General features: G+C 36.9%; 5 protein-coding genes and 1 long non-coding RNA gene across 14 annotated transcripts; 1 reads left to right on the forward strand and 5 right to left on the reverse strand.

Moving 5' to 3' along the window:
* Window positions 1-47,499: 47,499 nt before the first annotated feature.
* Window positions 47,500-63,299, reverse strand: LOC142554006 (phosphatidylserine decarboxylase proenzyme 2-like). The gene is given in 22 exon segments (XM_075664605.1): window positions 47,500-47,780; window positions 48,342-48,392; window positions 48,487-48,573; window positions 49,001-49,093; window positions 49,186-49,260; window positions 49,847-49,942; window positions 50,115-50,261; window positions 51,083-51,130; window positions 52,071-52,171; window positions 55,810-55,921; window positions 56,233-56,317; window positions 56,724-56,857; window positions 56,859-56,880; window positions 57,097-57,188; window positions 57,848-57,931; window positions 58,756-58,806; window positions 58,891-58,983; window positions 60,637-60,705; window positions 60,838-60,897; window positions 61,456-61,480; window positions 62,717-62,796; window positions 62,924-63,299. Coding segments are annotated over 22 exon segments (1,974 nt in total). The 5' UTR covers window positions 63,137-63,299; the 3' UTR covers window positions 47,500-47,624.
* Window positions 63,300-88,826: 25,527 nt separating this feature from the next.
* LOC142554008 (beta-xylosidase/alpha-L-arabinofuranosidase 2-like) lies at window positions 88,827-93,122 on the reverse strand. Its single transcript, XM_075664606.1, has 7 exons — window positions 92,564-93,122; window positions 91,339-91,626; window positions 91,080-91,249; window positions 90,899-90,996; window positions 90,270-90,617; window positions 89,768-90,181; window positions 88,827-89,618 (listed from the first exon to the last, which is right to left on the reverse strand). The coding sequence occupies exons 1-7, from the start codon at window positions 92,978-92,980 to the stop codon at window positions 89,047-89,049; spliced, it is 2,307 nt and encodes a 768-aa protein (XP_075520721.1). The 5' UTR covers window positions 92,981-93,122; the 3' UTR covers window positions 88,827-89,046.
* A 3,695-nt stretch (window positions 93,123-96,817) lies between these two features.
* Window positions 96,818-99,675, reverse strand: LOC142554009 (uncharacterized). Of its 2 annotated transcripts, XR_012822070.1 has the most exons (3): window positions 99,661-99,675; window positions 98,191-98,604; window positions 96,818-97,991 (listed from the first exon to the last, which is right to left on the reverse strand). It is a non-coding gene; the product is annotated as an uncharacterized LOC142554009 (long non-coding RNA). The 2 variants fall into 2 exon arrangements; XR_012822069.1 differs by lacking the exon at window positions 99,661-99,675 and having other exon boundaries at window positions 98,191-99,327.
* A 7,851-nt stretch (window positions 99,676-107,526) lies between these two features.
* On the reverse strand, window positions 107,527-108,872 carry LOC142552512 (uncharacterized). Of its 2 annotated transcripts, XM_075662206.1 has the most exons (4): window positions 108,655-108,872; window positions 108,385-108,587; window positions 107,852-108,306; window positions 107,527-107,735 (listed from the first exon to the last, which is right to left on the reverse strand). In XM_075662206.1, exons 1-3 carry the CDS (start codon window positions 108,683-108,685, stop codon window positions 108,061-108,063), a joined length of 480 nt encoding a protein of 159 aa, XP_075518321.1. In that variant the 5' UTR covers window positions 108,686-108,872; the 3' UTR covers window positions 107,527-107,735; window positions 107,852-108,060. The 2 variants fall into 2 exon arrangements, 1 of the variants encoding a protein (XP_075518321.1); XR_012821819.1 differs by having other exon boundaries at window positions 107,852-108,560.
* Window positions 108,873-111,183: 2,311 nt separating this feature from the next.
* On the forward strand, window positions 111,184-117,766 carry LOC142554010 (aminotransferase ALD1, chloroplastic-like). 6 transcript variants are annotated; one of them, XM_075664607.1, is made up of 13 exons: window positions 111,184-111,395; window positions 111,690-111,783; window positions 111,967-112,006; window positions 112,780-112,831; window positions 113,527-113,552; window positions 113,633-113,706; window positions 114,092-114,208; window positions 115,385-115,447; window positions 115,633-115,737; window positions 115,834-115,884; window positions 116,172-116,492; window positions 116,568-116,774; window positions 117,183-117,766. In XM_075664607.1, the coding sequence occupies exons 1-13, from the start codon at window positions 111,274-111,276 to the stop codon at window positions 117,474-117,476; spliced, it is 1,566 nt and encodes a 521-aa protein (XP_075520722.1). In that variant the 5' UTR covers window positions 111,184-111,273; the 3' UTR covers window positions 117,477-117,766. The 6 variants fall into 6 exon arrangements, with proteins under 6 accessions (XP_075520722.1, XP_075520723.1, XP_075520725.1 ...); XM_075664610.1 differs by lacking the exons at window positions 111,967-112,006; window positions 112,780-112,831 and having other exon boundaries at window positions 111,263-111,395; XM_075664608.1 differs by lacking the exons at window positions 111,690-111,783; window positions 111,967-112,006; window positions 112,780-112,831 and having other exon boundaries at window positions 111,187-111,395.
* Window positions 117,601-120,271, reverse strand: LOC142554011 (F-box/kelch-repeat protein At1g22040-like). 2 transcript variants are annotated; one of them, XM_075664614.1, is made up of 2 exons: window positions 120,090-120,271; window positions 117,601-119,346 (listed from the first exon to the last, which is right to left on the reverse strand). In XM_075664614.1, the coding sequence occupies exon 2, from the start codon at window positions 119,261-119,263 to the stop codon at window positions 117,833-117,835; it is 1,431 nt and encodes a 476-aa protein (XP_075520729.1). In that variant the 5' UTR covers window positions 119,264-119,346; window positions 120,090-120,271; the 3' UTR covers window positions 117,601-117,832. The 2 variants fall into 2 exon arrangements, with proteins under 2 accessions (XP_075520729.1, XP_075520730.1); XM_075664615.1 differs by having other exon boundaries at window positions 120,117-120,263.
* Window positions 120,272-140,747: the final 20,476 nt, after the last annotated feature.

The raw sequence follows: 140,747 nt of genomic DNA on the forward strand, positions 1-140,747 counted from the left end.
TACGGCAAACTCTAGATCTCTCATCCTCTTGTCAGCATAACTCTTTTGACGACTCTGTGCAGTCTTCATCCTATCTCGGATCTTGACCACCACATCAGCAGTCTGTTGAACTATTTTTGGACCAAGTTCTGCTCTCTCACCGACTTCATCCCAATGAAACGGTGATCTGCACTTCCTCCCATACAATGTATCGTAGGGAGCAATACCAATAGATGCTTGGAAACTGTTGTTGTAGGTAAACTCCACTAGAGATAGCTTAGATTCCCACGTCCCATGGAAATCGATCAAACAGGCTCGCAATAAATCCTCCAAAATCTGAATCACTCGCTCAGACTGGCCATCTGTCTGCGGGTGAAAAGCTGTACTAAACAGAAACTTCGTCCCCATGGTTGCATTCAAACTCTTCCAAAAGGACGATGTAAACCTCGGGTCCCTAGTCGGACACAATAGAAACTGGGATTCTGTGCAATCGGTCTATCTCCCTGATATAGAGCTCCGCATACTGCGTCATTGAGAAAGTCGTCTTCACTGGCAAGAAGTGTGCCGACTTAGTAAGTCGATCCACTATAACCCAAATAACATTGGATCCCCTGACTGACCTCGGCAACCCAACAACGAAGTCCATGGTGATATTCTCTCATTTCCACTCCGGGATAGGGAGTGGCTTGAGTATTCCTGCTGACCTCTGATGCTCCGCCTTCACTTGCTGACAAGTGAGGCACTCAGATACAAAACGGTGGATGTCTCTCTTCATACCTGGCCACCAGTATAGAATCTGTAAATCCTTGTACAACTTGGTACCTCCTGGATGAATGGAATACGGGGATGCATGTGCCTCTGTCAGAATATCCTCTCTGATCGAATCAACACTAGGCGACCACATTTTACCTCTGTATCTCACAATACCATCGGAAACTGTGTAGAGTAAACTGCCCTTGGCCTCATCCTTCAGTCTCCATTTCTGTAACTTCTCATATGAAGGCTGACCTGCACGGATTCGGTCTAGCAAGGAAGACTGGACTGTCGGATTAGACAGTTTAGGAGCCATTCCCTTACGATAAACCTCTAATCCGAATCTCTGACTGAAGAGATCTCTGCACTGACAACTGTGCTACGACTGCAACCTTTCGGCTCAAGGAATCTGCCACAACATTATCTTTCCCTGTATGGTAGCTAATTTCGCAATCGTAGTCTTTCACGAACTCTAACCACCATCTCTGTCTCATATTTAGCTCTTTCTGCGTGAAGAAATATTTGAGACTCTTGTGATCAGTGAATATCTGGCATTTCTCGCCGTACAAGTAATGTATCCATATCTTCAATGCAAAGACCATTGCAGCTAATTCAAGATCATGAGTCGGATAGTTCTTATAATGCACCTTCAACTGCCTGGAAGCATAAGCTATGACCCGACCATGATGCATCGGTCTATAACACAAAATCTCCTTGCCCCGATGGCATGGCTAACACTGGCGCTGAAATAAGAGCTTGCTTCAAAGTATCGAAGCTCTTCTGACATTCATCACTCCACATGAATTTAGCATTCTTCTTTGTCAGTGAAGTGAGTGGCACTGCTATCGAAGAAAACCCTTGAATAAATTTCCTGTAGTAGCCTGCTAGGCCTAGGAAATTGCGAAATCTCTGACGCATTCTTCGGTTCAACCCATTCTTTAACTGCTGCTACCTTAGTTGGATCCACCTCAATACCACTGCTAGATATTATATGAACCAAAAATGCTACCTTCTTCAACCAAAATTCGCACTTACTGAATTTCGCAAACAACTTACGACTCTGCAAAACCTGCAAAACTGTACTCAGATGTTGAACATGCTCCTCATGACTCTTCGAGTAAATGAGAATATCGTCAATGAACACTATGACGAACTAGTTTAGGTAGGGCTGAAATACTCGATTCATGAAGTCCTTGAAAATCGCTGGAGCATTCGTCAGTCCAAACGGCATAACTAAGAACTCGTAATTCCCGTATCTGGTTCCGAAGGCTGTCTTATGAACATCTGCATCCTTTACCTTCAGTTGGTGATACCCTGATCGAAGATCTATCTTAGAGAACATTGTGGCTCCCTGCAACTGATCGAACAAGTCCTCGATCCTTGGAAGTGGGTATTTGTTCTTGATCGTTACCTTGTTCAGTTCTCGATAATCGATGTACAACCTCATGCTCCCGTCTTTCTTCTTGACAAAGAGCACTGGCGCGGTCCATGGTGAGAAACTAGGGCGGATGAATTCTTTGTCGAGAAGCTCCTGAATCTGCTGCTTGAGCTCTAACATCTCAACTGGAGCTAGACGGTACAGTGCCTTAGAGATTGGCACGGTGCCTGGCACAAGCTCAATGGCGAACTCTACCTCTCTCTAGGTGGGAGGCCTGTGACATCATCCGGAAAGACGTCAGGAAAATCTCTGACTACTGGTACATCATTTATTGACGGAGTGGGTACGTCAGGTGCAGACACAATGCTGGCCAAGAAAGCCTGACAACCCTTGTGCATAATTCTCCGCGCCTGCATGCAAGAGATCATGCGAGGAAAACTCCTCCATCTCGCTGGCTCAAATAGAAACTGCTCCATGCCCAAAGATCTTACCAACACTGACCTTTTCTGGAAATTGATGAGAACTATGTTCTTCATCAGTCAGTCCATTCTCAAAATGATATCAAACTCTGGCATTGGCAGCACAATCAAATCGACGTACACTAGGTGGCCATGTAGCTCCAGATTGATGTCTCTGACCACACTAGTAGCTGATAATTCTTCCCCTGATAACACTGTCACTGAATAGCTCACGTCGAGTCCAATAGACTTGACGTCCAGGTGACTAGCAAACGTCTCCGAAATAAAAGAGTGAGTGGCTCCTGAGTCTATCAGGGCCTTCATGGATACTTTCTTTATGAAAATGTTTCGAGACGTTAGCACACACAAACTTATATCCCAAATTCTAACCTCAACCTCAAGCATAGAAGAAATTTATATCCCAAGTCGCCAAAATATTAACTAGCACACTAAAATCCCAAATATAATTCAAAACATGCATGACAGGATAATACGGTGCTTAACTAATCGAGTTTACCAGTCAATAGCGTCGTGTCTGGGTTCGCCTCCTGAGCATGCATGGCAAACACTCTCCTCTGGGTTAGTTGCCTCCACTGTGGGCACTCCTTTAGCATGTGATCACTAGCTCCACATTTGAAACATTTGCCTGACCCATATAAACACTGCCCCGGGTGCTGGCGGTTGCACTTCGGGCACACTGGGTACTCCGGCCTCTGAGGAGCCTTCGGCTGTGGGATAGGACCCTTGCCTTTCGGCGGTTCCTGATATGGCTTCTTCCCTGGCTGCTCCTGGAATGGCCTCTTGAATTGAGGTCGCTGCTGCTGCTGTGGTGTCTGATAGGGCCTCTTGCCCTGCCTATCAACCTCGATATCTTTCTGGTCCTGCTCTGCCGCCAAGGCTCTAGATACTGCAACGGCGTAGGTAGTCGACCAGCAACCCTCACATCGCGGCGCAAGATCGGCCGCAACCCATCCATAAAATGCCCCAGCTTCCCCTGGGAATCATTAGCTATTAGGGGCACAAAGTGACACCCCCTCTCAAACTTCCTCAAAAATTCCGCAACGCTGCTATCCCCCTGACGCAACATCATGAACTCCCTGGACAGGCGGGAGTGTACTTCCTCAGTGAAGTACTTAGAGTAAAAGACCTCCTTAAATCCATTCCACGTCAATGTTTGCAAGTTAACTGACACTAATGCACTTTCCGACCATAGCCCGGCATCTTCAGTCAACAAGTAGGTGGCACACCTAACCCGGTCTGCATTCTGCAGCTCCATGAACTCGAATATCATCTCGATGGACTTAATCCATCCTTCAGCTATCATCGGGTCAATAGTCCCCGAAAACTCCTTTGGATTCATCCTCCTGAACCTCTCATACGCCGCCTCTGATCTGGGCCTAGCCCCCGTATCGACTGCAGCCTGGTTCCCCGCAAATTGTGCAAAGAACTGAGTCATTCCTGCAAGCATCTGTGCCTGCATATCTGGCGGTGGTGGAGGAGGAGCGTCTCTTCCTTCCTCCCGAGCCTCCCTGTCCTCATCCCTTACTTCTCGGTTAATTATCGTCTAGGAGGCATATTGTTCCAACAATTTACCCAACACGTAAACCCAATATGCATGAACATAATATCAATAGCATAAGATGCACTTAAATCGAATTTAATACATGGACATGCTGAAATCATGACTTAATGCTTAATACATAACATAATTCAAAACTTTAAAACTTACACACTTGAGGTGTGGCTTCGTGAGCTTCTCGCAACTGGCAGTAGGCATAACTCTTTACAAGAACACCGCTCTGATACCAACTGTAACGTACCGTACTTTTAAACTATTTAAAATTTGCGAAAAAATAAAAATTTTCTTAAATATAAGATAAACTTTAAATTTTCGTCCATAAAACAGTTGTTCATCCCAAACAAAAATTGCTAAAGGAAAAATGCTTGTTTAAATATCATAAACCAAAACGTATAATCAGAGTATTTTGAACATTTCATAAAACTTAAAATATGGCGGTTCTCGGGTTTAGCCTCCCGCTCAGTCCAAGTCAGCTCACTGGTCCCCACCTCTCGTCTCTTCCATCTCATCCTCACCTGCATCGATCAAGTCTAGTGAGTTTAAAGACTCAACATGCATAAACTGGAAGTAACGAGTACTACGTAATAAGATCACATGCAGCTTTAAAATAGAACGTACATACTAGAACTTAAACTTGCATAAATAAATTTGAACATACGTATATATATACATAGACGTGCCATCAACATAAAACTTTTCTTAAACATGCTCACTTCGTACATACTTGAACATACATAAACTTCATCATTTTGCGTAGAGGAATGTTTCAAAGCAAGTGACCCATACATAAATACGCCTGATCAGACTAAACCGTAGTACTGGGCTAACAGGGAAGATCCACTGCCACATACATGAGATCCCCGTTCATAAATTTAACGGGTGGATTGGTCCCTGGTCATACTTTACTGTTTTTCAATTTTGATCTAAACTCGTTCATAATTTAAAGGGGTGGATTGGTCCCTGGTCATACTTTACCGCTTTCCAATACCATACATAATTTGGTCACAAGACATTTAGCATACATCAAAAACTTAAAAGTATTTTCTTTGCACGTCGAACATACTTACTTGGTGTTGAGGGATTCGTTGGATCTCGCTTGGGGCCACTGCTGCATATACTAACATGAGTTCAACACTTAACTTGCACAACTCTGACGTAGATATTCGTGCTCACCACTGAAATAAATAAATAGCTTATGACATTCTAGATCACTCGTGACTTGACCTCGTTTAATTATCGTACTAAACCATGACATAAAATCCAAAACAAATCTCAAAGGAAAACCCAAACTATTCCCAAACAGGAGGTACACGGACCCCGTGCCCAGGTCCGGGTCCGGGTCCGTGTAGGTACTGTAAAATGCGTTTGAAGGAAAGGGAAGGCACGGACCCCGTGCCTAGGTCCGTGTAGACTCTGCAAAATGACACTTCGGAAGGAACAAAGGCACGACCCCGTGTCAAGGTCCGTGTACGGGTCCGTGTACCCACTGTGAACGCAAACCAACAGAAATTCTGTGCTTGTGACTTAATCTCCCCTACTCGATCCTCCCGACCATGAATCGACACCTAGATACCCATCCTAGGATACTACAACACTGACTCAAGCCTATACAATTGTCCCAAAACGACCACGCATGACAAGTAACCCAATAAATCCGTGAACACGACTTTTGACAACAAAATGAACTTTACGACTTCTCATTCTCCTAAGTGCCTAACGACGCGAAACGAATCCAAAATAATCATCCCAATATCATTAAAAATGTACCTATATGCAGCAGCGATCACCCATCGATCCCCAACGAAGCCTGCAACCATAAAACTTCAAGAACACATCAATAACATATTTTTCAGAAAAACGCAGTTTGAGCAGTCCCAAGAAAAACTACCATAACTCACTCAATTTTTATCCAAATATTTCGAATTTTATATCAAATCGAAGGTATCAAAAAGTTTTACATTTCATATGTTGAACGTTTTTCCAGAAAAGTGACCGAAAAATTGCAGTATTTAAAAGAACAGCAAAAACATGATTTGAGATCTCAAAAATGGTTTCAAAAGTGATCCAAACATAATTGCCTAAACTTCTACACATCGCACATGGGTTTTCTCGCATAAAAACATTGCAACACATAATATGACTAGATCGACGCAGGAAAAACAGAATATACATGCCTTTAAATCTTTAACGTTACCGAACGACGACACTGAAGTGGGAAGGATGCGAGAGATGATCCGGGACGAACGTGACGCGATTTTATTTGAAGAAAACTCAACGAACTCTTGCTGGAGAATGAAGGGAAAGAGGCCGCTACTCACTCTCTCTTAGAACCCTAGGTTTTGCTCTCAAAATAAAAATCTGAATTGTGTATGTGTGTGATAAAACGTGTTTGTGTGTGTGTGTCTCGGTGTGTGCGTGTGTTTAATATAATTAAGGGGAAATTGATTAATTAGGAATTAATAATGCTAATTACAATGCTAATCAAAATGCTAATAAAATGATAACTAAAAATGTTAATTCTCACTACTAAGCAAAGTCCCCTAATTTAAAATGGAATGTACATTTGCTAAACTTTAAAAGTTTTAAAATCCTAAAAGTCACTAAATAAATAAATTCGGCTTTAAAAATGATAAAACTTAATAAATCATTTAAAATACCTCATTCTTAACTTAAAATAAAATACCACATTTAAAATTACCAAAATCGTCACAAGGTCTCTTTTTCTCGATCCCGCATCGAATAATCTCCTGAAATATGAAACTCGAGAAAATATTTTAGCGTGCATCACATAAACATAAAAAATTTAAAATAATACTATTTAATTAGGTCATGCATAGTTATAAACCATTTTAAACTTAAATAAATAATTTAACAATTAAATAAATGAATGGATATTACGTGTACTAAATTTTGGGCTCTACATATGGGGCTATAGTTGAGTTGGCATTGTGTATACGGAGGTCGCTGCTATGGCATGAACACTCTCTATAGGTGCAACATAGTCCTGGGATTGTAGAACACAGTACCCACCTCGGGCGGATGAGTCGTTTGATGTTGCTGGGAGATTATCTTCCCTTGGGTACCCTTTGACCAGATGATTCACTTGATCTTGAGATTTATTGATAGCCCACAACTTTTGATCATGCATTGCATTATATTGCATCTTAATGAATTTCATATGAACTATTTGTCATTTTAATTCTCATATGTTATTGATTGTATCATACTGGGTTTATACTACCGGCATGTCGGCTACCTTTTGTTTTCATGTGCTTGATTGTAGGTGAGGTGAGGTTTGGGATGCCAGAGTCCAGCTCCAGGCGAGGAGATACGAGTTAGAGTGAGATTCTCGGGTTTTAGGAGCTATTTGATGATACTTGGATTACTTTGGTTCACTACTTCATTTTGGCATGTTAAAATTTTATATTTCAAACATTTGTGACCTTTAAATTATTTTGACGATTTTTATGTTTGTTTGTGAACCATAGATTATGTGTTTTACTCAATCGTTGGGTCTGTTATATTTATAATTTTTAATATTCAATGTCAGGACCCGGGGCCCCACATTAGATGGTATCGGAGCGTAAGATATTTGGGAACATGGTAGATCGAGTCAGTTAGAATTGCTTGATCATGTGATATATTTGCTAGCATTTTCACTGTGCCATAATGTGAAGTACATGATCATAATTGAGATACTATATTGTTGAGCTTTATTTGAGATTTTTGAGATTTATTGAGTCTCGAGAGCTTGAGATAATTGATACAAGATTGAGATGATTGTGATATTATGATTTTATCTGTGTTTGATATATTGTATATCAGACATGGCTACTCGAGGTAGAGGTCATGGTAGACCTAGACAGAACATACCAGTGGCACAAGATCAGGGCAGTGCTACTCATACTCAAATGGATATAACTCCGACTCCGATGGAGATACTGTTAGCCAGATTTCAGTCTTTGCACCCACCGATGTTGAAGGGTACAAAGAATGCTTTAGTGTGTGAGAACTGGTGGGAGAATATGGATCAATTATTTGCATCTCTTGAGTATCCAGATGATCGTAGAATCAAATTAGTTGTTCATCATTTATTAGATGTTGCTAAGAGTTGGTGGATCATGACAAAGAAAGCTTTAGAGGGTCGAGGTACGATTGTTACCTGGGATATTTATAAATCTGAATTTTATCAGCATTTCTTTCCTATCTCTTACAGGAAAGATAGGGGAGGCCGAGTTTGCAAATTTAAAGCAGGGCAATCTGAATGTTGAGGACTATGTTGCTAAGTTCTCAAATTTACTAAGATTTGCTCCTCGTGTAGCTTCCGATGAACAAGCTAAGGCCGATCACTTCATAAATGGTCTTAACCCTAATATCTTTACCTTGGTTAATACCAGAAGGCCTAAAACTTTTGCTGAGGCTTTTGATCGAGCAAAGGGAGCTGAAACCGGAATCATTAGGCATAGAGGTTCTCAGTATTCGCAACGACCCCAAAAGCCACACTTCCGATAGAAATTCAGATGGGGTAATAGTGACGGTAACAGTGGCAACATAAGAGAGCAGTTCAAGGCTAGAGGGAAGCAATTTAAGAGGCATGGCAAAAAATTTTCGAGTTCTAGTGGATCGAGACAGTCTGGTTCAGTTCAGAGCACTGGTTATTCAGGTCCCACTTGTGGTCAGTGTGGTGGTAGACATTATACCGATCAGTGTAGAGGAGTCTCGGGAGCTTGCCACTTGTGTAACCATGTGGGACACTATGCCCGAGTGTGTCCTAACCGTGGCAGTGATATATCTCGGAGTGGGGGATCATCGAGACAGACACCTCACCAGAACCGTCAGACCTCTACAGTTCATTTCTATCAACAGTCAACCCGGTTAGATCAGAACAAACAGGGTGGTAGCCACAGGGTAGGACAGCCACCTAGACAGCAGGCTCGAGTTTTTGCACTCACTGAGGATGAGGCACATAATGCTCCAGATAATGTCATTGCAGGTAATTTTTTTCTCTCAAGTTATCCTGCTTATGTTTTGATGGATACTTGTGCATCACATACTTTCATATATGAGCACTTTGTCACATTGCATTCATTGTATTCTATGCCATTATCTTCTACATTATCTATTTCTACTCCACTGGGAGGTCAGCTGAAATGATAAGTGGTTGTGAATTTTGTTATGAGGATAATGCCATTGAACTTGATTGTATTGTATTGTATTGGAGATATCTGATTTTGACTGCATAGTTGGCATTGACATGTTGACAAGATACAGGGCTATTGTAGATTGTTTTCATAAGGTTGTTAAGTTTAGGCCTGATATGATAGATCACTGGACGTTCTATGGTAAGGGTTCTCGAGCTAAGATTCCTTTGATATCTGTTTCGTCGATGACTCGTTTGTTGCAGAAAGGAGCAGAATGTTTTTGGTTTATGCAATTGATATTTCAAGGTCAGTACCTAAATTGGCAGATATTCCAATTTTTAGTAAATTTTCAGATGTATTTCCAGATGAAATTCCAGGATTTCCTCCAGTCCGAGAGATTGATTTCAACATTGAGTTGATGCCAGGTACATAGCCTATTTCTAGAGCTCCTTATAGGATGACGCCAATTGAACTGAAGGAACTAAAGGAACAACTTGAGGATCTATTGGCTAAAGGATATATAAGACCAAGTGTTTCACCTTGGGGTGCTCCGGTTTTATTCGTGAAGAAGAAAGACGGGTCTATGAGGCTTTGTGTTGAATATAGACAGTTGAATAAAGCCACAATAAAGAACAAGTATCCTTTGCCAAGGATTGATGATCTTTTTGACCAGTTGCAGGGTTCTTCAATATATTCTAAGATTGATTTAAGATCCGGATATCATCAGTTAATATTTAGAGAGGCAGATGTGCCTAAGACTGCTTTTCGTACCAGGTATGGGCATTTTGAATTTTTTGTTATGCTTTTTGGTTGACCAATGCGCCTGCGGCATATATGGATTTGATGAACCGAATGTTTCAACAGTATATAGATCAATTTGTTGTGATATTCATTGATTATATTCTTATTTATTCAAAATCTGAAATTGAGCATGTCGAACACTTGAGAGCTGTATTGCAGATTTTGAGAACTGAAAAGTTGTTTACTAAATTATCCAAATGCGAGTTTTGGTTGGATATAGTGGTTTCCTTGGACATGTGATTTCGAGTGCTGGTATATCTGTTGATCCGAGTAAAGTTGAGGCAGTCATCAATTGGTCTAGACCGACATCAGTTCCTGAGGTACGTAGTTTTATGGGTTTGGCAGGCTATTATTGCAGATTTATTGAAGGATTCTCACAGATTGCGAGGCCAATTACCCAGCTGACACAAAAGAATGTACCATTTGTTTGGTCACGGCATGTGAGGCTAGTTTTGTTGAACTTAAGCAGAGATTGACTAGTGCTCTAGTTCTGACTATCCCATTAGGTATAGGAGGATTTACAGTGCACACTGATGCTTCACATCAAGGACTGGGTTGTGTATTAATGCAGCATGACCGTGTTGTTGCCTATGCTTCACGACAGTTGAAGCCACATGAGTCTAAATATCCAGTGCATGACTTGGAACCAGCAGCAGTGGTTTTTTCCCTAAAGATTTGGCGTCACTACTTGTATGGGGAGAAATTTGAGATATTCACTGATTATAAGAGTTTGAAATACCTATTTTCACAAGCAGAGCTCAACATGAGACAGAGGCGTTGGTTAGACTTGTTGAAAGACTATGATTGCGAAATACAATATTATCCAGGCAAGTCTAATGCAGCAGCCGATGCTTTGAACAGAAAATTATGCAATATGTCCTTGATAACTAGCAGTGTATCTGATCTAGTAGAAGACTGTTGTTTTCTGGTTTGGATTTTATGGTAGATACTCAACCTGTAAGAGTATTTATGATTCAGGCAGAGCTAGAGTTGTTTGTCAAAATTAGAGAGGCCCAAAGGTTAGATCAAAGCATTCAAAAATCAGTTGAACTCGTCAGATCAGGACATCGATCAGAATTTCAGGTCAATAACAAGGGTATTTTGTTTGTGAATGATCTTATTGTAGTTCCTAATATTTCAGAGTTGAGGATAAAAATTTTACTGTGATGCTCATTGCAGTAAGTTCAGTGTACACCCTGGAAGTAAAAAGATGTACCATGACCTGAAGAAACAATTTTGGTGGAAATGAATGAAATCTGACATAGCATAATTTGTATCTCATTGTTTGAATTGTCAACAAGTGAAAGCATAAAGGAAGCGGCCAGGAGGTCTTTTGCATAGCCTTAAGGTTCCAGAATAGAAGTGGGACCATATCACCATGGACTTTGTCACGAAATTGCCGAGATCGTCGAGGGGTTGCGATGCAATTTGGGTTATAGTTGACAGATTAACCAAGTCTTCATGTTTCATTCCTTATCAGATGACATATAGGCATGATCAGATGGCCAGATTGTACATCAGAGAAGTTTTGAAATTGCATGGTGTGCCTAAGTCAATTGTATCAGATCGTATTCCCAGATTTTCTTCTCATTTTTGGCAGAGTTTACAAGAGGCCCTTGGTACTCGTTTGCGTTTGAGTACATCATATCATCCTCAGACAGACGTACAGTCAGAACGTACTATTCAGACATTAGAGGATATGCTGAGAGCTGTTGTGATGGATTTTGGTATTGGTTGGCAGGATTCATTACCACTTGTAGAGTTTTCTTATAACAACAGTTATCAAGTGAGCATTGGAATGTCACCATTTGAAGCATTATATGGCAGGAAGTGTCTATCTCCTCTATATTGGGATGATTTATCTGAATCGCCAATTGTAGGACCTGATATGATAAGTGATATGACAGAGAAGGTGAAATTGATTCAGAGAGGATAGGCAGACTAAGTATGCGAACATCAGGAGAAGACCGTTGATTTTTGAGAAAGGTGACATATTTTTTCTGAAAATATCTCCTTTCAGTGGTACAGTTAGATTTGTAAAGAAGGGTAAATTATCACCGAGATTCATAGGTCCGTATGAGATTTTGGAAAGTGTTGGTGATTTGGCTTATAGATTATCTCTTTTTCCTGCATTATCAGGTGTTCATGATGTTTTTCATGTGTCTATGTTGAGGAAATATCATCCAGATCCTTCTCATGTACTTCCACCCGATGAGGTTGAGTTAGATCAGACTTTGAGCTACATTGAGATACCGATTCAGATTCTAGATAGAAAAGATAAGCAACTTAGAAATAAATTGATACCGTTGATTAAAGTACAGTGGAATAGACATGGTGTTGAGGAGGCAACTTGGGAATTAGAAGACAACATGAGACGTAAATATCCAGAGTTATTCAAATGAAATATGCTTATATTCTTGGTCTTACTTTCATTATTGATCATTACATCGTAGACTTGAAATTGATGATTTGATTTCGAGGTCGAAATATATTTTTAGAGGGGAAGAACTGTAATGCCCGAAAAAAACTTTTTTTTTACTGTTCACAGTTACTATTCAAGCGCTGCGGCGCTAGAATAGTAGCGCCTAGGCGCTAGTTTTGTGAAAATTTGGCGCTGAGGCGCTAGAAAGTGGCGCTGAGGCGCTAACAGATGCGAAAATTGATTTTTTAAGCTGACTTTGACTTCCACCACTCATTCTCAATCATTTCCCTCCTCCTCCACGCAAACCCTCATCCATTTCCTCGCCATTTTCAAACGTCTTTCTAATTTTATGGGAGTTATGCTCAAGAAAATTATAAAATGAAGGTAGATTTGTGATCCTCTCATCACGGACTTCACGAGGATGTAAGTATTTCCCAATTTTATTCAAGTTTGGAAATGAGTTGAATTTTAGAATTGATATTTGAGTTGATATTTGAGATATTAAGATGTTGAAGATGTTGTATTTGAGATGGTTTGATTTTAAAATGGATATGAGCATGGTTTCTTGTTTTTGTGCAAGATCAGTTTTTATGCCTACTGTATTTCGGGTATAAGGGACGGTTCTATTTGGATTTTGATGTTATGGTCTTCATCAAACTTGTAGAGCATCAAGTTATCTTCAATTTAATTCAAGAATCACTCAATTCCATGAAGCAATGAAAGAGATATGCTATATTTACTAAACCTGCTCTAGAATCTCGAGTTTGTGTACATGCCTTCTGTTTATTCGAATTCTGGGATTTATTTGTTGGGATTCTGGATTTGATGTTCAAATGAAATTTATAAAACATTGTCTTGTCTTCGAAATGATATAAAATTGGCTTGATGCCATTGAGTATTGAGGGAGTTATGCTCCAAATACTAAACGGTGCCAGATTTGTACTGATGCAGAATTTCGAAAATTATGTTGTATGTTTCAGATTATGAACAACTGATTAAATGACTTTATTTGACAAAATTTTGTGAAGAAGAATTGTTGGGCATTGAGTTTTCTTGCATATTCGATTTACAGATTTTGATTTGAAGTTGTACCGAATTAATTATGAATTTTGTACGAAAATTGCTCTGTGTTGATAAGTAATCCGAGTTCTTGATTTATGTATTGAAGATTCGGTTGAAGTATTGACTTGGGTTGGCTCAAGATTATTTACTTTAAGTTGGTTGATAGAGAATCGAGTAGACGGCGAAGGTCCAAGACTTCTCAACTATATATTTTGATATCTTGTTTGTAATATTCGAAATGTATGTTACGGTCGGAAACATACGAGGTAAAAGTATAATTTTTATTTTAAATTGAAAGTTCTATGGCTCGATGAGTTAATTATGATTTGATGATGATTGGTCTTGAGATGAGTATATTGTGATATTGAGATGATGATATTGATTTGCATCATTACATTTCATATTGAGCCACTTTTCGATTTAGATTTGATATGGCGGAGGTCGCCTTGATTGATTTTTTGGACGTATGGGCAAGGGCGGAGCCAAAGGCTCCTATACCCGGGCTTAAGCCCGGGTGACCCAATTTTTTTTTTAAAAAATTATATGTAAATTTTATATAATTTTGGAATAATATAATATTAGCCCGGGTACATCAATTTAATATATTAAAAAATTCTAGAGTTTAAAATTTTAGCTCCTGGCGAAGCCATATTTCTGGCTCCGCCACTGCGTATGGGGCTATAGTTGAGTTGGCATAGTGTATGCGGAGGTCACTGCTATGGCATAAACACTATCTATAGGTGCACCATAGTCCTGGAATTGTAGAACACATCACCCACCTTTAGCAGATGAGTCGGTGGATGTTGCTGGGGGATTCTCTTCCCTTGGGTACCCTATGACCAGATGATTCACTTGATCTTGAGAGTTATTGATATCCCACAGCTTCTGATCATGCATTGCATTATATTGCATCTTAATGAATTTCATATGAACTATTTGTCATTTTAATTCTCATATGTTATTGATTGTATCATACTGGTTTATACTCACTGGCACGTCGGCTACCTCTTGTTTTCATGTGCTTGACGGTAGGTGAGGCGAGGCTTGGCTATGCCAGAGTCCAGCTCCAGGCGAGGAGATACGAGTTAGAGTGAGATTCTCGGGTTTTAGGAGCTATTTGATGATGTTTCGATTACTTTGGTTCACTACTTTATTTTGTCATGTTAAAATTTTATATTTCAAACATTTGTGACTTTTAAATTATTTTCACGATTTTTATGTCTGTTTGTGAACCATAGATTATGTGTTTTACTCAATCGTTGGGTTTGTTATATTTATAATTATTAATATTAGATGTCGGACCCGGGACCCCACAGTGGGAGCTTAATTATTATCAGAATAATATAAGTATTTGACCACTAAAAAGCTGCAAAATATTTTTAGATACCTTTATGGTATTAAAGTTTCACATGCTTATGTGAGACGAATTGACAATTTGGAAAGTGATTTGCTACTTCTACTATTGAGTCAAAATTCGTCATTGAAGCATTATTGTGTAGTGTATTTTAAGGAGTTTCATTATGGGCTTAGAATTATGGATTATATGTCTAAGCCATTAATATTATATTAATGCAATAAAATTATGGTCTTTGTGACTAAAAGGTGGTCGAATTAAGTATACCGACATAATGTATTTTAAACCGTTGGAGAACGTGTTAATAAAGTGGTCATTGAACACGTTAGCACTGAATTGATGATTTTTTAACCTAAAGGCATGCAAATTTCAGATGTTAAAGGATCATATGGTAATTACTGATGGATTTGATTCCATAATAAATTTATGTTATATACATTAGGTTTTGATAATGAAACGCATTCAGTTATGATATTTCTCATATTTAGTTATCTTGAGAAAAATATCAATAAATTTGGACCTCGAATAAACATTGAGTTTATTCATTAAGTTATACAGATTTGAGAGACATAATGCATTGTGATACATGGAAGATCATACTCGCTTTTAGAGAACCGGTCACCATGATTCATATGTTTTGTTTTCTCCTATGCTCTTGATGGTCGAACCTTTCTGCACCTATTTCCGACACATTTGACAAGTTTCACGAATTTTTTATGTGATTTTGGATTAATATGAATTTGTAAAAGCTTAGTCAAAACCATCCACACAAGTTTTATGAAAAAATGCTTTTTAGAGGTTTTAACACCCATGATTGGCTTTAACCCATGCAAGATGACTTATATTATATTTATAGGAACTCATATTGGCTTGGGATGTGAGAACCCGAATTTCCAGCAGCTAGCATTTTTGCAGCAGTTATCAGCATTCAACAGCAATGCAAAATTTCTAGCAGAAGCTAATATTTCAGAAGCTGGTAATTTTCCAGCAGATGGATCCAGCAGCAGAAGAGTTCAGTACCGCGAGATTCCAACAGACAGTTATTGATTCAGCTTAAGACTTGTAACTGAAGCATTTAACATGGAATAAAGGCTGTTAATGTCAGATTATGACCATTAATTGGGAGGCTAACAGTCAGATTTTTGCCTATAAATAACACCCTCAAATCTTTGAATTGGTGTTACCCAAATCTTGAGATTATCACTTGAATTTTCGAGTTAAGAGAGAGTGCCTTTGTTCAAGCAGTAAAAACCAGTAGCGAGAGCAAGCATATTTCCAAACTTCAACCGAAACTTCTAGCAGATTACAGTAAATGGGCTTATGTATAAATATCTTGAAATCAGTTTGATAATTCGTGTTTTATATATATTTCTGATCTCAGATTTTGAAGCATTGAAACCTAGTGAACTAATGGTAGGAATATATATTCTGAACATTTCTGAATTCTGATTCTGATTCTGATTCTGGCCTCACCCCTTAAGAGGAGAGAACATATAGGGGACTGATATCAGTTTAGCAATGAAATTCACTAACGTGCTCAGTGATTACTAATTCTGATTTCTGTTCTGAAACCTGTGATTTCTAGATTCTGATTCATGTTCTGAAAATAATTTTCTACATGTTATTGTGTTACTGTTAATGTAAAAATGATTTTTTTTTGAAAACTGGGAGTTATTCCCGCCCCTGCTTACTAAGTGACAACCATATCACTCACCCACCAAACCCATCTCAAATAAGAACGAGGAAGAAAAGTTAGAAGAAGAAGAGCAGATTCAATTCTAGGGCTGGTGAAGAAGACCGTTGTTTATCAGTTCTAGTTTATGTTTATTCCGCTGCATTTGTTAAGACGTTATTATATTTGGTTTTACATTTTCGCTGTAAAACATTTGTCATTGAGTTTGTATCAGACATCTAAATATTCAGTATTTATGAATAAAAAGACTGGTTTCTGAATTTTGGACTTCTGAGGCTTGTTGTTTTCGAATGTAAATTTGAGAGTAACGCCGGTGTCAACCAACCCCCGTCCCGGAACGTGACATTGAAGTGGTATCAGAGCAAACCATGTTTCATAATTTGGGGAGGAGGAAATAGAAATAATAAGTTCTGATAGACTTCTGAAACTAAGGCCTCAAAGTTACTGAGATAGACTACTGAAAATAAACTACTGTAATAGACTACTGAAAATAAGCTACTGAATAGACTACTGAAATAAGTAGAAAAAAAAATTAGTAGGCCAAAATCAGTAGGCCAAAATCAGTAGACCGGAACCAGCAGATAAGAGAAAAACAGTAGCATCAAAACCAGTAGTCTGGAACCAGAACCAGCATATGGAAATCAGTAGATCGGAATGCAGCAGACTGGTTCTAACAATGCTGGAAAGTAGCAGACTGGACTGCCGTAGCATCAGAATTTCAGTAGGAAGTGAATTCCAGCAAGCGCATGCAGTAGGCCTTGCAAAATGACATGAAGTTGAGGTGTTTTTCGCACAAACTTCAAACGGCCATAACTTTTGATCCATGAAGAATTTTTACTATTAAAAGATACGGTTGGAAAGCTCTCGACGAGGAGAACCTAACCTAGAACGAAGCTTTCGACGAGGAAGCTTTCGTTCTAGCACCGCCGACGAACCCCAAAATCCTTCGTTTAGATAGGGATATCATCATTTTCGTGAAATTTTCCAGATCTTTGAAACTTTGAGAAATTTTAATTTCCAAACGGCTTGTTATTTTTTTAACCAAATTTGGTACACTTCATGTTCTTGATGTGAAGGATTTTTAGTAAATTTTTCATGAGATTCTGAGACCGAAAAATTTTGAGCTATTTTCTTCCATTGAATGTTATAGGCTGTACTGATTCTGTTCATTTCAATAATTGTCTATAGTTCGGCTTGTATTCTTGAAGATCATTTCTGAACCTTTACCCTCATGTTTTGGATGTAGGATATGACTGACCAGAGTAGCTACATTAAGAGCTTAGAGAGGAAGCTAGAGAAACTCAAGGAGCATAACTACTGCTTGGAGTTAGACAAAGATGAGTTACATCGTAGAACTGTACACTTGAGAAGTGATGTTCAACGTTATGCTCACTATCTGCATGAGGCAGAAGAGAGGAATAGGAAGGCTCAAGAAGAGTTTGAGACCTCCCAAGAAACTGCTGCCGAGTTCATCGGATTACGTGATACCTTGGTAGAGAAGATCCAAGTACTTAAGGATCTAAATCACCAACTCGTGCACCAGCATAGTCAGTATAGTGAACACACTGATGCTCAGATTCAAGAGCTGCAGGACACTGTTGAAGTTCTTAGCGACCAGAATGCAGTTCCGCTTGGTCATATTGAACATCTGGAAACAGTGATAGCCAACCCTCAAGACGAACCTGAGGAGGATCCCGAAGAAGATGAAGAAGTCGAAGAGGATCCTATGGATTTGGGATTAGGAGAAGTGATAGATTAGACATTCAGTAGTAGCTTTTTGAAATAGTATTTGTTCTATTTGCATTTTGTTAGCATTTTCAAAGGTTATTTGTAATTGCACTTTGTTGATAAATCAATAAAAAATTATTTCTACCCCTTGGTTTCATATTTAATTTTGAGCAATTACTCAATCATTTTACTTCCTTTTTTTAGTCTCTATTCTGCCATCAACCTTAGAACTTTCATAATTGTAGGAAATGGACGGACGACCAGTTAGAAACAATCGCAATCCTCGATATGGAAACCGCAATAACAACCGCAATGATGAAGATACACAACAACCCCCACAACAACCACCAGCAGTTGGCCTCAGTCAGGTGGACTTGGTTGCTATAGCCACGATTGTGGCAACCACGCTGCAAGGGTTTGTCAACCCTAATGCTAATAAACCACCACCACCTCTTGCTCAGAATGGGACTAAGCAGCACTATGAGGCTCTCCGAAGACCAAGAGTCCCAAATTTTGACGGAAGCTCCGATCCTGAGGTCGGACAGAATTGGATGAAGGAGGTGGAGAACCATCTTCGACTACTTGAGGTTCTACAAGGGATCAAGGTAGATGTGATTACACCTTTTCTTGTGGATAAAGCAGCCAAATGGTGGGAAGGAGTCTCACCAGCTATGGTAAGGGCGGGACCTATCACTTGGCAAAGGTTCCGAGAGGCATTTCTGAAGCAGTACTTCCCGACAGCAGTTCGAGTGCAGAAGCTGTCAGAATTTGAAAGCTTGGTTCGAGAACCAAACATGACAGTGGTGGAGTATTCATCCAAGTTCCACTCATTGGGAACTTACTCCCCAACCATTATGGGAGACGAGGCCTTGAAGATACATCGCTTCAAGAAGGGATTGAACAGTTGCATTCAATCTGCCCTTGCAGTTATTGAGCCCAACAGTTTTGATGAATTGATGGGAGCCGCCATCAGGGCTGAGAATGACATTAAAAAGCGTGAAGGTGAGAACAAACTCAAACGTCATCAGTCAAGCCAATACCAACCGGGCCAGCAATTCAAGAGGCCTAGGTTTTCAAGCAACCAATTTACCAGTGCTCCATCCAAAGGAACCACTTCTTCTCAATTAAGCAAAGAAGGAGTCAAGTGCCAAACTTGCGGATTCACACATACTGGTGAATGTCGTAGGAATTCTGGATCTTGTTTCCGTTGTGAAAAGATGGACCATCGCATTGCTCAACGTCCTCTGCCAGATCCAAGGAATGGTCCAGCAGGAGGAACAACTCCAAACAAGCCTAAGGAAAACAAGACAAATGCTCGAGTTTATGCCCTTACTCAAGAAGAGGCTGACAACTCAAATGATGTCGTAACAGGTACCATTATAATCAATGATATACCTGCATATGTGTTATTTGATTGTGGTGCTACACATTCATTCATGTCTAAGATATTTGTCAAGAAGTTAGGAATTAAGCCTGATAATTTAGAAGAACCATATAGAGTAGCAACTCCTGCAAGTCGGATTTTAGAAATTCGCACTCTATATCGGGATATTGATGTTCACATAGATAATCAGAGTTTCAAGACAAATCTAATCCAACTAAACATGGTGGAATTCGATGTAATTCTTGGAATGGATTGGTTAGCCAAGAATCTGAAAGGGGATCGGTTACGGTGACCGGAAGCGCAACGGAAGTTTAAAAATCGAATTTTTACAAGAAAATTTTTGGCCACCATGATATTGTGTGTAGCAAATACAATAAACACCAAATATCATACATAGGGTGTGAGAAGTTTACCTATCAATCTCAAGGATTGATGTAATGGCTCCAACTTTGTTGTCAAACAAAAAAGCTCTTCAAGGAAAGACAATCTACAAGCTTCCTCCTTTGAACACTCCTTGTTCAAAAATCAAGCCCACCACTTGCTAGGTAAATCCCCTCTTAATTTGCACTAGAAAATTAAGAGGATTTTTAATGAGAAGAATATTTCTTCCTCAACACTTGAAGAAGAAAAGAAGAGGAAAAACTTGGAGAGAAAAATCCTCAAGCTTCGACCAAGGTGAGATGAGTTGTCTTAGTAGTGCAAAAAGTTGATCCAAAAAGGTTGCATGCCATGCATTATTTTAGTCAAAAGTATTCCCCAACTCTTCACCTCCCAAGCATGCAATGTGACTTGGGCTTGTAACTATTACAAGGTCCATGGACTATTTAAATTGTCTCAAACATATTTGAGCCCAATTAGACTTTACTTGATTTTACTCAAGCCCACTAGTTAAATAATTATTTCCAATTGGACTCTACAAGGCCCAATGTTATTTAATTAATTCAACACTTGAATTAATTTAATTATTTGGACTCTACTAGGCCCACTAGTGTTTAATTAATTCAACACTTGAATTAATTTAATTTAGTCCATAATAATGTTTATGAAAATCACAATTTTCAAATACATTATTTACTTGGCCTATTTTTAATTTAGGAACACATTCATAAATTAAAAATTACATTTCTCTCATAGAAGTCATACTTCTATTTTTCTCAATGCTTATAAACTCATTTATAAGCCGTTCAACACACTGAACTATTTTTACTTCTCAACGGGATCTAGAAAGCTAGTACTTGTGTGGCCCTCAATGGTTCATTGATACAACTAGCCGTGGGTTTACATCTCCATGTGATTCGGACTAAACATGTCCTTATATGAGCATACCCCAATTGTTCCATTCTTACTTATCAACTCCTTGATAACAAGAACGTCAGAACTCAAGTCTGATAGTACCCAACCAATCATGTTAAATGCCTAGCAGCATCGCTTACATGATTCCCTAGGTATCAAATGATAGTGCATGCAAGAACCATTCAATTATGGTTAGCGTACAGTACGGTCCCTTCAACTCATATATCCCGACCGATTCGACAACCATTGGTTTATCGAGAGTTGTCAATGAATCGATACTATGGGTCATGTCGTAGTTGCATCGATGGTGTAATCTATGAAACCCCTTTCATAATTATCACCATACTCTGATCAGAGATTTCAACCTACATACACATGAGAACACATAGGATATCCATACCCGAAGATAAGCGGTGAATCCCCGACTACAATGCATCGACTCCTATATGTTTCGACAGAACACCCAACCTTGCCACCTGATGACCCCATGAGAGTCGGTAAACAAGTCAAAGTGTAATTCTAGCACATAGAGTCTCAATGTTGTCCCAGGGTCATAAGGACTAATGGTGTACAACCATAAACTAGGACTTTTCCACTCGATAAGTGAGAACCACTTGGAAAGTCCTTTTATGGAGGGTTGTTCAGTGCACTCTACAAGGAGCACCTATCTGCATGCTCGGACATCACAATGTCCCCTACCAATGAAACATGATACTCACATCGCAGATACTAGTCTCGAACTCGAGGGGCCTATATCCTTCTTAGTGGCGGCTGAATCGACTAGGAACTGTTTAGAATATACAGTATTCCAAATATGAGTTTCATGATACTCATCATATGAGCATCTCATATTCTTTCTACTATTTGTATATTCAAGAACTTTATCTATGCAACTAGCATGGGTATACAGATAAAGAAGTGCCAAAATGATAAATTCAAATATTATTAAAATAAAGACTGTTCATACATAGAGTTTAATCATGAACCCTCGGCCAACACTTGGCTCGACGGGCACCTTCTCTAACAATCTCCCAATTGCATTAGAGCCAACTACCCATATGCTTCAAACCCATCGATTCGCGATACTTCTCGAACAATGGTCCAGGTAAAGGCTTAGTTAGTAGATCAGCAACATTATCTGCGGAGCCGACTTTGTCAATCATGACATCTCCTCTCTCCACGATCTCTCTGAGGATGTGGTACTTTCTCAATACGTGTTTGGACTTCTGATGAGACCTCGGCTCCTTTGCTTGAGCAATGGCTCCCGTGTTGTCACAAAACACCGGGACAGGAGCAACTCCATTAGGAATGACGTCCAACTCTTGGACGAAATTTCTTATCCAAACTGCCTCCTTTGCTGCAGCTGATGCAGCAATATATTCTGCCTCAGTGGTGAAATCCGCTGTACTGTCTTGCTTGGAACTCTTCCAAGAGACAGCAGCACCATTGAGCATGAATATGAATCCAGAGGTTGACTTCGAGTCATCGATATCGCTTTGGAAGCTAGAGTCGGTATAGCCTTCCAATTTCAGTTCTCCACCCCCATAGACCAAGAACAATTTATTGGTCCTTCTCAAATACTTGAGGATGTCTTTCACAGCTTTCCAGTGTGGAAGACCAGGGTTGGATTGATATCTAGTCACTACACTTAGTGCAAAATCCACGTCAGGACATGTAGATATCATCCCATACATGATGCTACCAATCGCAGATGCATAAGGAATGCTGGTCATCGCCGCTATCTCTGCATCAGTCTTGGAAGACATAGACTTGGATAGGGACACGCCATGACACATTGGTAGATGTCCTCTCTTGGACTCATCCATCGAGAACCGCTTCACGATGGTATCAATGTATGTGGACTGGGTGAGACCAAGCAATCTTTTTGATCTATATCTATAGATCTGTATTCCCAATACAAAAGATGCTTCACCCAAGTCCTGCATCGAGAACTTACTCGCTAACCATATCTTCGTTGATTGCAACATTCCTACATCATTCCCAATGAGTAGAATGTCATCAACATACAACACCAGGAATGTCACAGCACTCCCACTGACCTTCTTATACACACAGGGTTCCTCATGATTCTTAGCAAAACCAAACTCTTTGATTGTACTATCGAATCTGAGGTTCCAACTCCTAGATGCCTGCTTTAGACCATAAATAGATCTTTGAAGTTTGCATACCATATGCTCACTTCCGATAGATGTAAACCCTTCGGGCTGAGACATGTAAATCTCTTCCTTAATATCCCCATTAAGAAAGACTGTCTTAACATCCATCTGCCATATCTCATAGTCATACCATGCAGCTATGGCTAGCAAAATCCTTATGGACTTGAACATTGCAACTGGAGAAAAGGTTTCCTCAAAGTCAACTCCTTGTCTTTGAGTATATCTTTTTACCACCAATCGCGCCTTGAAGGTCAATACCTTCCCATCCGCCCCAAGTTTCCTCTTGTAAATTCATTTACACCCTATGGGAACAATTCCCTCAGGTGGATCCACGAGATTCCACACTTGGTTCGAATGCATGGAATTCATCTCAGATTCCATCGCTTCAAGCCACTTGGATGAATCGGCATCAGATAATGCTTCCTTGAAGGTCCTTGGATTACATCCATGGTTAGCTCATCATGGCCCTCTTCAAGAAGCAGACCATACCTCATAGGTGGTCTCGAGACTCTCTCGGATCTTCTAGGAGCTTGTATCTCTTCTCTTGGCTCTTCGGGTGTGGGTTCTACAATTGTGGGTGTCTCTCGAACCTCTTCGAGTTCTATCATCTCGCCTTTTGTATCTAATAGAAATTCCTTTTCCAAAAAGGTTGCATTCCTAGAAACAAACACCTTTGTTTCTTGGGGATGATAGAAGTAGTATCCAACCGAATTCTTTGGATATCCCACAAAGTAACATAAAATGGATCGACTATCCAATTTATCTCCCACTACCTGCTTCACATAAGCAGGGCACCCCCATATTCTAAGATAAGAATATTTGGGTGGCTTACCCATCCATATCTCATATGGTGTCTTATCAACTGCCTTTGTATGGACATTGTTCAACAACATTGCCGCTGTCTGAAGCGCATATCCCCAGAAGGATGGCGGCAACTCCGTGAACCCCATCATAGACCGAACCATGTCCATCAAAGTCCGGTTACGACGCTCCAAAACACCATTAAACTGTGGTGTAGCGGGCGGAGTCCACTACGAGAGAATCTCATTCTCCCTAAGATACTCTTGGAATTCGGCACTCAAGTACTCACCACCTCGATCCGATCGAAGTGTCTTGATGCTTCGTTCCAATTGCTTCTCTACTTCACTTCTGAATTCTTTGAACCTTTCGAAGGCTTCAGACTTGTATTTCATCAAATACACATGCCCATACCTCGAAAAGTCATCGATAAAGGTGATGAAGTAGGCATGTCCATGCTTAGTGGTGTTGCTAAGCGGACCGCACACATCGGTATGGATCAAATCCAATAACCCTTTGGCTCGTTCCACATGGCCCTTAAAGGGAATTTTGGTCATCTTTCCTTTCAGACAGGATTCACAAGTCGTGAGAGCATTAATATCAGACATATCAAACATGCCAACTCCCACTAGCTTGTTCATCCTTCTTAGGGAAATATGTCCTAATCGAGCATGTCATAATTGTGTCATATTAAGAGTATCTTGTTTGCGCTTGTTTGTTGTTGTTATAGCTTGGACATTGTTAAGTGGAATATCTTTCAATTTTAAGGTGTAGAGATCGTTTTCAAGTTCTCCAGTACCAATTAAACATTCATTCTTGTAAATATTGCAAACACCTTTGCTAAATAAACAAGAAAATCCATCTTTGTCTAACATAGAAATGGAAATAATGTTTTTCACCAAGTCTGGTACAAACAAAACATCTCTTAACAACAACTTAAAATCATTGTTCAAAATTAAAGAAACATCTCCAACAGCTTTGGCAGCAACTCTTGCCCCATTGCCCATCCTCAAGAAGGTCTCACCTTCCCTGAGCCTCCTACTTCTTCCCATCACCTGCAAATCATTACAGAGATGTGAGCCACAGCCGGTATCCAATACCCAAGAAGTAGAGTTAATTGAAATGTTTACTTCGATATAGAACATACCGTTTCCAGAACTCTTCTGGGCAAGATATTCCCTGCAGTTACGCCTCCAATGTCCAGGCTTCTTGCAGTGATGACAGATGTCAACAGTCTTGTCAGCCTTCACTGGTGTGGCTGCCACTACGGGACCCGGAGTCTGCCTCTTCAAGGGCACGCTCTTCTTGGGACGTTGGAAAGAACGCTTCTTTCCCTTCCCAGGTGGACCGGTCTTCGTACCAGATGAAGAGCCCACAAAAGAACCAGCTTCTCTTTCTTGATGGTGGACTCAAAGGTCACAAGCATGTTCACCAGCTCCTCAAGGGTCGGCTCCATCTTGTTCATATTGAAGTTCACCACAAAAGGATCAAATGAGCTAGGCAGCGATAAGAGCAACACGTCGGTGGTCAACTCCGAAGGCAAGATCAGATCCATGCCAACGAGCTTGTCCACGAGCCCAATCATCTTCAAGCCATGCTCATGGACCGAGGCCCCATCTCGCATGCGCATAGTGATCAGCTCTTTGACGGTAGCATGCCTAAGAGGCTGAGTCTGCTCACCAAAGAGCTCCTTGAGGTGCATATGAATGTCAGCAGCATTCTTTGCATCCTCAAAACGCCTCTGCAGCTCATCATTCATAGAAGCCTGCATATAACACCTAGCCTTCAAGTCATGGTCACACCAATCCTTGTAGGTCTGTAATTCCTCAGGAGTGCAGCTAGTCGGAGCCTCAGCAGGGGGCGACTCAGTCAGTGTATATGCAATCTTTTCCGAGTTTAGGACTGATTTTCAGATTTCTTAGCCAAGTGAGATAGTTAGGTCCGGTTAACACATGTTTTTCGAGTATAGCGGATAGCGGGTTGCGAATCGAAGACATTGTCAAAGTTTTGTACTGAAAAGTAAAACAGATAAATGTTAATGACTATTTTAAAATATTTAATAAGATATAAAGTTTGGAATTTAACTTTATAAATTTTCGCTCCTACTGTTTTGACATTTTCACTACCCTCTAGTGAAAACGGGAAACTCCTTTCCTCAGTAGGTACGTAAGTTCCAATTAGCAATTATGATCCCGAATAATATCAGCCAATCATAATTCCTAAAAGGTAGTTTTCAATTGCATCACAATGCAACCCTCTACGTAAACTTTTGTCTCACGTTTGATTAGGACCCAATAATATGACGTCGTTAATTTTCACGTGTCAAGCCTTACCCATCGATGTTGAACCTTAATGGACGGTCGCCATGAGTTCCCCAATAATATGAGCCGAAATCATGGGAGTTCCACGTAGTTCACATCACCATGTCAATGGATGTCACAGCTTTCCGGCACCCAGGGCCCCCCAATAATATGATCCGAACCCCGAGTACGGGTAGCGTTCATCATGCACCCATTGTCGATGGAAGACATGGAAATTATAAACAAATTTATAATTCTCCTTTTCGGGCTTGATATTAATTTTGAATCTTATTCAAAATGAGGGTTTTTTAATTTTGAAAGGTCTCATCATTAATTTTATTTAAAAGCTCGCCATGTTTGATCGTATGTTTGCCGGATTCATGCAACTTTGTTATTATCATAATAATAACGCACATACTCATTATTTATAACATATCATGCATATATTATAAACAGTAAACAAAACAAGGATGATCAATCACCCCAATACTAATGGCTCGTGTGAGCTAAACACGGGCCTAGGTCCAATCCTAGGGTAATGCAAGAGCTGCAAATGTAACTATTACATTAGCTTCCAATATTTACATGTCTTCGATCTTCATAATCATCATGGCCACCATCTTCCAATCTTGATCATCCACTATACTAATATTTACAAATAAATATCCATGGCAAATAGGGATACATGTCATAGGGTGGGAACAGGCCATAAACCAAGGCCACTTTAAATTTGATAATTATTACAATCATTCAACACAAAATATCCTAGCATACACCTAGCAAATTAGGCTTGGGCTTTTGATCATCCTTTATGCACAATATCACATATCATACACCATCAATTAATTATCACAATAATTAATTGATCCAATATTATATATCTTGATCCAATCACTAACCGCCACGATTATAAACTAAATTAACAAAGTATACAAACACCTTTGTCTACTTTCAAATTAATTTATTTATAACCGAATTTCTTGTAAATCACCATTTACTATAAATATTTAAATTCCAACTTAAAATATTTATTTTATGAGAAAATATTTGCAACTTTTGTAATTTTAAACTTAAGGGCCCAAAAACTCATTTTTCACCAAAAACATTTTGGCCCATTTAAAATTCACAAATATGTTAACCATCTAATGGCCCAACAACATCAAGGCCCATGACACTTTGATTATCCAAAACACTTTTGGAAACCCTAGTCGTCATCGCCGTCGCCGGAGCTCCGTCGCCGGATTCCGGCCAACTCACCAAAAAATTTTTTTTTTATTTAAAACATGGGGCTGTTCGGGGCTGCCCTAGCTGCCCGTTTTGGGCAGCCCCTCGGGCAGTCCAAGCTGCCCGAAATGAGCAGCAACTTGCTGCCCAAAATTCCCCCAAAATCGGCCTTGATTCAATGCAAAATATTAGTCTCATGCGGTTAGAAATCAATCTCAATATAATATCTTGTAATTGCTACACAAAATCGTAACCATAGCTCTGATACCACTTGAAAGGGGATCGGTTACGGTGACCGGAAGCGCAACGGAAGTTTAAAAATCGAATTTTTACAAGAAAATTTTCGGCCACCATGATATTGTGTGTAGCAAATACAATAAACACCAAATATCATACATAGGGTGTTGAGAAGTTTACCTATCAATCTCAAGGATTGATGTAATGGCTCCAACTTTGTTGTCAAACAACAAAGCTCTTCAAGGCAAGACAATCTACAAGCTTCCTCCTTTGAACACTCCTTGTTCAAAAATCAAGCCCACCACTTGCTAGGTAAATCCCCTCTTAATTTGCACTCGAAAATTAAGAGAATTTTTCAATGAGAAGAATATTTCTTCCTCAACACTTGAAGAAGAAAAGAAGAGGAAAAAAAATTGGAGAGAAAAATCCTAAAGCTTCGGCCAAGGTGAGTGTTGAATGAGGGAGGATGAGTTGTCTTGGTAGTGCAAAAAGTTGATCCAAAAAGGTTGCATGCCATGCATTATTTTAGTCAAAAGTATTCCCCAACTCTTCACCTCCCAAACATGCAATTTGACTTGGGCTTGTAACTATTACAAGGCCCATGGACTATTTAAATTGTCTCAAGCATATTTGAGCCCAATTAGACTTTTCTTGATTTTACTCAAGTCCACTAGTTAAATAATTATTTCCAATTGGGCTCTACAAGGCCCAATGTTATTTAATTAATTCAACACTTGAATTAATTTAATTATTTGGACTCTACTAGGCCCACTAGTGTTTAATTAATTCAACACTTGAATTAATTTAATTTAGTCCATAATAATGTTTATGAAAATCACAATTTTCAAATACATTATTTACTTGGCCTATTTTTAATTTAGGAACACATTCATAAATTAAAAATTACATTTATCTCATAGAAGTCTTACTTCTATTTTTCTCAATGCTTATAAACTCATTTATAAGCCGTTCAACACACTGAACTATTTTTACTTCTCAACGGGATCTAGAAAGCTAGTACTTATGTGGCCCTCAATGGTTCATTGATACAACTAGCCGTGGGTTCACATCTCCATGTGATTCGGACTAAACATGTCCTTATATGAGCATACCCCAATTGCTCCATTCTTACTTATCAACTCCTTGATCACAAGAACGTCAGAACTCAAGTCTGATAGTATCCAACCAATCATGTTTAATGCCTAGCAGCATCGCTTACATGATTCCCTAGGTATCAAATGATAGTGCCTGCAAGAACCATTCAATTATGGTTAGCGTACAGTACGGTCCCTTCAACTCATATATCCCGACCGATTCGACAACCATTGGTTTATCGAGAGTTGTCAATGAATCGATACTATGTGTCATGTCGTAGTTGCATCGATGGTGTAATCTATGAAACCCCTTTCATAATTACCACCATACTCTGATCAGAAATTTCAACCTACATACACATGAGAACACATAGGATATCCATACCCGAAGGTAAGCGGTGAATCCCCGACTACAATGCATCGACTCCTATATGTTTCGACAGAACACCCAACCTTGCCACCTGATGACCCCATGAGAGTCGGTAAACAAGTCAAAGTGTAATTCTAGCACATAGAGTCTCAATGTTGTCCCAGGGCATAAGGACTAATGGTGTACAACCATAAACTAGGACTTTTCCACTCGATAAGTGAGAACCACTTGGAAAGTCCTTTTATGGAGGGTTGTTCAGTGCACTCTACAAGGAGCACCTATCTGCATGCTCGGACATCACAATGTCCCCTACCAATGAAACATGGTACTCACATCGCAGATACTAGTCTCGAACTCGAGCGGCCTATATCCTTCTTAGTGGCAGCTGAATCGACTAGGAACTGTTTAGAATATACAGTATTCCAAATATGAGTTTCATGATACTCATCATATGAGCATCTCATATTCTTTCTACTATTTGTATATTCAAGGACTTTATCTATGCAACTAGCATGGGTATACAGATAAAGAAGTGCCAAAATGATAAATTCAAATATTATTAAAATAAAGACTATTCATACATAGAGTTTAATCATGAACCCTCGGCCAACACTTGGCTCGACAGGCACCTTCTCTAACAGAATCATGCTTTAGTATACTATCATGGAAAGACGGTAACCATCCAAGCTCCGCACCAAGAGAAACTTTTATTTCATGGTAAGACAAAAGAACGAAAGACTCTGCTTTCTGCTTCTCAAACTTGGAAAGCCATGAAAAGTGGAGAAGAAGTTTACCTGGCTATGTTAAGTGAGGTAAAGAAAGAAACCACACTTACACTAGAAGAGATTCCGGTGGTACAAGAATTTCCGGATGTCTTTCCTGAAGAATTCCCTGGCGAACTTCCCGACCGCGAAGTGGAATTTGAGATTAATTTAGTGCCCGATGATACACCAATCTCAAAAGCACCGTACCGAATGGCTCCAGCAGAGTTGGAAGAACTCAAAGAGCAACTTCAAGAGTTGTTGGATAAGAAGCAGATCCGACCAAGCGCATCTCCGTGGGGAGCTCCTGTCCTATTTGTTAAAAAGAAGGACGGAAGCATGAGATTGTGTATCGACTACAGAGAACTGAATAAGATCACAATCAAGAATAAATACCCACTTTCAAGGATAGATGACTTGTTTGACCAACTCAAGGGAGCTACAGTCTTTTCCAAGCTCGACTTAAGGTCAGGCTACCACCAACTCAAGGTCAAAATAGACGATATTCCGAAGACAGCCTTCAGAACAAGGTATGGACACTATGAGTTCATGGTGATGCCGTTCGGGTTAACAAACGCTCCGGCAGAATTCATGGATCTCATGAACAGAGTGTTCAAGCCATTTCTAGACAAGTTTGTTGTGGTATTCATCGACGATATTCTAGTATATTCGTCATGTGAGGAAGACCACAAAGAACACCTTCGTCTCACCCTCCAGACGCTGAAGAGAAAAAGAACTGTACGCCAAGTTCAAGAAATGCGAATTCTGGCTAGAGAGCGTCACATTCTTGGGACACCTAATATCAGCAGCAGGAGTATCTGTGGATCCTAAGAAAGTAGAGGTAATCTCAGATTGGCCTAGACCAAAGAATGTGAAAGAAATTCGAAGCTTCTTGGGACTAGCAGGCTATTATCGAAAATTTGTTGAAGGATTCTCTTCAATAGCCATACCCCTCACCAAGCTCACACAGAAAAACTCTAAGTTTCAATGGAGTGAATAATGTGAGCAAAGCTTTGACACTTTGAAGAAGAAGCTTACATCCACACCAGTACTGGTATTACCTATGGAAGGTAAGGACTACACCGTCTACAGTGATGCATCTAAAGGAGGTTTAGGATGTGTACTCATGCAAGAGGGAAGGGTGATTGCATACGCATCAAGACAGTTGAAGCCGTATGAACAGAATTACCCAACGCACGATCTCAAACTAGCTGCAGTGGTGTTCGCACTAAAAATTTGGAGACATCATCTTTATGGAGCCAAGTGCGAGATTTTCACTGATCATCAAAGTCTCAAATATTTGTTTACTCAAAAAAAACTAAATATGAGACAAAGGCGGTGGATTGAACTCATGAAGGATTACGACTTGACGATAAGCTACCATCCAGGCAAAGCCAACAAGGTAGCAGATGCTTTAAGTCGAAAGAATACAAGTTAGGTAATCCTGGCATCACTTTCAGCACAACCTTGTCTTTGAGAGACAATCAAGATAAGTCAAGATAGAGATTCCGCTTTGGTGAAACTGAAAGAGCAAGCTAAAGAAGGAAAATCACCAGATTTTGAAACGGATAACAAAGGAATCTTGTGGATGAAAGGACGATTGTGCGTCCCAGACATCGATAAATTTCGACAAGAAGTAATGTCTCAGGCACATAAATCAAGATTCTCAGTCCATCCTCGCAGTACAAAGATGTACAAAGATTTGAAGAAAAAATTTTGGTGGAGTGGAATGAAGAAAGACTTGGCAATGTTTGTTTCCAAGTGTCACGTGTGCCAGCAAGTCAAGGAAGAACATCAAAGACCTGGAGGACTTCTGCAACCTCTAGAAATTCCAGAATAGAAATGGGAACATATCTCCATGGACTTTGTTGTCGGGTTACCGAAGTCTAGACAAATTCATGACGGCATTTGGGTAATCGTAGATAGACTCACAAAATCTGCGCATTTCTTACCCGTACGCATGAACTATAATTTGGACAAGCTAGCCACATTGTACATGAATGATATCGTACGATTACATGGAGTTTCAGCTAGCATACTATCAGACAGAGATCCTAGGTTTACATCTCGATTTTGGAAGAGCTTTCAACAAGCTATGGGGACAAAAGTTACTCTTAGTACAGCATATCACCCTCAAACTGATGGCCTAACTGAGAGGACAATTCAAACTCTAGAAGATATGCTGAGAGCATGTGCTCTAGACTTCAGTGGTAATTGGAGTGAACACCTACCCTTAATCGAGTTCGCATACAATAATAGTTATCACATTAGTATTGGAATGGCAACATACGAAGCTCTGTATGGACGAAAATGTCGATCACCACTATATTGGGATGAAGTAGGGGAAAAATCCATCGTTTGACCCGAACTGATCCAAGAAATAGTGGATAAAGTTGCTATGATCAAAGAGCAACTAAAAGCTGCAAAAGATCGACAGAAAAGCTGGGCTGACATTAAAAGAAGACCCGTGGAATTTGAAGTTGGAGAGAAGGCATATGTGAAAGTGTCACCCATGAAGGGTGTAATCCGATTCAATAATGCTGGAAAACTGAATCCCAGATACGTCGGACCATTTGAAATTCTTGAGAAAGTGGGAACACTTGCTTATAGATTAGCACTACCACCCGACATGTCAAGAATTCACAATGTATTCCACGTTTCGCCGCTAAGGAGATATATTTCCGATCCTGGTCATATTCTTGAAGCTGGACCACTGTTGGTTGAGCGAAATTTAAATGAAGAGCTGAAATATGAAGAGATTCCGATTCGAATTGTGGATAACAAAGACCAAGTACTGAGAAGACGAACTATTCCATATGTCAAAGTACAATGGTCCAACCACACCGAAAGAGAAGCTACTTGGGAGTTGGAAGAAAAGATGCGAAGGCAATACCCTTACCTCTTTGAGGATCATGTATAACCAAGTTTCGAGGACGAAACTTCTCATAAGGAGGGAGGGATGTGAGAACCCGAATTTCCAGCAGCTAGCAATTTCTAGCAGCTAGCATTTTTGCAGCAGCTATCAATATTCAGCAGCAATGCAAAATTTCCAGCAGAAGCTGGTAATTTTCCAGCAGATGGAATCCAGCAGCAGAAGAGTTCAGTACTGCGAGATTCCAGCAGACAGTTACTGATTCAGCTTAGGACTTGTAACTGAAGCATTTAACATGAAATAAAAGTTGTTAATGTCAGATTATGGCCATTAATTGGGCGACTAACAGTCAGATTTTTGCCTATAAATAACACCCTCAAATCTCTGAATTGGTGTTACCCAAATCTTGAGATTATCACTTGAATTTTCGAGTTAAGAGAGAGTGCCTTTGTTCAAGCAGTAAAAACCAGTAGCGAGAGCAAGCATATTTCCAAACTTCAACCGAAACTTCTAGCAGATTACAGTAAGTGAGCTTATGTAAAAATATCTTGAAATCAGTTTGATAATTCGTGTTTTATATATATTTATGATCTCTGATTTTGAAGCACTGAAACCTAGTGAACTAATGGTAGGAATACATATTCTGAACATTTCTGAATTCTGATTCTGATTCTGATTCTGGCCTCACCCCTTAGAGGAGAGAGCATATAGGGGACTGATATCAGTTTAGCAATGAAATTCACTAACGTGCTCAGTGCTTACTAATTCTGATTTCTGTTCTGAAACCTGTGATTTCTGGATTCTGATTCATGTTCTGAAAATAATTTTCTACATGTTATTGTGTTACTGTTTCTGTAAAAATGGTTTTCTTTTAAACTGGGAGTTATTCCCGCCCCTGCTTACTGAGTGACAACCATATCACTCACCCACCAAACCCATCTCAGATAAGAACGAGGAAGAAAAGTTAGAAGAAGAAGAGCATATTCAATTCTGGGGCTGGTGAAGAAGACCGTTTTTTATCAGTTCTAGTTTATGTTTATTCCGCTGCATTTGTTAAGACGTTATTATATTTGGTTTTACATTTCCGCTGTAAAACATTTGTCATTGAGTTTGTATCAGACATCTAAATATTCAGTATTTATGAATAAAAGACTGGTTTCTGAATTTTGGACTTCTGAGGCTTGTTGTTTTCGAATGTAAATTTGAAAGCAACGCCGGTGTCAACCAACCTTCGTCCCGGGGCGTGACATGGGATATACATTAATGCAGACGAAAAGTAAGCTACCGAGCTAAGGATTTATACCATGAGGTTACTACCATTTTCTTCAATTATGGCCCATTTGACATTTGGCCTAAAATTACAATAACTTTTTATCAACTTCCACTCCGTTCATATATATTGCATCATGTGTGCATCACAGGCTTATTGCTCATATTGTTATGCACATTCGAATGATAGAATGTTATTGCTTCTTGACTATTTATGTCTTTTTTAACCCTCGATATTCACTTTAGAATCCTAAACATTCACTGCATTGTACACGACATGATATTTCGTGATGGTATGTTACCATTGATACATAATATTGAAATATTGTACTGATATATTACAGTGTGACTTGTTATAATTATGTATAATCTAGTTTATTCATTCACTAAGTTCTCAAAGATTCAAGCTTTAATTTTTTTCTATTTATTATAATTTCTATATATAGAATTATATAACTGCGAGTTGGAAATAAATTATAAAAATTGAAATCTAGCACATATATGGGATTATATGATTGCGGGTAGGAAATAAATTATAAAAATTGAAATCTAGCCTAGAAAGATCGTGATATTGATTATCCTTTTCACCCAAGATCGGTATTATTATTGAGTATCTTTTGTAAAAGTCAATGATTGTACATACTTAAGCTATTGTGAGTTAAAAAATTGTTTATTGCAAGTTGTGTTATATACTGCCTGCAGTATTTTCGAAGGGGGCATAAAATCCTCGTGCGAAATATGCGTAAGAAATGTGGTATCTGATGAGGAATAACCAAGCACCTCCCGAGTCAGTCCCACATAAAAAGTGCGAACATGTTAGGCATATCAGTCAAAATAGATATAACACATACATGATAGACCAAGCAGATAGGGGAAAGAATTGTTAACTATCGTATTAAAGCAGACAATCTGAAAGCTTTGGATTGCCAATACAATCTTTTCTAGTGTTGAATTTGAATAGTTCTTCCCTAGCCTTTTTATGAGCATTATGGTTCTCCTGATGGATTTTCGTGGTTTCTATCTCCTTGAGCATTGAGGAACAGTTAGCAATTGCAGCAAACATGTGGAATTTTTATCATAAAAAGTGCAAACAAGTTAGGTATGTCATCCTAGATAGAAAGACATATACATACAATTTATCCGAGCAGACGAAGAAAGAACTGTTAGCAATTGAGACTCCTTGAAATGCAAAATGGTAGTTGGCTAGCGAATATAGTCTTTGGTGAACCTCTGGTTTCCCTTCACTTTTTTAAACTCAATCTTGTTTCATGCAGTCTTTTCTGGTGCTAGAATTCGAACCCCTAGTTTTTGAGCTTATTATATTGTTGGAATATTACCATTTTTATGACTTTAGAAATTTTGTAAAAAGATAAATTTTATTTATGAGAAGAGAGATTTTATTTATATGGGTGATGAATAAAAGCAATTTGTTTTTATTACTCAAACTTTTCATAATTTTTGCCAATGGTTAAGTTCATGCCAACACATTTATTTTGTGGCTATTTATTGTCTAGAATCCTCTTAAATATTCTAAATAATTAGTACTCTAGATATTTGCTTAGAATACTCTATGATCTTACAAACTAGTTCAAAATTATTCTAGATCGGGAGCTTAGTTTTTGGATTGATGCCAAATTACTTATCAACCCCGATTTATATATCAAATTGTAGTGGCCTAAATCAAGCCTAACATCCCTTCTTAAACTTGATTTTACATCTTAATGAAATCTCAAACTTGAGTAGCTTAGTAAAGATATATGTTGTTTGATCATGAGACTTTGTGTATTCCACTTGCACCTCTTTACACAAAAATAGTTTGATAATACAAATTTTTAAAAGATCGAAAAATTATGTCACCACTTATGTTGCTTAATGAGTTTCAAATTTTTCTTTGGGGACCTGCAGCTGGACGTCTGCGAGGGTCATTCTCTGGTGGTGATAAATCAAATATTAGGAGGGAAGATGACCCCAAATCAATTCATTTAAAAAATTGAGGGATGGTCTAGGAGGGGTCTTGGAGCACGGCCGTCAGAGAGTTTTCGTCGATATTTTCGACATTTGCAGCTTGGCATTGAACCAATCAGCGAAGGTCAAGAAGATTAGTGATACCCCCTTAAGGACCCGGGTCATCATGGACCCGGGATATTAATTATGTAGCCCAGATCATAGACAACATCCTGGGTACTTTCCTCACTACCCGGGCACTTTCTCTTCCCTCTTCCCGGGAGATCAACAGCCCGGGCTCTCATACAAGCATCCGGGTACCTACTACCCGGGCCACCTCGAAAATTACACCACACTCAAGTGTGATTGATACTAGCTGTCTAATCTGTCAGAGAAACATGGGTTTGGAGTATTCTAAAAGTCATCAGAAGCTATAGTATGGGCAGCCGACTTGCCATACTTAGTATGTGGCATTGGAAACGAGGTACCTACCTCATTTTTTACTATAAATAGCACGTATTAATATCATTTACAGATTCTAAAATCTTTAAATTCTCAAGCACTCACATATATTATCTCATGTATTTGCATTGTGTTCATCTTCAACCTACTGACTTAAGCATCGGAGTGGCTACGTCGGACACTCCTCCGGCGCCCATTCACGAGTTCTTTTCTTGTTTACAGGTGTTAACCCAAGCCATTATCTTCACTCAAATTCCTAAACACTAAATTATTGATTTGATCCGGTGGAACCCCTTACCCGGCTCATCCATTTCGTCGAGATCACATCATTGGCGCTGTCTGTGGGAAATTGAGACTAAGGCGTTGATATGCCTTCAACGAGAAGAACTAATCAAGATACTTCTCGGGCTCCTGGAGATGGTGCTGGTGTGCATACTTCAGGACAAGGTGGTGCTCTTCTCACAGGACCTAACCTTATCACTGTGACCCCGGAAGATCTGGCTCGGATGATAGATGAGGCAGTGAAAAAAGCCATGGCCCAGAAAGATCCTTCGCATCATGTTACTATCCCAGGGAGAGAGCAGGAGCAGGATCAAGGAAGGAGGAAGAAGGAGAAAATGAGAGAGGAGGACATGGAATCTAATGCTGGGTCAAAATCCCCAACTGTGGCGGAAGAGTTGTTAGAGTTGAGGCAGAAAATGATGGTGTTGGAAGGTCAGTTGGAAAGTCGGGGTACTCCTCGGGCAATTGCTAAGGGATGCCCATTTTCTGAAGTCATTGTCCGAGAACCTCTTCCCGGGAACTTCAAGTCTTCCAAAGTAAAAGATTACGATGGCAATGTGGACCCCGAGGAGCACTTGGCCAGGATTGAAAATATGGCCATGTTATACTGTTACACTGATCAAATCAAATGTAAGGTGTTCCTCACTACTTTGGTGGACTCAGCTCAGAGGTGGTTTGAGGGGTTAGCCCCTCAAAGTATTAACTCATTCAAAGACTTCCAGAAGGTGTTTTCACACCATTTCTGCAGCAAAAAGAAGTATAAAAAGACTGCTTTCAGTCTTTTTGAAGTTAAACAGAGCCCGGAGAAGAGCTTGAGGGCTTATATAAGGAGATTTAACAGAGTGGCTCTGGCTGTTCCAAACTGTGCCACCGAAACGAAGACTACTGCATTCACGCAGGTTTTGAGGGATGGTGAATTTTTCAGGTCGTTGACCAAGAAATTGCCCGGGGATTTTGAGGACCTATTGTCCCGGGCAGAAAATTATATCAACATGGAGGAAGCCCAGAAACAGAAAAGAGAAGTGGGGAGGAAGGAGTGGGGGGACCGGGTGATAAAACCCGAGGAGAAGGGGCTGAGGAGGGGTAATCCGAGGCATTTTTCTCATCATGTGCCTTTAAAGATTACCCGGGACAGGGAGGTTCAGGAGTGCAGCTGGGATTTGGCCCCCGATCACCAGGTAGCTCGACCTAAGCAGAATGGATTCTGCACCCTTCATCGGGTGTGTTATCATAACACCGAGGACTGCAAGACCCTGAAAAGAAATTATGTTCCACCATCCAATCAAGGACATAATCTAGCCAACAAAAAGTCGAGATTGCCACCCTAGACATCTCGACAGCTAGAGTCCAGCTCAAGGAGAGGAGATCTAAGGTGTAATCTGGGTAGAAGAAGAGAGCAAGAGGCCATGGGACTGATTAAGATGATATCAGGAGGCTCCACTGATGGAGACTCTAATCGGGCTATGAAATCAAGGAGTCGACGAGACTGCATGGAAGTAGAGGGGATGAGGAGGAGTGAGGCGGTAATCAGCTTTGGTCCTGAGGATTTGAAGGGTGTAAATCTGTCCCATAATGATGCCCTGGTTATTCAAGACCGAGTGGCCAATTATGATATTATGAGAGTCTTCGTGGACTCGGGCAGTTCTGTGAATGTTATTTTTAAGGATGCCTTTATGCAGATAGATTTGCAAGGATTTCAGCTGGTAATCGTGGAGACTGCACTCTTTGGCTTTGCTGGCCATGTGGTTTATCCGGAAGGGTAGATTTTCTTGCCATTGACTTTGGGCTCCCAGGATCTTAAAAAGACAGTGATGACCTCTTTCACTGTGGTGGACTCCCCATCATCATATAACATCATTCTGGGGAGGCCGACTATGAATGAGTTGCAGGCCGTGGCATCCACCTACCACCAAAAGATCAAGTTTTCTGTGGGAGCCCGGGTGGGTGAAGTCCTGGGAGATCAGCCTTCTTCTCGAAAATGTTATGTGGAAGCAGTCCGGACTGATCAAAGTAAAACCAGGAGGGAGAGGAAGAAAGCAAGAGTTGATGAAGTAGGAGGGAGTGTAGTGGAGAAGGGTGAGGTACATTTTGTGGCTGAGGAAGAGCATGAGGTTGTAGAAGTCGGACCAGGCCAGCAAATCCGGGTGGCTCGGGACCTCAGTGTATCCACCCGGGTTAGTTTGATTAATTGTATAAAAACTAATATTCATGCTTTTGTCTGGTCCCAGCAGGAACTGACAGGGATCTCACACTGATATCTGAACATCATTTAAACATTCTCCCGAGATCTCACCCGGTGAAGCAGAAGAAAATGCACTTTGGTCCTGAGAAGGACAAAGTTATTGATGTGCATGTGAGAGAGTTGTTGCAAGCCGGCCACATTCGAGAAATCCAGTTCCCTACATGGCTCTCGAATTTGGTGTTGGTGCCTAAGTCCACCGGGAAGTGGAGGATGTGCGTTAACTTCCGTGATCTCAACAAAGCTTGTCCCAAATATCACTATCCCCTGCCCAAGATTGACCAACTGGTGGATTCCACCTTAGGGCTTTGAACTGCTGAGTTTCATGGATGCTTACCAGGGGTATCATCAAATACCCCTGTCCAAGAATGATCAAGATAAGGCCAGCTTCATCACCTCGGGAGGTACGTTTTGTTATGTTGTAATGCCTTTCGGGTTGAAGAATGCAGGTGCCACTTACCAGCGTCTCATGAACAAAGTCTTTGAGAAACTGTTGGGTCGGAATGTGGAAGTATATGTGGACGATTTTTTGGGAAAGTCTAAAGAGGTTGCGGACTTCATTACTGATTTGGAGGAAACTTTTGCCACTCTGATGCATTATGGAATCAAGCTCAACCCTGCTAAATGTATATTTGGCGTAAAGAGTGGCAATTTCTTGAGTTTCATAGTGACAGACCGGGGAATTGAGGTGAATTAGGAGAAAGTCAAGTTCGTATTATGCATGTCATCTCCCCGATCTGTCAAGGAAGTGCAGAAGCTTACCGAGAGGATTGCTTCTCTTTCTCGATTTATATCCCGGTCAGCACACAGAAGTTATCCTTTCTTTCAAGTCCTAAGGAAGGCCCAACAATTTGGATGGAATGAAAAGTGTGAGCAAGCCTTCCAGGATTTGAAGATTCATCTTGCGGAACTTCCTGTACTGGTAAAGCCGGAGCCCGGGGAGAAATTGTTTGTTTACTTATCTACTACAGAGTATGCTGTCAGCTCAGTACTAATCAAGGAGGAAGGCTCTGATCAGAGGCCTGTCTATTATGTCAGTCATGCTCTAAGAGGTCCGGAGCTCCGGTACAATGAAGTAGAGAAGATTGCCCTGGCCATGGTTGTGACTGCCAGGAAGCTGCGACCGTATTTCCTGTAACATCAGATCATAATGCTCCCCAATAGACCTTTGGGGAGAATTATGACTTACTCAGAGGTATCCGAGCGGATGATCAAGTGGACAGTGGAATTAGGGGAGTATGATATTGAGTACAAACCCCAGGTGGCCATCAAAGCACAAGCATTGTCAGATTTTTTATCCGAGATGATCCAGCCCGATGAAGAGGAAGTATGGAGAGTTTTTGTGAATGGGGCGTCTAGCCTTGCTGAGTGTGGAGTAGGGGTAGTAATAATATCTCCTCTTGGAGAAAAGATTAAGCTGGCCCTGAGAATTGATTCCCGGGTAACTAACAATGAGGCCGAATATGAGGCCGTTCTTGCCGGCATCAAAGCTGCCTGGGAGGTTGGAGTTTCCCAGATTATCTTATATTCTGATTCACAATTGATTACCCAACAGATCAAGGGTGTGTATGAAACTAAGGATGATAGGATGCTTAAATATCTACAGCTCATCAAAGCCCAATCAGAGGTCTTTATGGATTGGAGTATTGAACAAATACCCCGGGAAGAGAATAATGAAGCAGATGCCTTGGCAAAAATGGCTCCTTCTTTATCAGAAGCCAGTACCCGGGAAGTGCTACATGTTTCTTGGCTAGTCCTTTCCGCAGAGGAAGAAATATTACCAGCACCCGATGACTCCTGGATGATATCCCTGATAAAGTTCATTGTAAATAATGAATTACCTGAAGACAGAACCCGAGCCCAAAAGATTAGGAGACAATCTCCCAGGTTTGTTCTCTTAAATAATGTCGTATACAGGAGATCATTCCATGGACCTCTATTAAAATGCTTATCTGAGAAAGAAGTGGATTATGTCCTCCGGGAGATTCATGAAGGGTGTTGTGCTGAGCATCTCGGAGGAATATCTTTGGCCCGGAAGACAATGCTTGTCGGATTCTGGTGGCCAACTATTAGCCAAGACTCTGTTCGAGTGGTCCAGGCTTGTGAGGGTTGTCAACATCACTCAAATTTTCAGCATAGCCCGGCCACTTTTATGAAGCCTATTTGGGACATCTTTCCCTTTTGATCAGTGGGGTATGGATATTGTGGGCCCCTTCCCAATTGTCCGGGCTCAGAAGAAATTCTTGCTGGTGGTTGTAGACTATTTTTCCAAGTGGGTAGAAGCTGAGCCCTTGGCCAAGATCACTGAGCAAGAAGTTTTGAAATTTCTGTGGAAGAATATAGTATGCCGGTTTGGTTTACCCAGAAGACTGATCTCAGATAATGGAAGACAGTTTCAGGGCAAAGAGATTACATCCTGGTGCCGGGAAATAAAGATCACTCAGTCTTTCACCTCTATTACATATCCTCAAGCTAATAACCAAACAGAAGTTGTGAATAGAATTATTGTACAAGCATTGAAAACTAGGCTGCAAGGCAAAGGAAAGGACTGGGTGGAAGAATTACCCAGTGTTCTCTGGGCATACAGAACAACTCCCCGGGCACCTACTCAAGAAACTCCCTTCAACTTGGTATATGGTTCTGAAGCAGTTCTTCCAGTTGAAATAGAGCAAACCTCTTACTGGGTAGAATCTTACCCGGATAACAATGATCAAAGCCGGGCCATGGAGTTGGACTTGGTAGAGGAAAAGAGAGATCGAGCGTTGATCCGAATGAAAGCATACCGGGGGCGGGTTATGAAATCGTATAACAGGAAGGTCCGAATCCGAGACTTCCAAGTAGGGGATCTAGTCATGAAGAAAGTCAATCCGGATGGGGATGTTGGAAATCTGGAAGCTCGGTGGGAAGGACCTTACAAAATAACCCGGAGGGTCAGCTCAGGATCCTTTTATCTAGAAGATGCCCAAGGCCGTTATCTCAAAAGGCCTTGGAATGTATTTAATTTAAAGAAGTATTATGCTTGATAGATGTAATTATTTGTTGGAAGATATTATGAAAGATCTATTTTTCAGAGAAAAGTATTGTGTATGGTTCTTATATCTTAGCCCGGGAGGTACAAAGCCCCGGTTAATTAGATAAGCCCAGGGAACCACACCCTGGCTCGGGGCATCACAACTCGACCATTCCCAAGTCCCGGGACATGCTCCCCAGCCCAAGGCTCCGTACCTTGGTTCTTAGTAATCCCAGGGCACTACACCCTGGCTCGGAGCATCACACCTCGACCATTCTCAAGTCCCGGGACATGCTCCCCGGCCCAAGGCTCTGTACCTTGGTTCTTAGTAAGTCCAGGGCACTACACCCTGGCTCGGGGCATCACACCTCTACCATTCCCAAGTCCCGAGACATGTTCCCCGGCCCAAGGCTCCGTACCTTGGTTCTTAGTAAGCCAAGGGCACTACACCCTGGCTCAGGGCATCACACCTCGACCATTCCCAAGTCCCGGGACATTCTCCCCAGCCCAAGGCTCCGTACCTTGGTTCTTAGTAAGCCCAGGGCACTACACCCTGGCTCGGGGCATCATACCTCGACCATTCCCAAGTCCCGGGACATGCTCCCCGGTCCAGGGTTTACACACCCTGGTTATCCATACCAAAAAATCTGTGTCAGGACTTAAATGATCCACACTTCGGGCATTTATTATGAAAACAAGGATCTTTTACTCACGAGCATGGTTCATTATCTCGATTTTTTATTAAAAATCTCGGTCAGTTCTCAACACTTAGAAAATTTTCTGATTATTTGCATATAAGCAATTATGTTACCCGGGGTCTTTGAAGAATTATCAGTATATTATTAAGGAACAGTGGAAAGGAAAAATTTTCATTGATAAAAGCTCGGAGGCTAAGAAATACAAAAAGAAACTGACAAAAGAATAAAAGAGTACAATCCTATTCTAAATCTACGGGGACAGATTGCTCCTCGGCTTTCTCATGAGCCTCCTCGGTCTCTTTGGCAGCTACATCGTCCTTGGGAAGGGAATCGATGGCCTTATCAATATCCGGGAAGTATTCCTTGCTGGCCGGGATAAGACCCTCTTCCTCGAATTGCTCCTAGTACTTCTAAAAGCCAACTTTGAAGTAGTTTTAGGACTTATCTTCAACAGCCGCTTGGAATTCTGAGGAGTGGAGGAAAAGGGCCCTCCATTCCTTCTGGGTAAGCTGCAAGGCCCTTAGCTTTTCTTCAGCAGTGATAGCTCGATGCTCCTGGACGCTAGCTTTGTCTTCGAGGAAACGAGTTCTGGATTCCAAGAAGGAAATCCGCCTTTGTAAATTCTCCTCTCGGACCAAGCCTTCGTCCCGAGCAGCCTGGGCAGAGGCCAGTTGTTGGTTGGCCATTTCAAGAGAGGCCTTGAGACCGGCAGTCTCTTTTTCGTGAGCCCTGGTAACCTGGGCCAGCTCTTCTTGCATCTTCCCGAAGAGGTCTTGGCTTGCCCGGGCTTGTTGACCCTTCTTAGTGGCCACTGCGGCCACCTCCTCAAAGACTGAGACTATCATCTGAGTAGCCTGTACAAAAGAAGTTAAAAAAAAAAGAAGAAGAGAGGGAGAAAATAGAGGACTTACAGATAAGAGCCGGTTCGAGCCCTCCAGGAACCTGGTGCCCGGCAGGGAGTTTTTCAAAAATGCTTTCTCAGCAGGGCTGAGCATCTGCTTGAGGAGCTGAATACCGGTCGAAGTAGCCCTCTCAAAAAAGATATTAGCCCGGGTAGGCTGATCAGTTTGAAGGGGCCCTTGGTGGGGTTCATCAGTAGGTTGTTGGCGGGGGGGAGGTGATCGGGTGGATCGGGAGGTGCCTTGACCACCCTCGGGGAGTTCCTCGAGAACGATCAGCTCCGGGTCTGTTGCAGCTTTTCGTTTCCTCTGCCTGAGAGGAATATGATCTTCAGACTCCTCCGTGGTCTCGGGTGGTGTGCTTTCTCGGGTGGATTCAGTGCTCGGGACTGCCTCCTCCTCGGCCCGCCTTTTCTTTTCTGAGCAGCTGCCATTTTCTTCTCCTGAGCCGATTTCTCAGCGGCCCGCTTCCTGGCAAATTCTGCCTGCATTTCGGGATTATCGGCACAAGAGAATAGCAGGGTTATGTGAAAATTAAATGTACAGACTAAGAGAATAAAGGAGAAGGGAAGAAGAATTACCGGGTTGAGAGCCCGAGCCAACCACCTCATCAATTACCCGGTCCAAGGGGTCCTCAGCCCGGGCACTCAATCTATAAACAACTAGGTTCTCGTTGGATACAAGGGTGGAGGAGGAGTATTTACGTCTCTCCACCAATGATTGGCTCATGAGAAAGGTCTCTTCGAATTTTTAAGTTTTTGGGAGAGTAGGTTGAGGAGGTAAAGAGGGAATGAACCCGAAAAGACAAGGTAGGGGACCCGGGAGTTGAATAAAGAAATATCTTCCTTTCCAACCCTTCTGAGAAGTAGGGATGTCATCAAGAAACCGGATATTTAAACGGGCAGTTAGTGAGAAAGCATTATCCCCAAGTCTGCAAGTAAAAAAGTAATGGAGGATGAGGGGGGTGAAGGCAAAATTTTTCATTTTAAAAAAGAAATAGGCCGAGGCCATAATCCTAAAAGAGTTGGGGTGGAGTTGGTTAATAGGCACGCCATAGAACTTGGCGACCTCGATATAGAAAGAGGGGATGGGAAATCGGTGACCATTTCTAAGTTGGTCCCTGAAGAAGGTGGTGTAGCCGGGAGAAGGGTTGTCTGCCCTATCTGAGGGGCTAGGAATCAGAATGGAAAGATGGGAGGGGATAGAGCCCAAGACCCGGAGTTCCTTGTCCGCCCCCAGGCGCAAGGTGCTGCTCATTGAGGAGAACCAGGGAACCCCCGGGGCCTCAGTAGATGGAGGGTCAGAAGCTCGGGCCTTGCCCTTGTCCTTTTTCAGGACTCGAGAAATGCCCGAAGAGGATAGTTTTGAAGAAGAAGGCTTGGTTTGGTGGGCCGCTGGTTTTTTGGAAGGTCGGGTAATAGAATGACGAGGGGGGAAGGGGATGAATCGGAGCGCAGCGCGGTGGACTCATAACCCGATGAGCCTCGCGCATTGGCTCCTGAGGTAGAAGTAGTGGAGTTAGACATTCTTTAAGGGGATAGGAGAAGGAAACTTACGAGTTTTGGAAGAGGAAGGTGATGGAAGATCGCCAGAGGTGGATGACTTTGCGCAACGGAGCTTCGAGGAAAAAATTTGCAAGAGCTTCGCTATGAGTTTGAATTTGCAAGTGATTCTTAAAAAACTAGTGAAGTACTATATATAAGGGGAGGGAATCAATCTCCACCGTTGATCTAGATCAGATCGGACGATCAGGATGAGTCTTGAAAATTGTGCAGGCAGGTGAAAGGACACGTACGGATATCGAGGAGACAGGCTCATTATTACCTCGGAATATGAAATGATTTTTAGGCGGTTTAAATGCTAAAGCATGCGTCATAATGACACCCCTTTGACTGTCCGAGAATACTAAACGACAAATATTCAAAGCCCGGGAGGTGAGGCCCCGACTTATTATCTTAAGCCCGGGAGGTGAGGCCCCGGCATATTATCTTAATCCCGGGTGGTGAGGCCCCGGCATATTATCTTAATCCCGGGTGGTATCAGACCCCGATATCTCGTCCCATCTATGGGATATTTGAAGCTCCCGATGCTCTTACACATTCTGAATTATGTTTCTACGAAAGTACAAGTATGACTGATCGGGACAGCGAGTAGGACTCTAGCCCGACTATTTTAGTGATGGGTGGTGATACCCCCCTTAAATGCCCAGGTCATCATGGACCCGACATATTAATTAGATAGCCCAGATCAGAGCCAACATGCCGGGTACTTTCCTCACTACCCGGGCACTTTCTCTTCCTCTTCCCGGGATATCAACAGCCCGGGCTCTCATACAAGCATCCGGGTACCTACTACCCGCGCCACCTCGAAAATTGCACCACACTCGAGTGTGATTGATACTGGTTGTCTAATCTGTCAGAGCAACATGGGTTTGGAGTGTTCTAAAAGTCATCAGAAGCTATAGTATGGGCAGCCGACTTGCCATACTTAATAGGTGGCACTGAAAACGAGGTACCTACCTCATTTTTTACTATAAATAGCAGGTATTAATGTCATTTACAGATTCTAAAATCTTTGAATTCTCAAGCACTCACATATATTCTATCATATATTTGCTTGTGTTCATCTTCAACCTGCTGACTTAAGCATCGGAGTGGCTACGCGGACACTCCTCCGACGCCCATTCACGAGTTCTTTTCTTGTTTGCAGGTGTTAACCCAAGCCATTACCTTTACTCAAATTCCTCAACACTAAATTATTGATTTGATCCGGTGGAGCCCCTTACCTGGTTCATCCATTTCGTCGAGATCACATCAATTAGTAACTCCATGTTGGTCAGATATTGATGACCTGTTGGTGGCCATGAAAAAGGTTGCACTTGTCTTCTGCAGGCAAATGCCACCACGGTTGGGAGAAGAGCACAGCCCTTGAAACCTTGTGCCAGGCTCCTAGCTCCAATCACCGGACCCAACAGTACTTATACTTCATTTCCAGACGAAAAGCAGAAGCAAAGGCAGAGCTGCACCAATCTCCGACGACTTTGTTTTGATTGCCTCCTGCATGTCATCACATTCTTGATCAAATGTTGCTGACGAAGAACCAGCTGCTCTTTGCTAACCCCTTTTCATAAGGGTAAACTAGATATCACGTCGGTCACATACTGACACAATCTCTCTAGTGACCTTGGAAACACAACACTCCGGCACGGATCATGGCTGTTGCATCCACCGCAACTGCCCCCATCATGAACCGAGTAGTTGACATGACAACAAACCATGAAAAGTGAGGACCTCTCCAACTTTTCCCGTCTTTATCGTCGGGGACTTCGGTTTTCAGTATGCATGGTCTCAGACACCGTTGAGCTAGCATTAGTTTCTTGTGTTGTTTGAGGGTCTTTCGCTTTGATATTCATGTTATTTTATAGAAACAAAAGTCACAAACTGTATATGGGTTTCAGAATATATGCATTTTATTTATATAGCATTTGTGGAAATTAATTATACCATCAACGCCCAAAAACTCCACCATCACATGAAATCTTTCTAAATTGTAGCACACCATTTCCTTAACATGAAACATTTTATTTTATGACAACTTTTTTTTTTTTTTATTTTATGATAACTTGTGTGTGAATGATATGTTTTTAATGAATTATTTTTAAATCTTTTAATTGTCTACGGACTGCAAATTATATATATAATTTTGATATGTTGTTCACCCATCGTGCTCACATTCGTACCTACACATCTATTGGATGTATAATTTGGAAATGCTTTATCACATCTGATGGGTGACAATTTATCGGTTAACACGATGGGTGCGTAGTATATCAAAACTATAAATAAAATATCGAAGGACCATCAATGCACATCATATGTCGGGACTAGTAATTTTATCAAAATTTATGAATGCATGATCAGTCACCCAAATATTCGAGGCCGTAAGGTTTCCCGAAAGACTCATTCATTCCCCTATGACACAGGATTCCACGTTTGGAAACTCGGTGTATATACGAGCTCCTCTCTCAATGGAGACGCCCAATTTCATTCCCACAGAAACTAATGTCTCGAGTGATCTTTCACTGTTCTCCAAGAGGTCATTGTCTATCTTGATCGTGTCCTGCAAAGATTCACATATATCTAGGATTTAAGTCGAAAAATATGGGAAACAATTTACCAAAACAATTCTATTGCAGGAAAATATAGTATCTTATGTTTTTTGAGGAATTTCTATCACAATTCTTCAATGTATATAGTTCTGTTCATCCCACATTCTGTCACAAAAACACTGGTTCGAAGAAAAGGACGGCTTACTTTTGCGACCAAAAGAAGATTCTTAAAAAGAATGGAATCATATGCTTAAACCAGACTGGAAATTGTTCTTCATCAAATAAGAATTGGGTCTCTCTTGTTGATCTAACAGATAGAAGCGGGGCATGAGCATGCCAGAAACCTCAAATGACACTAGTGAACTCCATTTCATTGTGTAGAACGGGGTAAATAATCATTAGATGATCGAGCATTAGAGATCCCCGAAAATTTATTCAAGAGCAGAATAAAAAGGCGGAACAAATGTCAGAAACAACCATACTTTCCATAAGAACACCAAGTCTGTATATCTCGAAGACACAAAAAAGGGAAAGAAAAAGTTATTACTACTGGAAAAAGTCAGGATGATAACCTTTTCAAAGACGCAAATCACTGTACTTCCACCAAATGAAAAATATCCAAACTGCAAGTACCGTTTGAGAAAAACCCAACTATAAAATTAGAAAATATAATTACATATGAAAAAAACTTATGAAGCTAAGTTGATTATCACGAACCTCCTCTCCCTTCTTCGCATAGTAACCCTCTTTTTTCGAAAAAGTGATGCTACCAACCATCGTTGCTCCAATAGCAACAAATGCGACCTGCACTCGAACAAAATTCCTCACATACGCTGAATAGTAAATAATTGGCTCATCTTCTGACTTCTATAATGAATTAGAATCTCAGAGTCATGACGAATTTCATTCACTGGATCAATGAAATATGAATTATAACAAATCCTATAGTCATTTCAACTTCAGGCATTCAGGTTCCACGACTTCCACTGTTTGACAGATAGAAATTAAAATTTAAGTGATAATTTGCAGGTAAGAGGAAAATCTTTTTGCATTAGCGTATAAAATAACATGTAGAATCCAATAAATCAGGTAAGCATAAAACATTTCAAGAAAAATAAGAACACGGTAGATCTAATTGTGGAACAATAAATACTAACGTCAGCCTTCTGCAACAAAATATTTTAACATCAGCCTTCAGCAGAAAACATTAAGAGATGTGTGAAACACAAACCTTTCCAAAATCCTCTGTTGATATAAGAGATACAACTCGTTTATTTTCTGTGAAAACATTGCAATACTTGCTATTCACGGCAATTGGGTTAACCTTGAAGATAAAAAGACAACTTAAATGAGGACAAATCAATGATAAACTCGAAACAGATAAGAGAAAAAATTTATCTGAAAGTTTTATCTTACAGTGTATAAACATCCTGGTATGTCAACAAATTTCTCAATCCTTCCAGAAACAGGAAAGTGGAATCGATGATAGTCCTGCAATAGCTTAAAGATTCAGAATTCAGGTAAAATTTAAGGCTCTTATTGTACTAATGGATTTGGATTTAAGGGATTCAGAATGGGAGGGTCAGTACATTTCAAATAAAAACTTTTTAAAGGAATTTAAATGAACCCTAATATAACCTAAAATTCTTTGGAGTTTGAAATATGAGTTTTTCTACTACAGCCAAATATACATGATTGATTTAGATGACTGACTTTACATCCATTAAAATTAGATCCATCAGTCCTTACACAACCTAAGAGTAGGTATGGATGGAAGTATTTGATCTCAGTAATATGGGTTAGAAGGAATCTATTCAAATTTCTCTAACAATTATGGATTTCAAATTTTAAAAATATAAATAAAAATAGCACCCAAAGGATTTCAAATCCACAGATTTGAAATATTCCAAAAAGTTGATGGGATTTCTATTAATGATTTAACTTTCCATCAAAATATAGCCAAGATGAATTCAGTAAGCATAAGTTGTACAGAGAACGTATACAAATTCACCAAGAAAACTGAAGAATTTTCAAAAACCACGGGCTGCTAAACTACAGGGTAAAAACAGACAAGTACCTGTGGTGCCAATCTAAATATCACTAGACTTCCATCAATGAATGCATCAGAGCAGACTTCTGTTCCCAAAAGACCTCTGACAGAAAATTTTCGGCCCTACAATGACGAGATTCTGGAAAATATGATACCATAAAGCAGAAAAGTGTGTCTAGATATTCTGAAAAGTTAGATACTGTACATGGCTCCCCTTACGAATCCTTCCAAGAGGACAAATTGGTGGATTGACCAGATAAGAACAAATTAACACCAGCTGAATAATGGCATATACCTTAATCCAAAATCTCATAGAATCAGTAGCAGTTCTGAAAGCTGTAAGCCTGCTATCAGCTGCACATACAGCAACACTGTCACATTCCAAGCTGGTGATTGGTCTTGAGCTTGGTTTTAACTCTCTTATAAAAAATTCATTGAATGTCTGCATACACAAAAAAAAAAATCTCCTTAATAAAACTCAGGAACAATATACAACTAAAGCAACTAAAGAACTTGCATAGAAAGCATAGTTGAAGAAAATTTTCAACCATACAAGCACACAAAGGAACCAATTTATAAATGGCAGACAGAAAGCACATTGATTGTTGTCAATCTTTGAGTAAGCAGGTGAAAACAAAGAGAATGGTCAATAGTATGGTTTGTTACAACATATTGAACAAATAACTTGATAATAGGTGTACTGTTCATCAAATTTATCAGCTTGGTACTTCCGTAAGCATTTAATCAGGCATACTAACTTCAGCACTTATAATATCAAACATTGAGCATTTCTCTTAGTAAAACCACTTTTGTTCTTTAATTTTAATCGCCCCAATCAGTTGGTGTCAAGGGTCTAGCTTCAATTGTACTCATACTATCAGATACCAGCTTCGTAATGCATCTTCCAATTTTGCATAAGAAGGTGAAAAAGGCCAAGTGAAATCAATAGAGAAAACGGTTACACATGAAGAAATTAAGGGAAATAATAAAGGCTATACAAATGGAATCTACAGTTACAAGCAACTTCTTAAATTGTATACATAACAAAACACAAAGCGATACTGCCGCATTGATCGACAGGTTATCAATCAATAGAACATACACAATTACACACAAAAGAACACAATGGGAAAAAGTATGAGCAACATGTCAAACACAAGTTCACAAAATATTCTAAAGATTTAAGAAATGGCGGCAAGATTAAAACTTACGATACGATTCTGAAATTTAAGAGTACATATTGTCTCAAATTCTTGAACCCACCTTAAAGTGATCCAAAGGGTATTTGATTTCAGATAAATTTATTTGATCCTGAAATATGATCAATAAATCCAATCAAGAAAGAGGTAGTTTTCGAAAAAAATGCCTATACGAAGTTCAAATTAATATTCAGAAGTCATGATTCCAAATAAGTATCTTAAAATAAGAGTCAAACTACATAAAGAAATTCTTTCACAATCTGCAAATTTGCATCGAAGAGTGCAGCTGTAAGTCGCAACAATTAGATGTTTCACTAGACATTTACATGCTTTGACGAGTTATAAAGTTTTAAACAGAGGCTACACTACTCATCATTCAGCATTGTACTGGTTTTATAACTATCCACTCCTTCAGAAATCTATCACATTAATTAACGCATACTCCAAATTCAACTAACAAGAGTTTCCTTGATTAGCCGAATACTTTACTAGCAAAACGAAAGATAATTAAAAACGAAAGTATTGTTTATAATTTCAGCATTTGGTTTTTCTAGACAATGATTAGCATACCTGGATGAAATTAAAATAGAAAAATTGAAAGTCACCATGCTAGCAAATATGATTTCGGATTAAAAAAAAAACTCACCTAATCATCCATCAGCACACACCACAATCAAGATAACTCAAAATCTTTTGATCAGGGATAAATTTGCAAACGCATAAATTCCAAAGTAATTGTTTGATCAATTTGAGAATCTTTAAAAATGAAAAGAATATGAAGGGAAAACAGGTAATGCCTAGATAAAGGTAAAAATTGTGCAAATGATAAAACAAGAAGATAGAATCAACCTTTTGTTAAATTTGTATAAAAAGCAAAGTGACGAAGCAAGCAAGATCTGAACATGTTTTGGAATCAATTAAACCAGTCAATTTGACGTTTAGATCATTTGCAAAGTTTAATGCAGCCTGATTAGATGTCAAATTCCAAGGACACAATCAATTCAAATTTAAACATAACCATATAACAGAACTAGCATGGTGTTTTATCATGCCTGAAACAAATCAAGAAATTTCGGAATATCCTTGGCAGATTCAACAGCGTCCATTTTCCTTCCTTGCTTTTCTGAGAGGCTGAGCAATAGCTCTTTCGCCCCTGCATTAGAATTGGAATTCCGCAAATCAAGGATAAGTAAGCTGAATAAATGAATTGAATTAAGCCCCTCGATAACAAAAAAAAATCATTTATTTAAATCACCACATGTTGATTATTTGTTAGTTGTCCCACTTCGGTCGGAAAAAATCCATGGGAGTTGTATATATAGACTTGAATAATTTTTCACCCTTGAGCTAGCTTTTGGGGTTGAGTTACATACAAATCTCAATCTTAACATGGTATCAGAGACTGAGGATTAGTCATGAACTTCAAAGCAACCATGGCCGGCTCAGGATCTATCTCTTCCGAATCAAGCGACGATAGCGGCACTATCCCTCCTACCAGCGGTTCTCATTCCCCACCACACATCGCACTTTCTAAAAATTCCATTCAAATAACCATACAAAAATTAAATGGAAAAAATTATCTTGAATGGGCAAAATCCGTACGGTTGGTGATTGATGGCAAGGGCAAATTAGGACACTTGAACGGCGAGGTGAAACCACTGGATTCTACATATCCAAAATACAAACAATGGCTATCGGAAAACTCCATGTTCACTGCTTGGTTAATTTCATGGAACCCGCAACAGGCAAACCCTTCATGTTTTTACCTACTGCCTGTGATGTTTGGGTGATGGTTCAAGAAACGTACTCCGATTTGGAAAACTACTCTCAGTTATATGATCTGAATACTCAAATGTGGCAAAAAAAAAAAAGGAAATCGAGACGTGACGCCCTATTACAATGAATTGTTGACTATTTGGCAAGAATTCGATTTGTTTGAAACTGATGAATGGGAAAGCAAGAATGATTGTTCCCGCTACAGGAAAAATCTTGAGTGTGGTCGTGTGTTCGTCTTCCTGGCTGGATTCAACAAGAATTAGATGAAGTTCGAGGCAGACTCCTTGAGCGCAAGCCTCTTCCGAGTCCTCTTGAGATTTTTGCTGGGAAGCTCGACGACGTGTTATGTTACAGTGAGTCGATGAACGTAAAGTGGAAACTATGGGATCAGCACTAGTTAATAAAGGAAAGAAACCTATCGTGATGGAGAAGGCATAAACCTTGGTACGAGAAATGTAATAAGCCATGGCATACCGTGGAAACATGCTGGGAGATTCATGGGAGACCAACAGACTTCAAAAAAGGCCGGGCAACAACAATAGAAGTGGTAATGGCAGTCATGCTTTTCAATCAGGTAGTGCTGAATCTGGAATATAATTATCATCCTCAGATTCATCCCTTTTCATGAAGGATCAACTAGAGCACTTGTCCAAATTACTCCAATCCCATTTAGGAAATTTAATCCTTCTTGCTCTTAGGCCCAAACATGTATCATTCTATAGCAACTGTTGCATATGTCAATTCTTACAATTCTTGGATTTTAGATTCAGGTGCAACGGATCATATGACATGAACATCGCAACTGTTTTCTTCCTATGGGGGTGCGCTGGTAATAAGAAGGTCAAAATTGCTGATGATTCTTTCTCATCTGTCGCTGGGAAGGGAACCATTGTTATCCCCTTTCCTAACCCTTGTTAATGTCTTGCATGTTCCTCTCTTGTCCTATAACCTACTATCTATCAGCCAGTTAACTTGTGATATGAACTGTCGTGCCATCTTTCTGTCTTCTCATTGTGAGTTTCAGGATTAGCCTCACTGGACTTTACCTTCTCGATGTTGCATCCATCTTTGCAAAACAAGATCAGAAGACTTGTTTCAACTCTATTTCTAATTCTAGTGACAGTGAGGTTATGTTATGGCATTTTCATTTAGGGCACCCAAATTTTCATTATTTAAAATAGTTGTTTCCTAAACTATTTATGAATAAAAATTGTACGTTTTTCCAGTGTGATTCGTGTGAATTGGCTAAACAGTATTTCCTCCTCAAATTTACAAAGATTCTGCACTTTTACATTGATTCATAGTGATGTATGGGGTCCATCTAGAGTAGCAAGCTTGTCTGGTAAACGCTGGTTCCTGACATTTGTTGATGATCATACTAGAATGACTTGGACGTTTATTTTGAAAGACAAGACTGGAACTGGATGTGTGTTCACAATTTTTATACAATGATCCACACTCAGTTTTAGACCAAAATATCTTTGGGGGAGGCTATTTTGACAACAACATATTTGATCAACAGAGTACCTACGAAAATTCTGAAATTTCAGACTCCAATCAATATCTTTAGAATTTTTTTCCTACCACTAGACTGATCTCCAATATTCCCCTGAAGGTTTTTGGTAGTATAGCCTTCGTTCATAACCCTGATCCAGGACGCTCTAAACTCGATCCCAAAGCATATAAGTGCATCTTCGTTGGCTACCCTACAAATCAGTAAGCTACAAGTGTTTCGATCCTATCTCCAAAAAAATTTGTATCTATAGACGTTACTTTTGTCTGAAGGTTGATATGACTCTCATCTTCAGGGGGAGTATAACAGTAGTGAAAATGAATATTTAATCAATCCAGACCTAACAATTGATTTCATATGTTTCTGTCCAAGTTGTATCATCTCATAACACTGACACAGGAGAGGAACGAAAGAAACAGTTCAAAGTTTTGTTTGAAGTGTCAAGCACAAAGAGACGGGAAAACTGCCCGCTACAAATCCATGATTCAAATCTCGAGCCAAATCGTGAAACTTATTGCTCACAGAAAAGGTACTCAGTCGTGTACTAAACACCCATTGTAAAACTTTGTATCGTACAAACATCTGTCTCCCTCCTTTCATGCTCTTATTTCTCGACTAGACTCTGTTAGTATACCTAACAATGTAAACGAAGCTCTAAGGATCCCTGACTAGAAGGAAGCGATTTTTGAAGATATGAGAGTACTAGAGAAGAACTCCACGGCCTGGGAGAAAATGGATCTATCTAAAGGAAAATCCATAGTAGGATGTAAGTGGGTGTTTACTACCAAATACAATTATGATGGCTTATTGGATAGATATAAAGCTCGTTTGGTTGTCAAAGGCTTTAGTCAGACCTATGGGGTTGACTACTCAGAAACATTTTCTCCAATGACAAAACTCAACACGATTCGAGTGATATTGTCTGTTGTTGTGAATCTTGATTGACCACTTAATCAACTAGACGTGAAGAACGCCTTTCTAAATGGAGGCTTGGAAACGAAAAAGAAGTGTACATGGAGCCTTCTCTCGGATTCAATGATCAATTTGGATTGAAGGTTTGCAAATTTAAAAAAATTCCTTTAAGGATTGAAGCATTTTCCAAGAGCATGGTTCGAGAGATTCACAAGATTCGTTAAGGCCCATGGGTACAACCAGAGACAATCAGATGACACAAACTTCACAAAAAGGTCCAAATCTAACAAGATCTTTATCTTGATTGTTTGTCAATGACACAATATTACAGGAGATGATATAGAAGAAATGAACAGAATAAAGTGTACTTGGCAAATGAGTTCGAGATTAAAGATCTAGAACAGTTTAAGTACTTTTCTGGAATGGAAGTAGCAAGGTCTCATAAAGGAATCATGGTGTCTCAACGAAAGTATGCTTTGGACCTGTTGAAGTACACTGGGCTGAGTGGATGCAACAATCAAATGTTTTCAACAATCTAGCAAAATGTTCTTACTCAATAGCTAATTCTAGTCGATAAGTTAAAGACAAACCTGTATCGATGAGGCCAAACCCTATTTTAGATTGATAAATGGTTCTCATTGATAAAATAATCTTGGAATCTATAATTTCTTCCACTAGCCTCCTTGTTTTGCGATCAAACACCTGATAACAAAATGAACCTCCCAGGGAGATTATTTAGAATGTTCTATTGTTTAGATCGAATAAAAATAGCAGAATGTATTGCTAGTTCAAACTCTAATATAAAGAACGCTCGCAGTTTAAGAAAATCAGGTAACATACCTGAGAGTTAAAGAACTTGAACAAAAGTAAAACTATGGCAAGAGCCAAGAAGGTCAAATGCAATTCTAAAAATCAAAAGTTGGTAAGGCTTGAAGGGAAACTCCATACACCCATAGGGTTTCCTTCTGAAGCAACAGATATGAATTAGTAAAAAGATGAGCGGAAAAAATTACCAGAATGTGTGAAGCACCAGATCCAGACCTCAATCCAACTTCATATGATGAAAAATGAGCCCATTCACTTAGTTTGAACATCCAACTGCAGAACCAAATGAAAAAAACAGAACTAATAGCACATTGATATGCAAAATTCTCCCTCGTGAGAATCCAAAACAGGAGTTCAGGAGAACGGAAGCTCCTTTTCTCCCAGGATTCCACCGGCTACACTCAACTTTAGAAACCCTTATCTCATATTTATTTGAGTTCAATAAAATAAAAAGAATACTGAGCACATCTATCATAATTCTGAAGGTTAGACAAAACAGGGTGAAACATAGTAGAATCGGGTTTCCTCACATAGTCACATCCTTTGCATCTCATTTTCTTTACAGTGGTGTTCTCCCTTCTCCAGTTCTCCTCCTTTTAAAATTTTTTTTAAACCTTCCGATCTTATTTTGGTGCCACAAGGTGTTATATGCAAAAATTCAATATAGACAAGCTCTCACCCATTAGAAGCCTGCTTATCAGTCAAGAATCCTCCAGTCATAATCTGGTTTCCGGTCCCTTCATCAAAACATAGAGTCAAATGAATCATGGAATTCAACCTATCGGAGACTGGAAGAGTTTCACCACAGACAGGGACAGCAAGTAAGAAGTGGATCCCTGCACTCAAAAAAGGAAAACACAGAAGTAAGAGAATGCTTGGAAATATTTTAACAATCAGAAAGTGCCAAATTACTAAGAACCATCACCAAACTGTAACAGAATAGGTTGTTGTAAACAAAAATAAAATTCTTGGGAAAAATTGCGGTTTACTTAAGAATAAATAAAAAGGAACAGTTCAAAACTAAAGCCAAGTAACAAAGTTTTAGGGCCCACTTTTCTTGCTCAACAGCTAAAAGCATAGCCAACTCATCCACGCTAACAACACCATCCCCATTCTCATCAGCGGCTTTAAAGACGTCCTTTTTCTAAAAAAACAAGGCAATCACTGATAAGAAAAAAGTTCAGAAGAACAATTAAAAAGTACATTCAGTTTTTGCATCAGTTCATGACTCGAGTCAATTTGAGGTAGCAATCACGTATTTTCCAAATACATATAATAATTAAACATCTTCAAGTTAAATAGTATGGGCCTATGGCATAAACTTAATTTAAAACATTAGAACGGAAGAGGAATGCAAAAAAAAGAAATTATTTCTTAATTTGAAGTCCTCGTACACGTACATTTTTGTTCTGGATTGAAAATTGGAGATTGCTCAAAGGACTGGCATGGTGTTAACTGCATTTTCTACATTGGCAAGGAAGCAGTGATGTTTAACTTGGGGTGTCTTCTTCATTAAGCACATTTATAGATCAATATATCAATTGGAATGAAGCACAAGAAAAGATGCTCCTTTTTCAACTTAGGGAACATACTCCAAGATTTTAAGATTCTCCGTTGCTTTTAAAAATACTGTTCACAGGATGAAAGCAAGACCAAACCCTTCCGATTTAAGAGGAAAAAAAACTTACGATATATCAGCAATGTACATCTAAATCTAGAATTGCCACAATACACACAATCAACTATGATAGTAATATAAGAGCCAACAGAAATAAAGCACATGCTTGGATTTCAGATGCAAACCTTATTAGCAGCCAATAGATTACCAAATGCATCCATTAAATCGGAGAATTCTGGATATGAAAGATGTCCATCTTCATTATAATCCTGTACGAGGAAAATAAATTGAAAGATGCAACTGAATTTACAAAGCGTATTGTAGCTAGAGTTGACCCAGCTCAAACCCCATAAATTCAGTTAAAGGATAAATGACTCCAAGAGAAAACAAGCAGGAAAACAGAAAAGAAGAGGCATTCTAAATCATTAATCTTTATTGCATAACTTGGAACACAAAAGAAACTTAAAAAATTATCATTTTCGATTTCTTAGCACAAGCTGTAGATTAAACATAGACACTTTTACTTTGTAAAAAAGGAAAAAACTGTTTTCCTCTAAAATAAACTAGAACCATGAATTTCTAATCCAAAACAAAAGCTTTATCAAGGTACTTGTAAAGTTTTCTCGGAGATATTGTAATTCCATTTGCCACCACTGAGTCAAGGGTGTTTTAAATTTTACCTTTGCCTTTGCCATCTGAAATATGAATCTAGTCTCATTGAAGATTGTATCTCATCTATCCATCAAGAACCCTTCTACTCGCAAAACATTTATATTTTCAGTTGTCCACAAATATTTTATTAGCCATCAAAACTCAACCTGTCCACTACCTGAGAAATGCTTAAAAGTTCTGTCAACATTGTCCTTGGACTAGATTATGTAAGATTATACATCCAAAAGCTCGGTACCCCATGGATAGCAAATGTGTAAATCATGACATATATTTTTGAAATACATGGGTCGAAGCTATAACAACAAAACAAGAAATGAAAATTAACATAAGAATGAAACATTACCAACAATTCCAACCTTCTGGGATCTAGTGAGGAAAGATGAATATACATCAATATAATAAATACAAAATAAACACATACCACAATGGACAAAATGCGCCTTGCAAAAGACTTTTCTGTTTCCAATGGATCCTACAAACGTTAGAATAATGGGTAAAATACTTTTTTGGATGTTATATATTCTGCAGAAACAAAATATAAAATATAAATTTGCACCTCAATGAAACATGATAAAGTTATCTTGCCAGCAACTTCTGCAGGAGAAGATATATGTAATAAGTCAAATACCTCTACGTCAGAATCTGAATCCTGCAAGATTAAGGAAAAAATAAGGCATCGAAGAACAACAATCACACAAATGGTAGTAACATAGTTTAAACTTTTTTTTCTTAGACTGATTATTCAGACATAATCACCTTGAACATTATAGATATAAAACACAGTTAATCAATATAGTTGCAACGAGGTTTTTTTTTTAATAGGAAATTCATTTTGTGACATTAAAAACAAACAATCCTACAGGATAATGCTCACTGAATTCAAAGAAATTTTCAGCCATAAATGGCATGTTTGAATTTTGCTCGCCAAGCAACAATCTCTGTTCTTTTCCAATTATTTTTCTTTTTCAATACAATAGTAAACAGAGCATTTTGAAATTTCGGGTATTAAATTACAAGATATTTTCTAGAAAACACAAAGATCGTAGATAGTTGTGTTGTACAGACTATTCATAAAAACACTAACAGATTTCTGTTGATCATAACAAATAAATGCTAAAAATTCATATTAAGGTCATATGAAATAAAAGGTTTTTCATCGAGGAGCAAAGGAACTTAGCCGGATTATAGCTTTTCGAACCAACTATCGAATAGCGTAACAAGACAAATGTATAAAGATATAGATTATCTATACTATATATAAAACTTGAGTGTCGACACCAATTGAATTTTACAAAAATGCCTCGGTCAATTTAAAGAGAGCAATCTTTTTATTTCAAAAAAAAACCATAAAAAACAATTTTAGTACATTTATAATTTACTCATAACTACACATCTCGTTCACTTTTCAAAATTAAAAAAATCATGCATTATCAATACAAAGTACAAAATCATTTAACATAGTTGCATCATTATTTTTCTTGAAAAACATTATTCAAACAATAATTACAACTATAACAAAATAGTCAAAAATATTTTCAATATATTTGTTCATATTTTTATATAAAAAATAGACATTAACTAAATTCCAAAGATAATCACCCACAATTCCCAGTCAAATCAATGAAAATAAGCTACATCTTGAAACTTTAAGATATTTTTATTAATGTTTCAACACCAGTGTGATCATCAATGACTAATGACCAAGGACAAAATGTAAGCTGGCTACAAAAATGGGGAAGACTAACACATTAGCGATTCAACATATACGACTTCAAATTAATGTTAGGTACCAAGATGACTTTTATACCACCTCATGCTCATTCTCATTCTCTTTGTCCTCCATTGTTTCAAAAGCCTTACTTCAAAATCATACAAGAATTCACAGAAAACGAGTAGTAATGCAATGTGATTATTTATGTTACCATCACGTAAAGGTAGGAACAATTCTGATTACAAATTATCCTAAAACCAAACAGTTGTCCATGAAACTCATTATGTAACCAAGAAACACGAAATGGCATGGTCATGTTTCCAGTAAATGCATGTTTGGATAGCCTTCTATAGAAAATGAGGTATGATGTCTAATGGCCAAATTTTAAATTTGAAAAGTTTCATAGAGGCCTAAAGGATAAGATTCTTATTCCTTGTTCATCCAAAAAAGTTTGTTTCCATTCATTTCTCCCTTGAAGTTTTCATAAAAACACATATAATAACAAATTTATGGAGCACAAGAATTTCTACATTCCACCATCATCTCCATGACAAAATAGAACAAAACAGAACCTCTATAAATGCGTCTCACCTGAGTAAGGAAATCATATAGATCAATCTCACAAAAACCAACAAGATTGCTCTTTGACATTCTATTAGTCTGCATATAAATAAATAACAGGATATAATAAGTTGTTCATCAGAATATGAAGGCAAAATCATCGTAACATTATTCATGCCATACAACATTATTAGAACAGATCTTTGATCCATTTCAGGAAATGAAAACCACCTCAAATACTGATATTCTGGCATAACGTGCCCCATTTTTTTCCAGTAAAAGCTTCTTCTCCTGAAAATAAGTAAGTCATCGATTACCTAATAAAATTATTAAAGTGAAAGGAAAGCAGGATTCAAGATTCTGTATTATCTCTAATTAGACAGGCTATGCATAAAAATGAATGGCTTGTTCAAGTCAATGCCACCAGAATTATGTTTAATATCTCTATCAGTTTACAGTGACAGTCCAAGCAGACATGCATATATTAACTATATTATGGATATCTTGGTTTCCAAAGAATTAAATAAAGGTTCGAGTCACAAAGGGTGAGAATGAGGACAAATAAAAATAAAAGCAATATAATGGATCCAAATATCATAGAGATGCCAGTTAAAATTATAACAGTATCATGGTCCAACTTCAAGTACAAAGCAGCGTACATAATGCACTGACAACAGGTATCACAACTGTGCTTGTCAAAAAGTTTAATCTTGCAATTTTCAAAAATAAAGCACTCCTTGAATTCAAAAGTGTATGACATACGTAATTTGATTTAAAGAAATAATGAAGTGTCATGCAATTGAACCACAGACTCGTACACCAAATGAGAATATGGTTAGCACTACTCACTGAATTCCAGATAGGTCGGTTAGTGCTGCACCAAAAAACAAAAAATACAATCAATTTCTGAGATAGAGAAAAGTCTGGAACAATTAAGATTTTTCTTTTTTAATAAAACACGAGCGTATAGCTGTGGTGAATTAGCAGGGGAATTCAAAATTAGCAAACTGCAAGCAGCAACTTAATTATGAAAACATGATTCGAGAATCAAAATAATAAAACTTACTGAAAATGAAGGTAAACAAGATAAATTATAATGCCAAGGGCAGACTATTTGAGTCGCATATGTTGCATGATATCCCAGTATTACTTATACATACAAGCCCGTATTTCTTAAAATCTTATTCCAAACAACTCATTTCAAAAAGTTCCTGTCACCTGAACTTAGTTACTGTTAAAAATTTGTTAAATGGCCCAGTTACCTAGATAAGGATAACCGTTCCTCGTCGACTATATTTCTCCTTGTCGACTCTATATTTCTTCAGAGAGAGAAACAGAATATTACACAAATTTGGACCATAGAAGAAGGAAATTTGATGCAGTATAAATTGCTATCTAAAAGTAAACCTGAAGAAAAATGCTGGACTCAGTGAAATTACCCTGTTGAGCTCTCTAAAATTTTACTTTATGACACATCCACAAAAAAAGATAATTGTATATTGTACCACAGTAAGATTATGCAACGAGATAAAAGTCCACGGCGTGAATGAAACATCACTTTCTTGGTATTCATACATTGTTTCCTATTTTAGTTTTCTAATTTCCTAACCAATGACTGAAATACAAACCACAGAAAAGTTGAAGTATCATATATTTTGTTCATTGATTACATTTTCTTTATGTGCACCTGCATTCATCACAGCATGATGATCCCACTACAATTGCATGTTTAATTCCTACCCTTTTGGGTGGTTATTATTATTTGGCCAGTCTTGCAGCCTTGTTTCCCATGTTTTCAAGAATTTCACATCGTATCTGCCTTAGAAATGATTCCCTGAAGTCATAATCCTAACTTCAATTGTTCGTATGACTGAAAGAAGCAATGCTTCTGTTCAAATGCAGGTTCTATACCAGGCAATAAAAGTCGAACAAAGTAATTTAAAAGCCGGTGCTTTGCAATTTTTGGTACTGTTCAACTATTTTTATTATGCATGGATAATATGCCACTTAAGAAAACTTGGAGTCTCATCATACAAAACTTGGTGTAACATATACAAAACATGTGTCCAAAATAGTAACAACTACAAATAAAACTAAAACAAGACGCAACTGATCAGAAATGGCGGTCCGGAAGGTCTGTTCTCCAAGAGTAACACATGCAAGCCATTTATCCTTGAAACTCATCTCCGCCTTCAAGAACACAAAAAAAAAAAAAAACAACCAACCCAGCAATTAACAACATTAAACGTTTAAAAAATTTGTGAAGAAGAAACAAAACAATGAGCAAGGTCAAAGAAAAATCAATAGATGGTCGTACACTAATGATGCGGAGGAGTGCAATGCCTGCGAAATCTCCCTCTTCGAGCAGTTTACCAGCGGGGGAATCGGAGTGTGTGCCACGATGGTGGCGTCTGAAGTGCCTGCGGTGCCGGCGGAGGCGCTGCCGGAGCCTCTGGACACGTGATGGTTCTGAACTAGACCCATCAGTCGATTCATCAGTTGATTCGTGCTTTGAATTTCTATGCCCCATTTCTTTCCTTGCTCGAACACAGAGAGAAAAGGCAACGGTATTCAAAGGGATAAAGGAAGTTGACTTGGATCGTTCAGGAATCAAGAACGGTTGACAAGTAAGGATCAAAGAAAGTTTCTTCGCTTCGGTAGTGTGGAAAAAAAGGTCCAACTTTGAATTTTTTAGAAAGCAGTGGCTGTGTCGACTTTTTCAAACTATATATTTATAATCAGATTTATTTGGATTTATTTAATTTTTTTTAGATTTTTTATAGACTTTTATAAATATTTTGTGTAAAATTATATAATCTTATAATAATTATAACATATTATTTTTTATTAATTTATATGAATTAATAATTAATTTACACAGATAACATATTCAATTAAATATAGTTTTGTAAAATTCATATTAGTAAAACAAATTTAATTAGTTAATAGTTATATCGATTAATCTTTATATATACTAGTTACTATGATGCGTGTGTGTATAAATTTTTTTATCATTATCGATGGACTAAAATATAATTTGACAATTTATGGAGTGACTAAATTGATGTTTGAATTGTTGAAATAAAAAAAATAAAATAAAATTGTGTGTTGAAATTTTAAAACAAAAAACAAAAAAATAAAAGTGTATTATTATTATCATATAAGGGTAAAATTGGAAGAAAAAGTTGGTGTCCTCCTAGATAGTTACTATCACTAGTGCACCGACGCACGCGTTGTGTGCTGAAATAATATTTTTTATAATTCATTTGATTTATATTTAAATGAGAATCAAAATATAATTATAAGAAATAGCGAGGGATTACACTGTAATTTTGATATATAAATTAAAAAATAAAAGAATAAAACAGTGACCTCAGTGAGAATTGAACCTATAACCTAAACCCAATAAACAACTAGTGCACTGACGCACGCGTTGCTTGCTTGTATAATATTTTTTATAATTCATTTGATTTACATTTAAATAAGGATCAAAATATAATTATAAGAAATAGTGAGGGACTACACTGTAATTTTGATATACAAATTAAAAAATAAAATGAAAAATAAAAGAATGACTTCAGTGAGAATTGAACTTATAACCTGAACCCAAAAAATAATGATTCTATCCACTAAACCACATATAACTTGTATTAAAGTTTTAACATTTTATTAATATATATAATTACTAAAACAGACCATGACACCAAAATTAGTTACTCTAAGTGTCTCAAACTTAATAAAGTAGTATAGATATATATATGTACATATGTTGTATGTATTTTATAAATTTTAAAAAATGCATAATTGTATTAATAAAATTAAGGAGAAATTTGTAAAATAAACCTAGTAATAGAATTGAAATTAAAAGTAATTTTTTAATAAATAAAAGAAAAAATTTATTAATTTTTTGACTAAATTTTGATTTTTAAATTATTTTTAACATTTTCAATTAATTTGTAAACTATCAAATTTTTATAAAAAAATTATATTAAATAATATTCTTTTGAAATGAATATATATATAAATATTATCAATTTAAATACAATGTGAACTATTTTTTAAGAAAATAACATCCTCAAATATATTTGAATTGATAATATATATACACTTGAGCATGTCATTTTCTTTAAAAAAAAATAGTTGACATTATATTTAAATTGATTATATATATATATATATATATATATATTGATGTGAAAATAATATTATTTACTGTGAATATATTTTTTATAAAAATATTTAGTTTATAGATTAATTGAAAATGCTAAAAAATTAATTTTTAATTAAAAATGTATTTTATTTATTAAAAAATTAATATTAATTTCAATTCTATGAGCCAATAAAATTTTATGATTTTATTATATCTATTATAATAATTTTATTAAAAAATTCATAATTATAATTTAAAATCTTGTAGAATATCAAGATTAGAATTCATAAAATAAAGAAATAAAATATAATTTTTAAACACAAAGAAAACACAAATAATTTATCAATTATATCGTATAATTTCTTTATAAATTACAGTTTAAAATATTAATTTTTGTTTTATTTTTTTTTAACATTTTTATTGTGAGACTATTCAACTATTAAGAATTCAGTAACGTTATTTTTTTAAATCATCTTTTGTTATTATTGAATATTATGTTAGTTTGTATAAATCACAAAATCAGTTATAAATTCAAAATTTCCTATAATATTAAAATAAAAAATTATCAATAACAAAAACATGAAAATCTGGAAATGAAAAAAAATGTATATAGAGATAATTCTGAAATTTAGAAAATGACAGAGATAAATAAGAGGAGAGAGATGAGAAGAATGTGATGTAAGGTGAGAGAGAGAAAAAGAGCTCGTGTATAAGTTAAAAGTTTTAAAAATCCATCCAAATCTTTGGGATGAATCAAAGAAAATTTTTGATAATTTATAGTTGTATTTTAAACTTTAATGTTTGTATGTTAATTAATTTTATTGAGTTATAAAAAATCTATTGAAAATTTGAACACATCTAGATTTTCATAAAGTTTTTAAAAGTTAATGTTGAATATTACTTGATTTTTTAAAACTCTATGAAAGTTTATTTGAATATTTTACACTTTTATAGAGTATGCAAAAGTCTTGATTGAATATTTTTATATTTTTAAAATCAGCGTCAGACATTTTTTCCGAGGAAGATCGGTCAAAATTGGAAGAGAGTGACGGGAATGAGGTTGCGGGTTAGGGGTTGGTTTGTTCTATTTTTAGCATGTGTGTGTGGAACTTTTACATATATTAATGCATGCATGACTTGATCATGTATATTTTCAATGCCCTGATGCATCAGTAATTTTGATATTTAACAATTAAAATTGTTAAACACAATTTAATAATGATAATTTACTTATTCTAGCCCATAATAACTTTTTTATTACAGATTGTATAATATAACTTTTTATAATTTAATTAATTAATAATACTAAAATACCACTTCTTTATATTTTCTTCAATCTCAATAAAATATCACAAATTAGATAAACTATAATAACTTTCCATAATAATTGAAATAAAAATATTTCATTAAGCATTATTTATTTTCTTAATAAATAATTCATGATAATGATAATAATATGAAATTAATGCAAATAGTAATAAATATAATGTAGTGTTGTTTTATTAGTATCAACATTGAGATACCTTTATTGTTTGTATTAATGTATATATTATATTTTGTGATTATTGAAAAAGCAAAAATATTTCCGCAAACTTTAGTTGGATAAATGAGGTAGAATCAAATTTTGAAAAATTGGAAAGGTTATATACTTTATTTTTCTCAAATCAATCCTTATAAGTATACACTCATCATAATAAAAAATTTAAAATTCTATAAAAAAAATTTAGTAATAATATAAATTAAATAAAAATCGTATAAATTTAAATATAAAAACAAATGCAAGAAATTAGAACCCAAGGGCAATAAAAAATATCTAATAAAATATATAATAACTCCATATTGTACTATCATATTAGTTCAATTTAATAATCTTGTGTGCGTTAGATCCTTTAGTTTTAGTGATAACAAACAATAACTTATTGTATTAAATCTAGTTGTCGCTTGATCTGTATTACAGGTACTCGGTCGTTTCAGAATAAGTCATTCAACTGATCATGCAATGCTAAGCTATTCCATCGCTTCATCATTAGCAGTGTAATTGTTTTACTCGACCGCTTTTGTGCATAGTCTGTGGCACATGAACTACTCGACCGTTCTTATCCAAGACCATTAATCAACGGTCGAATAACGTTATATTCAGATACAAGCAATACATTTTACAAGGATCTCACCTACTTTATAAGAAACATTGGTAGACTGATCATTCAAGACAAAACAAGGAGATCAGTAGTTCAGCCTGTTTTTCTTCAAAGTCTGTATACAGAGCTAGTCACTTTTCGTTGTCAGTGCCCATTTCTTATCATATTGGGTAAAGGTCAAATTGTTCATTAATTAATTGTATGACATATAAGGAAAGGACAACAGCAGCAGTACTATTTCATTAATGATCATTAATTAAGCTACAATCAAACATAAAATGAATAAGCAATAAGTATTATATTTAGATAATATCAAGAGGAAGAATACACGAGACTTGCACACTTGGAGCATTCTCTGGAAATAATTATGAGCACTCCTAATCCTCTCAAGATACACATTGCTCAACAGCCTCACTCTCACATAACATTCATCATATCTTCAAGGATGATCAAAGGCTTCTGTCAACTCACTCGAGCGTTTCTTGACAAGATCATTTGAGGAGTTTTTCGACAGATTGAATTGAAGGATTTATTACTTTACTTATTTATGTTGTATTGGTTATTAGACTATGAGTCTTAACCATTTGTGAGAATACTAGGAGTTTCAACTTAGACAGTGGATAAGAACTAAGGTTGAAGTGTTTTGTTACAAAGTATTGTAAAACCAAATTTCTCTACTAATCTTTTCTAAGTGAAAGAAGGGGTGACTTAGTAGTTTGATTCTCCGAACATCCATAAAAATACTTATATCATCTCTTTATTGAAATATTTATCATAATAATACACTATATTTGAATATATAATTTTCATAAGAACCATCAGATCGTTTTCCGCACAAATTTGTGGACCGACAGTTTTTTAAAGTGTTGAGAAAATTAGGTCTTGTATAGCTAACACTATCGAGGTCAGTCCCATTATTCGACAACTTATTCAAAAAATTAAAAGATTTTATTCACCATCTCTCTAAACTCTCGATCCTAACAAGTGGTATCAGAGTGGGTTTTTCTTGACATTTGATATACATATACTCAAATGACTTCTTTGAATAAGATTCCAATGTTTTCTAAAGAATATTATGACGACTGGAAAATTCGTATGCTGGCACACTTATTTGCTCAAGACATGTGGCATGTCATCATCGACGGTACAATATAGATTATAAAAGTAAATACAGTCGTTGTTGTAATAGAAGGTGCTCCACAGATGGTGGAAAAACACCAGCCCGAGTGGACGGTAGATGACAAAAAGAAGGCCAATATGGACAATGTGGCCAATGATATCATTTATAAAACACTTGATAAGAATATGTTTAGCAAAATCAAAATTTTTCTACAGCAAATAAAATCTAAGAAAAACTAACTCAACTTTGCAAAGGCAACGACCTGACTAAGGAAAACAAGCTGACAGTTGCCATCCAAATTTTGATTATGTCAAAATGAAGCCTGGAGAAACTCTCAATGAGTTTGATGAATGATTTAGAAGTATCATTATTGAACTTACATCTTTATGAAAGTAATATTCTAATAGTGAAACTGCCTTGAAAGTGATGAGAGCTTTGCCGAGAGAATGGGACGCAAAATGGGGGCAATGAGGAAATCCAATGATCTAAACAAACTAGAGTTGCATGACTTGTTTGCTGATCTCAAAGCTTACAAGTTCAAACTCGGAATGAAGAAGAGTCATCCACATCTCAACCAAAAAAGGTTCTAATTGTGACCGTTGTTCCTCTGGTCTAAGAAACTTCAGGCAAGAATTCTGTTGAGCAGTGTGGCGATGTCTCTATTTGTCAGAAATTTAGTAAATTTATGCGCAAAAATCGATATGAATTTACTAAACCTTATTATAAAAAAATACCAGACAGAGGACAATCAAACTTGTTTTAATTGTGGCAAGAATTATCACTTTATTGTAGATTATAAAAGGCCCAAACAAGATGAAAAGAAACCATTCAAGAGAACAAGGTCGAAAGATGAGAAAAGATCCTTCAAGAAGAAGAAAGATCATAAGGCTTTTTTTGTTGAGGAGAACACAAGCAAATGGGCAGACTTCGAAACCGAGTCTTCTGGATCGGAAGCCAGCTCAAGTGATAGTGATGATGAGCTGGTGTAGTGCTTGATGGAAAATTCAAAACTAGAGGAATATGATGATGAGGTATTTGATTTCAGATCTAGTGAATTTAAATGATAAATCTTATCACCGCACTTCATGATATGGTAAGAGTACAAAATTCTATCTCAATCACTTGAGGAATTAAAGGCAGAAAAAGTAAGCCCGAAGAGAAGTCAAGTGAATATAGCTTCTTGCAGCGAAAAGAACTTGACGGTCTTAAGGTAAAACTAACTCTGCTAACCACTAAGAATGATAACATGAGAAGAATGTTCCAAACTACTTTAAATAAAAATCAAAAGTTGCTTAAAGTAATTAATATGTGGAACCAAGATTTAGTTTCATTAAGTAAGATGCATGGAAAAAAAAAAAGCAAGTTGGTGATAGAATCGGCCTAGACTTTGGTAATGATGATTGCAATTAACACACACAGGTAGACCTGTTAAGGTAATTCAAGTGTGGGTCCAGAAAGGATTAATCTAATCTGGACCCAACTGGATGTGGGTACCAAAAATATCTTGTGTTATCGACATGTATAGAAAACAAAAACATAGTCAACCTAGTACCTTGATGTTAGATGGTCATGGCACATGACTGGAAACAAGAAGCTTCTAACCGAAGTAATTGAATGTAAATGACCAATAATCACATTTGGTTATAACTCAAAAGGTAAAACCATGAGTAAGGATAAGATTATCTATAGTAGAGTCATTATTAAATATATTCTACTAGTTGAAAATCTATTTATAATTTAATTAACATAAGTCAATCGTGTGATAATAGCTACTCAATTGAATTTCACCAACATATTTGCACCGTGAAATCTAGCAACGATGATATCCTGCTAACTAGACTTCGAGAACAAAACACTTATATGATAAGTTAGAAAGATAATTAATTTCTCTCCCTTACATGTTTTGTTGCTCAAAATAATGAAAAGCATTGGTTGTGACACAAGCGGCTGAATCATCTTAATTTCAAATCCATTGTGAATCTGAGTAAACAAGAGTTGGTGACCGGTCTAACTAAAATCATTTTTATCAAAAATAAGATAGGCACTGAATGTCAGTTGGGCAGGCAAGATATTTGATTAAAAGCAAAGAGTGTAACTTCTATAAAAATGCTTAGATTTACTGCATATGGATCTATTTGGTCTTATACCAGTAAAGAGCATAGGGAAAATGAGGTATACTCTAGCAACAATAGATGATTACTCCTGATATACTTGTGTAATCTTTCTACCATCCAAAGATCAAATTTCTTTAAGTTTGATAAAAGTTTTAAATGGTTGCAAAATGAGAAATCTATTGTGAAGAAAAGATAAGGAGTAACAGAGTACCGAGTTTACATACAAAACTCTTGGATCTTATTTAGATGATTATGGAATTAAACATGAGTTCTCAACTTCTCGGTCTCCTCAACAAAATGGTGTTGTTGAGAGAAGGAACCGGGCGTTAAAAGAAACGGCTAGAACAATGATGTTGATTCAAACATTTCTCAAAGGCTTTGGGCAGAAGCAGTTAATACATCTTGTTACACTCAAAATAGATCAATTATTAATAAACGACATAACAAAACTCCATATGAAATCTGGAATGACATGAAGCTAGATATTTCATATTTCAAAATGTTTGGTTGCAAGTGTTTGATTCACAACACTGAAAAAATTTACTTAACTGCCTTCGATGATAAAGTTGATGAAGGAATATTTATCGGTTATTCATCGGTTAACAAAGCATACACAGTCTTTAACAACAAGTCTCTGACCATTGAAGAAACCGTTCATGTTATCTTTGATGAATCTACTGTATGTGCAACTCAAAAACAAGTAAATTTCCATGAGTTGAGTCGAAAATTGGAAAACACAAATTTCGTCTATGAAAGTGATAGTGAGATTGAGCTATGAAGGCACAATAAAGATGACTCTACCGATCTAGTTATCATAGAAAACAATCCTACCTGACCAGATCTAGAGATCATGGAAACACTCGTAAAGAATGATCCAAGAAGAGAAAAATAAGAAGACGCCATTGAAGAAGAAGATCAACTTCAACAAGATCAATAAAATACACATCATCTTGGATCAAACTACTGGTAAATAGAAATCATCCACCCAATCTGGTAAATGGTAACCCTTATGCTCCTCTTAGAATCAGAAAACAAATTATTGATGAGTTTTTGTATGTAGCTTTTATCTCACTGCCTGAGCCAAATAAGATTGATGAAATATTAGCAGCAGATGCTAGCTTGATAGAGGCCATGCTAGAGGAACTCAACCATGTTCAGAAAAGACTGGATGAGAATGGACCGGTAGGCTTGTCTAGTAGTTCAAGGGTATAAACAAGAAGAAGGTATTGACTTTGATGAGTCATTCTCACCAGTTGCAAGAATTGAGGCCATCCAAATCTTCCTTGCATATTCTGCTTTCAAGGACTTCAAATTCTATCAAATTGATGTAAAGTCAACATCCTTGAATTGTCTCTTACAAGAAGAAGTTTATTTGTAAGGATCGTGTATCGTATTATCATAAATCACACTTTGATTATCGATAATTCATGAAATTGTCATGTGATTACGTATATGATGTATATCATGACAATGAAAATGAGAAAATAGGTGGTGAGGATGAAAGATTGTATTAGAAATTGAATTGTGTTTGAAAAGTATGCTGAACCGCGACAGAAAAGTGATACATGTTACGGTTTTTAGCATAATTAACTGATTATTAGTCCAAATGACATGAGACCAATTTCATTGTATTAATACATAGTACTAAAACTTTCATGTTTTGAGTTTTGTCCAAATCCATTTGGAAATAGTGGAAAATCATCCCGAAGTGTATCGTGTGTGTTGAAAGTTCCTGCACTGACACATTTTGGGAGAATGAGCATAACTCTCGCATCCGATATCCAAATTGAGTGAGGTCAATGGAAAATGAAATCCAAGAAATAGATCTACAACTTTTATGTTTACCACATTTGCTAATTCAGAACCTAAAATAGCGTTTCGGACAGAACAAGACACGCACCTGCGTAGGCCCGCGCGCGAGGGCAGAACAAGTCGCGCATATGCGTGAGTTCCGGCGCGCACATGCGCGCACCGCCCTATTGCACATGATTTAAGAATGATAAGGATGAGTTTTTCCAATAGAAATCTCTTCCTTCCCTTTGAAGTTTCGAGAGGAAAGTTGGAAACCAAGGTTCTATCGTCCGAATCTATATAGAAGCATTGCCCAAACTTGAAACAAATTATATATTCGGAATCCTCGCATCGAGAACTTTATTTTGAGGTAAGATTCTTCTAGTTTCAGCACTTTTATTTATTGAAGTGCTGGAATAGAATGTATTTGAAGTTGATTTCGATATATGAGATAGAATAACCTACAAGAAACTAAGTTTTGAAGTCGGAACTGAATTATGTTATGATTTCAATTTGATATGAATTTTCAAAATTTCAAAAGATATTTGAAACTTATATTGTTGAATTTGAATGAATTTATTGATTGAAATGAATATGTTATTGATGTAGATAGATATTTATACTGAAATCTAAAGCTACATCAACTGGAAACGAAGAATTAAGGTATGTTGCGACCGAGTAACATACTACAGGTATCTGTATCATATGATATATGTTTGATTGATTTGATTGAGAATATATGTCTATATGCCTTATTATTTGAGTTGATGTGGCATACATGTCATACACGTTGAACTATGATCATTGGATACCTTGATATGATTAGATTTGATTCTGGGGTTTGTGAACACGATGCTATGTTTGGCATTATGTGGCCCCGAAAGCATAGTCATTAGTAGCCCCGCTGGTTGATTGAAATTTGGGATTTGATAGCGCTTTGTCGACTTTATCATACAAGTATCTCTGATTGAGGCCAGTGTGCCAGCTCGAGCATTGATTTGATAGCGATTCGATTGATTCTGACATGTGCTTAGTGGATGGGCATTTGACCTGATACTTCTACGACATACATGCATTGCATATCATATATCGTTGTTTAGATACTTGTGGTATATATTGTGGTAGCTTCAGACTGAGCTTTGATCACCCCAGAGGGGGCTGTTGTTGTGTTTGTATGTTGACAATGACAAGTACTTCAGGTTATCAGGAGACCGGAGATGGTACTTCTGGAGGGAGTCATGGTTGATTTGAGGTTTCGTGGTCTATCCCAGTATATATGTATATGTATCTATATACCGGGGCATGTTCCGAGGATATGAGTTGTTTGTATGTGGTTGGCTTTGATTACATGTGGGCATGTTTTATGATATGAAATGAAATACTATTTTTAGTATTCTAATAAAATATTTTGGGCTCACTGTAAAGAAAAATGTGTACTCGTTTTTCGCTGTGATTAATTAATCATAACAAATTGCATTGTAATCACGATTAAGAGCTAAGGACCCCACATATGTTGAACAACATCCATGTTTTATTAATCATGTTTATATTAGTTATGTTTTTAAATCAGAAAAAACCATTTATGGACTTAAACAGGAACCTAGATCTTGGTATGATATTCACATAAATTTTTTACTTGATCACGATTTTGTGATTGGAACAGTTGATAAGACTTTGTTCAAATTCACCAAGGGAGATCATATCTTTTTAGTGTAAATCTATGTTGATGATATTGTTTTTGGGTCATCTAACCCCAAAATGTGTGAGAAATGTTACAAGCTTATGCATGAAAAGTTTGAAATGAGCGTGATAGGAGAACTCACATTTTTTCTTGGATTGTAAGTCAAACAACTTGACAAATGCAAATTTATCAATCAATCCATGTATACTAAAGAGCTCATCAAAAAATTTGGAATGGACAATTGCTCTGTAGCATCCACCCCTATGAGCGCATCAATCAAGTTAGATAAAGATGGAGTGGGAATTCCAGTCGAGGTAACAATGTATCATTTTCTAATAGGATCATTGTTATATATAATTTCTAGTCGAACGGATATTATATTTTCAGTTTGTTTATGTGCTAGATTCCAATCTGCTCCCAAACAATGTCATTATACTACAGCTAAGCGTAATCTTAAATACCTTATAGGAACTATCAATGTAGGTTTTGCTATTCCAAAAACTCAAGTTTTAATCTTATTGGATATTCTGATGCATACTACACAGGTTAAAAAATTAACATGAAGAGCACTAGTTTATCATTTCTGTTCCTTAGTGATAGATTGATCTCTTGGTTTAGCAAGAAGCTGACATCCATAGCCATCTCAACCGATGAAGCATAATGTCTTGCAGGCGAAATTTGTTGTGCACAAATCATATGGATTCAACAACGGCTTAGAGATTATGGGATCTAGACGTATGAAGCTATTATATTTTGTGACAATACAAGTGCAATTACTATGATATACAATTTCATGATGTATTACAGAACAAAACACATTAATATTAGACATCACTTCATAAAGTATCATGTCATAAAGAAAGAGAACTGACTAGAATACATCTCAACCGATCAACAGGCAAAAGACATTCTCAGCAAACCATTATCGGACGCTAAGTTCCGTTACCGGACGCTAAGTTTTCTTACTTTAGAAATATTCTTGGTTTGGTAGACCTATCTAATGCATATATTTAGAGGGAATAATCCTTGAAATTTCATTATTATGAGGCAAAAACATGTCAAGCGTGATAAAACAATTGTCTAGCCAGTACAAAAGTTTTTCAAAACAGTTTAACGACTTCGGAAGCTGTGACTTTATCCGACCACTTGAATTTAAGTATCTTCATTATTATATTTAATTTGATTTGAGGGAAAAATATTTCATATTATAATTATTGACATCTTTTACACATTTTTATTTTAGTTTCGTTTCATATGTCCTTTTAAATTTTCAAAATTCAATTATTCACAATTGTACTGACACGTGTACTGTTGTGATTTTCGAATCAAATTAAGTACATATCTCACCTTCTTCCTTTAAACATTTCTTTTACCCTCACGAATCTTCTTCAAAGCTTTATGCAAATTTATTCTCTTAAAATTCTTTGTGTTTTCTCGTATTTCTCTTCAAATTCTCTTATCAGATTCAAATATGTCGATCCAAAAAAAGACTTGTCTTGCCATTGATTTCGAAGCAGTTTTCTCAATTAATAACTAGGCTGTCTTCTTTGTTCTGGAGGTGCTTGAAATTTCCGGTTTGTGGAAGTTTCTCACCTGCATCTCCACCTTCAATTTATATGTGGTCGATCAGTTATTCGCCTCAGCCAGAACTGAGCATGGGAGCATTATTTGCACTATCGGAGGGTCAAACTACATCATATCCCATTAATTTTTTGGAGATGCTCCGAAACTACCAACAAGAAGTCTGGAAAAAGTCTCAGTTCTTCCAGACGAAAAAGCCAAAATTTGGCGCAGAGGCATATGCCAAGATCACTCAAGAGAAGTTTCAATACATGGCATTGATCGCATCAAAGATCGGTGTCAACTAGTTTGACGTTTTGTTCCGAACTCTCTGCGAAATGACCAAAGGAAAGAGTCGGTATGAATGATTGGATTGCAGATTTGTTATCTGCTTGAACTTCTGAAGGTGTCGTTTGGCATCACTGAGCTGCTCTATGCAAAGAAGTGGATCAATGTTGTGACCGTCATAGACTTCTTGAAGAAGAACTCCTCCACCAACGGTCGAACATTGATTACCCCAAGCAGTCGAAGGGTGACAAGCTGGCCAAGAAGACGAAAATAAATTCGGTGTCCGAAGTGACTCAACCAGAGATTGTTCCACAGGTCCAGCCCACTCGACCGGTGGCTGGCATCCACATTTCTGAAGGTTCTATTACTACTACTCCTCTTTTGGACCCTAAGGACAAGGGCAAGGGTAAGATGCATCCTCCTTCAAAGCCTCCCACTGCAGTTCGGACAGATGTTACTCTGGAACTGTCCCAAGTATTGAAGTCTGTAACGCCCCGAAAATATGAAGGCCCACGCGAACCATATGCATACAAGTTATTAAATTCCTTGTGTATTTCAATTAATTGTTTTAATTGCATAAATTAATTATGTTGTGCATGTTGACATGTTTAAAATATACTTTTCTTCGTGGTTGCATATAAATATATTTTTAAAGGTTATCCGAGTTACGATCAAGGAACGGAGACCGAGAGCTGAAAAATGTAAAATGTTTTTATTAAATAATTGTTTTTGATTATTTAAAATAATGGTGATGCTTTTTTCTTATTTTTGAAAATAAAGAGTTTTGAGGTGATTTTATACGCTGGGACGTAATTTTTATCGGTGTTGGATTTTCAACAAAAATACGAACGTTTTGGTAATCCAATTAATAATTTCACAAACGTTACCAAACAAAATAATATAATTATGCACTAATGGGCTTATTGGGCCTAAATAACCTAGTTAATGGGCCTAAGCTACCATTAGTAATTTTATTTAGTATTTAAAGTGCAATCTACCACATAATTATACCACAACTTACGCCCTTTCCCCCAAAAAATCAACAAGACTTCTTTTAACCTACAACTCACGGCACACACAAAGATTTAACAAGGGAAGTTCCGATATCTTCAAGGGAAATTCAATTCAAGGTCGTTTGTCGCCGTTTTTCGCAATCGTCAACATAAATTCGTGCGTTAAAAATGCGAAGGCACGTCATACTCTTTTCTTTACTCATCATCACACCATATTATGTATTTATTTATGAAATTGCATGAAAACAAGTTGCACCTTGTTATATTTTCGTATGTGCATCTTTTGTGATTTTTAAAACATGTGTTTTGATCCAAAAATTATGTTTAACATGTTCCTAAGGGGCTGCCATGATTAGGAAGGGTTATGGATTGTTTTTACACAAAGTTATAGGGTCCTAGAACCACCCAACACGCTACACACGGTGATAGAAACAAGCTGGTACCATCTTTCTGTTATGGGTGATCATGGGGTTCGGTTTATGGGAGTTGTTGCAAGGCTTGGTCTCGGCTGGGAACAGGGCTAGCTAGGGTCACGTAGGGGTCAGCGAATGAGTCCTACCCATGCTAGGACTCGAGCACCAGGGCTGGGAAGGAGTCCTAGCAAGCTAGGACTCCAACCCGAGAAGCTTCATGCAAGTCGCGCATGGTGTGCAGCCGTGCAGGGAGAAGAAGGCTCGGCCAGGGGGCTTTGGGCTGGGCTGGGTTGGGCCGAGTCACTGGGGTCCTAAGAGGGTGCACAAGAGTTTGGTTCAGGGGCTGGTCCAGTGTCTAGAGTCCTAAGTGCACAAACATAGAGTCCTACCACACTAGGAGTCTCGGCCATGGCGTATTCTGTGGTTGTGGCTGCGGCTCGAGCTTAGGGTCGGTTGCTAAGGGTCCAGGAGGGTTCCTAGAGGGGCTAGGCAGGGTTTGGTTCGAGATGGTCCTAGATTGTCTCAATGAAAAGTGGAGATGGCTTGAGGTTATCATTTTTTTAAAAAACGAGTAGTGGACGTCTCAAAGGCGGTGGTAAAAGTATGAAGATATTCGACATGTGGTCATCAAAACCTTTCAAGACGAGGACCTTCTTGAGAAGCTATCAGTATTGGAGAGGAAGATGCATGATTGGCTGAGACGGATGAGATTGAAGTAGCTCTGCCGAACATTCATTGATTTTCAAATACGGGAGAGATTTCTCTAGTTGATAGTAATCCAGTGGCAGTCCAATGTAGATGCCAACAGCCGCATTGCTCCCGATGATGTTGTTATCATCTCTCAACTGGAGTCAGATGTCCTGACAATCGGCTCCAAAATTCTTAATAAGATGAGGTAGTTTGAAATGCCTCTTCAACCGCTCCCCGAGACAATAGAAATCTACGCCCGCGAAGTTCTTGATATGTTAAACTCATTGGGGCGTAGAAGAAGAAGAAGAAGAAGAAGCTGGGGAATCAAAACAATCAGCGCTTGAAGAACATTCTTCAACCGCCAAAAACATTCAACCACTGATATTTTTGCAATAGCTGGAGAAGATCATCAGGAGATACATTTTTCTTCTTCTTCTTCTAATTTGATAAATATAAAGCAGTTCGTTCCATCGTTGCTGATCAGGATATACGACTACCTAAGGTCTCTCTAACCTCGGTAGATGAAAATGTAAAGTCTATGATGGATTTTGATCTCTTTGGCGATCGGTCTGCTCACATGGGCACAGATCAAGATATTGGTCCCAAGAGTGTATCTCTTGAGACTGTCTTTGAAGAATAAGCCCCCTGGTCCTCACCTTCTCCAAAGATTACTACAAATGTCATTTCTCCTCTAATCTCTTCTCCATCCGGTCGAGTCTGAGATTCCAAAAGATGTATATTCCATTTTCTCAAGTCATGAAGGTACTTATGGAGCCGATGACATGGAGCATGTGGAGACGGAAAATGCCAATGAACACAACCAATCGGATTCAAATGTTACTTATGATACGTAACCCTCAATACAACATGATCCAGTTGCCGCTGATGCACAATTTGCAGAGGTGAATTTCCATCTTGAGAAGGTTCGAAAGACCATGGTCGAATTTGATGCTCGTCTACTCGCTTTCGATGTTGGAATTTCAAATCTTCGCCAAGCAATCATGTGCAATGTCTTAGAACTAAAGTCTGATATCAAGATTTGCATGGAAGAATTCAAGAGTTCAAAGAAGCACACCTACGATGTCATAGTCACATTGTCTGGACATTTAACACAAACTGAACAAAGACTTGGGGCTCACATCTACGGTCTTCAGGCTATCCTTAGCACCCAATTGCTTGAAATGCTCGATAATTTTCATAAGGTGATGCAAAAAAGGGGAAGAAGAATAGTGTAGGCAAGAAGAGGCCATACGACAGTTAAACGAAGCTAGAAGAAGAGCAGTATCTGAAGAACAGAAGAAGAATATAGATTATCATAAAAGAAGTGGCGGATCCTAAGGCAGTGGAATCTCTAGGATTAGGAGGTAGATTAAATTTTTTTTGTTGAATAAGTGTAATAGGTTGTTACTGCTTTCTATTCTTTATAGCAATGAAATTCATTGTCTCAATGAAATTCATTTTTCTTTTATCGTGTATTATCTTTGGAGCTTAGGTTTTGTTATCGGATCTTTAAAGATCATCAAGGGCTTGTGTCAACTCACTCTACCGTTTCTTGACAAGATCCTTTGAGGAGTTTTTCGGCAGATAGAATCGAAGGTGTGAGAACCGATTTTTCTCTCCTTTTCACCATATGATTAAACAATTGTAAGAAAATTAAGAGTATAAGATCTCTTTGATTATTGTATTAAAACTTAGAAAGGTATATTGGAGAATATTCTATATGGAAATCCTTGATGTCAAGACAAGTAATACATGCACTTGTACATGCATATTTTCGAGAATTTGGGGAAGTAAATTTACAAGATTTGGTATATCATACAAGTAGAGGAGTTAAGGTTAGATATTGCTATAGATTTTCGAAATTTCCTAGTATTTTGGACTAAGGATTGTGAGGGGAAGATACATAATTAAATAGAAATAATCATCAAACTTGTGCACAAAGAAAAAAAAATCCTTACCCTAGCCACCATATTTTCGAATTTATGAAGGGAGAGGAGATCAAGAAATAAATCTCACAACCTAGGTAACTCAATTTTTGAAAAGGGCAAGAATATTGGAGCCAAATTTGTGAGATATGGCATGAATTTTGGCATGATTTTAGTACCAAGTTTAGACCATTTTCCCTCCCCTATAAATACCACACCATACCTAGTCATCCTCACACCTAAATCTCGAAATACTTGCTGCAAATTTTCGAGAATTTCAGCAACTCTCCCTAGCGAAACTCTGCCCAAATATCGTCTCAAAATCATCCGAGAAATCGAACCGAAGCGCTGCCCGGACAAGGAGCGAGGAGCGATCTAAATTCCAAAGCCAAGCAGTCACGTTTCTTTAGCAATCAAATACTGTAAGTGGGCTTGTTTTTAAACTTTAAAATTTCGGATTTGGGTATGCATGTTTTCGATTTTTACAAGAAAAATAAATAGTCGAGTACAATCTTCTTTCTATTCTTTTCTTGTATTGTCATACGATTTCAAAAGCACTGTGAGGAGTCGACTGTATACGGGAGGGAATCCCAACCACGACGTACCCTTACACGGTGGGGGACATAATCGCTATACGGCCTCGCCCCCTTAGAGGAGTAAAAATTAGGGACTAACGTCAGTAAACCGTAGAAAGTAGATGAGTCGCAGTGCTGGGTCAATGTTATGCATGTTTATGAAGTACGTATGAACTCATGATTTATGATTCGAAATTTATGCATATTGTTTTATTGTGCTCGATATTCTCCCACTTGCTGAGTATTCCCAAATACTCACCCCTTACAACCCTTCCCAGATAAGTCCGAAGAACAGATTGAGGAGGAAGAATCCGAGCAGTTTTGGGGATGGTGAATGCTCAAGGAAATCGATTATGTTTAAGTTATTATTAATTAGATTTACGTTTCCACATTAAAACTCTGTCGTCTTATTTATTTCGGTAATTGTAAAGACAATGGCTATTTAATTTGAGATTATGATATATAAACTGGTTCGGTTTATACTGTGCTACAAGAGGCTTGTTGTTTCGATTGTGTGATTGTAAAACAACGCCGGTGTCAAATCCCGAGTTTCGGGGCGTGACATTTAAGTGGTATCAACTTAAATGTCACTCCCCGAGACCGGGGTTAGTTAACAATGGCGTTGTTTTACAACCACACAATTGAAAACAACAAGTCTCGTAGTACAGTATAAACCAAAAACCAGTTTATTACTCATAATCAATCAAAAGATTATCTTTACAACGTAGATTCTTAAAATGATAAAAATAATATGCGGAAGCTTTTACAACTTACTAAGCCAAAACTAAAATAAACTTCTTGAATTATCTTATTATCACCCCCAAAACTGGTCTTGCTCATCCTCCTCGATTTTTTTTTCTGATTTATCTGGGGAGAGTAGAGTAAGGGGTGAGTATTTTGTGAAATACTCAGCAAGTGGGGGTCATTCGAGCACAATATAACAACATGCATAATTTCGAAAATCACATAACTTGCACTTACATAACATCATTCGTATCACATGCATAACATTTACCAGCACTTAGATTCATCCACTTTCTATGGTTTACTGATATCAGTCCCTAATTTTTTACTCCTCTAAGGGGGCGAGACCGTATAGCGGTCATGTCCCCCACCGCGTAAGGGTACGTCATGGTTGGGATTCCCACCCATATACAGTCGAATACTCACAGTGCCCAAAACCGTATGACAACCAACACAAGAACGGAGTAGAAGAAGAATTGTACTCGATCGCATCTTCGAAAACGAAATAAATATTCGTAAACAAAATTTTATCTTTAAAACATGCTCACTTACCTTAGACTGGAAGAAAACGTGAAGAACTCTGAAACTATAGAAGAATCATGCAACCAACCCCTCGAAAACGCAGCAGCACATCTACCGAAAAATCAGCCGTCTTGAAAAATTCAGTGTACCTTATTTCACCGTTGGATCGGACTCAAAATTTTACAGTACGTTCACAAGTACGTTAAATATATTATGAACGGTGCAGATCGGGTTTGGAAGTCGTTTAGGCCTGTTCATACAGAAACACCGTAGGTATGCTGAATTCCCGCCTAAAATCTGAGCAGTTTTCTTTCAAAGGCTATAAACGAAAAACTAACCGTTGGATTTTTCTGAAATTTGGATACGTTATGCGAAACATACCGAAGGATATTCTGAACAGTGGAGATCGGATTTTGAATACTCGAGCAATAGAAACGAATTTCTGAACTTCGAAAGAATTTTGACGACTCGTGCAGAATTTTGTGGGAGGAATTTCGAAAATTGAAGAGCAAAATTTCGAAATTTGCTTGCTAGAATGAGGGGTGAATTTTGAATGAGAGTAGTCTTCTTATTTATAGGGGTGAGATGAAAATTTTACCATAATTCGATTGATACTCTTTCCAAAATTTGGAGATGCTCCTTCCATAAATATTGATATGCTTCCTTGGTGTGAAAAGCTGCCTTGTACGTAATATTTCCTTCTAATTTGATTGATGTCCAGCCTTATTTCGAAATTAATACATGATTTGCACTGAAATTTGAATTTCATGTATTTATTGTCTTGGAATCTCCAATACCATGTATTATTTAATATTTTCGAATTTATTATAAATCGAAAATAAAGTCTTATACATGTCTATATTTATCTAATTGCATGTCCAAAAATTTGGGTTCTCACATCCCTCCCTCCTTATTAGAAGTTTCGTCCTCGAAACTTGAGTCGGCTTGACTTTCTAAATGGCAGGGATATTGCTTGCACATTTTCTCTTCAAACTCCGAAGTAGTTTTCTAATTCTGTGTGTTTGACCATTGCACCTTGACATAGGAAATGATACATCATCTCGGTACTTGGTCTTTTTATCCACAATATAAATAGAGACATCTTCATATTTCAGCTCTTTCCCCATGTTACCTTTGATCATGAGCGGTTCAATTTCCATAACATGGCCTGGGCTCGAGGTGTATTTCCTTAGTTTGGACTTCTGAAATACATTATGGATTCTAGACATATCTGATGGCAATGCTATTCTGTAAGACAACGTGCCAATCTATCCTGACTTTTGAACGGTCCTACGTATCGAGGATTCACTTTTACAGCTTTACTAAATCTAAGGATTCCTTGCATTGATGAGACATTTATATAAGCCTTTTCACTCACTGTGAATTCCACTTGTCTTCTTTTAAGATCAGACTAACTCTTTTGCTGGTCCTATGCAGCCTTGAGTATGTCTTTGATAATGGCCAATTTTTCCATTATCGCTTGGAATAGTTCTGGCATGTCATGGATGTCTACTTTATTTTGTCCCAGTACAGTGGTGATCGACACTTTCGTCCGTAAAGACTTCAAATGGATTCATCTCAATATTGACGTGATAATTGTTATTGTAGGCGAATTCTATCAGGGGTATATGTTCACTTCAATTACTACTGAAGTCGATGACACATGCCCTTATCAAACCCTCTAGGATTTGAATCATTCTCTCTGTTTGACCATCATTTTAAGGGCGATAAGCCGTATTAAGAGTGACTTTTGTTCTCATGGCCTCTTGAAAGCTCTACCACAAACGTGACACAAATCTTGGATATCTATGCGGCATTATGATTGTTGGCACTCCATGTAGCCGCATAATGTTATCCAAGTATAGAGTAGTCAACTTGTCAATATTATAATTCCTTCGAACAAGTGGAAAGTACGTAGATTTTGTGAGTCTATCTACGATTATTCATATCACGTCTTGACTCTGTATTGACTTTGGAAATTCTACTACGAAATCCATGGAAATATGTTCTCATTTTCATTCTGGAATTCTAACTGTTGCAGTAATTCTCCATAGTCGCTGATGATCGACTTTCACTTGTTGGCATACTTGTCACTTAAATATAAACTCGGCGACATCTATTTTTTTCTGTTTGGCCAGAAACTTTTTTTTCAAATCTCTATACATCTTTGTACTGATGGTATAGATCTTGAATGTTGACTTATGCGCCTCTAACATCACTTCTTATCGAAGATTGTCGATGTCTGTCTCACACAATCGTCCTCTAATCCCCAAGATTATGTCTGGGCCCACTTGAAAATCTGACGACTTTATTTCCTTGGCTTGTTCTTTGAACTTCTCTAGTGTCATGTCTTTACTCTGATTTAGTTTGACTGCTTCTAGAAGACATGATTGCACAGAGAGTGATACTAGGGTTATCTTACCCATGTTTGACTCAAAGTATTGGCTACCTTATTTGCCTTGCTGGCGTGGTAGCTTATTGTCAAGTCACATTCTTTGAGTAACTTTATCCAACGTCCTTGTCCCATTTTTAATTCTTTTTGAATGAACAAATATTCGAGACTTTGTGGCCAGTGAGTGAATACTTCACACTTGGCATCGTAGAGATAGTGTCTCCAAATTTTCAAAGCAAAATCACTGCTGCCAACTAGAGATCGTGAGTAGGGTAGTTTTGCTCATGCGGCTTTAGTTGACTAGCATGTCTTTCATGAGTACGCCTCTGAGATCTTCCTTTGATACTTCGATGTAGATGCTAAAATCCTTGTCCTCAGTAGATAATACCAACATTGGTGTAGATGCTAGCTTCTCCTTTAATGTTTGAAAGCTCTTTCACATCTTCATCTTCAGTTGAATTCATAGTTCTTTTGTGTGAGTCTCATTGGTGATACGACTACTGAAGAGAAGCCCTCGACAAATTTCAGCTAATAGTCTAGTAATCCAAAGAAGCTTCTAATTTTGGTTGCATTCTTATGTTTCGGATAATCTAGAATTGCCTCTACTTTCTTAGTTCCACTGATGACCTTATTTTGAATGCTGGCATTGGGGTGTCTTCTGCTCTGACCTTTAGCTGATTATAGCTTGACCTCAGGTCGAGTTTGGAGAAGACTGTAGCTCATTTAAGTTGATCGAAAATACCGTCTATTATTGGAAGAATATATTTATCTTGATTGTGATCTTATAGAGTTCTCTATAATCTATACACAATCTCATACTTTAATAATGCTTCTTTATAAATAGGACCGGGGCTCCCCAAAGAGATGCATTTGGCCTAATCCATTTTTTTTGTCTAACAACTATTGGAGTTATTATTTTAGCTCCTTGAGTTCATCTGGAGCCATTCGGTACAGTTTATTGGAGATTAATGCATCACTGGTACCAAATTTATCTCGATCTCTACTTCTTAGTTCGAGAACATTCCAAGAAGCCTTTCTGGAAAAACGTCTGAAAATTTTCGTATTACTTGAATATCTTCCAATTTCAGCTTATCTCCTTCTTGCACTTTGTTCACCATTGCTAGGTAAACTTCTTCTCCCGATATTATGGCTTTCCAATTCTGGGTAACAGAAAAATGCATTTCTGTTCCTTGGCATCGCTATGGTATCTGATTTCTTCTTGGTTTGGGGTTCAGAGTTTGACATTTTTACTCTGGCCATCTACTATCGCACGGCTCTTAGCTAATCAGTTCATCCTTAGGATGGCGTCGAAATCTACCGAAGCGAGTTGAATTAAGTCGGCACTGAATATATGCGAATTGATACTAATTTTATCTTATCTTGAAATTACCCCAATTATTATCTCAAAACTTAAAACCCATATAGAATAATAAAACTTAACTCAGTATTGATCTATAGCTTATTGACTTAAATCCCGAAAATTATAACCTAGTCGTTACCTCAAATAATTATTCTTTTGCTAAATCTTATTTTCATCAAGATCACGAGCCTATCACGCTCTAAAACAAAGGAGTTCATTGAATGTCATTCTCTTTGAATCATTCTTAGTACCATAAAAATCAAAACTTATTGTATTATACTTTCCTTGATACCCATCAATATCTCATAACTTACTTTTTTTTGTTTACGTAAGGTCGTAGCCTACTTGTTATCCCAAAATAATATAAATTCCTTAACCTGATGATATTTTCTCACAAGATATTCCAATGTTCTACATATTTAAAGTTAGCGCTTAATATTCTTAATAACCCAAACATATTGCTCACACAATTAACTATCGACACAAAATCAACTTCTATAGTACAGTACCCAAAACTTATGATATAATCCTTATATCAACTTTTCTCATATTAGTTTTCATAAATAACTTATCATCCTCTCGAGTCAATTTTTTTTCCTTTAAATCAGAAGCTTAAGTCAACTTATCTCTGATAGATATATTCCCAAAATAAATACAAATACTAATTGTCCTCATAATAAAATTTCAAAAAAATCGACAAGTAGTTCAAGAAACACGTTGAACGAGATTTTCGAGAAAGTTTCCAAAAGTAGAAAGTTTTGACATTGACCCATGGATAGAAAGAATACGTCGAGAGGATTCTAGAACAGTCGACGGAATTAAATTCTGAGTTTCCTATGAAAAGTTAGGAATTCTACGAAACTTTCCTAAAATAGCAAAAAACGCGATTTCGGAGGTCTAAACGAAAGATTTTCTTGTTTTCGGACCACGCCTCACATCAAAGTTGTGAATAATACTTGTTGGGAGTTCCGAAAGGGACTACATCAGCCTTTTGCCATAACCTGACAGATTTTTCTTCCCAACTGGATTATGAACCTGGCGGCTCCGATACCACTTAAATGTCACACCCCGAGACCGGGGTTAGTTGACACCAGCATTAGTTTTACAACCACACAATTGAAAACAACAAGCCTCGTAGTACAATATAAACCAAAAAACCAGTTTATTACTCATAATCAATCAAAATATTGTCTTTACAACGTAGATTCTTAAAATGATAAAAATAATATGCGGAAGCTTTTACAACTTACTAAGCCAAAACTAAAATAAAGTTCTTGAATCATCTTATTATCAGCCCCAAAACTGGTCTTGCTCATCCTCCTCGATTTTCTTTTCTGATTTATCTGGAGAGAGTAGAGTAAGGGGTGAGTATTTTGGGAAATACTCAGCAGGTGGGGGCCGTTCGAGCACAATATAACAACATGCATAATTTCGAAAATCACATGACTTGCACTTACATAACATCATTCATCTCACATGCATAACATTTACCAGCACTGAGATTCATCCACTTTCTATGGTTTACTGATATCAGTCCTTAATTTTTTACTCCTCTAAGGGGGCGAGGCCGTATAGCGGTTTTGTCCCCCACCGCGTAAGGGTACGTCATGGTTGGGATTCCCAGCCATATACAGTCGAATCCTCACAGTGCCCAAAACCGTATGACAACCAACACAAGAACGGAGTAGAAGAAGAACGTACTCGACCGTATTTTCAAAAAACGAAATAAATATGCATAAACGAAAGTTTAATCTTTAAAACAAGCCCACTTACCTTAGACTGGAAGAAAACGTGAAGAACTCTGAAACTATAGAAGAATCATGCAACCAACCCCTCGAAAACGCAGCAGCACATCTACCGAAAAATCAGCCGTCTTGAAAAATTCACTGCGCCTTATTTCACCGTTGGATCGGACTCAAAATTTTACAGTATGTTCACAAGTACGTTAAATATATTATGAACGGTGGAGATCGGGTTTGGAACTCGTTTAGGCCTGTTCATACAGAAAAACCGTAGGTATGCTGAATTCCAGGCTAAAATCTGAGCAGTTTTCTTTCAAATGTTATAAACGAAAAACTAACCGTTGGATTTTGCTGAAATTTGGATATGTTATGCGAAACATAACGAAGCATATTCTGAACGGTGGAGATCGGATTGCTGAATACTCGAGAAAGAGAAACGAATTTCTGAACTTCGAAAGAATTTTGACGACTCGTGCAGAATTTTTGGGAGGAATTTCGAAAATTGAAGACCCTTAGAGGAGTAAAAAATTAGGGACTGATATCAGTAAACAATAGAAAGTGGATGAATCTCAGTGCTGGTAAATATTATGCATGTGATATGAATGATGTTATGTAAGTACAAGTCATGTGATTTTCGAAATTATGCATGTTGTTATATTGTGCTCGAACGGCCCTCACTTGCTGAGTATTTTCCCAAAATACTCACCCCTTACTCTACTCTCCCCAGATAAATCAGAAAAGAAAATCGAGGATGAGCAAGACCAGTTTTGGGGCTGATAATAAGATGATTCAAGAAGTTTATTTTAGTTTTGGCTTAGTAAGTTGTAAAAGCTTCCGCATATTATTTTTATCATTTTAAGAATCTACGTGGTAAAGACAATCTTTTGATTGATTATGAGTAATAAACTGGTTTTTGGTTTATATTGTACTACGAGGCTTGTTGTTTTCTATTGTTTGGTTATAAAACAACGCCGGTGTCAACTAACCCCGGTCTCGGGGCGTGACAGAAGGATTCATTACTTTACTTTTTTTTGTGTTGTATTGGTTATTAGACTGCGAGTCTTAACCATTTGTGAGAATACTAGAAGTTTCAATTTAGACAGTGGATAAGACATAAGATTGAAGTGGGTTGCTACAAAGTATTGTAAAACCAAAATCTTCAAGTGAAATATTTTCTAAGTGGAAGAAATTTTGACGTAGGAGCTTGAGTCTCCGAACATCCATTAAAAATATTTGCGTCATCTCTTTGTTGCAATTATGTATCATATTAATATGCTATATTTCAATATATAATTTTCATAACAACCATCAAACCATTTTTTGCACAAATATGTGGTCTGACCATTTCTTTAAGTGTTGAGAAATTAGTCTTGTATAGCCAATACTATCGAGGCTGTTAGCATTATTCGACAACTTTTAAAAAAAAATTAAAAGATTTTATTTACCATCTCTCTAAACTCTAATCCGATCATAGCAATGTGTTAATGTAAAAATGGTCTAAAAATATGTTTGGAACTTAAAAACTAATTTTAAAAATTAACTTACGTTAATGTCACATTTGATTATAGGTATTTGTAGAAGTCCACTTTAAAAAATTCTCCACGGTTAAAAAAATTCTTCATATTTGCATCAATAAGGTAAGGCTAAAAAAATACTAAAACACAAAAAATATTTTAAATAATTAATTTGAGAGGCGCTGGAGCCCAACCTAACCCAACGGTGGCTCTGCCCCTGGATCTCAGTCAACCTTCAACAAAGGCATGCGGCGGCAACATTACAAACCTCAGTCATTTAATATCTTGTATGATGATATTTTTTTCTAGATACGAAAATGGGCGTATTTTAAACAAATAGGGACAAATTCGGTGGATCAAACAGAAGAGCGACTATTTTGGAGAAGTGGTAAACAAAATGAACAAAATGAATATTAACTCGTAGGTTTCCGTTAAAAACAAAATGGACGAAAATTGATATTAACTCATTGGTTTTTGTTCAAACCAACTTAACTAAATATATAGTAAAATATAATCTGGTTTGTTCGGTTCCAAAGAAAAATTACTGTAACATATAGTCGTTAAAATTGCAATTAATCATTGACTCAATTTCTTCACCTGTTTTAAACTTGTAATATTTTTCTCTCTTTCCTCGAGAAAAAGAAAGATGAAAACTGAGAGGTGAAGAAAACAAATACAAAAGCAAATAATCATGAGAGGACCATTTCTTTAAATCCTCACATTCAAGGGATGTTTCAAGCTTCCAACATGCAGCATATGCTGGCCTAAGGCAACTTTCCATTTGCCCGATTCATCCACAACACTCAGATGCTTGCAAACGTCGATATTGAACCGAACCACCCCGTCTTCTTGTGGCATAAGATGCAATTTTTCGAACCCGATCAACTGTTTCTGGGGTGCATTGTGCAGTTCTGGTGGGCTAGAAAACAAGAGAACCGTGTGGCTTCCACTGAATTTTCCTGTGTTTTTGACTCCTAAATGAATGTCGAAGGCTAGATTGTTGCAGTTATGGTCCACAGCATCAATGGATTTGCAAGTCGATGTGCGACAAACGTGTGCTTCTTCTAATGGCATGGTCATGAACTCTGGGGCTTCAACTAAGTGATGACTGAATGCTGAGTAGCTTAGTCCATATCCGAATGGATAGACAGTTTTGCCCTTGTAGAATCGATATGTTCGACCAGGGAATCCTGTGGCAGGGTTCGGTCTAAAGTTCATGTTAGTCATGTTCACCTTGTCGACATATGATTGTGGATACCAAGTCATGGGTAGTCTTCCACCTGCAACATCATAAATGAACCATAGTACAGTTTTTCAGCAAATTTCATTGTAAACTTCTTTTCTGAAAAATGCAGTACTTTGATACAAGGCCTGTTCTGGGCTTCTCTATTATATTGTTCAATACTATCGAACCTCGAAGAAATGATACCTGGATTGCATAGCCCAAAAATTACATCTGCTATTGCGGCTCCACCTGCTTCGCCTGGGTAACCAACCCAAAGAATGCTACTAACTTTAGGATTATCTTTTGCAAACTGTATATCCAAGCTACCTCCACTCATAATTACAAGAATCACAGGTCCTTTAGATACTTTTGCAACTTCTGTAATCAAAAGCTCCTGCTGCCCTGGTAGAGTAACATTCATTCTGTCCAATGCTTCTCTCTCGATATTTTGATCCAAACCCATGATTAAAACTACAGCGTTTGCCTCTGATGCTATTTTCTTGGCATCCTCTACTTTAGGAGTGGCACACCACACGTCTGCGCATCCAGGCTGATACAGTACTGTGGAAACTGAGGCTTTTATGGCCTCCAATGGACTCATGTATTTGCATGGTACGCCTGAAAATTGCAAGTAAACTAGATGAAACACGCTGCATTTTTAATATATCAAAATGTCCTAGAAATCGTACTGAAAATTTGACAGTACCAAAATAGCTGCCTAGCATGGCTTCGGTTGCAGCAGCATTGGGGCCAATTACGACCAAGTTCTTGACAGTGGAGGATAAGGGCAGTGAGCCTTTGGTGTTCTTGAGCAAAACAAACCCTTGTCGTGCAACTTCCCGTGCAAATTCTCGTGTTGCTGTGGTGCAGATATCTTTTGCTCCAAGATTTCCGTAAAGATGGTTCTTAGGATTGCCATCAAAGAATCCCAATCTCATCATTGTTGCGAAATTGTTTGAGACAGCTCTACTAATCACCGTTTCATTTACCAGTCCACGGTCTACTGCACCTTGAGTAAAATTTGTCAAGGAACTTCCACAGTTGAGATCCAATCCTGCATCAAGAAAGTGGTTTTCATATCCCCCTCGTTACATAGCTAAGGTGTTCACCAGATGAAACACAGGGTTGGGTTGAGTACAGGCAGCCAGCAAGGAAAAATGCAACAGGCAGATCCAATTGGTACAGTGGCAGCTATATAGATTAAAATATAGACAATCGAGCCGGCAGCCATGGATGTGGACGAGTGAGGACACAGTTAGTTGCCTTCTCAACACTTCTTCCTGAAGCCAACAAATGGGATTTTCGTAGATGTTGCTCATACAAAAATAATCATACCTGCATTCAAAGCCAAAGCAGCAGTCTCCTCTGGTGTTTTCCGAAACCTTTGTGCATTGAACATCTCATGTATAGAATCACAATCTGTGACAATGTACCTGCAGCAACCAAAAACATCAGCAACATATTCATGGTTTAAATTTTGCGATTTCAAGACAGTTTCCAACATATACATACGCACCCGTTAAGCTTCCATTGGCCTCGAATCACACCATACAACAAATCCCGATCACCGCATGTTGGCCTGCCGTTGATTTGGTTGTAAGAACACATCACACTAGCAACATTTCCATCTAGAACACAGCTCTTGAACGGGGGATTGTACGTATCATCAAGATCTTGCTGTGACACCTGATTTATTAATCAGGAAAAGTATATCTTACATCTCAAAAACCCGGAAAACATCAAATCAAAGTAACAAAAAATTTAGTCCATCCTACCATAGCATTGAAATTGTATCTCCGGAATCCTTTCCAATCATCGAGATCATAAGCAGTGTAATGCTTACAGCAAGCTGCGATTTTGAGCTTCTCTTTATTGCCATCATCTCGTTGTTGCAAGCCTCTCACATACGCCGCTCCGTATCTGCTGGACAGAAGAGGGTCCTCTCCGGGAGTTTCTTGGCCTCTCCCCCACCTAGGGTCACGATATATGTTGATATTTGGGGACCAAAATGTCAACCCGGCCAATCCCTCATTGTACATTGCTCTGGCCTCGGTCGAAACCGCCTACAAATATCAAATATTTTCAAGACGTAGCAGGAACTTTCCATCAATCCCACATCATTTCTGGTATCAATTTATTTTAATATGTTTTACTCCATGTTTTTACAGGCCATCTTCACCAAGTTTACATAAAAGATCATACAAATAACACCTTCTAGTGTATTATATAAATGAAGAGTCACAAATTACACCATCTTCTGTTAACCAGTCTCGAACGGATCAAATTCATTTTCAAGGTCAAGCTTATCTTTTCACTAGTCAAAGATTAAAGCAAGAAGGTAAGGTAAAGTGATAAGATAATTAAGATTTCAATAATGTGGAATCTACCTACTTTGCAAAAGTAACTAAAAATAATTGGTGCTTTAAACTCTAATACTTTATTGTCAGGATCTGATTATCTACATAACAACATCAGTAACATATCATCATACCTAGGCTGAGTAGTGTACTACAAAATTTGAAAATATCCAAAATTCAAGTGTAAATACAAATATTAGAACTTGGATATTCTTGAATTCAAGGGGTAAGAGTAAAAGCGAAAGATATATCTAAATTCATTTAGGGCTACAGGAAACAATGCAAGTGAAAACTTGGCAAATGACGAATCACAGATGCATAAATTTAGTCCACTACCCCTACCAGAACAAACTAAACCCGTCAGTTTCATAATTGCACAAAATCTTGCAGTGAATAAGAAGCCATTGATACAGAAGATAAATACGTCTGCGCCTTCTCCTAAAACAATCTTCCTGGAACCAAGAATCCACAGAGAAAGAACTCAAATATCATAAAATTCTTTGAAAACGAACTCAAAACAAATTAATACACTGGAGGGACGTTCCTATTCAGCAGAACAACAAAAATACAACAAAGATAGCCTAAAAAACATGAAGATACTTAGAGAAAGATGGAATCTGAAACATTGAATGATACACATTACCTTTCCAATGGCTTCATAGAGGGATACATTAAAAGTTGCTGCAGTGAGAATGACCTGAGGGAAGCTAGTGGCCCCCGGAACCGGGCCCATAAACTTGCTTCCCGGCCCGATGAACGAAATTCCATGTAAAATCTCAGACCACCATTCGTAATTCGGGATCCCAAGCCTACTCACTCCTTTTGCAGTATTCACTATCCACCCAATCTTCTCCTGCAGCGTGAGCCTTTTCACCAAATCATCAACTCGGGTTTTCACATCCAACGACGTATCACAGAACCTGAATTTCTCCAGCCCTGGATTTCCAGCAATGTCGCAGGCGAATGCGGGCTTTTTCTGAGCAAAAACGGGCCTGAAATTCGACAGGATGACGCATAGTATGAAGAAACATAGGAAAGCGGCAAGCTTTGCAGTGGCCATCGATTTGCTGTGACAGAATTCCTTGAGAAGTGAGATTTATAGAGATTAAATGCAAGATGATGTGCACAGTAAACACGTTGTACTCTGGCAACCCGTGATGGATAACTGCAGGGTAATTTCAGGCCCCATTTGCTGGCACGTTGTTTTACATAGAATCTCAGGTCCCGCCAATGAAATTCCAAGGATTTTGTAGAAAAAGAGCTGTTAAAACTTGAAAGATTTCAGTAAAAATAATTCTGAAGTGAGTGTTTTTTTTTTATTGCAATGGTGAAAATGGAACGGTGATCCATACAGTTGCGGTGTGTGCGTGTTTTACTTGTAATGGTCATTATCCACATCCACCTTAAAGTGTGGTTGGTTCTCTCCGGGAACATGCTGCTCCATTTTTTAAATTAAAATTAGTAACATTTTTACACAATAATATAAAATATGATTTTTATATACTACTTTTTATATAATTAAAAAACTAGTGTTTATAAAGGACTCATTTAGCATCCGACGGTCATCTACCGTTTTGATTTTTAGATTTACCTCGTTCCCTTAATGTAACACTAGTGCACCTGAGTTTTATTTGTTTTTTTGCTGAAGAAAATGTCATAGTCTCTATTCATATATTTTCATATCAATTTGTGAAGAGTTTCGGTCTTTTCTGATGCGACAAATACAAAGTTACCATGGCACACTACACAACTGTGATTAACAATTTTACATGAATTTATATTCTTGAAATCTCTACTGTTTTACTTATTTTATGAAGACTTGTATGACATTAAAAAATTTATTTTCTTTTTATCTCTGACATTTTTGCCCGTGTAACTTTTTTATTACTCTGATGCTGCAGTGGACCAAACTTATTATTGAGAAAATCGACAATTTAGACAAAAATGGAATTCTGATGTTGGGATCAACAGTTTGGTGGATGCAATGCAATGGACATGTCCGAGGTGCGAATGGGTGCTGTATCAAAAATCCAGGATCAGTTAAAGGTGCTGAGCTTGTTGCCATTCGTTGTGCAATGGATTTTGCCGGAATCTTGGCCTTGTTAATGTGTGTATTTTCGAATTCCATGGAAGCAATCAGAATGGTGTTTGTCCTAGTTGGTTTATTACCATTTTATATCAAGATTTACTAAATTATTGAAAGATATGTTTTTGCTCAAAAAAAAAAAAGCCACTCTCTTAGTTTTTTTTACTTTTGATCTCATTAAATTATCAAAAAGTAAGAACAATTGTTACGCATCAAAACGATTATTACACGATATATGTACACACACTAATTTTCAAAATTACGCCGGAGTAATTTTTTTCTACCAGTTTTATATTCCAAATTTTATTTCGTTATGTTTTATTTTTTCATAAAAAAAGAGTATCAAAGAGATTGAACTCTTGGGGGAAAATTTTGATTTGTTGCATAGATTAATATTTTCTGGTTTGAATTTTTGAGAAAAATAAACTCATTCTAATTGGATGAATATTTACTCCAATGGTGGCTGAAACTTTGAGCATGAGAGAGGCACTGAGTTGTCTAAAGGACTTGAAAATGGAAAAAGTGATAGCTGAATCTGATGCCCAGCTATTAATAATTGAATATTTTAAAACTACCATCTTGAACTTTTGTTTTTGTGTATAGATCAATGAATCAGACAATTCATCCTCTTGTTCGGTAGACTGTTTGTAGACAAAAATTTGCGTGAAACGGTCTCACAGGTCGTATTTTGTGAGACGTATCTCTTATTTGGATCATCCATGAAAAAATATTATTTTTTATGCTAAGAGTATTATTTTTTACTGTGATATCGGTAGGATTGACCCGTATCACAGATAAAGATTCGTGAGACCATCTCATCAGAGAGGACCACACTCCTGCTCTGGTTTCCACTTTAATTTCTCCATATTAATAATATGCTCTATAATGATACTAATAATAATAATAAAAGGGAAGGAAAATAAAATTCAATCTACCTTTCTAGGAATAATCAAGATTTTGGAATCAGTTGGGCCAAAATATAAATATTTTATGGTGAAAAAATAAAATATTTCTACAATTTTTGAATTCTCTCTTTCTTTTTTCTGTCTGCCAACTTTACCCAATTATCATTTTTCAAGAAAGTTTGAGTTTTATCCAAAATAATGGAATTGCATTATTTAAGTAAAAGGATTCGGGCAGGCTGTGGTTGGTCGATGAGCTGACCGTTAATCATTCTGCCTTCTTTTCTTTTTTATAAAAGCTACCCGTCTCACCAAACTTAGAGTCCTTGCCATAAATTTACATATTTGATTTATCATTATTAATTTCACATTAATTTTATTTCATAACCGATCTCATGAATCTTTATATGTGATATGGATCAACCCTAACGATATTCACAATAAAATTAATATTTTTAGTATAAAAAGTAATAATTTTTCATGGATGACCCACATAAGATATCCGTCTCACAAAATACGACCCGTGAGACCGTCTCACACAAGTTTTTGCTTTATATAAATACCACATCAGTATTATTAATATTTAATTTTTTATTTCTAAAAAATGTTATCTCATTTTATTTGCTTCAAAGCATTTTTTTTTAAAATAATTCCCAAAAACATTTAATTTAATACCGAATAATACCTTTTTTCGTCGAGTATATAAATGATTTCTTTTCAAAATTTTATTGATTTATAATTTCTACAATTTTTGATGTAATAGAATTTATGAATAATAAGTATTTTTGGTTTAATTTGTTTCCACACATTTTAGCTAATTACTCGATCATTATATTTATAATAAAATAAGAAACTGACAATTGTGCAACTTGCACTTCTCACGGGTCATCATCATCAGTTATCCCATTTCCTGCATTCTGAATTCTCCCTCACTTTGAGATCGGGATTTAGCCCAAGTGATCTCACTAGTGGTTTAAGAAATATATATAAAAAACAAATTTCTCCCTCACTTTTTTCGTAAAAATAAAAAAAAGGAAAAATAATTATAAATTGGTTTTTTGAAAAAAAAAAATGTTTGATTTTATTTAGATTATTTCGTGGATTTTGTTATGTGGTGGGAAAAACTTTGCATAGATAATGAAAATTTAATTTTGTTAAAAGAGAAAAATTATACATCAAAATAGAAAATTGTCCATTTAAATAATGAACTTTTTTGTAATAGTCATGTAAGTTGGTATATATTTGACTTTTGGTACGTAGACAGATGAATGTGGGTATGTGTAGGGATGTAAACGAACCAAATCGTTGGTGAGCTATTCGAAGCTCGATACGATAAAAGCTCGTTTGAGCTCGTTTAATGAGGCTCGTTAAGATAAATAAACCAAACTCAAGCTTTACAGTATCCGGCTCGTTAGCTCGTGAACATGTTTGTTGGTAAGTTCATGAGTAATTTTTTAAATGAAAAAATAATAGTTTCGATATTTGATTTATTGATTTTGCATATTATTTATGAAATATATAGAAAAATCTATTAAATTTATTTATTATAATAAATTTACAAATTTTAATAAGAGTAATATATTTTTCTTTAAATATATAATTTACTTTTTAATTAATTTAATGAAAATTTAAATGTATAATTCATATTTATTAAGCTTATTTAGGCTTCGATAAAGGCTTGAATAAGCTCGTGAGCCATGCATATATACGCTAAATAAAGCTCGAGCTCGGCTCGATTATAAACGAACCAAGCTCAAACATTCAAGAGTTCGGCTCGGCTCGGCTCGACTCGATTATATCCCTAGTGTGAGGTCCATTTACTCTAACGACAATTAATGATCAAATAATAATGGTTTGATTTAAAACTGCAGCGGAAAAAGGTTTAAAATACTTTAAAACGGACTTCAGGGCCTAGAAAAATTTCGGCATGACCTCCCCGTAAGTAGGACATCCCGAAAACTCAAGCAGCATTTTATATCAAAATATACTCCAACTAGAGTCATTAAAACAAAACCAAAGTCAACAACCTATAGCCGCACTGGTCAGGACTAAACAGAATTTAAAACTTACCAAATACTCGCCAGATCATTAAAATCACAGAGTCGCCTCAGAACATAACCAGAACAACCAAATATCAATACAGATACACGGGGCATCTCCCCGGCAAATAAACTACAATACAAGACTGAACAAACTCAAGACATACATATAGACCAACTGGGAGACTCCACTGAACAGAACCAAGCAATCCAACCTCAATCCCGAGCTCCACTGGCGGAACCTCGGCCTGATGCTGCAAAACGACTCGGGAGATCTACCATGGTTCCCAATAGCAACCACAGCAGCCCCCCAGTAAACAACTGAGGTTAGGATTCTTGTATGAAACAGTTCAACAATAACAACAATAAACATAAATCATGCATAATCATATAATAAAATGTAATATGCAATGCATGAAAGGCTCAACGAATAACCGGGATAACAGGAGCCAACAAACGGTACGATAACAACTGGAATAATGCTCGAGCAACAACACAGGGGAGCTACATCGTCATGCAGCTAAACCGCCCTGCCAAGTATGCGAGGTATGCCAAGCTATGCTGAATAACACCCCTGACTCGGCCTCCATACAGCTGATACGATATAACAGGATGGCACAACAAAACGAACTAGATGACACAATCCCAGCGCTCACCTCAAAAGGCTGCACTAACCACGGGATTGTTCAATCACATCTACGGTCTCATGTGTATAGGCCTATCAGCCACACAATGATCCCGAGATAAACAACAGTGCCAGATAACAACAGATATCAACAATGGGCTAACAAGAACGATAGGGCTCAACATGAATGTCATAACAGTATGTCCGATGCTAAATGCCAATAATATGTCACAATAATAAACATAGACCACAACGAAGGCATTTAACAATTTCCAACAGCCAACAAGTCATACACTCGATCAATGTAACACAGAATGACAATTAAACATAATTTATGTTTTACCGTCGTATGTTGCCGAGCTGTAACATATCTAAACCGACTCTAAAATCACAACAAGCTCAACTTTAATCTCCTCGACCTAACAATGACAAAAATAGGTCGAATAATTCACAATTCGCCAATAAAACTAAATTAATCCAACTTATTGATTTTTAATTATCAAAACTTAATTCCCAAATCAATTTCAACCATTCTGAAATTTCAACTAAATAACTGTAATTCACCAAAATAATCACACGATTAACTCGATACTAATTCACAAACTCTTCGATTTATACCTCAAAGCTCTCCAACGATCGAACCTACAATATAAACCCAATATATACGTCAATATAATGCATTAAAATCGACAAAGTGAAATTAAATCGAAGCGAGTAAAATTACACTTCGGGGCAGCCTACTTATGCACCGAAAAATCTGGAATTGGATCCAAAAATTACCAAGATCGAAGTATAAACTAGTCGCTAGCGGTCCAATGTTGCTACTCGCCGGAAAAGACGCCGTAAAACACTATTCACGACCAAAAACCGAACTGAAAACTAGCTGGAAAATGCAGGAACAGCAAGGTAAGATTTAAGCTTCAAATCCTTGCTCAATATACTCCAAAGAACCAAGAAAAACCAAGCAATAGCTCACCTAAATCGAATAAGAAACTTGAACAGGAACAGCCACGAAACAGGGTTCGATTGGCACTGAAACGGGCATCAAAAGTAGCGATTCATGGTTCAAAATGAACTATTGATGTAAGGAAGACAACCCCTCAAACCGTTCGCGATTTGGACGCCGGACGGAGGAGATGTGTTGCGAAAATGGGGTTGAGGGAAATGGGTTTCTGATTCTTCCTTTCTCTCTCCACAAGATAAATTGTGTGTATGTATATGTATATTTAGTTACTAAAAAAAATAGTAACACATGCCCAAAAATCCCGGTTTGCATATATTTTGCTCTCGTGTGCTATTTAAATCTCTATATGTATTTTTATATCGTTTTAACTCCGATATTCTAAAATACATATTTTTAACACACTTCTTGAATTTATTTGGCATAAATAATTATTTTAATTTACAACTCAATAATTATTCTAATTATGCCAAAATTACCGGATAATTAATTACAGGGCCTTACACCTAGGTATGTGACTCCGGATATTGCTGATAGTTCGGAGTCGTGCTAGAACAATTCGGTAACCATCCTTGTGGATCAATAGTAGGTCTCTTCTAGAGTCAGTCTCACGAATCTTTATCTGTGAGACGGGTCAATCCTACCGATATTCACAATAAAAAATAATACTCTTAGCATAAAAATTAATATTTTTCATGGATGACCCAAATAAAAGATATGTCTCACAAAATACGACCCGTGAGACCGTCTCACACAAATTTTTGCCGTGAATCAATCCAGAGTTAGTTACTGAGTTACTTGTATTCACATATATTATCCTTCATGCATTTGATACTTACATAATTTATCGAGTGTAAAAATTATAATATGTCAAGACAGACGAGTCTCAAATGTATAACATATAGATGATATGAATGCAAATTACGTGCTAATTGACACACTCCCAAGGAAGTTCTGATACATCTGAAAACCGACACAAAGACCAGGAATTTTTAACAAACGGGATACAAAAATATAGCTATTTATGTTTTTATAAATTAAAATATAACCAGTGGAGTTGAGCTTCGTTTGGTAGGTAAAACATATTGATGAACCTAATTTATTATATTGTGCGGTTGAATGATAACCTTGGGCAACGTGACATGCCGAGTAATCATTAATGGCGGAGGAGCCGACGGCGTACCATGTCCGTGGCGGTGCTGCGGTGGTCCAAGGTGGCGATCGAACACCCCACGAGAGATATTATTGCTCAGAAATTATTAGGGGTAAACCCTACATTATCAATAATTTGTGGATATAGGGATACATAGATATATTAATGTCTATGGGCTAAATTACAAAAATTTGGGCATTTCATTTCTTAGAAGATAAAAAAAGTGGAAAAGCCATTTCAATTTTCAAAATTCTGTACATCTTTCTTTCCCCATAAATCCTTATTTTTTGTGAGAAGATATCAACAGATTCACAAATTTTTACATTTTTTTTATTTAGTTTCACGACCGAAAATGACGAAGATTTTTCATTGATGTTTTTAGATCCGTCGGCATAAAAAAAGTTATTACGTTTATATATATATATATATATATATATATAATACTAATAAAGATGTTTTTAGATTTAATTAATAAAATAGATTGGTTTTGACATTTTTATACATAGGACCACTAAATAATCGCTTAGAGTTTTTGACGTGACGATGTTAAAGTTGAGTAGATATCCTGTGAGACGGTATCACATATCTTTATTTATGAGACGGGTCAATCCTACCGATATTCACAATAAAAAGTAATATTTTTAGCATAAAAAACAATGCTTTTCATGGATGACCCAAATAAGAGATTTTTCTCACAAAATACGATCCGTGAAACCGTTTCACACAAGCTTTTGTAGTTAAAATTATGTTGAATGAGTTTTGATTTATAAAGGAACTGCACCAAAGAAGAAATATTACCAGAAATCAATAGGAGTTTCTTTTGAATTTTATATAAAGTTTAATTAATATATATCGAATAATATATACTTTGAGTTAGTATAATCTTTCCATATAAAATATTAATTTTGTTATGTTAAATAATATTTGTGTAAATATTTAGATATTACATTAAAATATAAAATTCACAAAATATTTTCATAATAGCTTTTCAATATTAGAGGTGATATAATAATTTAAAATTTCAAAAATATAGATAAAAAAAATTTAAAAATTGTCGATAAGATGAATGATGTTTTAGCTAAACCAAAATTTACTCCATGACATCATACAATTAGCATATGATATTCTTGTATTATATATATATATATATATATATATATATATATATATATAGATTTGACTAAGCAAAATATTGCATTTAGCTATATTGGGTCGTCTATCTTTTAACTCTTGGGTCGTGAATATTGAGTAGGTCTCCGTAGACGTTTCATGAGACGGATCGAATCGGATTCATAATTTATGGAGCGAAAAATCATATTTTTTTGCATAAAAAGTAATACATTTTCATAGATCAATCGGGTAAGAGATATATCTCACAAAATTTATCCGTGAGACGATTTTATGAGAACTTTTGTGATGATTATTTTATCTTACACTTAAGTTAGCCAAAAAATCCTAATTTTAATTTGATTTATTGGGATAATACCCCTTTGCATCCCTATAATTTAGTGATTTTTCGGATTTAATACCTCATATTTATCACGTACCCAAATGATCCTAACCTTACGGAATTTGATCTGATAAAGTTTTGAGTAAGTCTCTTGTGAGACGGTCTTACGAATCTTTATTTGTGAGATGGGTCAACTCTACCGATATTCACAATAAAAAGTAATGCTCTTAGCAAAAAAAAGTAATACTTTTCATGGATGACTCAAATAAGAGATTCATCCGTCTCACATAAATTTTTGTCTAAAATTTTTGATGTACTGAATTTTAGTTCGATTTCTTTCTAATTTGGACATGAAGTATCAGAAAATTTTACTTTTGTTTTATCACCACTATGAAGAATCATAGTGACTAAATTCCCGGGGCCTTGATGGGATTTCAAAGAATATGTCCCAACTTATTTATTTCTGTAGAGGAGTTAGTCCTTTCATTTTCAACTAATGAATTTTGTCAAAATGTGAAATTTATTTAAAAATACATTTGTATGGTTTTTGGTTGATAATTAACTCATCAAAGGTTTACTAGACTTAGGATTATATTAGGTTTTCTGAGAGACGGAAAAAAAAAATGTATTCCATTAATTGTTTAGATTTATCGATTTAGATTGAACTGAATCCGGCATGACTATTGAATTTAACTGGATTGCATGAAAACGAGTACATAACCATTTTATTCCGATCATGTCGAGTTCGATCAAATAATATATTTAATTTTTTTAAATTATTTTTCTTCATAAATAACATTTTTATGAACATAGTTGTGTATAAAACATAAAACATTGATTCCAATTATGTTTTATTTAAGTTCAATTTGATTTTGGTTTTGGATTCATAATCCAGTAAATCCAATCCGACATCTTACAGGATTGGTTCGGTTCTCTTATCCCTTAATCTGAACCAGTTTAATCCAGGTCAATCCTATTCAGTTGCATTCCTATATATGACTCAACCCACTATATCATTCATACGAGCTCATTTAGATGTAATATAAAAAATATATCATTCGATTTTTTTTTAATATAACTGCTTATTTGTATAGAAAACGTGTCAGTATCTATACTATATTATTAAGTTTGAGATATTTAGAATAACTAACTTTTGATTTCATTGTCTGTAAAGTGCTAAAATTTTAATGCAAATCATATGTAGTTCAGCAGATAGAATCTTTGTTTTTTATGCATCAAGTTGTAGGTGGGGTCTTTTTTATTTTTATCTTTTTTCTATTTAATTTTTTAATTTATACTATCAAAATTGCAGTGTAGTCCATCACTATTTCTTATAATTATATTTTGATTCTCATTTAAATATAAACCAAATGAATTATAAAAAATATTGTAAAAGCATGCAACGTGTGCGTCGATGCACTAGTGTCCTACTATATTTCACTACCTAATTTGATTAAATTGATTCTGTAAAAATTCTTTTATTGAATTATTTTCTTTAATCTCTGTAATAAATATACTAGTTAAAAATTAAAATGTAATTGTTAGTGGATCTAACCTTAAACTTTATATATGGGTTGGAGCAGATACGAGTCTTTAAAATATCGCATATTGAGTCTTATTCGAACGATCCATTGTCATCCATATCCTCATATTATCAATTATTAAAGTTATTTCACATCTATTTTCGAACTAAAAACATAATTCATATATATATATAAAGGTTAAATTGGGAAAAAAATCATCGATCCTAGTTTCAAGTTAGAAATCAGTCCCTAAGGCATTAAATTTAGTTTTCACTCCTCGACTTTGACAAAACTGATAAAAGAAAATAACTTTGATTTTATTATGAGTCAGAGATGATATCAGAGCCAAAGTAAAATTAGTTCAAATATAAAATATTATTATTGTCTAATTAAATGTTTGAGGAGGAGATGTTTTAAAAAATTATGGATCAGAACATATATTCGAGATTTATCATTTTCAGTTTTTTCCCAATATTTTGAAATATTTAAAACAAAAAAATCTAACCAAGGTTAGATACCAGGAACAACTATGAATGAATCAAATTGTTGAGATAAATTATGATTCAAAATATGGATTCCTAGAAATAGTCTCGAATTTCTCTAAACTATCATGAGATCTTAGAAAAATCCAAAAGACTATACAAAATTATGACAATCAGCTATATTGTGCACGACGAAAAATTGAAGAATCCTTGAAAAACAAGAAGATTATTAGAACTTTAGATTAATTCAAACAAGAATATAAATCCTAGAACAACAACCCAATTCTAACAATAGAATTTTAGGATCCCAAGTTACCAACATCATCTGGTACCAAACCCTTATTACATCAAAGATGGAAGGCGAAAGTAGTGGTAAAGATTGTTAAAGATAAAATGATCAATCTAAACAAAATTGTCTCAAAAAGAAAATAATCTGATGACGACCATAGAAATGATTAGTCTAGAAGAATTTCAAGACCTTGCAGAGTCTTTGAGTCTTTTGCAAACCCCAAAGTTGTAGATCTAAAAACTAATACATATAGAGGAAGTGAACATCTTCTAATTAGTAGGGTACCTCTTCATGAACCACAAAGGGAGGAAAGTGAGAGATCCTATGATACAAACATGGGAAGAACCCGAACAGAATTCCAAACTGGTGGAGAATCACACCTATTAGAAACAAAAGAGAAATCAAATTCCCTTGCACCAAAAACCATATGAGAAAATCGTTTTAGAACCAATACATACTTATTGGGTTATGCTTAACCTTGATGTAAAAATAGATAAGATCTTATAGATGATTAGATATTATCTATGAGAATCGTAGCAGGAAAACTTGATATCAACAAAGAAAGATTCATTGAACTTTTAGAAATGAGTATGATGATATCAGTCAAAATCTTGTGAGACATTACTTTGGTATAAACCAAAGAATCGGTTCTAGTAGGAAAATGTCTTAGTGAGATATCAGAAGAATAGTCACCCTATTTAAAGCACAATATATAGGGATAAACTATTTTAACATTTAAGTCACATAGTAGAAAAAAATACTCAAACTCAGTATAATCTCGAATTATAGGACATCTGTTTAGTGAATGAATATATTATGTTATTCACTAAATATAGATGAAATCCAGAAGTCGAAAAAAATACATCAATGCAACTTTTTATCGCCCAAACGTCAAGTCTCTCGGGAGTAATCCAGATACTCGTGGTAGGACGAGCCTATTTTCTTAATATAATAATTTATCAACTCCTATAAAGATATATTTTATATATTTAATTTTTGATTACTTTGCTTCATAAATAACATTTTTTATGTACATAGTTTGGTTTTTTTTTTTAAAAAAAAAAAAACATAAAACATTGATTCCAATTGTGTTTTATTCCAAGTTCAATATGATTTCAGTTTCAGACTAATAATCCAGTAAATTCAATCCGACATCCTATATGATTGGCTCGGTTCCGTTATCTCATAATCCGGAATCAGTTTAATTCAGACCAATCCTATTAAGTAATATATCTGTATAACAAGTCTCGTAGGACAAAACCCATTACACCATCTGTATCCGGCATCATTTTGATACAACATCAAAACTATATCATTTGTAAATTTTGTAGCATTGCTTATTTGTATAGAAAAATGTATAAGTAATTTGATTAAATTGATTCTTTTATTGAAATATTTTGTTTAATTTCTGTAATAAATATACTAGTTAAAAATTTAAAATGTAATTGTTTTTGGATCTAACCAATTAAACATCATATATTCGACGGATCCATTGTCATCCCTATCTTAATATTATCAATTATTGAAATTATTTCACATTTGCTTTATCAGGGGAAACTAAAGGGCCAATTAAAGAAGTAGGAGCGAGAGACGAAAGATTTAAAAAATGAGGACTCTGACTTTTTTTTTTTAAGAAACAAGGAGTCGACTCTTTATTATTACATTAACTGTGATTAACTTTCACTTAATTAATTAATTGTCATTTTCTCTTTCTTCTCCCATCTTTTCTTTCTTCTCCGTCGACCCACATCTGTTTAAAATTAGGTTTCCAAAATAAAAAAACCATTAAAACATCCATCTACCCCTCAACTGCTTCCGCATTACATTAAATTCAACTTCACAACCTCCCCTCCGTGTACTCTTCTTGCTCATTCCTTAGATCTAGATCTAAATCTACTCCAAATCTTGCCTGATTCCTCTGCATTTGAAATCGCCTCTGTATTTGAAGAAAAAAGTCCGGCACAAGTAAGTTTTCTCCATTTTCTTTGGATCCCGTTTCATTGTTTTCTTCATTTCTTCATTTAGTCAATTCAAATTTTTAATTGACTGGTTGCTGCTCCACCTAAAATAATTGAATTGCTCGACCAAAATTAAGTTGGTCGACTTCTTCTTGGTTGACCAATAAAATTTTCTTGGTCGACCAACAAAATTTTTGGGTCAACAACAAACTTTTTGGTCGACCCGCTGCTTATTTATGTTTTTTTATTATTATTTAAATTTTTGCACATTCTAATTATCCTTCTTGAATTTTGTAGGATATGCATACATTTATTGTTGTTCATATCGATGGTAAATGAGAAGTGAGTGAAGAGCTGATATATAAATGTAATCCAGGGTCCAATGCTAAGTTTGTTGCTATTCTAGTAGATGATGATATTTGTTATTTTGAAAATTTTAAAAGTGAACTATATAGAGCTGAGAAAGTAGACGATACTGCTAACCTGAGGTTGAGTTATATTCTAGAGTTTCCGTGGAATATTCAACCGATTTATATAGAGAATGACCATGATTTGAAAGTATATTTGTATTTTGGTTGTCCGAAAACTAGGCCAGTGCTTCAAGTTGAAATTGAACATGTTGCTTTTTTTTATGTTTCTGATAATGTTCACGGAGTTGGTATTGATTAATACAATAGTAATTTTAATGAACAGAGAAATTTTGATGATTATTTTCACTTGAATATTGTTTATTTGGATCGTAATAATAGTAGTGAGTTTTTCGATGAAGCACATAATATGGATGTCATCCATGTGGATCGTAGTAACACGGCTGAGATATACGATGGAAACACGTGATGTGAATGTCATCCATGACGTTGAGGTCGAGGCAAATGTGGTTGCAAGTAATGACACAAATGTGTTTGGAGATGTGGATATTGGTAATGACACATTTTCATTCACGGATGGTTCAAAGTTGTTTGTTGGTCAAGAATTTCCAAACAGAGAAGCGGTGAAAAAGGAGTTAAGCAGAATCAGTTTGGAAGCTTGCTTTGAATTTGAGACAAATTCATAAAAAACGTAACATAGTTGTGAAATTGTTATTCATGTGTCAAAACATGTAACATAATTGTGAAATTATGATTCATATGTTAAAAAATGTAACATAATTGTGAAATTCATAAAAAAAACTTAACATGGTTGTGAAATTGTGATTTATATGGTAAAACATGTAACATAATTGTGAAATTGAGATTCTTATGTTAAAAAATATAACATAATTGTGAAATTATGATTCATATATTAAAAATTGTAACATAATTGTGAAATTCATAAAAAAAAACGTAACATAGTTGTGAAATTGTGATTCATATGGTAAAATATGTAACATAATTGTGAAATTGCGATTCTTATATTAAAAAATGTAATATAATTGTGAAATTATGATTATGATTCATATGTTAAAAAATGTAACATAATTGTGAAATTCATAAAAAACTTAACATAGTTGTGAAATTGTAACTGTGATCCATATGTTAAAACGTGTAACATAATTGTAAAATTGAGATTCTTATGTTAAAAAATGTAACATAATTGTGAAATTATGATTCATATTTAAAAAATGTAACATAATTTTGAAATTATGATTCATATTTAAAAAATGTAACATATTTGTAAACTTCATAAAAAACGTAACATAGTTGTGAAATTGTGATCCATATGTTAAAACATGTAACATAATTATGAAATTGAGATTCTTATGTTAAAAATGTAACATAATAGTGAAATTGAGATTTATGTTAAAACCCTAAACCCTAAAACCTAAACCCTACCTAAATCAACGGGGTCGACCCAAAATAACATTAGTCGACCACAAACAAATGAACATGATCGACCCACAAAATAACATTGGTCGACCCACAAATGAACATGGTCGACCCAGAACAAACATGATCGACCACAAATGAATATGGTCGACCTAGATCAACATGGTTGGGGTCGACCAATAAATCATCAGGGTCGACCAAAAATGAAAAGGGTCGACTTAAAAGCAAGCATATCGACCCACAATCATGTTCGACCCAAAAAACAACAAATTTTTTTAACAAAATTCGACTTTAAACAAACAAAATTCGACTATATGAAAATCAAAATTTAAACAAACAAAATTCGACTATAAACAATGTCCAATAATTAAATATAATGTCCAATACATCAAAACAATGTCCATTGATTATCAAACATATTATATGCTAAAAAATATCTGAACTCAAATACCAATCTATCATCTAAATTTAGTACTATTTGCTTGCTCCTCCTCGACAAAGCATATCCAGCGACAGCTAATATAAATGCTCCTGAATCCTCGCTATAAAAGTAAAAAGAATACTAAAGTAATTATTTTTTTTAATAGAAATATTAATAAAATTATTAGTCTATCTATCAATTCTAAGCATATTACACATTAGAGATATGACAACTTACTGTTTAATCTTTGCTCTGAATTCATCATGTAGCTTTATATACCATGGCCTATCGGGGTGTGGGTTGTTCCCAACAATGGATAGCAGACGAGCAACGTTTATAAGTATAGGCTCTATGTCCTCATTAAGAGCTTTGAAGTTGGGGCCGTGCCTTCGCTGCAAGTCAAATATAATGCACTTATTGACCCCTGCCACGAGTTTTAGCAAAAATCAGCGCCCATCTGTGTGGACATGGATGAGAAATCTTCGTGTCTTTTCCCACGAGAGACACGGGCATTCTGGATCAATAACTTTCATTATCTCCACCAGATTTGTGTCGACAACTTTATCTTTATCTTCGGCCAATACTGACATCGAAGTGTAGAAATGCCTATCCATCAACGACACATCTGGTGACATCACTTCCGGATGTCGGATCTGCATCTCAAGCAATCCACGGAGTGCTTCTCCGATGTGCTGAATTCGACATAAGAAAAGGTTTTCAAAGTTTAAAAATAAGTGTTCTACAAATATACACGAGTTGTAAATGCTTACAGAGACAGTGACATGCGAATTCGCGATAGCCATGGGCCCGTAGAACGAATTCTCATATTCGACATAAAAACTTGGAATCCTACTTGGCGAACGGTCGAGCATCGATCCCCTAACTCGCGCCAACGAGTTGTTTACCTTCAAACTCATGCTCTCCGCAAGTGGCCTCACACCGTCATCTATAATTGCCCCAAACTGACGGTTCGCTACGTAAATTGATAAATTATAACAATTTTAATGCAAATATGAATAGATAAGGTGTGGTGTACTAACCTCTCGACGTGGTCGCCTCGCCACCTGACATACATGCATCAGGTGTCACTTGAATATCTAAAAACAAAAAGTTTATTGTTTAATATACTATACATAAATATAAAATCAAAAAAGTGCATTATCTCACCTTCTAAGGATTCCTCTGTTATGATTGGAAGACTAGGCTCAAAGATCCGTTGTGGGTGTGTTTGGCTACTACTGCCAATTTCCCTAGCCATATTATCACCTACGCCTAATAACATACATCAAACAAATTAAAATTAGAATGACAATTCTAATAAATCAATCTATTACATAAACCTAATTTAATTAATAAAATTAACTCACCAAAATATGCCTTGGATGATGCTATAATCTCTCTCCTGATGCACTGGCATCGGAGACCTGATCTCAGCAACACCTGGCATGTGAGACCTCATCTCAGGAAAACCAGCTCTATCTGTTCAGTCAAACTCGATCTCATGTCATCGAAAGCCAGATTTATATTCCTGATACACGCCTTGGTCTCAATAAATCCTGCTGTCATCTCAAGACGCATAGACGTAATGGAATCCTCCAATGCCGTCAACCGCCTCTCGAAACGATGCTCCAGAGGTGATGTGCGGCGGGAAAGATTGAGTCCAAAGTGGACTCTAGGACCCATACGCATGAGAGAACTGGTGCTAGAGCTGGATCTATTGACATCACCAGAACGGGTGTCGGAAACATCCGGAGATGAATGTGCAGAAGAGGTGCTGGAACCATCCGGAGATAAAGGCATGTGCTGGACTGAGGGAGACTCCAGAGGGTGCTCGCTACATATGACTGTTTGACCCTGTCTCCAGAGATCGAGTACCCGAGTGATGACCGCATCGGGAGCAGAATCAACAAAAACCCTGGTCGTATATTACGGTGAAACGAGCTCCTCAGGAGTAGGAGTCAAACATCCAAGATAATCCAACATTTAATTAATAATGTATGAGATTAATAAAAAATTATGTCCACAGTTATTATATCAAATCAATGCATATTACTTACATCTATAATACAGTCACCAAAGTCTGCAGTGACATCAACAACAGATGGGGCACGGTTTGATGGCCACTTGTTAGTCACCCACTGAAACATCCTGGGCAACATCAAACCGACCACATCTCTTGTCTTTGCAAACTTTTGTGCCATGCTCGGATAATATTCATAAGCGAGGATCTGTAACATAAATTTCAAACAATGTTATTCGTAGAAATAAAGATAACAAATTCATTTTAACATTCAAAAAATAATATACCTGCAGAGGCAGCACAAAACCATCGACAAGGAAGCTGCCATCAACTTCTTTCCGACCTTGTGCCTCGATGAGGTAACTATATCGCCCTAAAAGGTCCTTCTTCAAACATCGGACCGCATCCCGTTAGGCTACTCTATCCCAGGGATAAGTGTTAAACCTATCCAAATCATCAACAAGCCTCAAGTATTTAGGGTCGATCTTCATCGTCTTTTTCTTAGTCGCCTCACTGAAGACGGCACAACAGAAGTAAAGACTAGTCATCTTTATCTTCTCCACGTCTATACCAGTCTCATTCTGTACTTGGACACTAATCTTTGCCTCCAAATCACTCAAAACAATCTCAGACTTATCGACAAAGTGTGTGGTGCCAAATACACCTCTATCTGGTACATCTTCGGACTCTATAGCGCATTTGAGACCAGTTATTAAACAATACTCTAACAAAGAAAATCTAATCGACCTCTTGCGTACCACCATCTACAAATCATCACTACTAGTATCAACTATCTGATTACTTATTAAATACCGTATAATTTGACTAGAAATGTTAAAATCTCTATAATACCTAACCAAATTGCCAAAAGGAGACTGCTCGAAAAAAAAGGGTTCTCTCGTCGTTGTTCAAATAATGATGAATCTTCTCATCAATCTCTTTATATCTGGATTGAATTATCAATTTGCATCGAAAAATTGCATCACTGCCTAGTTTTCTCGGCAAATAGACCTGTTACAGATACAAATAAATACGTTCGAAAAATAAATGAAGAATTTGGGTGGGTCGACCAAAGCTTAAGTCGAGTCGAAGCGTGGGTCGACCCAATGTTTTTTGGTCACTTGGGTCGACCCAAGCATGGTCGACCAACGCTTGGGCCGACCAAGCGTGGGTCGACCAAATTTTTTTTGGTCGACCCACGCTAGTCTCACAAGCTTCTTCAACACGACGTACGCAGAAGCAATAAATCGAAATAAATGTGAAAATTATTTTATTTTGGTTAGTCATTCCTTCGATTGAGTTTGCGTCACGTCGAGGGAAGAAAATTTCTGGGAATAAAAATCGATCTGCGTCTACGAAAGAAAAGGAAAACATAGGGTTTCTCGGTCGACTGATAAAATTTAAGCGTGTGTTTAATCAAATTAGAAAGGTTTTAATAAAATTTAAGCGTATATTTAAACTTGACATATAGTGACATTTAGATAAATTTACTTATGAATCTTTTTTTTTAATAAAACAATTAGTCTATTCCCTAAGTTTCCCGAAAATAAAGCCAGTGAAAGTTTCAAATTGCAGTTACTTGGTCTCCTTTTAACTTTGATCGGCAATCGATCAATATGGTGAATTGCACTGCATTTTCATGAGAACTGGCGTTGATCACATAGCAGGCATTTGGGGTTGCTTTGACTCCAGAATTTTCAAATACACCTTGTCGGTATTGACCAGGAATGAGAGATTTTTCTTTGCAGTCAAATTTCTATGGTATGTGTGGTAGAATTCTTGTGCGACTTTGAATTGATAATGTTGTTTCATGTTTCAAAATTTGGCCTTTAACATGGTGGTAAAAAAAAACATGCCGGGCTTGTTAAATTTCGTTCTGGGTCAACAAAATTTTGGAGCTTATGTGAAGTGTGAACCTTTCTTTTTACAAGTAAAATCCAGGCACTTCTGTGGAAAAAATGATTGTACTAAGATTAGAGGATCAATATTTTGACTTCGTGGGGTGACCAACTAGGCACAGTAGTTGATACATAAGGTGCATATGTTTCGTCGTAGGTTTTGGTCTGATGCCCCTCAGTTCAGGCCAAGTGGATTTTCATGGATTGGGATGACACTAGATGAAGGGAAACAGTTCGTTAAAGATACAGCGGTACGTATATATTTTTTTTTCAAAATTTACATATAAAATTACTTTAGGTCCTTTTAAGGGCCAGTGGTTCGTGGTCCACGCCAAGACCTTATGTGAATAGGTTGGTCTAAATTTTCAAATTTATTGTAATTTGAATAGATGAATGTGATGATTGAATTTCTTGCTGATCTGTCCCTCGTGTAGGGAAGGTTGCCATATTCTTGGCTTTCCGTATATTTAAAAGGTCAAGTCCTCTTCTGGAATATTTTACTGTTTAGTTTTGTAGATCTTTTTATTTCTCCAGCTTTCTGTCTCAGATTTTGTTTGAAAGTTTCTATATTGCTTTATCAAGTGGTGTCTCTTTCAATCGATGTGTGGAAGATTTTACTTGTCTTTGGTCAAGAATTGGCATCTGGAACACATAAAAGAAACATTGCAAATTCCAAATTACTCGAAAGCCATGTTTTTTCGTTGTAATGAAATGGGGGCAAGGGTATATACTTTTCCCTTGTATGATTTGATCACACCGGTTTTTCATTATGAAGCTATGTTGAACATCTGTAAATTCATCTGAAATTGTATGGAAGTTTCAATAGAAACTACCAGGTAAAAAAGTAGGCGGCATGCTTGGTTCCTGTAACTAAAAGGAAAAACGATGTTGGATTTGTGCAGATTTGTACATGATTATCAATTGGATTTAGGACTCGAAATATCTCTATGCGTAGAAGGTGGCAAAAATAGCATTGGCCTTAGTTGTGTTTGGATTTCAGTGGAAGAGGACTAGAAAGGGTGATATTTATTTAATGGCCTTTATGCCTTGAGATTATCCCTTGGCTTGTTGAGTGTCAAAGAATGTCTAATAAAATTCATAAATGCTAAGTGATATATATTCAATTCAACTGCAAGTAATCTAATAAACCTACTATTTGGATCCATGTTGGCGCCTCTATCAGCGACAGTAAATTACGATGCAGCTTCATGCTGTTTCTTGCTTTTAATTTTTTCCATATAATTCAGACAGGAAATGGTTTGATATAATGCATGCTCAATCAGACGGTCTAGTTATCAGGTAGCTTATGAAAGTATTTAAAAGATTCTCGAGGATTTATCTAGTCAGCCATTGTAAATGATATAGCTGAAGTATAAGATAAAAATAAAAATTCCAGAAATAGTATCAAAGATTTGCTACTAAATCAGATATTCAGATGTCTATCAGTTCGCCACATCAACATGGTTTACCAAATAATGTCCTTTAAGGTGTAAGAGTTTGAAAAGGTATCTTTGTTCTGGTCTGCATTTGGTAAATTACATGGATACTGTAATCTAGATACTATAAAGAAACAAAACCGTGGACTATGATACAATACATGGACAATTCTGTTTTAATAATTTGATGAATTTAACAGAAAAAATTCAAAGGAGACCATGCAAGAGCATGCTTACTTTGACATGATGTGTGGATGCACGGCGAAATGACACAAAACATTCTTCAACAAATTATAACGAGTATAAATTCAACATTCTTGTTCAACATTTGATACTCATACATAATATATCCATACATTATTTTAGAGGGTTACTGTATGTTAGCATAACCTATAGAAAAACATGCTTAAGGCTATATCTTTCAGTTTCATGCCATGCAAAACCTTTTCGCACGCAAAATCTAAGTAACGTCTTCGACTGAGTTTAACTTTTCCCAAGCAGATGATTTCTACATTACAGTCTCTAATAATATCCCGTTTTCAACTGATTTTTATGCAGGATCACAGCACTGGACAATGAAAAAGGTACATGCTTGCAATTTTTCATGGGGTAACTTTAATTTTTTCATTAGCTAGTTATTAAGCTATTTAGATGATTCATACAGATAACAATTATCGAACAAAAGTTGCTCGTAATCCAAAGTTGGAGAGGCTGGAAAATAACTATTTGTTTCCTGAGGTTGGTGGTGTTTTAGTCCTTTTCCTTGCGTTTTTTTTTTGGAAACCATTTTTGACTATGAAATCTTATCTTGTAATAGAGATTGAAATTAGTTTTCCAAACATAAACGCAAAACAATTGTTGCTCCATTTTTTTTATTGCATACTCAAAATTCTTCTTTTGGTAATAGAGCTTGAAATTAATTTTCCAAATATAAACATACTATGATCGAGATTTATTGATCCAATTATCCGGGGAATTTCTTGCTTTAATGCCTTACAATCATCCCTTTATCTTATGAGGTTTTCATGAATTGCATTTAAACCAGTCATCAAATCAATAAAAGATCACCAGAAAATATTCAACGAGTGATTAGATATCATGAATCTAAAGTCCTACTTCACAGATTTCTGCACGTGAACTTCAACACATCAGAAAGTATCCTGATGCAAAAGTCATAAGCCTTGGCATTGGTGACACCACCCAGCCGTTGCCAGATGTCATAGCTTCGAGCATGGCTAATGTAAGCTTCTTTGTAATCCTTTTTGTTGAAGGATTTCTTTATGGTCTACTCTCCATTCATTAATCAGCAATATATTAATACCTTCTTATGATTTGAAATGGTCGAATAGTTTCATTTTGTGCTGCACTCATTAGTTCCAAGTGCATTTATGTTTATTTTCAGTACAAAATAATGAATGTTAAATATAGTTCTTTGCACCTTAATCACTCTTCTGTTCTCATTGTTGAAACATTCAGTCAATCATGCGCCAATTTATATCAACCAAGTTGACAGTTCATATCGGAATAATTCAATTTCTGCTGTTTCTCTATACTAATTTCCCAGCTAACTTGTATATTCTTCAATCTAATTAATTAGAGTTGATTCATAAGTAGTCTTAAAAAACCATCTAAGTCATATTTGTCCAATATGACTCATATCTCGTTGTTTACATCTAGCTTCCAGTTTCTAAATCATGCATTTTTGTTTGCTGGGACTGAAAACAATCTCTCTCTGTTATTGCTTTAGCAATTTTGCCTCAAACTTGGAAGGTCATAGCAACTTCTTAAGGAAAAATGAGAAGACGATCCACTTGCTTCAATAGGCTAAATGTAGGAGATTTTCAGTAACAAAAGTTTCTTAGTAATTCACCTCTGCATCTAAATTTAGAATATGCTTAAAATTTCCTCCCAGGTATATCCTTAAAAGAAGAATTTTCACGTCGATACTTAATCATTCTGAAGGCTTTTTATTAACCTCCACAATAACTCCCATTTAAAAAGTTACAGCTTCGTTAATGTCTCAGATTTAATCATGAATAATCATAGTTGAGTTTTCTTAAGATTTCTAATCTTCTTCTTTTAGAGATGATTTGCGCTGCTTCGTAGGATCCATAATCTTTATTTTTCTGTAGTTTGGCTGAAATTTGCTTGCTAGTATCACCATCCATATTGGCTATAGAAAACAAACTATTTCCATTTTGTGCTATTATGTCGGAGTGTTGATTTCTTGGATTTTCTCATCTTGGTGATTTATTGGAATAATTGAAAATTATGATTGCTCTCTCATATGAATACATAGAAATGGAGATCTGGAGATAAACCTCGGGAAAAAAACACGCCAAATCCCATGAGACGTGTTGCCATTAATTTCATTAAACAGGTTTAAACAATTTGCTTTTTACATTCTATATTGCAGTATGCAGTGGGCCTTTCAACACCTACAGGTTATAGAGGCTATGGAGCTGAACAAGGATGCAAGGTAAAAAGAACTAACTGACATCTGTTTTGGTAGTTAAAAGTAGTGACATTTGCAAACTAGTTGAAGCTCTTATTTTTATCTTATCAGTCAACTGAAAGTTAAATTATTGAAATCCTTTATGATTGTATGGTCGTGTAAAGTTAGTTTTTTTTTTCGATTAGATTACTCAAATTTCAATGTTGCAGGAACTAAGAAACGCAATAGCAAAAACATTTTATGGAAAAATGGGTATAAAGGACACAGAAGTATTTGTATCCGATGGTGCACAATGTGATATCTCTCGCCTTCAGGTATATATAAGATATAACAAGGACTTGAAGGTGCATGGTTTTCTCTGTGGTTGCGAGAGTTGGTTGATCTTTATTCATGTTTCTATTTTCTTGCAGCTGTTATTTGGGTCGAATATGTCAGTAGCTGTCCAAGATCCTATTTTTCCGGTAATCGTTGAGCTTTATTTTGATATTTTAATCTCCTTAAGTAAGGAAATCACTTTTGTGTAAAATGATTGATTGTTTCATACCGCATTGTGGCAAAAATGTGAATAAGCTTATCAGACCATCTGATCTGACCGACTTTTCTTAGAACTTGGGTTGACATATTTGCAAAATAAGGGCATCGACAGAGTAACTACCGGAGTCCATTGTACCGACTCTCACAAGATCTTTTATTATACGTCTTTTAGTCTTTTATGTTTCTAATTCTAACTAGGCATTCTCAAAGACAGGCTTATGTAGACTCAAGTGTGATAATTGGTCAGACTGGTGATGTTGACAAAGAATCAGGGAGATATGAGAATATCAAGTACATGAAATGCGAGACTCATAATGGATTCTTCCCCGACCTCTCAAAAACTCCACGAACTGATATAATTTTCTTCTGCTCTCCAAACAATCCAACCGGCCATGCTGCGACCCGGGAACAATTGGAACAACTCGTGCAATTTGCTCAGGACAATGGATCCATTATTGTGTATGACTCGGCCTATGCTGTTTATATTACAGATGGAAGACCTCGATCAATATATGAGATCCCTGGTGCCAGAAAGGTAAAACTCTGGCTCAAAATTTTGTGTTTTCTGAATTAAGGCATCGACTCTCTGATTTGGAGGATAAAGCTGCAGGTTGCTATTGAAATTTCATCCTTCTCCAAGATAGCTGGATTCACTGGGGTTCGTCTTGGTTGGACTGTGGTGCCTGAGGATCTGTTGTATTTGAATGGGTTACGTGTCATAAATGACTTTAACCGCATTGTTACTACTTGCTTCAACGGTGCTTCCAGGATAGCTCAGGATGGTGGCCTTGCTAGTTTGTCCTCAGAGGGTTTCAAGGTAAACTATGAAAACTGAATTTAATGTTTGCAAATAGTGATTGTGGCCACTGGATGATCTAGCGGAGGGAAAGAGAGGTCATCACCACCCGTCAAGCGGATTTCGTTTTCAAATTTAATATGCTTTTTCTAAAGTTACAAGTTTCGACCTCCCAAAATCTATTCAATGGCTCTACCTTACCCTCCTCGTCCCCCGTTTCCCGAATATTTAGATCTGTCTTCTCAATCTAATGTCGGATAAGAAGTGGCACTTGTTCTCTACCCCCATAAATATTATCTTAATCATTATGTTTTTCCCAATCATATATGTTGTCCTAGAATTCATAAAGTTGCGTAGATATGTTAGTCCTCCCCCTATTGGAGAGAAGTTTATCGAGTTGATGAATACTTCTTGCAAAATTGTTTGCAGAGTGTACTCTCTCTTGTTGATTACTACAAGGAGAATGCTGAGATACTGTTGGAGACTTTTAAATCATTGGGATTTAAGGCATACGGAGGTGAAAACGCGCCTTATCTTTGGGTTCATTTTCCAGGTTCGAATTCTTGGGATGTGTTTAATGAAATACTTGAGAAAGCACACATAATAACAGTTCCAGGAGCTGGATTCGGACCAGCAGGCAAAGAGTTTATAAGGGTTACTGCATTTGGTCACAGAGAAAACATCCTCGAAGCTTCGAAGAGGCTGAGAACTCATCTCTCATAGACAAATGGAAAGAGTCAGAAAATCAACAGAAGAAAATTATATAAGCTTGTTAAGAATTATACATTGTTGTCTTTCACTTGATGTTTAGCGACCATTTAATGTCATAGATGTAAATTGTCATCACTGGACTGTATCAATATGCGTATATTTGATTTAATATCTTTAGAAAAAATTCAAATGCAACTTTCTATACAAGTTCCTTCAGAATGCCATTCAAAATCCAGATAGCCCGAGTTAAAATGTACAAAAAATATAGTCATCCGCTCTCCCAGGCATGCAAATCGGGTAGAGACAGACCGATCACAAGTAGGAAATGCAAGATTAGGACACATATTTTACTCGGTCGAGTGCTGGAGCTAGATATCAAGGATTTGGCAACTAACTAGCTCTGCAGATCCAGCATTTGTAGTGGCAATAACCTTCCAGATATTTTCCCATGACCCTGAAACAGATTCTGAAAACTCTTGCAAAGATTCGCCTAGATTAGCCATTGAGGTAGATGGAGTGGGATCAAGCCGATTTTGCCTACTGGCCTGCATAACTGATATGTTATGATTTGCATCCTTACAAATCACGTGCAATCTTCCAAGAAAACCTGCAAGTAGATATGGAGATTCTGAGTCAGCAAGGTCGCGAATGAGTACATCCCCTTCGATTATTTTCCAAGAATCATCTTGATGATCATACACTTTGATCCTGGCACTATCTAGAGAGTTAGATGGCTCCAACGCATATAACTCCTCTTCAACAATGACACTTAGTTTAGTTCCGGCTTGCCTTGCAGGCCAACCCTCCCCCATGCCAGATGGCATTTCTACCCAAGAATTTGTCTCTGGATCATAGACTTCTCCTCCAACATCAACAAAAAACGGCCAACAATACAAACTTTGAGGAACGTATAGTTTCCCCCGATATGAAGTCATCCCGGTTGCGATAGGTCTCAGTAGGTCAGCAAGAAAAGCAGTTGGCAGCACCTGAGCTTTTGAAAATGGCATGCTAGGTACCTCAGACCATATACCAGAGCACGGATCGAAAACTTCTGCTGATTGAAGAGGAGTAAGCCCACCTCGTCCCCGAGTAACACCGCCAACAACATAAAGTTGGTTGTTTAAGACACCGGTTTTGCAATAAGCTCTGCCAGTAGACATGGGAGCCACTTCAGTCCAAGAATTTACAACAGGATCATAACGCCAGACAGATTTCGTGGCTGAAGCCCTACAAAATCCACCAAGGACATATAGGCATCCATCAACAGCTCCAATCGCACAACCACAAAAAGGGATTTGGTCCAATGCATCCTTCCTCCCAAACAAAGCCTTTATGGCATCTGCAACAACACTTGAATTGACCATGTTCCACAATCGAAGACCAGATAGGCCCCATCTTGTTCCATCTTCAGCAGCAACATTTGGCATTAGAGGCAACCGTTGCCATTTATTGGAGACCGGGTCCAGTGCATACCATACGAGTTTAGTACCATCAATCTTGGTCAATATGTATAGCCATTCTTCCGTTGCACCAAGTTCTTTTCTTAGTTTAAAAAGTTCTCTGCTCGTTAAAGCAGCTTTCCAGCTTCTTGAAACCAGCTTTGCATTCAGATGCCAAACTCTTGGGAGCCAGGCGAGAATCTGAATTGACAACTCGTCAGGAAGACTAGGAATTAATCTTGGATTTTCGTCCCAAAATCCATCAGATGTCCGTAATCTCTTACATGCTTCACTTTGCGACACCTCAAAGAGGTCACTGGCGCTCACTTTATGATTATTAAGACTCAATCTAGCTCCCATCGACTCTTTTCTTGATTCTTTAATCAGTAGAAACAAAGAGAACTCACCGCCAACTTCTATATATCATGTGTAAGTGAAATTTCCTAGATAGTTTCAAAGACCAACAAGTCACTGATCAGAACAAATGAAATTACTTAATTAAGAAGTGTAACCACATCAACATCCTTCACTTCCAATAGAAAACTAGTAAACTATTAAATACCACATCGAAACAAATTAATGGCAAAAACTTCAACCCACCATATAGTCTAGATCGTAAATCCGAGGGAAAATCTAGAATTATGAATTGATCCCATTAGCTGTTAATGACCAACTATTTCAGTCACAAGTCAACCACATATCAGTCTCAAAAAATCTAAAGGTCTCCTCTGTGGAAAAAGAGAAGGAAGCCTGAAACTCCCAAAGTCTCAAACTAATCATCGAACCAAAAATCAGGCCAACAGCTTAGTATAAAAAACAGATGTAATTTCATTATTTACCATAAATTGGAAATCAATCCAGCGATCAAATTGTTTTTGCTGAGCCATATCAGCGACAAAGAATTCGAAAGTTTAAACCACTCAAAATACTAAAATTTCAATTCAAATACAAATAGCTCCACAAATAAAAACACCAAAATGTTGCGAGCATTTAGCATTCTTTATTCAAAATATAAAAAATCACAAAATTCTGCGAAATTAAAGAGAGCCCAGATGAGAAACCCTGAAATCGAGACCCCCGAAGAACCACAAACCAAATTTTACGTCCAAACAAACAAGAATTCAGCCCAATACACACCCACAAGAACACCACCACCAATATCAAAAAGATAAATCAATCAATTTACCTCAAATCCACTGACAAAATCACGTACCGGTCTCAGATTGCGCAGATAGGTGTAGGCATTATTAAGTGGTCGTATTTTCGGATTTTTTTTTGTGGTACTAATTTTTTTTTTAAAATTTTATCACGTAGGGACTCGCCCCCTTTCCACAGCCTTTGGTGACTTCTGGTTAAACTAGTTCATCTTCATTCTATTTTATATATAAAAAACTTAATTATTTATTAGAAAATAATATATGGATTGATAGAATTTTAGAGTGGCTTTTACTGTGATACCGTCTCACGGATCTTAATCTGTGAGACGAGTCAACCCTACTCATATTCACAATAAAAAGTAATACTCTTAGCATAAAAAATAATATTTTTTCATGGATGACCCAAATAGAGACCTGTCTCACAAAATACGACCCGTGAGACCGTCTCACACAAGTTTTTGCCGAATTTTTTGGTGGCTAATGAAGTTTAATATTATTCAAATGAAAAAAACAAACCATCTTCAAAATGTGATAAACCATCCTCTTGACTAATTTTTTTAATCCATCAATTATTAAATTTACATTTTCATAGTTGCGTTAGGAGAAATAATTGGTTCAGCCGTAAAAACGAACAAAATATGATTTTGGACTATTATATGATTTAGATTGTTTGAATTGCTTCATGACAAAACCTCTCTCACGTAAACGGATCAAATTTGTGAGATTGACCTGTCCAAACTATTTGACCTGACCCGAGCTTCTGACATTTGCTCAAGGCAGTAAATCTGCGTGCAAAATCTGCTATGATCGCTACCCTGGTTACCGCGTTGTCTCTGTTCTCACTTCCGGATTTTTTTCGAAGCTGCCGCTATTATTCGGAGCTACTGAAACGCTTGCACTTGCCGCTCATATCTTCCGCAGATCTTCTTACTGGAAATTAATTGCAGTTATTTGATTTTTGGATAGTGAGATATTGGAACGATGGGTAGGTTTAATCGATGGAATGGCTCCAGAGCATTTACATGAAATGAAAAATCTGCATTACACTATATATATATATATCGGATACATGTTTTTTGTTTGAGTAGGTCTCTTGTAAGACGGTCTCACGAATCTTTATCTGTGAGACGGGTCAACCCTACCAACATTCACAATAAAAAGTAATACTCTTAGCATAAAAAGTAATATTTTTTCATGGATGACCCAAATAATAGATCTGTCTCACAAAATACGACCGGTGAGACCGTCTCAGACAAATTTTTGTCTTTTTGTTTTTATTGCCTTTTATTTTGAATTGGAGTAATGTTTTATCACATTTACTTTATACTTGATTAGATTGAAGTCACAATGTAAATATTTTCTCTTGTATATCATGTTTATATTTACTCTGTTAAGGTTTTTTTTCATTTAGGTTTGTTATTTAATGGTGACATGGCCTATTGTGGAGCACGCAAATTTTCGTTTCTCGCATGTTGTAGTTGGTTACATAGGAATATAATTGAAGAACATTTAGGTCGGGAGTGGATCCCAGTTCGTATAATCAGTTCGGGCATTGCCCCATACACAAATATCCTAATGAGACTTGTAGCATATTCTATAACATGCTCCCTCAAGTCTAAAGCCCGAGGTAATGAGGCTTCATATGTAAACATTAGGACGTATTGAAATCGGATCAAGTACGTGGATAGGCTCTGGGTGAATAGGGCTCGGCCTAGAAAGCAGGGCCTCAACCGAGCAGGGGTTTTGATCGAACAGGTAAGGCCTCAGCCGAGTAAGGAATTGGCCGAGCACGACTCAGGGCTTGAGAAGGGTTGGGGCTCAGGAAAGGTTGATTTTTGGAGGTGTCAATATCACTAGAACAGACCCAGATAAATTTTTGATATAATCAATTAGTGTTGTCTGAGGGAAATTAAAAAAGAGACAGAGATAAGATGGTGAGTACTAGGAGTAGATCGAAAGAGAACAACCATAGGCCCCCAACTGGCGACTGATCTTTACTACCGCACAACAAGTCTTGGATTAAAGACCTGACAACAATCCTACTCATGGAGGAAATCATGAAGCCCAGACTCAGCATATACGAAGATTAATAGATGATATGAAACACCTCAAAGAGGAGAGGAACACACCCCTGCCCCCTCCAGCCTAGAGGATTCCTTGCTCCACCAAGATACTTGATATTTGTTGCTGAATTGCCTTAGAATTTTAAATTTCATAACGTTGGAGAGTACGATGTCACGGGAGATCCAGAAGAACATCTAGTTCGTTTTGTGAATGCTGCATTACTACACCAATACTCCGATCTGCTCAAGTGTAGGTTCTTCCTAACCACTTTGGTCGAACACTAGCTCAACTTGCTTAGGCGAGGTAATATAAGAATTTTTCAGGACTTCGACAGAGCCTTTCTACACCAATTTGCAAGCAGTAAGAAACATCCATTAACACCACTGAGTTTATTCAATATCAAAATACAAGAACAAAAAAATCTACGAGAGTTCATTAAAAGGTTCAACAAGATGGTCATGGATGTTCCCTCAAATACTTCATATACTGACAAGTATTTTTACCCAAGGTCTCATGGAAGGTTATTTTTTCAAGCCCTTGGTAAAAAAATCCCCATGATTCTTTTTAGGAGCTATTGGCTAGGGCGGATAAACAATTGAACCTACCACGGCGTCCCTTAAATTTGCCGATAGATCAATTAAATATCCTAAGAGAGTAGTAGAGAATGTTCTGATAAATGTGGATAAATTTATTTTTCCTCTTGATCTTTTGATTCTTGACATGGACGGTGATTGTGATAATCACTAATATTATGACGTCCATTCTTCGCAACTAGTATAACACTAATTGATGTGGGAAAATGGAGAATTGATACTTGTATCGAATGGAGAACAACTTGAGTTTAAAATGTTTAATCATGATACTATTTCACCAAAACTCAATTCATGCCCTAAGGTTGATGCACATGATTCTTATATTAATGAAAGAATCCTTGTGGAAACTATCAATGAATCATTTGTTGTGAAAAACAAAATTTAAGGTTCAAAATTAAGACGACGTAATCCAACTGCATGCAAATCTAGAGAAAATAGAAAATAGCTAATTAAATGATTTCAATTGCTAAATTGATTATGTTGGATATGTTTAAATGATTTTAAAGTAGTTTTCTACTTGAATGCTTGAAATGTATTTTTAAAGGTTATTCGAGTTGCGATTGAGGAACAGAAACCGATGGCTGAAAAATGGAAAATATTTTTATTAAATAATTATTTTTAATTATTTAAAATAAGGTTGATGCATTTTGCTATTTTTGAAAATAGAGAGTTTTGAGGTGATTTTTTTACGCCGAGACGTAAATTTTATCGGTATTCGATTTTCAACAAAAATACAAACTTTTTGACAACTCGGCTAATAATTTCACGAACTTTCCTAAATGAAATAATTTTTAAATCCACTATTGGGCTTATTGGGCCTAATATAGCTTGCTAATGGGACCAAGCTTGCATACAAGTTATTTACCAAACAATTAAGCCTAAGCACTACCCCATTATTTTATAAACACACGCCTCCCTCACCCCTAACCACACAAGAATCATAGCATCCCCTCAAACACACGCACACACGAATATTTTCTAGGAGAAGGCTTCGGTTCTTTGAGAAAAATTCAGCCTAGAGTTCTCGTCGTCGTTCATCACATCGTCGACGTAATTTCGTTTGTTATATACGCAAAGGCACGCGATAATTCTTCTTTTTCTCATCTATCACACCCTAATATGTATTTAATTATGATTTGCATGAAAAACAAGTTTCCCTTTTAATTTATTTCATTTTTATGCATATACATGTGTTTAAAGTATGATTTTTGCACCAAAACATTATGTTTACTTGCGTGAAGGGGCTGCCATTATCAGGGATTGTTTACGGAATTTTTTTACACGAGTTCAGGTCCTAGGATGCACGTTGATAGGCTGCACATGAATTGAAACAAGCTAGAACCATGGATGCACGTTTTATTGTCAAGGGCTCGATTTTTAGGGAACAACCATGCATGGCTTGGCTTTGGCGTGACCATGGCTGGGCTGGGACATGGTTGGGTCAGAAGAGGGGCTAGGACTCGAGCACATGGGCTGGGAAGAAGTCATAGCAAGCTAGGAATCTATCCAAGGCTATTTGCGTGGTGCAGCTGCGCGCAGGGGACGGGTCTCGGCCAGGGTGGTTAGGGCTGGGCTAGGCTAGGTCTCTAGGGTCCTGAGAGGGTTCACAAGGGGCTTGGATAGGTGTTGGCTCGATGGTTAGAGTCCTAACCGAGTTACAAGAGTCCTAATGGTTCTAGGATGATCGACCGCAGCGCTTGTTTCGCGCAGATGGCTTCGGCGTGGGTTAGGGTCGAGTACTAAGGGTCCAGTGGGTTCAGTAGGGTCCAGGGGAGGACTGGTCAGAAGTTGGCTCGGGGTGGCTTGGGCTTGGCTCGATGAAATCGGGACTTGGCTCGAGGGTGCTTGCTAGGGTTCAAATTATGGGTATTAAATCTTTAAGGCTTGAACCGTGGGTTCAACGGGGGCCGAATCATGGTTAACGAGGGTAAATTAAATATAAAAAGTCTATGTTTAAAATTTGGAAATTTTATATTAAAGTTTGCATTAATTCGGGAATTAAACGCTCCCCTAACTAATAGTTAAAGAATAATTAGAAAACCTATAATTTAAGCTAAATAAAAATATGAAAAATTTAATTTAAACTTAACTAATTATTTGGAATGGTCTAGAGTCAATGAAAGCAAGAAAAAATCAAAATCGAGAAATTTTACGTCTAGGGGTAAAGCGGTCATTTTACATATAAAAAATAGTAGACGTCATGGCAGTACTTTGAATGTTGTTTTATATGTTAAAATGATTATTTTAAATTTCTATGAAATTTTATGATGAATCGTTGACGCTAAAAGATAGGTTGCATGCTTGGTTTAAAAAAAAATTGATTATTATATGCATTAATTTTATAAAGTGATGGAATTATGAAATGTTGAATGAAGTAAAGTAATTGTGATTAATACGAATATGATGATATGTTAATACGTAAGGCCAAGGCTCAGTTGACGGGTGAGAGTGTCGCTGATGTCCCCGCTGCCCAGTACTGTGGTTACATGTAGATGGATCCATCGACCCCTAATACAAAAGCCACAATTAACGATCTGAATTCAACAAAAATGAATACGTATACGTATATGATGTATATGAATAGTTTATGATGATATGAAAATGTTGGAAACTTAATTTCGGCCGTTTGACAAACTAAGTAATTAATTAATTGGACTAACTGATAAAGTAAATTGTAGTAACTGAACTACATAAATCAACTGACAGTTGCCTAACTGAAGATTAATGCACAGTTTATCAAAGGCAACTGAAACCAGCTGAAAACTGACCTATCGAAGAAAACGGACTGATCAGTTGACGTATTCAATTGTGAGCTTATCAGCTGATCATTTAGCTGTACACGTCATCAGAGGAAAAGGACATTCCACCAACAATAGTACAAAGCAGACTACAACTCGTAGTGGAACGCCGCATTTCAGAGCTTACAATGTACGATTGTCAGAAGAATATTGACGTGGCAATCAACGGATATATTGTTTCAAATTATATTTAATTTTACCGTTGAAGAGAAACCTATAAATAGGTGAGAAGAACAGTTGAGCATGTAACTAATCGATCTATCTATTCTCAAGCTTGCTGTTACCCTGCTAAATTCATAGCTCTCACTCAAAGATCAAAAGCTCACACTTATCTGATTTATCTGTAGCATTTGAGGCTATCTTTCGAGCTTACAAGCACACATAGTTTTATTGTTTATTTGATCTTATCTAGATCAGTTGTGCTAAGTTCAATCGAAGAACTGTGAGTTATTTAGTAAATTAAGAGTTTCAGTTTTGGCAGTGTTAAGTCCAAACTGAAGTGGGTCTGTACAATCTTTGTATCGATCAAAATCTTTTAGTGCATATCCTATCCTTGTGATAGAAGGGGGTAGGAGTTATTTCATTTTCCGAACATCCATAAATCTTCGTGTTATTATTTCAGTTATTTATTCTATATTTCCTTCAGTTTATTTCCGCAACTGTTATCAGTTAAACTGATTTTCATTGACTGACAAGATTCCTAGTTTCAGTTTGTCACAGAACTGACACTTCAACCAAAAAGGTTCAAAAATCGTGAGTGTTTACTCAACCCCCCTTCTAAACACTTTTCGACCTTTCAACCGATCCTAACAAGTGATATCAGAGCAGTTGAATCTTGTCTCAGAATACTCTCATTCACAAAACTGATCAACATGTCTTCATTCAATAAAATATCTATGTTTTCTAGAGAAGATTTTGACGACTGAAAAATCAGAATGCAGGCTCATTTAACTGCACAAGATGACGACATGTGGTATGTCATTACTAATGGTCCCATGAAGATCCTAAAAGCTAATACAGCAGTTGCAATTACTGGTGGGACACCTCATCGCATAGAAAAGCCCAGAGATGAATGGAAAACTGAGGATAAAAGGAAAGCCAACCTATACAATGTGGCTAAGGATATCTTATATAAAATGCTGGATAAATTCACTTTCAGCAAAATCAAGATGTGCAAAACTGGCAAAGAGATATGGGAGAAACTGATCCAGTTGTGTGAAGGAAACGAGCAAACAAAATAGAACAGGCTATCAGTTGCTGTTCAGAAATTTGACAACATCAAGATGAAGGCTGGAGAATCCATGCACGAATATGATGAAAGGATCAGTGGTATTATCAATGAGCTGAATGCACTTGGAAAAGTGTATTCGAACAAAGAAGTGGCACTGAAGGTGGTCAGAGGTCTTCCCAAAGAATGTGATGTCAAGACCATGGCAATGAGAGAATCTAAGGACCTGAACAAGGTCGAACTTCATGACTTGTTTGCTGATCTAAAGGCTTATGAGTTTGAACTACAAACCAGAGAAGGAGAACCTTCTACACCTACTGCCACAACTGCTTTAACTGCTGTCAGACTGGAACCAACTGGTTCAGCTGACAAATCTACTGATCAACTGAGCAATGATGCTATGTCATTGTTTGTGAAGCAATTTGGAAGGTTTATGAGGAGGAATCAAGGAAATTTCCAGAAGCAGTATTAGAAAAATCAGTCCAAAGAAGAATCACATGCTTGCTACAACTGTGGCAAATCTGGTCATTTCATAGCAGATTGTCCTAAGCCAAAGAAGGACAGTCGAGTATCAACTTAGAAGGGAAAGAAGCCCTATGAGCACAGAAGAAGGACCAAGGATGACAGAAATCTTTTAAAAAGAAACATGAAGTGCTTTTGGCTGAAGAAAGTAAGTCTAAGTGGGCTGAAACTGACAGTGATGAGTCAGAACCAGAAAGCCCAAGCAGTTCAAGTGAAGATGAAGAGGAAGTCAAGTGCTTAATGGCAGATGATGCTGAACTGGAGTCAGCAAGTGAACAAGTATTTGACTTCAACTCTTCTGATTTCACTCGTGAGGAACTCATTACTACATTGCATGACATGGTAGATGAGTATCACAAACTTGCTCAATCATTTCAGAAGGTTAGAACTGAGCAAACTGATCCCAATGACAACAAAATAGAAATTGATAAGTCAGTTGAACTGTTGAGTCTAAAAAGGGAGATTGCTCAACAAAAAGTTGAAATGATTGAAAATCAAGCCTTGATATGTCAGTTAAAAACAAAAATTTCAAAACATAGCGAACTGATTCAAGCTTGGAACAAGTTTTCAGTTGCACTGACTGAAATACAGAATTCACAAAAGTCAATTGATGATAAAACTAGTTTAGGCTTTAACAACTGCAAGTGATACACAACCAAGGTTGAATGAAAACAAAGGAAAGTACATTACCTTTGTAAAATCAACCATAATAAATGAATTCTCAGAACCTAGTAAACCAGCTGTTCAATTGACTGAAAGTAAGAACAAAGTCAAACGGTATGGTATTGGATATATCTCTGAGAGTTCAACTGATGCAAGAAATTGGTCACCTAAACAATTCAGTCACAAAAATCAGTACTCAATGAATGACTATTACAATTACAATTACTACAAGTGTAAGCCAGTTCAGAAACGATATCAAAAGAATAGTCAGTTGAAAAAGGATACAAATCATACTGTTTCATCCTCACATCACACTGCAAATTGCCAAGAATTCGAGAAAAACCATTTGAAAAACAGCAACTGGGAAGTCAGTTAGACTAGTCTAAGTCTCGGTTCCTAAAGGACTAATCAGTTTAGGACACAAATGAATATGGGTACCAAAATTATATATTATGTGTCATTGCAGGTAACAGGTACAAACAAAGAAACAACTTGGTATCTAGACAGTGGTTGTTCGCGACATATGACAGGAGATGCAAATTTTCTATCTCAACTGATCAAATATACTGGACCAAACATCAATTTTGGAGACAACTCCAAAGGTAAAACTGTGGGTAAGGTTAATCTTATCCATGGTAACTTTACAATTAAAGATGTTTTGCTAGTTGAGAATTTGAAGTATAACTTGATAAGCATCAGTCAGTTATACGACAATAATTTCTTAGTTTAGTTTGACAGACACACTTGTTCAGTTAGAGACTCAACTGATGAGGTCATTCTAACTGGAAATCGTTGTGGAAATACTTACAAAGTCAGTTGGACTGAACAACTTTATGCACCAGTTTGTTTCATTGCTTTCAAATCTTCTAAAAACTGGTTGTGGCATAAGAGGTTGAACTACTTAAACTTTAAATCTATTGCCTATATGAGTAAATGATCTGGTAACTGGTTTGCCCAAAATAGATTTTTCAAAAGATAAAGTTTGTTCAGCATGTCAGTTTGGTAAACAAGTAAGATCTTCGTTCAAAAATAGAGGTTGTAAATCATCTTCCGATGCTTAGAACCGTTACATATGGATCTTTTTGGTTGAATACCAGTCATGAGTTTAGGAGGAACGAAGTACACCCTAGTAGTTATGGATGACTTTTTAAGATTTACTTGGGTTATTTTTCTCAAATCAAAAAACCAAACTGCTGCACAACTGATTAAACTCTTCAAAAGACTTTTAAATGAAAATCAGTTGGGATTGATCGAATAAGGTCTGACAGAGGGACTGAATTCATCAATCAAAATCTTTCAACTTTTTTAGAAAAAACTGGAATCGAGCATGAGCTCTCAGCAGCTAGAACACCTCGGCAAAATGGTGTAGCTGAGAGAAGAAATCAGACCCTTAAAGAAGCTGTTAGAACAATGCTAGCTGATTCTGGTATTTCTCAAAGGTTTTGGGCTGAAGTAGTAAACACTGCATATTATACTTAGAACAGATCAATGATTAATAAGAATCATATGAAAACACCATATGAGATCTGACATGGAAGAAAAAGTGTGGTTTCTTATTTCAAGATATTTGGATGCAGATGTTTTATTCTTGATAATGGTAAAAATAATTTAAAAGCCTTTGATGCTAAATCTGCAGAGAGAATATTTCTTGGATATTCTTCAGTTAGCAAAGCATATAGAGTTTTTAATAAAAATTCTTTAAATGTTGAAGAATCCATTTATGTTGTTTTTGATGAAACTGTACTAACTGATAAGCCAACTGATCTAGTTGAGCTAGTTGATCGATTTACAGAGATCAGTTTGGAGGATGAAAGTGAAGAAGAAAATCATATCAATGGAGATATCCTTCAAACATTTGAACCAGAAATACTAGATCAATCAGTTGAACAAGAACTTGCTTCTGATAATCAGTTGGTGGAGAAAACAGATGATATTCAGTTACCAACTGATACAGCTCCAACTGAAACTGAAAATATTCAGTTGCCAACAGAAGCAGTTGCTGATATGGAAGCAACAAATACTTAACTCAGATGGAAGAAATCACATCCACCAGAATTGGTGATAGGTAATCCATCTGACCTGGTAAGAAAAAGAAATCAAATGCTTAATTTGTTCATTCACTCGGCTTTTGTCTCACAACTGGAACCAAAGAAAACTGATGAAGCTCTTGCTGATCCTAACTGGATAAATGCAATGCAAGAGGAGCTAAATCAGTTTACCCATAATAATGTCTGGAACTTAGTTCCAAGACCAGTTTGAAAAACTATTATAGGTACAAAATGAGTATTCAGATATAAACTGAACGAAGATGGTTCAGTTGCACGTGTTGCACAAGGATATAGGCAGAAGAAGGAATTGACTATGATGAAACGTATGCACCAGTTGCAAGACTGGAAGCAATCAGAATGTTCGTTGCATATGCATCATTCAAGAACTTCAAAGTCTATCAAATGGATGTAAAAAGTGCATTTTTGAATGGTCAGTTGCAAGAAGAATTTTATGTTGAACAACCTCCAGGTTTTATCAATCACTCTTTTCCTGATCATGTCTATCATTTGAACAAAGCTTTATATGGCCTTGAACAAGCTCCAAGACCTTGGTATGAGACACTTTCAAAATTATTAACCGATCATGATTTTACTGTTGGATCAGTTGACAAGACTTTGTTCAAATTTTCTAAGAATGATCACATTTTACTTGTGCAAATATATGTTGATGATATTATATTTGGGTCAACTAACCCCAAATTATGTGAGAAATTTGTCAAGTTAATGCAGGAGAAATTTGAGATGAGTATGATGGGTGAACTGACATTCTTTCTCGGACTACAAGTGAAGCAACTGGGAACTGGTATTTTTATCAGTCAGACCAAATACACGAAGGAATTGCTCAAGAAATTTGGCATGGAAACATGTTCAGCTGCAAGCACTCCCATGATTTCATCAGTCAAACTGGACAATGATCAAGGGGGAATATCAGTTGAGACGACACTCTACAGAGGTTTAATAGGTTCATTATTGTACATAACTGCTAGTCTTCCTGATATCGTATTTGTTGTTTGCATGTGTGCTAGATTTCAAGCAAATCCTAAGTAAGCGCATTTTATAGTTGCCAAAAGAATTTTAAAATTTGTAAAAGGCACTCAAAATGTGGGATTATGGTACGCTAAAGACTCTTCTTTCAATTTAGTTGGATATTCAGATGCAGATTATGCAGGATGTAAGCTAGATCGTAAAAGCACCAGTGGATCTTGTTAGTTTCTAGGAGACAGACTGATCTCATGGTTCAGCAAGAAGCAAACATCCATAGCTACTTCCACAACTGAAGCAGAATACCTTGCTGCTGGAAGCTGCTGTGCCTAACTGCTCTGGATTCAGCAACAACTGAAATATTATGGAGTTGATGCTAAAGAATCTCTCATATTTTGTGATAATACAAGCACGATTGCAATAACTTACAATCCAGTTCTTCACTCAAGGACCAAGACATTGATGTCAGGCATCACTTCATCAGAGATCATACTCTGAAGAAAGCTATCAGACTGGAATATATGTCAACTGAACAACAAGCTGCTGACATCTTCACCAAATCATTGAAAAAGACTAAATTTTCTCACTTTCGCAATATACTTGGTTTAATTGATTTATCTTGATTTTATCAGTTTTATTGATGGTTTGTCATTAGCTGTTCATTCAGTTTGTCATTTAACTGTTTGTCAACTGATGTTAGTTAAGTCATTTATCAGTTACCATATTCAGTTCGTTAATTGTTTGTCAACTGATGTCAGTTAAGTCATTTATCAGTTCTTGTATTCAGTTTGTTAACTACTTATCAACTGATGAAAGTTAAGTTTTGCAGAAAGACAAGAGACAACAGAAATGGTACAAATCAAGATTTTATTACGAATAAAATCGATACCATACTAAATCACTTAGACCACTACCTACGACATCTTTCCATAACATCAACCAGCTATTCAAGTCATAACTCCTAATATTCTTGAAGATTTCGACATTTTCAATTCTCTGAAGCAACTGCCATTCCTTCAACTACATCATGTGGATCAGCACATCATCCTTGACTAGATCAGATATATGATCCACTTGAGCATGCCTTTTAAGCTTCCTTGCTAGTGATCTCTGTTGAGTAGAAGCAGGGAACTCTCCATCATTGATTGATTGGATGTAGTGAGCAGTAGTCCAAACGGTCATAACCTTTATAAAGACATACTCCTCAGCATCTCTTTTAAACTTCTGAATACGTTCAGGCGTCCATGAAGGAGGAGGGACATGAGTGCTGCTCTCACAATCCATTGGAGTTCAGATGTCATTACCAAATGACAATGATTTTAATTTATAGACAAGAGACAGGATGAAGATAAAGAGTCATCAAGCCTTAATTGATTTAGACTAAGTTTCTCTTACCTTTATTTATTTGCATTTATTAAGGGGGAATTTCGAGCAAAAAATTAACTGAGAAGACAATAGTCAATTGGTCTTCAACTGAACTGACTAAGTTTTCAACTGGTCACTCAGTTGCTGACCCAAGTGATCTTTTCAAATATGTTAACTGATAATTCGAATAATATTCTATATTAAATGATGTGACTGTTTGTCGAAGCATTAATTGTTGTCTTTCATTGAATAGTATTTTGAAATGTGGACCCACATAATCCATTCATATTCTATACATGTCTTTTATCACACGTACACACGTTTTAAAATTCAAATTTTCCTGGACTGACACGTGTCCAATAATTTGAACAGTCACTTACATCAGTACTATACCCGCTCCAATTCAGTTTTTCCTCTTACGCGCACATTCAAGCATTCAGAGCAAAATACTACTCAAGCATACTCTTTTTCGCAGATTTCACTCAATCAAATGGCAAACCAGATCCTAGCTCATGTCATTAACGCTATGGCGATCGATTTTGATTCAGTTTTGACTGTGAAAGACGAAGAAGTCAAGAACATTTTTCTGAAACTGCAAGCAGCCGAGCTGAAACAATTTATTGGGTTGTACTCTCAAGAAATCTATCCTAAAGAGATTATGGATATCTATGCCAGTGGCTAAGTCACTAGAGAAGGCATTATCGCAACTACTGTAAATGGTCAGTTACTGATCATTGAAGAGGACTTCTTCTACAATCTATTTAAACTGCCTACTGATGGGCTAGTTAATATTTCTGAAGTCAAAGCATCTGATGTTGAAGAGATGAAAACCCTAATCTCTGCCGATGGTCGGAAAATCAAAGTTTCCAATCCGAAGAAAGAACTGAAGCCAGAAGTACAACTGCTGGCAGATATTGTAGAGAAGGGGCTCTTAGCAAAGGCAGGATCCTTTGCTGCACTTATTCTGGAGAAGTTTAAAGCTATGACTGCAATCATGGCTGAAAGAAAGATGAACTGGAAGAATGTCATTTTCAACATCTTGATGAACATGTTTCAGTCTTCCAAGCAATCCAAGGGCTTTGCGGTGCAGCTCAGCTATTTGCTGAAGTCAAGGGGATGATAACTGATGATTCTGAGAAATCATCAAAACTGAAGATCTTCAATGCCAAAAATGTCCAGCCATCCAAGCAGAAACTGGACATGACTCCTGAGAAGTTTATTCAAGTGAAGAAGGAGATTGAGATGGAAGGAGCTCTCAAATCAGTTAAGAAAGCTAGGAAGGAGACTCAGAAAAAGGTGCTTAAATGTAAACTGATTATCAATGAAAGTGATTCTGAAAGACTCTATCTCCCAAAATTTCCAAGAAACCATAGACCAAGAAGACTAAATCAGTGATGGATATGAGCACTATCCCAATTGATAAGACCATCCATTCTGCAGCAGATCAGTCGATCAAGGCTACTCCACTCAGAACTGTACCAGTTGAGCCGTCAACTGATGATCAGTTACCACTGTCTGCAATTCTTAGAAAGTCTATCACTGAATATGGTGAAAAGGAGAAGTTTGCTGGAGTTAAGGCTCCACTTATCACTGTCACCAGACCAACTCCTCTGCCATTGGCAAGACCTAAAGGAGTAGTTATTCAAGAACAGGTGGACGCAACAAGATTAGGACTGAGCATTTCTCATGTTCTAACTGAATCTAAGGGCAAAGAAAAGATGGTTGAAGAGCCCAGACCAACCAATACCATTCAAACGTACATTGACCTCATTTGGAAGAAAGTCAATGAATTTTCTGAAGGTAAACTTAAAACTTTTGAACAATGAGTAAAGTTTATAACTGTTGTGTTTGCCAGACAATTGCAGAAGAAATCAGTTCTATAGAAATTCATTGCCTTGGAAACATTTGTTCTGAAACTGGTCAAAGCTGCCTCGGTGGTTCAAGCACTTGAGAGGAAGAATTATTTCTTTGATCAGATACGGGCAAAGAAACTGAGTCAGTTGCTTGGTCATTTACGTCAGAACTACGATCCGACAAGACCAACTGCTATTAATGATAAAGCAGTTCATGACCAACTGAACTTGGACTTGTTAGCTCTGCAAATGGAAATCAAGCATTGAGAAATGGATCAAGAGCTTATTATTCCAGATAATTCCCAAGATGTTTATTCAGATTAGCTAGTTGATCAATCAGCTCAAGCAGATCAGCCATCCAAGGATCCAAGTGCAGGCTCTGGTGAACAGACAACTGATTCTTTTTCTAAGGATGCGTCAAAGCCAACTGATGTTCCTCAGTTTTCAACTGCTGAAGCTATACTCTACACAGACGCTGAATTATCATTGGCCAACATAGATGAAGTAATCAAATCAGTTGCCTCTGATGTTCAACTATCCACTTCTGAAGTAGTTGAAGAGTTGTTATCAACTGAAGAACCAGTTTTTCAAGCCCCAGATCAACCTCTTGAAAATCCAGTTCAGTTGCCATCCACAACTGAACAAGAAATTTTCAGAATTGAAGAACCAGTTCAGTTGCCCTCCACAACTGAACAAGAGTTTTTGACAACTGAAGATCCAGTTCAGTCAGTTATCATGACTGAACAGGCAGTTTTGGAACCAACTGAAGAGGCTCAGCTGCACTCAGTTGCTACTGACGAAGTGCCAGCTGATCAGCCGTCTATCATTCAGTCAACTGAAGCATCAGTTGAACATTCTATTCCAGAAATCACTGCTGTCTCAACTGATCATCCGCGTGAAGCATCATCAGACCCTGCTACTGATCCAACTTCTCCTCCACAACCTCAATGGGAAGTCTTACCAGAAGAAACTTCAGAAATGGTCAACACTACAACTGAAACAACTGAAGGGGCATTGGTCATTTTCGATGAAGAGAACAGAGAGCAACCAGAAACTTCCGGAGCCATGTCTCTAGGCATTTCAATAGAAACTGAGTCTCTGTTCGAACGAATTACAAATATTCAGACCAACCTCGTCGGTATAATGACTTCCATTTCTGACATCAGATCAACGCAATTCTTGCACACAATGAGGATTGATTCTATTAAGGATAATATCATGGGTAGACTGCAGCAAATCCAGAAGGATGTCTCTTATTTATTTTTTCAGATGGAAGAGCTCCACAAAGACAGAGTTTCAACTGAAGCACATTTCCAGACGCAAGCATTAGTAACAAGACGTCTAGACTATCTGGAAAGTACTGTCTCAAAACGAATGGATTCATTCCAAGATATCCTAATGAATGCAGTCTCTAATCTCTATTCAGATGTGCGGAATTTATCAAAGAAAGTTGATGAGTTTGACAAAAAAAGGGAAACAGAAGAAATAAAATATCAGAAAGGGGAAGACAAAGGGAAGAAGAAAAAATAAAGATCAGTTGAAGACCTTAGCAAGAATTCTTTATTCTTTTATTCTTTGTACGAATCTGTACAAAAGAAAAATTATTTTATCTACAATCAGTTCGAAGAATTTTTTTGAGTTCAGTTGATCAGTTCATACTTTACTAGTTTTGTCAAACACCAAAAGGGAGAAATTGTTGGAAACTTAATTTCGGCCGTTTGACAAACTAAGTAATTAATTAATTGGACTAACTGATCAAGTAAATTGTAGTAACTGAACTACATAAATCAACTGACAGTTGCCTAACTGAAGATTAATGCGCAGTTTATCGAAGGCAACTGAAACCAGCTGAACTCAACTATTGAAGAAAACTGACTGATCAGTTGACATATTCAGTTGTGAGCTTATCAGCTGATCATTCAGCTGTACACGTCATCAGAGGAAAAGGACATTCAACCGACAACAGTACAAAGCAGACTGCAACTCATAGTGGAACGCCGCATTTAAGAGCTTACAGTGTACGATTGTCAGAAGAATATTGACGTGGCAATCAACAGATATATTGTTTCAAATTACATTTAATGTTGCCGTTGAAGAGAAGCCTATAAATAGATGAGAAGAGTAGTTGAGCATGTAACTAATCGATCTATTTACCCTGCTAAATTCATAGCTCTCACTCAAAGATCAAAAGCTCACACTTATCTGATTTATCGTTAGCATTTGAGGCTATCTTTCGAGCTTACAAGCACAAATAGTTTTATTGTTTATTTGATCTTATCTAGATCAGTTGTGCTAAGTTCAGTCGAAGAACTGTGAGTTATTTAGTAAACTAAGAGTTTCAGTTTTGGCAATGTTAGGTCCAAACTGAAGTTGGTCTAAACAATATTTGTATCGATCAAAGTCTTTTAGTGCATATCCTATCCTTGTGATAGGAGGGGTGACGTAGGAGTTATTTCATTTTTCGAACATCCATAAATCTTCGTGTTATTACTTCAGTTATTTATTCTATCTTTCATTCAGTTTATTTCCGCAACTGTTATCAGTTAAACTGATTGTCATTGACTGACAAGATTCCTAGTTTCAGTTTGTCACATAACTGACATTTCAACCGAAAAGATTCAAAAATCGTGAGTGTTTATTCAATCCCCCCTTCTAAACACTTTTCAATATTTCAACCGATCCTAACAGAAAATGTTTAAGTCTATGCATGATTATGAAATGTTGTTTTAAGTAAAAGTGTTTTAACTGTTGCACGTGATGCTATACGTATTATTTGTTATCAAGATTATGGTTTGTCGAGTCGTTAGACTCACTAGGTGTGATCGATGCAGGTGAGTATAATGTTGATGCTATTGGAGGTCTTGATGGTTGATCTTACTGGACTTAAGATGCACATAACCCGAGGAGCAGAGCTAGTTTTTCCGCACTTATGATTTTAGGTTTATGTTAAATATTTTTATGACTTTTATTATGATTGATTTTGAGTGGTTTTTGAGAGGTTTGAAGTGCTAGTATATTTTGAAATATTGATGGTTTAGGTTTGGCAAAACAGTTGACAATTTCATGTTTTGAATTCTTCTTTTGAGTTTCAAATGTAGTTGGTTGTTTTAATTTAAAATGATGTCAAAATATTATAAATATATATATGTGTGTGTGTGTGTGTTGGCCGAATTAGGAGTAGAAAAAAAATTTCTAGTACTTTTAAGCAAAACGAGTAGTTGACGTTTCACAAAAATAGTGGCAAAGCCACAACATTCAAATTTTCGGTGAAAGAACGTCATTGATATTGAAACTAAAGCATTGAACTCATGTGTGGAATATACTATGATGAACAATTCTAGTGCACCTTTAACTATGTTATTATCATCGATAGGTAGGAGGAAACTGGATTAGCATAGAATTTATGTGACTACATTCATGCTATGGATGGTAAATTAATAACATCAAAGGACAAAGACTCATAGTGAAGATATATGTAAACATCAAAGAAGCGAATTGTGGAAAACATGACCCCATGACAACAAATTATCCACTTAAATGTGTAGGGAAAAGAGTCAGACTGACAACTTTAAACAAAGCGCTGTGTGGGAGGCAAGTCATATATGTTATTTTTTTGTTTCCTTATTTGTTTAATCTTTTATTGATTTCATTTTATTTAATTTAGTTGAGTACATGTTTCAAAGTCACTAAACTAATTACATCTCGATTTTTAGGTTTGAAAGCAAAGGGAGAAGATGATGTACATAATTCATGGCACTCCCACGCTAGTTTTTTAGCACGACCGAGCTCGAAATGAAAATTTTTATCTTAGGCCAGAAGTTACATCGCAACCATACTGCCTGTCAGGCGCACCCCCTGCTCACTCCGTAAATCTTAGAAAGATCAGAAATTAAAGTGCACTCGCACGATTTTCTTTGTGTTGTCGTGCGAAGAGTCTTGCGATGATGTTAAAGAAGGCGTGGACGATAAAGAAGACGATTATTGACGGTCTTCATAGAAGGTATGTGTTTGCCCCTTCTTGTACATGGAAGATAATGCATATTTCTAAGTTTGGAGATGAGGGTTGATTGATTTTGATTGGTTTGTCTGTCATCATATTCCTAAAGATTTCTGCTAGTTTGTTGAGTCGTATATGTTAAAAAAAAATAGAGTCTAGTGTGTCAAGTTTTGGAAAAAGAGAATGGTTGGCCAATATTGAGAATAGTTGTGAAAATGAGATCTTAAACCAGGTTATAAAGTCGTCCTGAATGGTTACAATTGCTTAAGAGTTTACACCATTTATTAACGACTACCATGATAATTTTTACTATTGATGCTTAGAGAACATTCACACCAGTGATACTGAGTAGATGATTGAGTTCTAAACTTTTGTGATCTTCACATGACATTGGGCTAGATGTTTGCAAACACAGAGATGATCTATACAATCATTCAAACTATTTTGGGCATGTTTTTATCATCTATTCTATCACTTGATAGTCCCTAGAGCCTAATTTCGAATGAGAATGAGATGTGTTCAATTCTTTCATGCTTATTTCAGAATGTGCATGATCAGTCTGTATGAGTTGATTTTTAAATTAAAAGTAGTCTAAAACTTTCTTGAGCTATCTTCGAGGTGCAATATGGATAATATGTGAATTAGAATTTATTTAAGTGATCTTTGCAACCGTTTGAGCCTTAGAGCCTACCAAATGTATCATAAATACCCCTGATGTCCCACTTTGAGCTTAATGAAAAAACTAAAGGGAATGTGCTAAAGGTACACAATAAAATATCATTCGTAATATTTCGGAATCTCATATCAACTACCTAAAATTGTTCAACTTATACATTTACTCCTACCTAAAGTTTGATATAAATAAGTCCATTTAGTGATGTTGAGTTTTTGATAACTTCTACATGATGATGAAAGCTAAGAAAATTGGAGAAGTCGAGAAAGTTGATAAGAAAAGAATGAAATGAAAAAATAGAGTTTGTTTTGACTGCGAAAGAATATAGGAGAAAAAGTGTACTTTATGAGGTTTTGATGAAATAAAAAAGTAGTATGCGCAGATGATGGTGACAATTGAATAAAAAGAGGTAATTGAAAGATGAAGAAATGCACTACATGATGATATTGCTCTTTTTCTTCTTCTTCTCATTTTTGAATTCTCATCCGTTATTATAGCCATGAGTTGTAGTCTAATGTTACAAGCTTAAAATACATATTAACTTAGTCACGTTTATCCAATATACTAGTAGAGAAAAGTTGTGAGAGTCAAGCTTATGAATGCTTGAGAAACATTGTTGGAAAGTCTAGAATATGATCATTTGCACACACATCTCATGACCCTGAATGAAACTTTGATGCAATTTTCTTGAATATCTCTTGAACAGAATGTTTAATAGATGTTTATCTTAGCAAAATGTGGTTTGAAGCTTAAGTTGAGAAACTCATGAGTTTGTAAAGTCAAGAAGTTATGTGAATCTATCTCAACATTTGATTAGGTAAATGATATTGGCACTTCATACACAAGTGAATTCTTGAGTTGTTGTGACACACAATCGAAATAATGTTTATCTATGAGGCCAATGTTGATTGAACAATTCCACGACATAAAATTGTTATTCACATTCTCTTCTTTGTTTCAAGTTGATCTTTGTTTTGTGTTTGTTTTATTTTTCCGGGATTAGCAAAAGTTAAAGTTTGGGAGGTTTGATAAGGACAAAATTTGAACCTAAATTATGTTATGATTTAAGATGGATTATGCTAGTTGTTGATTAATATTTACTTATCATTTGGGAAAGGAGGTCGGAAGGATTGAAAATTATTGCATAGTAAATGGTCAATGATAATTAAATATAACTTAGATCAAGTGAAATCGCACCTCTATATTCTTTCTCTCATTGATGTTTCATTGTTTTTGTAGGCTCGAATTTACTTTATTTGTTGGTCAGTAATCAAATGAAAACAAAATTCGTACTGAAACTTGACACGGTACACTTGCGGTAAGCAATCGTACAACAAGTTTTTGATGTCGCAGTCGGGGAGTGTCTTTATTTAATTTATATTAATATTGTTATCTGTAATGCCCGATATTTTATTTTGTTAATCCGAGATTATTGATTATGAATTAATGTGATTATAGAAGGACCACTCCGATACCAGATTTGGGAAAGCATGTAGATTGCATGTGTGAAGTACAGTAGGTATCGCGCACATGCGCGGCAGAGAGGCGCGCATATGCGTGAGTACCAAGTGCCGAGGCATAAGACCTCGCGCATATGCGTGAGCATGTGAAGAGAAGAAGTGCCGAGACAGTAGGTCTCGCGCATATGCACGAAGACAGGGCGCGCATATGCGCGAGCAGTTGAAGTGCTATGCGACGAGACAGTAGGTCTCGCGCATATGCGCCGATGATGGTCGCGCATATGTGCGAGACGTGCAGCACAAAGAAATTAGCCACTTGTCCTAGCCATGCATAAATACATGTAATAACCTTCAATTTCCTTCAGACTTTCAGCAGGAAAGAACCGAGACCCTCCATGGTGATTATCAAGTTCTTCATTTTTTAGAATTTGATCTGTGCAAG

The sequence above is a fragment of the Primulina tabacum genome, chromosome 8 (assembly GCF_025594145.1).
Source record: "Primulina tabacum isolate GXHZ01 chromosome 8, ASM2559414v2, whole genome shotgun sequence".
Taxonomy (NCBI): domain Eukaryota; kingdom Viridiplantae; phylum Streptophyta; class Magnoliopsida; order Lamiales; family Gesneriaceae; genus Primulina; species Primulina tabacum.

Excerpts from the sequence above, each read along its gene's own strand:
- LOC142554011 (XM_075664614.1), bottom strand. The coding sequence starts at position 119,263 with ATGGGAGCTAGATTGAGTCTTAATAATCATAAAGTGAGCGCCAGTGAC.
- LOC142554008 (XM_075664606.1), bottom strand. The coding sequence starts at position 92,980 with ATGGCCACTGCAAAGCTTGCCGCTTTCCTATGTTTCTTCATACTATGC. Across the intron at positions 91,627-92,563 it reads TCTATGAAGCCATTGGAAAG|GCGGTTTCGACCGAGGCCAG; the intron begins GTAATGTGTATC and ends TGATATTTGTAG. Across the intron at positions 89,619-89,767 it reads TTTTGGGCTATGCAATCCAG|GTGGAAGACTACCCATGACT; the intron begins GTATCATTTCTT and ends ATGATGTTGCAG.
- LOC142554010 (XM_075664607.1), top strand. The coding sequence starts at position 111,274 with ATGAGAACTGGCGTTGATCACATAGCAGGCATTTGGGGTTGCTTTGAC. Across the intron at positions 112,007-112,779 it reads GCTTTCCGTATATTTAAAAG|ACAGGAAATGGTTTGATATA; the intron begins GTCAAGTCCTCT and ends CATATAATTCAG. Across the intron at positions 113,707-114,091 it reads ATAACTATTTGTTTCCTGAG|ATTTCTGCACGTGAACTTCA; the intron begins GTTGGTGGTGTT and ends CCTACTTCACAG.
- LOC142552512 (XM_075662206.1), bottom strand. The coding sequence starts at position 108,685 with ATGTCAGGTGGCGAGGCGACCACGTCGAGAG. Across the intron at positions 108,588-108,654 it reads CGAGGCGACCACGTCGAGAG|CGAACCGTCAGTTTGGGGCA; the intron begins GTTAGTACACCA and ends CAATTTACGTAG. Across the intron at positions 108,307-108,384 it reads ATTCGCATGTCACTGTCTCT|CACATCGGAGAAGCACTCCG; the intron begins GTAAGCATTTAC and ends TGTCGAATTCAG.